Source organism: Argiope bruennichi, chromosome 5 (genome assembly GCF_947563725.1).
Source record: "Argiope bruennichi chromosome 5, qqArgBrue1.1, whole genome shotgun sequence".
Classification (NCBI taxonomy): domain Eukaryota; kingdom Metazoa; phylum Arthropoda; class Arachnida; order Araneae; family Araneidae; genus Argiope; species Argiope bruennichi.
Window position 1 is genome coordinate 127,172,531 of NC_079155.1, and position 144,179 is coordinate 127,316,709.

General features: G+C 30.4%; 2 protein-coding genes across 3 annotated transcripts; one reads left to right on the forward strand and one right to left on the reverse strand.

Moving 5' to 3' along the window:
- Nucleotides 1-19,803: 19,803 nt before the first annotated feature.
- On the forward strand, nucleotides 19,804-90,255 carry LOC129968168 (paramyosin-like). Of its 2 annotated transcripts, none has more exons than XM_056081994.1 (16): nucleotides 19,804-19,876; nucleotides 45,884-45,940; nucleotides 46,927-47,013; nucleotides 48,488-48,654; nucleotides 50,387-50,465; nucleotides 52,265-52,510; nucleotides 54,759-54,955; nucleotides 57,676-57,808; nucleotides 61,437-61,653; nucleotides 78,968-79,208; nucleotides 82,348-82,543; nucleotides 83,692-83,820; nucleotides 83,932-84,096; nucleotides 85,858-86,064; nucleotides 88,044-88,244; nucleotides 89,933-90,255. In XM_056081994.1, the coding sequence occupies exons 3-16, from the start codon at nucleotides 46,963-46,965 to the stop codon at nucleotides 90,134-90,136; spliced, it is 2,433 nt and encodes an 810-aa protein (XP_055937969.1). In that variant the 5' UTR covers nucleotides 19,804-19,876; nucleotides 45,884-45,940; nucleotides 46,927-46,962; the 3' UTR covers nucleotides 90,137-90,255. The 2 variants fall into 2 exon arrangements, with proteins under 2 accessions (XP_055937969.1, XP_055937968.1); XM_056081993.1 differs by lacking the exon at nucleotides 19,804-19,876 and adding an exon at nucleotides 23,891-24,252.
- On the reverse strand, nucleotides 64,367-65,555 carry LOC129968169 (degenerin mec-10-like). Its single transcript, XM_056081995.1, has one exon. The coding sequence runs from the start codon at nucleotides 65,483-65,485 to the stop codon at nucleotides 64,382-64,384; it is 1,104 nt and encodes a 367-aa protein (XP_055937970.1). The 5' UTR covers nucleotides 65,486-65,555; the 3' UTR covers nucleotides 64,367-64,381.
- Nucleotides 90,256-144,179: the final 53,924 nt, after the last annotated feature.

Sequence of the window (144,179 nt, forward strand, 5' to 3'; positions counted from 1 at the left end):
ATACGAGACGGTTACCTTGACAACCATCAAGTCAAGTTATCAGTATATAAGCGTTACCAAAAGTGTGAGGACCATTTTCTCGAAATTGACTGACCATTGCGTTTTAATATTTTTCATGAATGAACATTCTAAATGTATGCCATCATTATACTAAATCTCATCCCGATCTCAGTTTTCAACCCCGTGCCCTCCCCTTGTAAAACAGTTTTTTAAAAATTATTTTTAACTGTTGCTATTTAACAATAATTAATAAGAGTGACTCCAGTGCCACATATAGCGTTTTTTATATTTAGATTGCTAATGAAGCAATTACAATCTTATTTGCTGCTTCGTTTATTTTGAGTGTCAAACCAATTTCAGACTCGACATAATAAAGGTAGAAAACTAGGTAAGCAAAGAATCAAAATAAAATAGCTGCTATCGATTTTTGTCATAGATATTATACCATGCATCATTTATCCAATGCAAGTGAAAGTATTACGTTTTACTTTGCTTAACAATATTAGAATTTATCAGGGCAGAATGATCAATTACACGCCCTTTTTTAATGCATATAAAAATAAATGAAATAGTCACTATCTTTAACATAAGATAAGTAACTAAAGGAAATAAATGTTTTAAGTGGACAACAAGAAATAAAATATACAAACACTTTTTTCTAGGATATTTTTACAGTAATTGCTGGTGGATGGACTGTGCAAGAAATCAAATAAGCTTGGTGATGGATAACGGAGTTTTTTCCTCAAAAATCACAAACCGCAGGTAGCAAAAAAAAAAAAAAAAAAAAAAAGTATTTGTAGACAGCAACAATAAATGCAGACGGCAAATCGCTAAGTAGAAAACAGATAATTCGTTTGGGATTAACATTACAAAAAGATAACTCTTTCTTCAATTTGAATATATTTTTAATACGCTCTCGACAGGATATCGGATTTTCTAGAAGAATAAATCTTATAGATCTTATACTTTACAAATCTTATCTTTACAGAGATATCGTTATTATTCTTATATTTTTCAGAAGATCAATTTTTGTCTTTAAAATCGTCAAATGTTGTCCCCATGTTCCTCTCCAGGTCGGGGATCATTGACTTAGTATTCATTTATCATTCGTTAAAAATTCATTCTTTTTTCAGCTATAATACAATTTCCTTCTTTATATTTGTAACACGCTTTTATTTAACTCCATTTCTTCCATGTTTGCAAAGATGCAATTCTATAACTTACTTTCTATCCACTTCCTAATATGTTAAAATTTTGAAATTATGTACAGATATGTATATTCTTTGTTCCATTAAATGCCTTAAAATTTCCCGTATATAATAGTGAACTAACTGTTTAATTGAATTTATTTTTTCAATACAAATGGTATCATCTGGCAATGAGTGTGAGAAAAATTTATTATCATGTTTCATCAAAAGGATAATAATGATTTATAAAATACATTAAAGACAAAAAAAAAATGTTTTTAAGAATTTGGCTTTATTAGAGCATTAAAACGTCGAAACCTTTCCTTAAATGAAAAAGTAAATAAATAAATAAAATAAAATAAAATCGAGAAGTAAAAGCAAATGTCTTAAATGTGTGAACTGCTAGTGATATAAATAGAAAAAAAAAGGAATTTAATTAGCTTTGAGATATAATTTAATTTTTAAAGAATATTTATGAATTTTCTACCAAATATTCATTATAATCGCTAGCTTTCACGATTTTGTAAAATTAGGTTACGAGCCGTAATATATATTTTACGTCTAGAAGCAACTGAAAAATAGGTTACAAAATTTCATTTTTAGAAAACGCTAAACTAAATTCGAGTGCGCCATGCTTTTATTATTAGATTTAAAAATAGGTAACTTTTTCATTTAATTAATCTTGAAGGAAAATATAAGCTTAAATTTAATTCTTCGTTTATTTCTCTGTGTTTTTTTTGGCAAGCATTCTTTTAATGAAATAAAAGCCATATAATGATGGGTTGAGATAAACCTATAAATGAAGAAATATTATCATTATCTTCATTTATAGGAAAAAATCATTTTTCAGCTTCAATAAGAAATATATCAATAGTAAAATTCATTGAAATCAATCAATCATATTAGACAATTTCACTAAATATTACTCCATTTCTAAAACGAGCATCAGAGTTCAGTTTCTGATATAGTCATTAAAATTGTTAAGATTGAAAAAAAAAAAAAAACATGTAGGAATGGTAAAAATATTATTATATTTGATTTTGAAGTCAAAAATAAAACTATTTGAACTCCACTTCCTTTTAACTTGGAACATATGGGCGTTCTCTTTCTAGTTTTCTCGCTTTTTAATATAGTAAAGAAAATAAAGCACAGCTTTTCGGTCTTCATTTCAAATAAGGTACATTTCCTTTTCGCATATGCTTCCTGCTAATGGCGGCGGGTCGTGTGATTGCAGCTCACAATGGCGCAAAGGCAAAACAACAACTTGTGGCGGTGAGTTTAAAAATATGTTTCAGCTCGGATGGAAGGTTATTCACCACTGGATAACATTCTCCCTGGCATCTCGAGCGGGGTTAATTATAGAATTAGATAGAAAAAGCGCCACCTCCCCCTCTTTCTCCTCTCCTCGAAGGAACTGGGGGAGGGCATGAGTCACCAGGAGACAAAGGAAAAGAGGCTATTGCTTGAAATAAAGGAATAGTTATTGGCCTGCAACACTCTGAATAAACAATACAATTTTAGCCAAGAGAAATGCTCAAAGTGTGACTAAGGAATTGGCCCTATAATGAAGTCCATGAGACTCTTATTTTCAGTCACTGCTAAATCAACTTTAATATGATAATCAGATTTACTGAAACATAAAATCTTTACTCTCGCTTTACTATATAATACAAAGTAGTTTGGTTAGTTTCAATATTTTTAAACATTGTATTTAACTTGATTTGTTTTTCATATTTGTAAATACGGAATTTTTGCCTTCCTAACGTGCTAGAAGATTGAAATTTTGTGCATATATGAATTTTGAATGGAAATAAGCTATTTTAATATATTTTCCAAAATTATTTATAAATTTGGAATTATAATAAAGAAATTTAATTTTTGATAAAATTAAATTTCTGTTCCAGACCAGTGACGCTATCTGGTAGTTAGTTTGAGAAGCAATCTTTCTTGAGATTAGAAAGTAGAAAATGAGTGAAATAAAAAAAAATATATATATATTAACTGAAATGCCCTGTAAAAGTTTTTTAATTGATTTAATTCAAATACATCAGTAATTCCATTTTTCTGATCTTTAAATTTTCTGTCAATACACTGCTAAAATATTATCTATAATTAGAACTTATTATTGATAACGCGATGTAAAAATGAAAAGTTTGAAAAAAATAATTGCACAGAAAGTTTAATTTGCGATTTTTTTAAAAATATATACGGCAGAATTTTTTTGGCAACCTGACCTGGTTTATTGATAAAATAAATTTTAAAAAATCGCAGCAGTTGTTACTGTGCAAAAGATTTATCAACATCTTAAAACTAAATTATATTGTATATTTTGAAGCTTTGTTAAACAACTTTTATAATTAAAATGCTGCATACTTTTTAATAACAATTAAATATTTGTAAAATTTATTTTTGTTTCATTAAAATTATTTAATGAGTGTTAATCCATTTATTTATGAATGAATCTTTATTTATATTTTTAACTTAAAAATTTCAATTTTCTTTTTCTATATTACTTTTTTTAAAATCCGATTTTCTAAAGTCGAAATTTTGCAAAAATAAAATTTTTATTGCTATTTTATGAATTTTGAATTAGCCAATTTCTATTATGAATAAATATTAATCATTACTTATGCTCATTACTTCCTCTATATCTTTATTTTATTTTCTTCAACTTACTTCAAAAATGTTTGAAAATATTATGGAATGTAGAACCAAAGCAATTTCAAACCATTTAAGTTTCATAATTCAATTTTATCAAAAGTGAGATATATTTTCTTACATGAATGGACACATATTCTCAAACAATCTTATTCTTTAAAAATGCAGTTTAATTTTTTAAAATGTATCTAAAATTATCTCATTCTTTTTAATATTTCACTAAAGTTCTCTCCTCATGGTTTCTCAACATTTAAGAACATGTTTTGACATTCATTCATTCCTTATTACTTGGCGAGAAAGAAAAAATTGAAAATTGCTGCATTGATATTTTTTTCACTAATAGATCAAAATTTCATATAATCCCTCAAATGCCTTGATATAGCTAATGGTTTTTTACTTAACCTGGTAAATTTTTTATTAGGATTTGAAATATGAAATAAGTAAATGATTTATGAGTTATAATCGGTTGTAAGAAAATAATTTGTAAACATACAATGACCAGCTAGCTATTCAAAAATTGTCTTTTATACCTTTACAAATATGGTTTTGAATGGAATTTCCTTACTTAAATTTTTGCATGCATTTTATTTCGCAGAAATGGTAACTACAGTTATAAATTACAGTTAATCTCAGTTGCATTAATTAGGTTTTTCAGGGTAAAGCATAAAACATTTTGCACAAAATTCCATGCAAGGCTAACTTCTATATCGCATTAGGAATATGAAATTTTAACCACGTGGTTTTAAATTACATCAGGAATAGTACATAACGGTTCTATGGAGAAAGCGGTGTAGTATATATGGTACATTCAACCAAAATTTCGATAGCTAATTATGAGAAGTATTTTTATCTTTATATTAAATCCCTATATCTGTAAATCTGTATATTTATCTGTAATCTGTATATCTGTAAATTTTATCTGTATATCTGTAAATTTTATCTGTATATCTGTATTTAGGGATTGCAATACCGGACCAAAATTTCAATACCGGTATTCGGTATTTTTTAGATCTTAATACCGGGATACCGGTTTTAATACCGGTATTAGAAATTTTAGAAAAAGAAAGAAAACAAGGTGTTTCTTTGTTTTATTTGCCAGTTTTATAAGAGAGTGTAATATCACAAAAAATAATATGGAACTTATAAATTATAACAGTATATAAAGAATCACAAAAAAGTAAAGGAACAACTTATTTATTTAAATCACAAAAAAAGTGCAAATATCACTATTCGTCTGTGATACTATTACAAATTTTTGAAATGTGATCTTAAAAAACATAATGCATCAGTTGTACTGTCATTAAAGCTGAAAGGTAATTTTGTGTAAAAATTACCAGCTGTCGAAACCACTCTTTCGGCATCTACGTCTACGTTCTTCAGATAGTGATTTGTGCTGTTTTTTCATGATTGCAACATGAAATTTATTGTTGCATTAGCTGTTAATAAATTAAAATCTCTCCCACATAATGCCTCTATAGTCAGTTTTATTGGAAGTAGAGCTGATATAGTTCTGGATATTGAGACGAATTCACTGTCTGAAAAAATTAATTTGCAAGTTTAAGTCGATTATTGCTTTTTGGATTGGATTTCTAAATTTCAAAAACCGTTCCATCATTAGGAGTGAACTGTTCCAACGTGTCTTAGAATATATTATTAACATATATTCTGTTTTATTTTCAGTCAGTATATATTTTTTAATATGGAGTTTTTTGTAGGGGAAAGTTTAAATATCTTAACAATTTTTCGAACTTTATAAATTATAGGAAGCAATTCTTGATGGGTTAATATTTCATCCTCATTAGCAATATCTTCTTCCACAATTACATTGTCATTATCTTCATTGTCAATATCACTCTCACTCTTACTCTCTTCAATGTCGGAATCCGAAGTTTCTATATCCACAATATTTGGAATCTTCTGTTCTTTATTTCTTTGGTATAATACATCTATTACCCCTAATTGAAATCCATGAGCAAAGCACAATTGCTGATTTGCACCAATCAACTTACCAGATTTTTTCATAACTGTTGCTCCATTAGTCGTTATAGATACAATTTCTTCTCTCAGGGATAATCCATGTTTCGCTAAATAAGATTTAAGCAATTAATTAAGCCATTAATTAGCTAATTAATTTCGCTCGTTAGGGAGACATAAAAGCAAAAACGTATACTATTTTGCTATGTTTGCGATCCCTGAACACATAGTGGAGACAATTTAAAAAATTTCTAGTAAATACCGAAAAACCGGTATTTAAACTTGTGAATACCGGTATTACGAAATTGTAAAATGGCTCAAAATACCGGTATTCGGTATCCCGGTATACCGGTATTGCAATCCCTATCTGTATTATGTAATATTTTTATCTGTATATTGAAGTATTTTTTTGATGATTCACTATTTTTTTTATTCTACTTGTTTTTGACAACACATTTTGATAACGCGTTTGAAGATATAAGAGCTTTACTACAGAACAGATTTTCTTGAAGTTCTAGAAATACATTTATTATTTTGATAAATTATAATTACTTTTCCGATAACATCCTTCATATAACTTCAAAAAACAGGATATTAACGCTGCTAACATTGTATTGTATTCAATGTCCTCATTTTATTTAAACTACAAGTGTTTCTTGTAAGCGAGAATCAAATCAAACTAAAAGTTCGGGATTATATTGAATAAAGTTGAATCAGTTTATATAATCTCTTGTAAGAACGCACAGACGATGGTTTACTTTGCCTCATTGTGTTCATTGAATTTCTTGAGTGGATCCAATTATTAGACAATAACTTAACTTTCTGTTATTAAGGCAAAAATTATGTGATATATAATTTTTGCCTTAATAGCAGAAACTTGTAAAATCATGTTTATTGCAGGAATTTCTTTGAGCTTCGCTTTCAGATTTTTTTTTCACAAAATAATAATTCTTTAAGATAATTGAAATATAGTACAAACAATTTATAAACAATTTTTTTATATTCAATAAAATAACTGCAGAATCAAGGATTTTTACAAGCAATTTTTTAATGTAAAAAATTTCTGAAAAGTGTAATTAAAAAGAACGTTAATTAAATGTGTAAGAATTTTCGTGAATGCATCGTTATTTAGTCGTTTAGCTAGAGAGTTGGTTGAAGCGCTAACAAATGTGATTAGAAATTTTTTAAATTGCGCATTTTTAATATATAGCCACGGATTCTGATATGAAAGAAGCTTGTCTCAAAATATTTCATTTAACTCAAGCTACACGTAATCATTTATAAAAAAAAAGATGTTTTCTTTCTAATAGCTTTTAATATAGTTCTTTATCAAAGACTCCAAATCCTGAAATTTAAATCATATTGTATGCTTCGCAGTGATTTGGAAATGATAAGTACTATTGATGTTTGTCTTGTCTCCCTTAGTCATTTTTTGGTATTGTAAATTGAAATAAATGTACGATTATTTATTTTTCTTGCACCCCCTTGGACTTTGATCTGAGGTATCTAATTCTGGCCCCGTACATCTCAATGTATCTTTGTACCTTACTGCAAATATATGATTTTTTAATTTTCTTTGAAGCATAAGATTTTAAAAATTGAAAGTAAAAGTCCATTCTTTTAAAAAAATGAAAAAAAAAAAAAAAAATCCCAGAAGCATGGCATTTTTTGTGAGTTCGCCTATCTTTCCTTTAGTTTTATGGCAACTATTTTTATTCAAGTATATTAGTTCTCGACAGTTCCAAAGATAAATTTAACGTTAGAAACTAACATAAAATTAGCCGCCTTTTACTTTTAATGGCATAAATATTCAATCTCTGTATCCCAAACATTTTCAAAACATGTTATTAATGCGTCTTTTCATTACTTGTAATTATACTGTGTTTTTTATGTTTATTTATTTGTTTTTACTTTTCTATGTATGTATGAAAAGAGAAATTATTCTAATTATCATTAAATTCTACCTCGAGATTTTCTTTAAACTTTTAGTTTTTGAGTTCTCAATCTAAAAATCTCCCCGTCAGTAAAGCTTATATTATTATTAGCGCATTAACAATAATATATATATATATATATATATATATATATATATATATATATATATATATATATATATATATATATATATATTTGTTAACGCATTAACAAAATTTGCTAAGAATAGGCAATTAGAGTAAGAAAGAAAAATAATGAATAAAAAAAAATAAAGCCAAAATAATTTTTCATAACAAACTTGTGGCGGATTAGTATGAGTGAGGATAGAACCTAGGACCTTGTGGTTCACCGGCCAGTAACATGACTATGACACAAAAGCAATTGCTTGGGTAGCGTAGTTGTTAACTGGCTTATATGCTATTCACTGCAAACTATTGAAGTTAATTAACATTTAAGAAACAAAGAATGTTTTTTCTGAAACTGCTGATTCTTTAAAGTATTTCTTTATAAACCGCAGTAGGATTTGTTGATGTTATTTCAGCTGGCTCATTCATTTTTATTTGGTATAAGTGAGAAATGTATGCAATGGTTTCCTAAATAAAATCATCCTCTGTAGGACTGTTATTACTCAATACAAGTATCGCAACAAGAGCATCAGATGTACGTGAATCAGATTGGACTTTCAACTCAAGGGGGAAATAATCCAGTTTTTAAAACTGATGAGGCAACGTTCCATTGTTCTAGATATTACTCAACAGGTGAGTAGGCTACTTTCCAGATTTAACTGCTCGTGAAACGAACAATGTTTTCTTATAAAATATCTTTTGAGTTTCGAAGAAATTCCGAAAGCATGATTCATTCGAAGTTGTAATGGCGTCCCGATTGCTCCACACTGGATGATTTAAACGCTTTGTAAAACATACCGAAGAGTCAATATATTAAACTTTTGATTACAATGATTCAAGTCTTGAAATACATCCGTTACCTGGTTCGAATGAGATTGAACTATATTATTAAAATTTGAAATGGGCTATGATAAGTCAATCAGTGGGAATGCCTCCCCCCCCCCCAAACTTTCTAGTAATAAAGATAAATTTGCGTTTCAGACGGGATTTTCCCCAACCGACTGAAAATAAAATGTGTCGCAGAACTTCATTTACTGCCACGAAATCACGTACCAAATTTGATAGATGTAAGCCATTGCATTTTTGAATCATCACGTTTACATACTTCTGAAAGTACATTTTCTTGTTAGATGTCGTTCAAAATTTTATACAATACATAGATATTAAATCTGTATACCAGAATTATTCGTATAGATTTCTTCGATTTGTATTTATCGTGTTATGTTCGGACATTAGGATCTTGATATAAAATGAATTTGCTGGCGATCTAGACTAATAGAAAACAAATCTTCGAAAAATTCAGGTTAAATTTAAACTTATTAATAAACTTTTTCACTTTTTATTTTTTTTAATATTTTCGCGTAAAAATATTATCGATTCAAGCATTTTTTTTCGAATCTGAAGAAAAAGAATTTTTGTCAACTTAATTTTAACAAAAATTCGTCTATAGTGATGGTGGTTTGACTGGTTAAGAATTTAAGAAGATGTGGTATGAAGCTGTCAAATCCCCTTTTTCACCTTTTTTTCAAAATTTCAAGAAATGTTCGATTCTATTTGCAAATTTCACGCACCGAAAAATGTATTTAATTCGTCCTATTATTGTTTAATTTTTTTCCCCAAATAAGTCGATTTTTTTAACCTAATTTCATAATATATCCGAAAAAAGGAAGTGCGTTCCCGTTGGCGATGTAATATAATATTTACTGCAGATCTAAAATTTTGGTGGCAACATAGATGCTTAATTTTATTTGTCTAGCTGTTAATGTATTTCAATGAGTGTGTTCATATACATTTTGATCGGCAAATAGACATAATTACATTTTTTTGAACTGAGAACTTTTAAAACACGAGAAAGGCAAAATATTGCGTTTTTTAATGAAACCAATAATTTCTCAATAAGTAATTTTCAGTAAGGAAAGTAATAATAATAATAAAAGATGTAAGGTTTATAATTTAATAAGAAAATTCAGCTAAAAAAGTGAAAAATATGAACTGATTACATATCACGAAAATATTCTGGTTACAGATTATTCCTTGCATATTAAAAAATGACACTTTATTCAAATGCATGTTTTTTTACCTTCTGATCTGAAAGTACTAAATCTTCTCAATAATACAATCTTTTGACAATCTACATGCAAAAATGGTCAAATTGTTTTTCAATGCACATTATACTACTATAACATGGCCCACAAAATTAACTGTATTAGGATGTTAGACAAAAACTTGATAAAGAACCATTGTAATTCTTTCAATTTCGAATTTAAAGTAAAAACGTTTGGCAAAATCTTAGTTTTTGAAGGATTAAAAATTTCGGAAATTTACACGGGAAAATTGAAATTTTTTAAAAACTTAACCATCAGCATTTATATTCAGCAAATAAGAGTAAATTTTATGTCCTCTATTTGTCTCAATTCTTTTTTCTGCACTAACAATAAAATCGCATTTTCTATATTTATCAAAACCATTTTCTTGAAACTCTACATGTTTACAGATAATGTAGCATGCTTTAATGTACTATTCTTTTTTTAGAACGTTTGGAGAGAAAGGACATCCAATCTATCGATATAATATAAAACGAGAGCAATAAAATGTCATCAGTAAAATGTTTCGACTCTTTTGGCCTTTATTTTTCTCTCTTTTCACCTACTATTTTCACAGCGCTACATCTGAGGCCGACCGTATAAAATCATCCAAACAGACCTTCAAAACATTAACGTTGGACCTCGGCCTAAAAATTTAGAACAAAACCCAACCCTTTTCTTAAGCCTAACCACGGTAAAACTGACACGAACCGTCGTGGAGAAACAGTTGAAGCCGAGATAGAGTGGAAGACGGTTCGGCATGCTGCTCCTCCGGGAGTCCGTACCCTGCGCTTGCTTCTATAAAAGGTTTCCGCGTTCTGTAACCCGAGATTTGTCATTGAAGGCAAAAGAACAAAGGAATGAAGAGGAGAATTTAGGCCACATCCCAGAAACGAGACTACAGCGACATCCGTGTCGACTGTTTTTAAGACTCCTTTGTTTTTTTGGGAGGATTGTTTATATCTCGAAGAAGGGGGGGGGAAGAAACTACCACAAAGTTTTCTCGAGGAACAGACAGTTATCCGTTTTCTGTTAGCATTATCAAATGGATTCCCCCGTTCATTAGCAAAAAGATGGGATCAATACATATATTCGCAAAACAGTTTAATGACAAGAAAAAAAGAAATGAATTATTTGGCATTGTGCCAGAAAGGGTATTTTGATTCATTCTCAACAATCGTTTTTCATAAAGTCAACCAGTAAGATATCCATTTTTACTTTCTTGGATAAGAAGTCTAGAGAAAATATTGTAATCGTCAAAAAATTCGAACCCGAGACTTTGATGAATCTCCAAGGTTAACACTTCCCCGAGTTCTTTTTTTTGGAATTATGTCCTTCTGTAAGAAAGATACTCAAAAATGCCTTGAGCTAGAAGGGAGAAATTTAGTATAAGGTCTTTACACCAAATTTGTAGATTTTCTTCCAGTTTTGAACAAAATCTGTTTAGAAGAATGTCTGTCCGCTGTTCGGATTTAAGTTAACTCGGTAATTACAAAGAAACCTAGATGAATAAAACTCAGTGCACAGATTTAACATTTATGGTGTTAATACTTATCAAAGTTTGAGCCAAATCCAACAAGGGGTTGACAGTCTTTCGGTCTGTATTTTCAGAAACATGTAAACGCGATACTCAAAAACACAATGACTTAAAAACATCGAATTTGGCTTGTGATTTTTATGTCTACAAGTGCAGTTGTGTGGCAAATTTTTGTTTCAATCTGTTGGGAAAAAAAGCGACTAGAACGCAAATTGGATTTTCGGACACTATTAACCGCATGCCAGGGATTAAGCGCCAAAAAGGAAAACAAACAACAACAACAACAACAAAAACCCTCGCCAAGGATCGCACGATTTATTCAGTAAAGATGCTAAATTCACGCCCAAAGTTAATATTTCATAACGCCAATGCCGTGCGAAGCATTTTCTGGGATAATATATATTTTTTTTTGGGGGGGGGATATGTGAAAAAGTTTTTGGCAGAACTACACTCGCTGGCTTATTTCTATTGAGTATTGAACAAACATTTCTTGATGTATTTAAAGATTTATTGATAATTTAACTTTGTAAACTGGAGTAATACGGCCCATGCTTATATTAACCCTTTCTAGGGCTGTGGGAAGTATGCTTCCTACCAAATTTATCAATCTTTGTATGAAATTATGTAGGTTGGCATAAGTTCTGACAAATCTTTTTAGAAAGACAGAAACTTAGATGCTTCAGTTCTTTATCTCGCACAAAATGATGTGTCTTGATTTGTTACTTAATTATTATTTAACCAAATTAATTAATTAATCAAATTAAATTTATCTAATAAGCTAAATGAATCCCTCTTCTTATTCTAATTTCAAGCCTAAGAATATTTTAACATAATATGACTAGAAGAAAATGGCCCTTTAAAGGATTAAAAATGAAGTTTTTAATATAAGTTTTACACCTGCTGAATCACTGATTCTCCATTTGAAAAGTAAAAAGGAGGGTGGGATGGGGGTGTAGGATTAGAAGCGTGTTTTCGAGATCCTGGGTTTTGGATTCGATTTTATCGAAAATCTATCTGGTATACAGGAAAAGAGCACCTCAAATATGAAAGCATGGGCAGAAGTTCACCTGTTAATTCGGTGCAGAACTTTAAAGCGAGAAAGGGAGAGAGAGAATGACCTTTCCCTCTCCATTATCATCTTATCAGAGTGGAAACCGCCCCCAAACAACCCTCGTATAACATCAAAGCGGGACGTAAATTTATGGAATAAATAATATACTGAGAGATGATGCTTGTACACTTTAGATCTGGATTGTGTACTTGGAGCTGTGTTTTTTCTACGTCCAACATTCATTTTATTTCATAAAAATTCAATGGATAATATGTAGAATTCAAAGGTAGTTCTTGGTAATTTAATTTTACAAAAAAAAAAAAAAAAAAAAAAAAAAACATTTTGGTAGATATCAAGGAATTGCCGGTTTTGCTTTCTTATTTGTGAACACCTGTGTCTGAGTACGATCGGGTTGCAAATAATGAGATCCCGTGCTTTTCCTCAGCAACCATTAAATTATTTATTTAAACGTGAATCTCTTTCTTCCCTAATAGTTATTCATACTTTTCATTGCCTTACTCAGTCCTAGTGCGATGAAAACATTTTTGTCAAGGAAATAAGTTCACGAAGATATTAATTTTCATTTAATGAATAAGTATTTCCTTTTTACTTAAAAATATTTTCAAACAAAAAAAGTTTACAGCTGAAAAAAAAAGTCACTGTTTTAGAAATTTTTTTCATATCTGCAATAATAATTCCTTTTACGATACAATTATTTAGTTTATTAAGTCGGAGCTTCTTAAACTACGGATAACGATTTCAGAAAAAATCGGATAAAAATTTTTTTAGACAGTAGTTTTTTTTCTCCTTATTTGCAGGCGTTTTAATAAAAATTAGAGAATTAAAAAAAATTTCGTCCTGAAAGATTTAATGTAATATTTTCAATATTTATTTCTGATTGAATTGTATCAATGCTCCCCTTTCTGAAGAATTTCCTGAAACGAAGAAGGGAAATAGAAGCGGGGGATTGAAATTTTCATCTTCACACAAGTACTTTTCATTGAAGGAAAGAAGATAATTCAGATTTAATGAATTATCACTTTATCATGACGAATAATTTTTAATTCTAAAAAGTTTGTTCAGAAGCTGTAATCTTTTAGAAGATGAAATTGATCAAGGTTTTTCAATACATGGATTTGAATGATTTTATGTCTATGTCTGCAAAATATTGTTGTGAAGCTCACACTAGTTGCATTTTTTTTCCTCATCCTCTTTATTCCCCGGGGTATCTCAGACTTCGAAAGGGGAAGCCTCCGAAATAATGCTTGCTTCTCAATACGCTGGTGGATACAAAAATAATTTAGAGGGGCAACTACAACCGACGTGCCTCCTACGGGAAGGGCTGTATTGTGGTCGGTGATGGAGCTTAGAACTCAATCTTTATTCTCATAAGTGTCGTCGCGGCTGTCGGTTATTGAAAATTTTCCGTATGCCTTCGAGTGAACAGAAGTAGTCAGCTATAACCTCTATCCTCTTTCAATTTCATAATCTCAATCATTTTGAAATCACAAGGAAGAATAGTGAAGAGTTTAACATTTCTTTTCTTGCAGATTTTCCGGGAAAGAAAATTTGCCGTCACTTTTAGTCCTGCATACAGGAATTTTTTTCCAATATAAAAAAAAAAAACATATGTGAAAAGTTTTTTTTTTTTTTTTTTTTTTCCTTTTTTGAAAATAAGATCTGGATTAGGTACATTGTATGAAAAAAGAAATGACTTTTCTGGTCTTTGGATGTGTTCCGAATTTTCGCCACAGAGGACACACCTATAACATGTTTATTAGTAGAATGATGTAAGTTGGTTTTGTATCTATCTGTCTTGTAATGTCCTGTGGTGTGCGTGAAAAGTAAATGTAAGTGAATGTGTAAATTTCGTATCATCCTTTATGGTATTCAAAACATGAATATCCGTAGGAACATAATGTTGCATCGGCTATTTATAGTTTTGGTGCGAAAAATGCTAAAGTTGAGGTAAGGTTAAGGTTGGAAAGTTTGGGAATTAAAGGTGATGAAATAGAAACTTTAGGTGTGAATGAACAATTCATTTTGAGGGAATTCAACGATTCGATTCAGTTTGTTGAAAAGAGATATTGTGTTAAGTTGCCATGGATAGAAGGGATGCAAGAAAGATTAGGGAATAATAACGAGGTGGTATTAAAACGCCTTAATACTTTAGTCAAGAGATTTAAGAGAGATTCATCTTGGTGTAAGGAATATCGGGAAGTTGTTGACGGTTATTTGAAAGAGGGAATAGTGGAATTGTCAGATGATTTAGAAGGTGAATCAACGTTTATTTGCCCCGCTATGCTATCATTTGCGAAGATAAAACAAGTAGTCGCCTCAGAATAGTGTTTGATGGCACAGCTCATGCTGAAGGTGAGTACTCGCTTAGTGACTGTCTTCACACTGGAATAAACCTGTACCCTTTGTTCGAACTTTTGGTGAATTTAGAAAAAATGATGTAACATATACAGCGGACGTTAAGCAGGCATTCTTACAAAATTTGATAGACCCAGAGGATCGACAATTTACTACATTTTTCTGGATTGAAGACCTCAATTCAGACAACTTTTGCGTGCTAAACTTTACCAGAGTGCTATTTGGACTCAAACCAAGTCCTTACTTGCTCTCAGCAACTCTTAAGTATCATTTTGAAAAGTATCAACATTTGTTCCCAGAAACTTGTGAAATGTTGAAAAATTCTTTCTGGGTCGATGATCTTGTTGGTGGAGTTGACGACCTAGAAACGGCTCTCAAAATCAGCGCCGAAAGTGTAGAAGTCATGAAAAGGGCTGGAATGATGCTAAAAAAATGGCAAACTAATTCATTACCACTTCGTGAAAGGTACAAACAATCAGGCATAGAAACTGATGACACAAAGGGTAACATCAGTGGATGTGGTGTTCTATGAAAAGTTCTAGGACTAGCCTGGGATCCAAACAAAGATGTAATCTTTTTTGATTCTGCAAATTGAAAGACATTGTTGCCATTGGTGGCAGTACTAGGGCATTTGTGCTCCACGTATTGGGTTGCATCTACGATCCCATAGGATTTTTAGGACCTTTCATCACGAAACTGAAGATTCTTATCCAAGAATTGTGGGTTGCAAAAATTGATTGAAATAGTGAACTTCCACCTTTACTGGACTACAAGTGACAGTTGTGATGCAGTGAAATCGCACATTTAAACGAGATCTTCATTCCTAGACATTATCTTTCAGGATTGACTTCATGTGATTTTATTTAATTTGATATTCATTCTTTTTCAGATGCTTCCATGAAGGCCTATGACTGTGTGGTCTATTCGCGAGGAACCACTCGGGAAAGCCGAGTAATTACTAGCTTCATTTGTTCCAAGGGTAGGGTTGCCCCTATAAAGTCTTTCAGGATGCCGTGTTTAGAATTGTTAGGATGTTTATTGTCTGATAGGTTAGCTAAACAAGTAAGTAAATGTTTAAAATTTCAAACCACTAATCACTATTGGTCCGATTCAACCATATGCTTGTTTTGGATAAACGGTGAAGCCAATAACTGCAAAACTTTTGCTAAAAATACAGTCAATGAAATTCAAACTTTAACTGAAAAAGCACAATGTTACAAATCTTATTGCCCTGGAAAAGAAAACCATTCAGACATCCTTTCCAGAGGTATTTCTGCTTCGGATTTAGCCCAAAATTCTTTGTGGTGGCTTGGACCACCTTGGCTGGAGTCAACCTAATGAGTTTTGGCCTAGTATGGTTGAAAATGAAAAACCCACTGGAGATTTAGAAATAAGAAATGAAGTTGAAATAATTTCTCAATGTAAATGTGATGTGTATGATTCCGATTTTGTTTTAGATTTAAATAAATACTACAATGATTTAAATAGAGTGCTAAAAATTGCAGTTTTGGTTACAAGATTCGTCAGCAAACTCAAAAAAAAAATTACCAGTTGAATTTGGATCTTACACTGCAACTGAGCTCGCAGAAGCTGAACTGGATTGTGTCAAATAGTGCAAATTCTTGTCCACTCTTCCGAATCGGATTGCATTAAAAATGGTAAGCAGATATCTAAAAAATCGTCTCTTTATTATTTTGTCCCATTTTTAGATAAAAATGATGTTTTACGGGTAAGGGGAAGATTAGAAGAGAGTGAATTGTCTGATAATGAGATTCATCCAATTCTTTTACCTCAACAGTCAAAATTTACTGAATTACTAATTTCTAGAGAACATAAGAAAATTTGTCATTGTGGGGTGTCGGCTACCCTCCCTAAAATTCATACAGCATTTTGGATTCCGAAGGGTAGATAAACTGTGAAATGAGTTTTGAAAACTTGTCTCATTTGCAAGAGATACTCATTGAAACCTACTGAACAAATTACTGCACAACTGCCAAAATCTAGAGTTTTTGAAAAAAACCTCCTTTTACTGTCACTGGAATAGATTTTACTGGTCCAGTCAGTATTCGTTCGGGGAAAGATACCAATCAAAAATCCTATATAACTTTGTTTACATGTGCTGTTACAAGAGCTTTTCATATTGAGTTGGTTACTGATATGGTTACGAACTGCTAATAAGTCATCTCCCTCAATACATAACGTGCTCCAATTGAATATCAGATAGTCTATAGTAATGGACTACTTCGCAGAGGTAGAAAGTTACAAGTGATAAATAAAATAAGACATTTTTGCTCATCTTAGAGATATAAGAAAAGCCCTATGAAATGAAATAACTTTTGTTTTTAAATGTAGAATTACTTTACGCAAAATACCGATTATATTTGATTAAGATATAAATTCGTTCATGTATTTTATTCAGTTGTTTCTTAATACATTGGGATCACATTCAGGACTATTTAATAGCGCTGACGGATATTCTGAATATATTTCTCCCAATTGCAACTTGATATTATTGTTAAGTATAGTTTGAACACATTTTTCGAATAGATATTAATTTTCTTATCATTCTCTAGAAATACTTTCAATTCAAAATTAACACATGCTATCAAGAATACAAGATTTCCTTGAAAATACTTTATTTTTGATAACATTTTAAAGAAAAATAGTATATTAATATAAAGAACATTGAATTGTTTCTCGAAATGTGAAGTTTTTATGCATGGAAAGTTAGTTTGCTTCATCACGATCGATTGCTATAATAAATTTAATTAATTAATTAAAATAAATGAAAATTAATTTCAAAAAGATTATGAGAATGGAACTATGTTGGATTTTAATTTGATTAAAAAAATCCATTTGTTTTTGTTGTTATGGTATCATCATTAAATTTATTTCTTAGCTTGAATGCATTTTTTAAAACAAGAATGATGTTTAGTTTAGTCATTTAACGTCTCTTTTAAAGCAAAGTTGAGGCTATTTCAGGACAGTCCCCGTAGATTTGAGTTGTGGTCAGATGACGAGGATAACACTGGGCCCTTCCCCTCCCAAACTTCCGCACCACAAAGGTGGGAGACCATTTGGCTTCGACGGATTTAGCGTGCGTCAGGTCCGCTTACACGGCGGTCCCTCGGCGGAATCGGGTCTCGAACTTGGAGCCTTTCGTAATCGAAGCTGACACTGTACCACCAGGCCACCGCGGCTCTTAAAATAAAAAAAAGAATCATATATCTCTTACTCTAGAACATACATTGTAATCCAGTAGAATTATAATGAAAATATCAAAATGTGGCGGAAGTACATAATGGCATTTTTATTGCTTTTAAAATTTACACAAAACGTTCTAAACCTCTCCATAAGGTATCACTATAGGATTGCAAGATAAGAGAAAGGAGTCGGAGAGAAAGTTAATCGGTTGTAAATATAAGTAAAAATATAAGTAAATACTATACTTAAATATAAGTAAGAGGGTACTAACTTTGATAGCTAAAACTTTAAACTAAAAAATTAGCAGTCTCTATAAAATGAGCTAAGCTAAGATTACACATTAAGTTTACGGAAATAAATAAATAAATAAAAAGCTAATTTTGAATATCTTGAAATCTTTCGTGATAGTCATTTTTCATTCATTAGTGACTTTCTTCAGAGCAAATTCTATTCTTTTTTATATGCATTTGAACCAATATTATGTATTTTTATTCCAAAAATCCATGAATATTTCTTATAATTAACTAATTTCCAAGGATGACCCTTTTATTTTCAAGATGCTTGGTGTTTTAATAATCGATGATAAACATGGGATATATAACGCCTGAGATTATTTCTGCTCAGATATAATGTTAAATAGCCACAGTGATTTTTTTTTAGAAAGCAACTGATATTGAAGAATGGAATTTATGTATAAGTGATAGGAGTTGAAAAATAGTTTTGATTTTTTATTAAAAATGTTATTTATAAACAATGAAATTCAGGAATATTATGTGAAACTAACTGAAAAAATTTCAAAATAGGCATTTAAGAGAACTATAGACAGTTATTCCGAAGACACATGGAAAGCTCTGAATGACTGGACACAGCAAAGCACTTGGTGGCATTAAAATTGAGCTCTAAGGGCTGGTCACATTGACCTACAGCACAACCTTTCCAGCAAGAGGAATGTCGCGTCATCAGTAGGAGGAAGCTGATCATGCACTATTTGGTATCTATCAGGTGGCGAAAACCAACCATCATTCCGGAAGTTTCTCATACCCATGTCTTAGTGTCCCCCCCCCTCCCTGAGGTGGAGAGGGTACATATTTAGGAGAAAACATGAATATTGATTTTCTGTTATCTCTTATATCTGTTATTCTGTATCCCTTATTTCTAAAATACTAAATATTTTATCGCATATTTGTCTCCTTAATGAACGCAATAGTGTCAGAGGCATTATGGCTAAGAAATCAGTCCTAGAGATTACCATATAGATAAAATAGCAGTATATTTATTTTATTTCATATGATCAAATATGGTAAGAAAAGTAAATAAATAAATAAATCCCATGGACCAAATGCCATTTTCTATACTAGTATAGTCTCAGCATGTTAAAACTTACTGTATGCCTATGACCCTGAATTAGATTTTTTTAATAGAAATATTACTATGGGACTCTAAGAACAAAACAGAGTTAGTTACTTCCGGTTGAAAGAAAGCACAGAGATTTTAAGATTCAAATGGAGAAACGAGGAACAGTGCTGCGTGTTCTCTGCACAATGAGTTTATTATCTAATCGTCGAATAATACTAGAAGCGTTGTGTAAAGTGTTTCATTCTCAGTTTGAAGGGCCTGTATCAATCGAACGTCATCATGAAATTCTGTGTTTCTTCCTTGTCATTAAGCCAGGAATGAGTCTGGAACAAGAACTTCTAATGGGTGACTCAGCTTCTGAATAATGGCGTCGGCTCGGCTTAAAAAAGGTAGGATGAATTTTTCACTCTCAAAAAAGGAAATAATGTCCTTATGTATAAATGTGCACAAAACAGAGTTTCGGAGCTGTTTCCAATTTGGAAAATAGAGGGTAAAAGGAGTGATGCTAAATGCGTATTAGAAAATAAACCAACGAATCATTTCAATTTTTTTAATGAATACAAAATTTAATGTATTTATTTAAGGAATAAAGTTTTATCAGGAAGAAACAAATTAAAAAAACTAATTAATACTAAGAGTAATCCTAAACTTCACTCGAATTTATCTGGGGTAAAGCGATTAGATTTGGTCCTTCCACCACACTATCCAACTACAACCCAACTCAACAATAAACTTCACGGAAAAAAAAACAAAAAAGTGTGTTAGAAACAGTTATTTTTTTTAAAAAAAGTTGGTATCAAGCATGTTAAAGTAATAAAAAAATGTCAAATTAATTTTAATCAATTGCGAATTCAGCGGAATCTTTCAATTTTACATGTTCAGAATCATTGAGCTCAGGATTTACCCCAAGAAGAATTATATTTCATGTTGTATGAATCAATAAATGCACTTCTGAAAAAATTATAATGTTTAAATTTTTATTGTCTTTCTCCCCTGTTAATAATGTTCCATAAAATATTATCCACATCGCACATGACATTACGCATATGACACACTAACATCCGGAACAAACACAAAATTCACCATTATTTTATATGATTTAAAGCCCTTTCAATGGCCTTCTCGAGAAAAATCTACTAATGAATATATGACACTTGCTTTAGACGGTTGCTGTTTTATTGAAAATGTTGAAATTCGAAGCAAAATCACTTCATTATGATAAAAATAATTAAGAAAATTTGCAAACTCTTTCACTGCCTTAAAAATAAAGCGCTGAAAATATGGTCTTTACTAATTACACGGAAATATTAATAATGAGGTTAAAATTCCTTGAATGAAACCACTTTATTTTTTAAGAAATATTTCTTTTATATATTATTTTTTATTAAAGGTGATCCTTATAATTATATTAACTAAAATTATATAAGACTTCCATAATCATTGATTTTTTTACTAGGAAAATTGAAAATTTGCACGAAATAGGGGTATATATTAAATTCTTAAATACCATTTTTATCTCTATTTAACAAAATAAAATTTAGTTGAAAATATTAAATAGCAAAGATCTTTATTAAATCTATCTATCATTTTCATAGGCACCTGTAATTTTATAATTCCTATAATTCCATCTATTTATAAATCCAATTTCGAAAAAGGCTTTTACATTAAATTTCACAAACAGAATTGGTTTGAAATTTTAAATTAATGCATTTTTCCTCGTTATAAAAATATATCTGTTTTAAAAAAACATTATTGATTACTTCAACAAGTTTCCAAGAATGACCATGGATTATCTACTAAAACAACTTTTCATGCTTTACTCTGCTGCTCAAATCGTTGAAAACAAACATGGAAAAATAAAACAAGAAATAAAAAAAAAAAAAATGATGGATTAGAATTAAATGGCAAAATTATTTATTTAAAGAAAGATTTTAAGTTCATTTCTTAAATGAAAGTAGAGATTTTTAATTTCACAAATGATTTTAAAAGTACAGGAGCTGCTAAGCAATTAAGTCCTACATTCGTTGCAATTTTCTGAAATAAGGAAATCACTTAAATAATAAACATCTATAACAAGATTTGAACTACTCAATTGATGTATGAAAGGATAAAAAAAAAGTATTAAAACATATGCATTGAGAAGCTTTTTTACTATTACTTTATCATTTCTGATTTTTGGCAGCAAAGAATCTTAATTAAAAAAAATCTACTTTAATTTTAGCAATGCCTCAAAAAGAATATGATTAATTTTCTTTTTCAAATTTAAGCCTCTGTTTCTATTTTGCTTCGCGGAACGTTAGGATGAATATAGAGTTCTTCAGTTATTTATAGTGCAGTATTTTAACCTTATAGACGGGAGTAGTAAACTTGTGTGCTACTTTGGTACCTTCGGAGATACTAGTTGCAAATTTAGAATTTATTCTAGATTAATCATATAGATTAAAACTGCAAAATCAAATCAACAGTTATTGAATTTGAATGTAAATTGTATGATATAATTACAAATTTGACTTACTTACTAATTAATAATTTATTTTAAATTTTACTAGATTTCATGGAATGGGCAAAATAGAAATCGGATTACATTTCTTTTTTTATATACGAGTTATGACAAAAAAAAAGCAATAACTATGAGATAAATTAAAAAAAAAATTGATTAATTTGAGAAAAGTAACCCTTTTATTCATTCATTTTGCCTTTTACTTTTTTACTATTTTATTTATGATTTTTTTTGACAATTTTCTTAAAATTTAATTTATAAATAATTGCTAATATTTTTGAAAAAAAAAATAAGTCGACATTAAATAAAAGAATTCAGTACAATAAAATGCATAAAGACCAATAGGGAATAATTTTTGGGAAAAGGAACAATAGGGTAATATAATAATTATAGAAATTTTAGAATCTTAATTCAGAGATAATATTAAGGATTGGAAGGGAATGTTATACACGAAGAGACATGAATTCCAACAAATGCAAAAACTATTGTGAAATGTCTCTTGCAATTATAAATTCCATCTCATTATATATTTGATTCGTCATTGATGAAGAATCAGTTTCAGAAACAATGCATTGGTTATTCGGTGTGAATATCTTGTACTGATGAATGATATATCATGATTAAGTGCTTCAAAAGAACTCGGAGCGTAACACATTTATCTCCGAAAATAACATTGTTATGATTGTAGTATTTCAGGATAAATGACATGAATAGTTGATGGTAGTTGAAATGCAAGTTTTCTTTTTCTGTTTCATCAAGACTATTAGAAGACGAATGATAGTTTCTGTTGTTTCTAAAAATAAGTTCTATCATGCACCATAGATGCAAAAATTTTCAAATACAGCTGCAAAATGGTCTCTTTCCTGCAATATTTCATTCCCTCTTAACTAGGTATTGAAGCTTTAATTAAAAAAATAAAGGGAAAGGAAAGAAGAACAGAGAGATTCTGTCAACGTGTTTTATCACCTGTCATACAAAGCTAAAACGGCTTACGAGACTAAAAAAATTAATTTAATTATAATTATTTAAATCTTTAAAATAAAGATTTTTTATATATATTTTTTTAAAAAATGCACTCAGGAGGTAGCATTTTTTATATAAGTAAATGTCACGGTAAGTGTGATTTACCCGGTGATTATGTGTAATTGATGGTCATTATTCATGATAACAAATGAAGTTAATAGTGATAATCAATAATCATCTTTTATTGCATTTATCATAACATAAATAATATGCAGTGTTTGTTTTTAAAATGTTAAGAATAAGAAGAACGAATAAAAGGAACTGATTTTAGTAACACATCATTACAATCCAGGCCAATAGTTCAACATAAAAATGTTATGTTCATAAACAAGGACTTATAATACTTTCTTTTAACACAATAATTTAATACTGGCGGCTTGTTTTAGATGATTCTGATTCCTGATGGACATAATGAACAATCGTGTCATTTTCCTTTTTGATTTTTTTTTATTGGTCCTGTTTACTTGTTTATTTCTAAATCATGTGACTACTTGTTAGAGTAATTTTTAAACCTTCATGTTTATTTTGAACCTGCAGTATTTACCTAGTTGCGGATTCGGGAGGGGTCACAAACAAATCCAACTGCATGAATCAATTTGGTTGATTAACAATGAATAACGCATTGATGGATTCACCAGTGTTTCTCGCTAGTGAACTTTCATTCGTAAAGGCAATCACCGAATCCATTCAAAGCACTTCCCGGTTTCCCGTTTTAGAGAAACCAGTCCAAAGAATTCCACAGCAGTTTATTCAAAGTTGGGAAATCTGCATGTGTAGCAGTCACTGCCTCCGCTGTTCAAGAACGCGACCTAAAAATAACCCCCTACTACGACCCACTCCCCACCCTATCCCGTGAGGCCCCTCTCTCCACCCTATCCCGATTGGGAACAACCCCGAAGCGTGTTTGAGCCACAGTTCCAGGCCAGTCGAGGACTCATCCCTTGTCTTCCTGTAAAACAAAAGAGAACTTGAAGAGCAGTGAGGTTGGTGTATAGCGGAGAAGCGTCCTGTACAGTGAGAGTGTAAGGACATCTCTTCGGCGGTTTCTTCAGACGATTCTTTTCCACCGTGTGGTTCATTCATTCTAATTCGAAGACCCTAGAGTGCTGAGAAGAATTTCTTATAGCCATGTCTACTACAGTGAAAACCACCAAGTACACGTACAAGTCTAGTACTGGAGGTGCTACCAGTGACGTCACAATGGAGTACGGAACGGATATCGGGGCCTTTACAAGGCTGGAGGTATGGACTTAGCACAATATGACCGTAAATGTGATTCTCTTCATGTATTAAAGATAATTTATTCACATCGGCAGCTGAGTTGTAAGAATTGTGAAAGCGTTTGGACTGAATGTACGAATTCAGAGCATTTCATTATTTTTGGAAGAAATTATTCGTTTCATATATACTAATACTATGAAATTTGTTCTGTTCTGAAACGGAATGTAAAAGAAACAATTTTCATCTTTAGACTTCTTGGTAGAACATACGCAGACCAAAGAGAATTAACTTATTTACCATGCATTACATTTATATCATAGATGATCAGTCATAAGTGTTGAATTTCCGTGGATTTGATAATTACCGTCAGTTAAGATTTTAAAAAACATATAGCTTGAAGTTTCAGAATTGCTTAATTAAAATTAAATGTGGCATTAGCATAATTGAATTAGCTATATTAACTTTCTGCCTACACAGCCACAATATGCTAATTTCAGACAATTTTGCTACAAAGTTGAGGAACGAAATTTGTTTCTAATACATTTTATTGGACTAATCTGCAAGTGCGTTTTTTAAACGATTTTCTAAAAAATGAATATTTCAATATGATTGAATTTCAGAAAACATAATTTTTCAAAAGCAATTCAATAAAATTTAATGAAATTCGATATGGAAGTGATAAGCATCTTCGAAGGTGTAATGAGGATTTCAAAATGGTTTTATTTAGTCATGTTTTATAGATACTTTCAGTTCAAATCATAGAAAGAAATTTTGGCAAAAAAAGAATCATTAATGACAACCTCAAATGTTCATAAAATATTTGTTTATTAAAATAATCCCTCGGTCTATTACATTATAAGTAAAATGCTCGGTCTATTACATTATAAGTATATGTGAAATAAAACAAACTATTTCCATTATTTTTTGACATCTACTGTTTTGTTAACACTGGAAATTTTGCTAAAATTTCATCAACTCTTAGCTTTTTTTTTTCAAGAACAAATGGTAATATATACTTTTTTTTCCTCCAGTTGTGACCTTTAAAGGTTATTTCAATTACTTAGTACTTTAAAAAAAATTTTATGCATCACTTTTTCAAAAATTCGTCTCCGAACATAGTCAGATACTTTAAATATTTATTTTAAAAAATCTATTGTGCTACGATAGAGAGGTCAAATTTATGTTAAAACTCTTAGTTAAAAGCAGCAAAATGGCCGTTTTCAAGATTTTAATAAGATGTTTTGTTAAGAAATTGGTATACTATAATACATTTTTAGATTTTTTTGTATTAAAAGAAGATAATTAAGCAATATAATTCGTCAAGCGGTGATAAACTTGCGACATAAAGATTCAACTTTTCTTATATCGTAGTGTTGTGTCGATATGATATATCATTTTTTGTTCTTTAAATGAAATCATAAATGAGTGTTTTAGTGAAAATTAAATTTCGAAAATATTAACGAGTTTTTAAATTTCAAAACTACTATATGATGTTTTATTTTTGGAATAAAATTTCCCCTTTAATATTTTTTTAAAAATAACTTTGTAAAGAAGCTTTCACACATGTACTTGCATTCTTATTATGAATATTCATTTTCAAATATAATCAAAATATCTGTTTCCCGTTTAAAACTAATTTGATTTTGTATACTAATTAATTTATATTTAAAGACTCAACTTTCATAAAATATAAAGGTTGCATCATGTTATTATAAAAAGTTTTATATTGGCACATTTTTGTATTATAGAAAAAATGTCATATTACTGTTTCTTAAAGTCGATGAAATGCTACAGCGAATTGTTTCTAACTTCGTAAAAATATAAATTTTGCTCTGAATAATATCAGCGGTAATTTACAAAGAATATTATTTCTGCAGTTTTCTACTTCAAGGCGAATCAAAAATTATTAATGATGGTATGCTATTTATTGAAGAAACATTTACTTCAGTGATCAGCAAAGATATGGCTGCTCAAATGACCAATGAATGATGACATTCTCTGCTTTTGGTTTACTTAAATGCGAATGAAGAGAAAGTAATTTTTCTGACCAACTATGTCATGAAACTTAAATTTAATCAATTATACAGAAATTTTAGCTATGCGAAAGCTAAATATAATAAAAGTTAAAATTATCATAAATATATGCTGATTTTTTATATTGATATTTTCGAATTAAACATTCGAATAAATATTTTTCGATTTATTAATATTCTTCCGGTTATTTTTTGTTTAAAAGTCTCCTTTTTCAGTGTCGGAATTACCGCAAATGATATAAATTTTGATATTTTGTTTAGACAGTTTTAGCTGTAATTAACTGAAAGCTGTATTTACTCGGCTATATTTTATTATTTTCAAATAGCTTCTATTTATCTGGAGAGCTTCTTTCAAAATTGCACCGATCGACCACGAGGCTCATTTTTCAATAATTCGACTCTGAAGGATTTTCATTTCAGGCAATATCGATTTCCTAACATTTTGCATCAAACTTTTATTTAAACAAACCTAATTTTTCTTTCTGAATATCAAAACAAGGTATGAATTGCAAAGCATTTTATTATCAAAGCAGTATTCTTTTTAGCATTTCTTATAATCAAGAAATACTCTTACTTAAGCTAGTAACAATTTAATTTATTCAATATCCTTTGTTGCTTAAGTTTCTCAAATGTTAAATTTTCACTTTATTTCTTAAAATTTACCTTCTTTTTATTAAAGATTTACTTCCTTTATGGAAATTCTACCTATTTTCAGGTTTATCCCACCTCCAAAAACAAAGCTATATGTTCTTTAAAAAAATCAGCATTTTCGATTATTTTATTTCATCTGTACAATATATAAAAAAATTTTAGAAAACAAAATTAAAAAAATTAGAAATTTTTAACATTTTTGCTAGAATTAAAATTTTTTCCCTTTCATACTTGAATATTTTGCAAAAATTAATAGAAATCATATTTAAATTGAGTAATTTTAAAATTATGATACAAGGATCTTTCTAAATCCCATGAATGGAATACTGAATACTGAATGATACTGATCACGATTGTATTTTTTCATATATATTTCATTTTTTTTTTCAAAACGTATGTATTATATTATTTAAAAATTTTCAGAATATAAACTTCGCTAATGAATGAAATAAGAAAAAAATCTTTATTTCGTGTGCGAATTTTTGAATCTTAAGGTACACGAACCAGATATTTCCTCTATATAATGTACATCTATATTTTTGAACAATGGTGTTTGATATACATGGAAATAAATTAACTAAGCGAACAAGTTAGTTAACTAAGCTAACAAGTTAGAGTTTTTGACTTTTAAGCTGTGTAAATCAAATTTAATTTTGAAGAAATAATCTAAATAAATAAAAAAATATATATATATGTTTAATTTTCTTATTTCATATGAAGAAATCAGTTACATGGAAGGGAAGATTTAAGATTGCCATCCGGTTTCACTCCAAATTAGATAAAATTGCACCAACCGCCCATACGCATGATAAAATACACCATTTTGGATGGCTAAAAGAAATTGTAAGAAACGCCTTTCAGGATTGTAACAAGAAAATGACAGGAGTACATATGGCGAGAAATCGTCCAAAAATAATTTCACTTTGGCGATCGGACATTTATCTTAAGTCTATCCCACATATGTCAGATTTTTCTTGTTATATATATATATATATATGATATTTTAAACTCTTAATTTAATCTAAATTAATTTACAAAGCTTCATCTTAATTTAGCCCATAGTAATTTCATTCTCTTATTTCCTGATCCAATTCCACTTTCTCTACTTAATTAATTCAAGAGAAGCCTTATAAAATGGCTGAATCGGCTAAAAGCCGACACTTTCACACGCTCTGCGTGAAAGGTTAGAAAAATGTCCAGTAAGCATATTCTTTTTAAAAGTTCCCTGTGTTTCCCTTGCTTATGATTGACATGCGTCAGAAATACCTATCAGAATCTTAATAATATATTAGCACTATGAAAACATATCTTCCCTATCAAGATCTCATGTTATATGAGACGAGGGATAATTAATTTCTTCCTTCTTTTCCACTTCTGCTCTTGTACCGCACTGTGGCGGACGTATTTTGTTCGCGCCTTCTTGTAAATAAATCATGTCTGTCTCTCGGGAGAGAATGAAACGAATTTAAAAATGCAAAGTCCCTTCAGTGTCTTCGAAACTGCTTTCTGTTTTTCATAAAAAAATAAATGCTTATATTTTATATATATTTAAAATAAAAGCCAGAATTAAGTTTTAAATACAAAGACTGAGCACATATTTCATATATACTCTATTTTATCTTGAAAATCGTTTTCCATTAAAAATAAATTTGTTTCGGAACAAGTTTTGTCTGCACAGTAGAATCAAATTTATTACCATTTAGAAAAATAGCTATATTCTTTGTTGATTTTGTTGCCTTGAACTTGAAAATAATGAGTTATTCAAAGTAACTAAATTATCAATTTCCACTATTTTGATTATTTTGAATTGCAATATATGAATATTTCTGACAATTCTTTAATATACGAGTAAGAATTCCTTTCATTTTTATATTTTAAAATTTTTGCTACTGAAGAAGAAGAGGAAATAAGGGAGTTAATTTGAAATGTTTGATCATTAATTTTAGAACTGTATTTCTTGAAAAGAAATTGGAATATTACGGTGATGCACAATATGAGACTAGAATAGGAGGATTAACAAGCAGCATAAAATTTCCTGCTCTATTTTGATTCACTTTTAACCTAATAAAGAGCAGAAATTTTGCAAAAATGTTTTAAAATGTTTTAAGCACAATTTTTAATGGTAATTATTTTGCACCTAAAGATGAGGGGCTAAATGATAAACTTTTTGGATTGTCATTGGACATATAGAAAAGAGATGAAATTTGGTGGCAGCTTTCTCGAGAAATTCGGAAACTGTCGTTTTGTACACAACTGATTAATAACCGGTAGAAAAGTCTCAATATTTGCGAACCGTTTAAGTTGTTTTCATAAAAAAGCAACATCGCCTCTTTATCGTTCTTAAGCAAACACTCCGTCGCTCTCAATTCACACACTTGGTAAATCTGTCACTGCTCGCTGGTCTTGTTTACTTGAAGTTAAAGCCTCTTAGTTTCAAGCGAACAGCTTTCACCTCACATTAGCTGACGGAGGAAAACAAACATGTCAAAGAAAAAAAAAAAATCCTGGCAAATTTAAGTACAGTGAGCGGTGGAAGAGATGAAGATCATAAAACTTGCCCTATTAGAATGTGATGTATTAGATAAACTTAGCTAAAACAGTTTTTAAACTGTATAAAAACAAACAGTGAAATATGAATGTTTTAAGTGTTCTAAGCTGGCAAAAAATATATCAGGAGATTACTAATAAAGTATTCCTCGTCAGAACAGATAGGGGGAAAAACAGCGAATATGTTCTCCTCTCGCTTTTTTTGCTTACTAATGAAAAAGGGGGAATAAACAATGAGAGGGCTCACCCCGAAACTGTCTCGCATACTCTCTAATAAAGGTGAATTTGTGTTTTAAATATATTTTTTTAATAATCGATTTAAATAAAAATTTGGCATAAAATTGCAACTTCAATCACAAAACAACTTACTAAATTCAATATATTTAAGTTGTTTCGTTTTTGAGTTATGTTTCTGGATATCAGACCGACAGACCTTCAGTCCCTTGATTAGGATGAATATTTTATACGTGCCTCCAATATAGATGCCCAATCTGTGTGATGCATTTTATCACTGTAGCTCTCTGCATTCTACAGTTATCAGGGTAACTTACATTCGAACTACCGGACAGATAGATTTCCTTTGAATAAATTTTGCTCAAATGGGATAGAAATCTATAAATTTAGTGAACAGATCACATACCAAGTTTCATCCATTTAGTTCAAACGGTTTTGGAATGATCTTTGTCAAAGACAGATGGATAAACAGAATTTTCAAAAAACATTTTTTCGAACTCAACGTGGTCTATAAAGTGGAGATGTGTCAGAGATCTCGAGTTCGAATTTTGTGACGAATATAATACTTTCTCTATACTTCATATACAAGAAAGTATAAAATCGAATCAAAATTTTGGATCTATCAACATTTTTCATATAACTGGAATCAAAATTCGGTAAAGGTCTGCAACGCCGATGACAAAATGACATACCAAATTTCACTTATTTAAATTGATACGCTTTTGAACTATAGTGTTCATATATGCTCTTATATATAGATATTCAAAATTTGATGGATTAAGTTTAAAAATTGTCGCACATCTACACTACTGGTGGTAACTCTCACTCGTCTCACTTGTTGCGTTGTTGCTTTAGCATGTTCACATCGACCTTGACGCGACATTGGACAGATTTCATCCAAAACTGGACGAAAATCTGCCATTTTAATGAAAAGAAAAACAGCCAAATTTCATTCTATTAGCTCTTTTCTATTTTAGGTTAACATGTTCATAAGGGAGCAGATATGATTTTAAAAATACAGGTTCAGCGTAAATGAATGACTATATAATAAATATTTATATTTCCAATCATTGCTCACAATATAATCAGTAATATATGAAAAGAAAAAATTCCCCCATTCTTTTCAGTTACAAATATTTGATTCTAAACTTGTCATAACACGACAACACATCGGAAAAGCATATTTTGAAGTTTTACACTATCAATGATGTTTAATGTACAGATGATGCACTCATTAAGTTCTTTGACAGCTTTTGGCAATGGTAGCTTACAACCAAGGTCTGCGATTTAGCCCACAAAAAACTAACATTAGTTAAAATCCCAAGAATTTAGTGGCCATGTGGCAAAGGTAAAATCAGTGTTATATGCAAGTCCAATCCAACGTTCTAGAAGCATCTCAATTAGGTTGGCTGGGGACCTAATCCAAATATTAGTCCAAAATCCTAATCGAAAATCCAAATCTTAGACAGAGCCCCATCTTGCAAAAAGATAAAATTTTTAGTGTCCTCATATAGTTGGTAAAATAATGAAAATTCCAATATTTGCAGATTACTGCCAACTGTTGTATGATGTAAAAAATTTGGAATAGTATTTTTTTTTTCATTTTCATTGCATCACTGTTTATATTATATGTAATGGTTTAGAAAATACAAATTTATAAAATCTGGTCATTCATTTATATTAAACCTATATATATATATATATATATATATATATATATATTGTTTCATTATTTTTCTTTGATTTTAAAATGTATATTTATTAAAATTTGGAGTTTTTCCCAAGCACTGGGATTTTCTTTATAGAATTTAACATGATTAGTAGCTGCATGAATTGTTAGAAATCTACATATCTTAAATATTATTATTAATTTAGATTTATTTAGTTAATTTTATTTATGCATAATTTAACTGTTATTTTATTAATTTATTAAGTATTTGAGCTGCAACCCCACCGAAATTAATTTTTTATTGTCGTTTTTATATAATTGAGTTACTTTCTACTCAGAAACATTCATGCTGTTTGCACTTCTTCGAGTCCAACAATCGAAGTAATAGAAAGATGGGGGAAAAAAAGTAGAAAATGAAACAACAAGCAGAAAATGCAAATTGACAGTCAAATTTTGAGCCAATGAAAATTCACTTCACGAACAACTGTTTCATTGTTTTAGAACCCTAAAAAACATCTCCTTTTAAATTTGGAATCGCTAGAGCTATATTCAAATCGTTCCGGGCTGGAACCGATTCCTTCTATTTTTCACATCCATCCAAAATTCGTCTTTGATTTCTTTTCTCTCATTAGTTGTTTGTGGATTTTGGATTCAATTCTAGCTCTCTGACCAGAAACATATTTGATTTTAATGAACAGTTATTTTTCTTGTTGGAATTAGACTACTCTTATCCACAAAAAAAAAAAAAAAAAAAGATGAGTTTCTAAAATGTTATTCCGATTAATTTTTTTTAAAGGAGTTCGTGAATTATAATTAATTCTTTCATGTAGGAAGTGATAAAAGTTTCAGATAATTTAATAATAATAATAATTCTCATTTGATATTCATTTTTAGAGCAGGGTTGTCCACCTGACTGAGTGAAAATATTAGTGAGTTGGGGTTTTTAGGGGGAATTTTGAAAATTTTATATGTTGAAACATAATTTCACCTGTTACATAATTACCTATTGACAAAAATACAAGGAATTTGTATAAAATATTAATTATTTTTTAAAAATACAAAATTTTTTGTACCCAATTTCTATTGGGTAAAGTAATTTGGCTTTTTAAAATTGTAATCTGTTCATAAATATTTTTGCAGCGATGCTAATTTCCGAGTTGTAAAAGACTCTTTTATTGAAAACACAACTTCAGATAAGTTCGTTACTGAGTGCAATATCAATGCATATAAATCCAAAAACATCTTTTTCTAGTTAATTGAAAAAATAATCTAAATTCAATGCGACGATTAAATTTTCTGGTTCACAAATCAGAAAGGGAATTCTGTAGATTATAAAGGTTATCATTTAGAATGAAATGATGACTACATAGATTTAAGTCTGTTGTTTATCTCAATTATGTTTTAAATGTCTTGAACTAACATAACTGAGAAACTTCAATATAATTGAGCCCAAATTATACACATAGTATAAATTCATCGCTTTTGACTTTCTAAAGCTATTCGAGATTTTATTCTTCGTTATTAGCAGTATCAAATGAAAGTAGCAGTGCAATGTTAAATAAACTTGTAAGCTTGACTTATGTGCAATTTAGTATTTTGAAATCATGAAGTTTGAAATATGAACTACTGTGGATTTAATTTAAGTTTTAGTTAATTTAATGTTCTGTTTAGAAACAATACCAGGGCTATCTTGTGTAGACTCTCGTAGTTTTGAAACCCAGTCAGATAGCAGGGATGATACTTTAAGCTGCCTCTTCCCAAACTTTCACACCACACCAGGGAAACCACATGTCGGAAAAATTAAAGAAAAATTTCAATTTACTCAAATTTTTACGTTGATTTAACATTGATGAACGAAATAACCGTTAAAAAGTTGTGGCAAGGAAAATAGGATTTATTTATTTTTCTCTGAAAAATGATTTGTCGATAAAACTTTTGGATTTTGAAGTGGAATGAATTATTCCATCTTAATGTAAATCCAAGTTTTATGAATATCTTTTAGTAAGTCTTCTTATTTTAAGTTAAGTCAAAGGTCATTTGGATATTCACGAACAATAACAATACAAGGATAAATGGCATCCAAGGATGAGTGTTGGTTTTACTAACTCCAGGATCGGCCATACAACACTGATGAGCTTAAGCCAAAGCATAAATCAGCCCTTATAAATAGAGTGCTTATCATGTTATTTCAAACAGTCACTGGAGAAAATTCACGAAAGAATGATTTGTCCTTTTTTTCTCATAATAAATATTAATATGCATAATGTACTGATTCTCAATGTATTATTATGGAAAAATACTAATATATAAATACGACTTAATGCACGTTTTTAGAAAAGTTGTTTCTTTTCCACGCAAATTAAATACTAATTGGTTAGTTATAAAATGTCCAATTTTTTTCATAGTAAATTTCTTTATATGTTGGTGAATGTATAAATATGCATTGCAATAATACGTATATGAATTTTCATTAATGGAAACAGCCACATTTTTACTGGACCGGGCTACTTGATCACGTTTAGCTTTAAAAAGGCATTCAATACCTAAAATATTTTTTCGTGTCACTTTATAGAATTTACATTCCTATCCCTTTCCCTCTCTGACATTAGACCACTGGTCTTTGACATAAGAATTGCCACACTTTTGATCCCTTCAATCACACCATATTAAGCATGATCGAACACCAACACTCAGCTAGCTGTAAGCAGAGATATCATCTCGAGGCGGCCCGAACAACGTCTACACAGAGGGAGCGGTGCCCAAAATAGGTCCTTGCCTCTTAAAAGGGCCAACAGACCCGATCTTCGGTTTCGTCAAGAAAGTCCCTGCGGTATACAATAGAATCGAAACTTTCTCCCCACGAGAGGGATGTTTGCTAGAGGCGGAAGCAAATGAAAAAAGCCTGCTGGCACAGTTAAGTGCAAGATATAGACATTCCTCTCGTTTGAAAAAGAGTGCCAGGATTGACTCGGATTTCCCGGCAGCCAGACTGGATTTCTTGTTAAAGGAGGCATTTGATTTTTTGGATTAAAACAGGATGATTCACGAGAACATTATAATTGAGGTCGGAAGGAGAAAGCCCTGGGGAAGGAAAAGAAATGGAATAGCAACATTTAGATGAACTGAAAAATTGGCAAACGAATGACTGAAAATTGAAAAATTTTCAAATGGCAGTGCTCCCAGTGCGAGGAAATTTCTTTAAAGAAATATTCTTGAGCTTTATGCTGAAATTATCTGTTTCATCTTTAAGAAAACTGGGAACATTTGTATTTTCGAGATAATTGATTTTTAAAATTTTAGTCCAAAGACGGCATTTTACTGATTACAGTAATATATAATTTGTATTGTTTAGAAAAATGGAAAGTTTATATATTATCCTTTAACAATGAAATTAGCAGAAGCTTTTATTTTAAAGAGAGGTTTTCCCCTTTTTCTCGAAATGCGTTTTCTTCAAATTTTGGATATTGCAACCGTATTAGATTTTATACAACGATATTTACAAACATTATGCATCTGTTAAATTCATTTTTATTTTTCATGCACAGTCATATTAATTTTTAGAGATTAATTGTTATATGTCATATGTTTTTTAGATTTTTCAAGTGACACGACATTTATTCTTTTTTTTTCTTTTGAAATTTTTATTATTAGCATATTTAAATGAAAATAAGTGCATTGTAATTGTGAAATATAGGCTCATATATTATATCAATTTTGGGATGATTTTAATCTGTGGATATCAACTTCAAAACCACCGTATCTCAACACATATTCGACTTACCATTTAAAAATGAATAATTTAAGAAATAAGTATTTTCCTGTTTTATAATTGAAATAAATTATTCCCTCCGTATGCCTTAAATTTTCTATCAGATATTAAATTTTACTTGGGAAAAAAATTCAGTTTATTTACATCTGAGATATCGGCAATTTCCATTGGCGAGAACTTTCCAGTTCCCTTAAATAATGAAACATATTAAAATGAAAAAATACAAATATCAGAATGAAACAAATTATTTGAGCGCAATTATGCTTTTGAGAATCAATTATAATGAATACATTTGAGATGATTACTTTCTATTCTACTTTCATAAAGTAGAATAGAAAAAAAAATTGAATGTTAATTGCTGCAAATTTTTATTGCATTATTAGTAGCATGTTGCACAATTTGTGACTTCAATACAGTTTTGCATTACGGTCAATGTAATCTTTGGTACTGTGGAAAGTACTGCGGAATTTATTTGTTAATTGCAAAAATTGAGCCAATTTTGATGAAATGACCGCTTTTTTTGATTAATGAGAACAGTCCTGTTTTTCGAATTTTTTTTTAAACACGCTGGGATATTCTTTTTTTTTTATTTATCAATGGATAATTGTAACAAAAAAGATTAAATAGATTTGATTTTTTAAAAAGTTTTCATCTGACGAAGCATTTTTTCTTTTATGATATATTTGGATGATTCCTTTCAGGAAAAATATTAAAAGAAAACTGCTAAATATATTAGCAATGCTTCTTTATCATTTTCAGAACAAAATTTGTTTTAGTAATTAATTATTCTATTGCTCCTGGTCTTATCTTTTTTTTGAAATGTGATTTGTCAAGTTCCGTCTTTAAAGCAATACCTTACAATTTCTATTAAATCAGTGTTATTATAGTCAGAAACCATTTACGTTGATAGTAAAATAGGGAAGCTATGAACGCCGGCTTTGTTCGGGAATGATGCAATATGGCTTTGGGGAATAGAAAGAGCTCTAAGAAATTAAACAACCTTACTTTTAAAAATAGAATTTTATTTCATAAAATATAGATAAACAGAATTAAAATATAATTTTTAAAAATAAATTAATTATTGATAAATTCAGAAAGGTCGTATCCAGATCATATCTCTGGGGGCGTGATTCCTTCTCTAAGAAAATTCCCTATTTAAAATGCCCTGTACTTACTTATACTAAGAAATTTTTCCCCTCTGAATGAATTTTACGAAGAGCATTATTTTCGTTAGTACCAAACGAAATTTATTTTTCAAAAGTACCCAGAAATTGGCACCCCCGTTATTTTTCTTTTGTCTCGGAAGTTTTCTTGGCAAAACAAAAAGACGTTATAAATTGCCCGCCTGAGCTCCTCGAAGAAAGCGAAAAACCGAAATAATCCGCGAGCACAGAGCTTTAAAAATAGAGCTCTTGCCATTAGTGTGTTTCCACATCTGCCGCCGAAAGAAATGAACGCCTGCAATTTATTTCAGTTTATTTTTATTGCTTCAGCGAAAGGGTCAGCTGTTGCACTCGGAGTTTTATTTTCTTTTTCTTTTAAACAAAACGTGTTAGAACTTTTATATCACCAAGCGAAATGTAGAATTCGTAAAAATAATGTTTTCTTTGTTGTGAATCTTTGAAATTTCGTTCGATGTTTTAAGTTGATAATTCTTTATATATCATTCTCTTTTAAAGATTTTTTTGGGCTATCACACAGTTCTTTAATTAGCCTCGAAAACACCGATATCCACAAAAAATGTAATGGAAAAAACAAAGTAAAAGAAGAGTGAAAGTATTTTGATTTTTTAAAATCTTTTTTACTTTTGCATATCGGCCATTGGGGTGGGACATCGGCTCTTAGGGATTGATTGACTTTTAGAAATAATTGATTTATCTTCTAAATTGATTTAATTAAATTAATTTTTAATTTTTAACTAGATCCCAAGATTCTTATATTTTAATATTCTTCAGGGCTTTTTTAACCTTCATTAAATAATTCTCAAAGTTTCTTCATATTATTTAGTTCTTTAGCTATCAAAAATTTTCGATATTTTTTTAAAAAAAGGACACTTCATTTCAAGAGCATTATGCATTTAGATTTTCAATCTTAATGCATAATGTTTGGCACAAACAGTTAAAAATGATTCTTTTAAACAATACAAATAACCTTGTATAAAGGCCAGAGCAACTGAAAACCATATCTTTGAATGTTTAATGTAAGAATAAGTTTGTTTCAAGGTTTAATTTTCATTGAACTATCTTTTTATAAAATCAAAACATGTTGGAAACGCTCATTGAATACATATTTGATTAATCTCTTAATTTTAATGTTTTATTTTCTTGCCTAATATTTTACATACATTTTTTTCATTGCAATTTATCTTTCGTTTTCTTCAAAAAAGGGATAATTTTTTACTAAGACAATAAAACACTAAAACTTAAAAAAAGACTTATTATTTGTAATAATTCTTTTAAAAAGACATAAAATTAAGAAATACATATTCAGCTACATATTTATTTAATATCATGTTTCAATGCATTAGAATGATTTATTATATCTTAAGAATTGCGTTTTATTTATTTTACCGCAAGCATTTTTTTTTTCATTTCCCACTTTAACAATTCAAGAGATAAAATATTTTAAATTTCCTAAAATTTATAAAATAATGAAAGTAATTTATAAATTAAAAAACAAAAACATGTATGATTTTTCAACTTCAAAGAAGACTAATTTTCTTCCACAATTAGGCAGAATATTTTATTACAGCAATGCTCATTTTTTAATGCCAGTATTTTTATATTTTGATGAAACGTATCAATAAAATATAGTATCCGTTGATGCACATTTATAGCATAAGAAACCGAAAATGTGTTCTAAATATTTCTGTCAGGATTATGCATCTGTCATATTTTTCAAAAATTATTCTCTGATACAAAGTTTTTTCTCCCCGTGAAATTAAATGTAAATTTAAATAAATTACATGTTAATAAATGAAAAGTGAAAAGAAAGAGTATTATGAATTACATTTAACATTTTATTAGTAGAAAGTAATAACATACATACTAAAATAATAATAAAATCACCAAAAAGATTATTATTTTTACATGCAATTATTAAAAAGAGTTCAATAACGCATTGTTTTCCAAAAGTTTCGACAAAATCGTTAATTCCCTACAATTCAATTTATTTAAATAGAAAAAGAAAAGTTTTAAAAAATAATTTTAGGAATTTTTAGCTAATCCTGAAGTCTTGAAGTTTAAGTTAAGTATATAATTTTCTATCTTTAGTTTTCTATCAATTTTTGGTAAATATCATCAATTCTCCTACCTTTTGCTTTAAAGTAAGTTTACAAAATATTTGGCTCCTCAACAATATAATAAAATTACAATGGCAAGCAATTCTTTTCGCATTTTATAAGAAAAGAGAAAGAAATGAATTCCTGTCTTTATACCAAGTTAGAGAGCATAGTTAGTTTCTAAACTCAAAAATGAAACTGATTAGCAGAAATAATATATCCTATATACGAAACGGGCGACATTTTTCAATATATTATTTCATTCATACTTGAACCATAAGTTGCTGCGCCCAAAGTAAAGAAAGAAAAACAAAACTCAAAAATTTTCTTCTTTTAAATAAAATACAAATAAGTGTCCTACAACAACTTCCGGGTATAGATTACTATTCAGATAGTCATATTATACTAAGCAGATGCTGTCTTTTTTCCCTTCAGTCTGAGCAATAACCACGTAAATGCTGTAGTTTTTGAATTCATGGTAATCCTATATTCACTAAACAGTTAAATATATAATGTAAAAAAAAATATTTTTGAGCTTATCGTGGTCGAAAAGAAGACACTTCTGAATTTTTAAACTTCCCTTTATTCCATTTCGGGAGGCACAATTTATGCACAAGGAAGAAGCGACGCCATACGTCAGTCCACGACACAAGAAAAGAGCAAAAGAGTGAAAAAGAGTTCAAAATATTTTTCTCCAGTGATTTTATACTATGAGATTCGAAGTGGGATTCTTTGACACGTGTCGACTTAGATAAGGGAAATGTAGGCAGCTTTTAAAAGAATTTGCAAAACGTGAAAGATTTTTATCCCTTCTCTTGGAGCGTGTGAAAGTGCTGATTGGAGCAGTTTTACAGAGCTCTTGTAATAATAATAAAATAAAAAAAGGTGGAATCGCAGCAAGAAATAAGAGAATATTTTAGAACTAAGTTAATATGGGTTAAATTAAAATAAAAGAAAAATAATTTGGATCGAATTTAGATTTAGAGATATATTTCATGTATACTGGAGGTAAATGGGATACAGAGCTCTGAAATGGAATCATTGCCATTCTTTTTCTAATTTCTCAGTGTTCAGCAGATTTACTGCTTTTTATTTCTGTGTTGTATTTTCATAATTCAAAAAAGCGTAGGATTTTGTATGAGGTAAATTTCGAAATACAGCAGCTCAAGAGTGTCCAAAAATTTAATATTAATGAAATTAATAAAATTGGAGCAAGAGTAACTTAAGGTGAAAATTGCTACAGTTCATGAATCTTCCATTATTTCATTTAAATCAATCACTGGATAAGTTTAAAGCAAATCTCTAAAGATATATAAACGTCAAAAGAAAATACCTCTAATTTATCATAACTTTTTAAACGTCCCAGTCGACTGGGAAAACGGTTTTTCCCAGTCACATAATTTTTATCTGTTTTTTTCTCTTTTAATATTTAAAGTGAAATAAAAGGGGATTTGAAAGATGATCGATTTTATGCGAAAGAGTTTGTACCCAAATGAAGTGACTAAAGATGTAATACAAACGAAGAATTTTAAGAAATTTTCTTATATTCAGGCTTCATTTCACTAAGAAGAATTTCAACAACAGTGTTCAGTCAAATTTTAATATTTAGTTTGTGATATGAGGACACTTTTGTCCTTGTTGAAGCAACTTAAAAATTCTTTTTAAACAATTAATAAAAGGATTAGAGATGCATAAAATAAGACGAATCATTCATTATTGTCTATTTATAGTAATAATCAGGTTATTTCTATTAATAATTCTTTATGTGTCAAACAATATAAGAGATAATAATAAAGAATTTGCCAATATTTCCAACCACATTTTCAAAGAATCGGAATTAGACGGATGCAGGTAAATTTTATTTCTTAAAAAAAAAAAACACTTATAAAAAATACTTGATGAATTCCCCTTTTTTTAAAAACAATATTTTCTCTATTTTAACAACACGAAAACATTCTTTGCAAACATTTTGGAAAAAGTATCCTATTTTGAGACCTTCGATTCGGTTATTTCAGTTTTGAATGCAATTATTTCAGACAAGGTTCACTCGTACCACTAAACTTGTTGCCCTTGTTTAAGTCAAGCATTCTTGACGTGCTTCACAGGTAATTTGTATCTCTTTCCGAATGTGCCTGCCTCCTTAATTGTAGGTATAGCCAACCTGTTCGCTTACAAAGAGGTTGCTTTGTTCCTTCTCACACGAGACTCCCTAACTAACTCCCTAACATTTATTAATAGCTCAGGTGAGACAGGACTTAGTACAAAGCAGTCGTGTGTTGAAAACGAGAGACTTTGTCCTCTAATGTGACCTTGGCCCACTTATAGACCTAACTGATATTTTGCTGACTCATCTCGCCAACCGAATGTTACTTCTCAAGGTACAGGGTCTGGCGGACGCCGTGAAGCACAAATTTAGATCTAAGCCCCCTTTCCAGGCATGGAAGTGTCTGAAAAGAATTGAGATTTTATCACAGGAATGTAAGGTGGCATTGGAAAGATTTCGGGAATTTTATTCAGCTTGCAAATTAATAGGCACAGAACAGAAAACGATGATCATTGAATTCTATTCTGCCTTCTGTTTGTATATATATACTTGGGCTCATTTGGGAACAGAAGCCTTTATATAAACGTTTGTCAAGATATACAAACCAAGTCTCGTTTTTAAATTCTTTTTGTCCAATTTTTACACGATGAAGCAAACACGTTTCATTAAAAAAAAAAAAAAAAAAAAAAAAAAAAAAAAGAGCATTATTAACAAAATTCAATAACTGGAAAAGTCATCCTTTTCATCGGATATCATATATGTATATAGATAAAATAATACATAGAAATGGATATTGCAATAGATCGAATACAATGATATATGAAAATTAAATTAATACCAGTTTCTAATCGTCAGAATCTGAAGCGAATGGTGTTCTAAAATAGAAATGCTTTCATGAATCTTTTTAATAAAGTACTACGTGATATGGTTTTTATAAAAAAATAAGCATAATTTTAATACTAAGTATATTAATTTTCTATATTTAGTTTTTGAAAAAATGCCATTAAAAATATTTGTTGTGCTAATATCATGATGGAACATTAAAGAATGCTATTTACAATTTATTCAAAATATACTAATATGTTAGCAACACAAATGTTGTTTGTCAATATCATATTATTTAATATACACTATATTACAAATTATTATAAAAATGTTCATCGTCAATCTAAAGCATCTTGTGCTGTTTGGAAAATAATGAAAGAAGGGCATATCAAGAATTTTAGAAATACAGCTAAAATAAGGCTATAAATCAGAATTTAAGGGATATATCCAATGTAAAAAAATGAAGGATTTCAATACCACAATAATTTTTTTCAAGTGCAGTATTTATATGTAATGATTGTGATTACGGTGAGTGCTATAAATACAAAGATTTTTTATGCTTTGGGCATCCTTAGTTATTCCGAATGTATTAGCCACCAATATCCTTGCAAGGAAAAGAATCATTTTTTAAAAACTTTATAATTAAATTTAGAAACAATTATATAAGTTTTCACATTTTTTTTTTGATATCACATTTTTTGTTCTTCCTCCTAATGTAAGCTTTTTTTTTCTATAATTGAATTTTTAATATTATAAATTGAAATAGAATATGATTAATTAATCAATTTTTCTAAAGATGGCAGTTTGTTCAACATAGAGGAGATTACAAAAAAAAAAAAAAAAAAAAATCTTTGAATTTGTGAATAGGAATTACGGAAAAGCATTAAGTATGTAAATCAAAATAAAAATTTTAACGAGATTTCTCGCAAATAATTTTAATCATTTTTTTATTATTATAACATTGTCTGTCTTTCAGGAAAAGGTATTCACTGATTATTGCATTTTAAAAATATTTCTTTTTAAAGAGCGGAAGTCAAGTTTGTTGTTAATAAAAAAATGATTTTAACAACAATGATGGTGATAATCTGTTCGTAATTATTGGAACGAATATGAAGCCAAATCATTTCGCTTATTTTTAAAAAATGGATATCATTTTTTTTTTCATTTTTGATTGGAACAAATTATTTATAACCAATTGATTACCAAGTTTTCAGAGAATGATCTTTATATAATTTTTTTTTTAAAACAACAGTTTAATGTTGATCTTTCAGAAATTTTTTTTTTTTAAACTTAGAAATTTTTTTTAAAAAATTACAAAAGAAAAAAATTTTCAAGTAAATAGTGAAAAAAAAAATTGCGAAATTCAAAGTACGATTTTTTGATTTCGATTAATGAGAAATCATTATGCATAAAAAAAATATCTGTTTGGCAACTGTCATGGATAACAGAAAAAAAATGCAGTTCCTTTAAATTCACATCATTTCAGTTTATTACCTATTGTTAACCTATTGTAAAAACAAATGCTGTTTTAAATCCTGCTGCCATCTAGTGTAGCAAATGAATGTCATTAATGAACACTAAAGCCATTAAGGATGAGGGTTTATCATTTAGTATACTATCTAAATGTCATGAACTTAATAATGTACTAGAGAATTCTTGAGAACATATTATTATTTTTAACAAAAGGGAATATGAAGAGAGCAACAAGAAACGATTCATTTTACAAATTTAAGGAGAAAAAACATTCTCTCTAGCTCACTTTTCTCTCTCTCTCTTTCATATTAGTGACTGAGTATACAATACAGAAGTAATGATAAAAATAAAGATACTGAATTATCTTTTGAATTCAGAAGTATTGATTTAATGTTTCACAAATATTATTTACTCATGAAATGAACGATGTTGATTATTAAAGTAAATATTGTATCATATGTTTCTGCGAGAAATGCATTGCACTGTAATTAGACTAGCTAAATAATTCAAGACATTCGATTTCCTTTGCATCCTGAATTTTCATTTTTCACATATTATTAGCAAAAGAATTTAATTTTTATTTATTATTACTAAGGGAATCAATAACTGTTCTGCGATTTTGTTGTTGTTTCTGATCCCAGATGGTATAGCTGCGCTATACTACCTCTATGAAATCAAAGATCTCTAAAATGTCCAAAAACAACAGCGGATCCCTTAAAATCTCAAAAATCGTAAAATTTAAACATTTAAGAATATGACTGGGAAAAGCTTGATCTGCCTTTCACCAAGGACATTCAGTAAAGATCCTCCGTCCGTACTGGAAGGTGAGGGATTTGGTGTGCCCACTCAAGAAACGAGAGAGAGAGCCGTTTGCTGTTTTCTAGAGATATTCAGACGGTGACACCAACCTGGACTCTTACCAAAGTACCAAGGATGAGCAGGTGGGACTCTCCAAAGTTCACTCGACTCCATCTTTTTGATAGAGGAGATTCCAGAATAAGTTAGTGTTACATCACCATGAAATATATCAGCTGAGGCAGTCTTAGCTAAGTTATCCGCTATCTCATTGCCATTTAAACCAACAAGTGAGGGGACCCATTGAAAATGTATAGAGTATTCAGCGGAGAGCCTGGCAAAAAGGTCTAAGATATTCATGCCAATCTTGTCTCCCACTTTCTTCCAATGAGAAAGGTGCTGTTTTGTTGTACTCCCAAATATTCGCCAATAGCACAGATATATTGCATAATACAGCATTCTACTAAGCAATATTCGCAATACAGTACGAAATTGCTGAATATTGACTATTATAATACAATATTGAACAACATTATGAAATTTGTGCTAATGTTTTAAAAGTCATAAAAATCATATATCATGATCCGCGAACACAGAGTTTTGAATAGCGAGCTCTTTGTATTAGAGTGTACAGTCAAATATTAAATCATATGAATTCCGCCTTATCGGTTTCCAATGAAAAGCTGAAATTCGGTATTAGCCTCGAAAATGCCAAAAAGCGGACTCATTTCCAAGCATACCAAAAAGAGTAGTTGAATTTGCATCTGACAACTTTTTGGTTAGAATATTGATTTGATTAGACTGACCTACTGTGTTACCCTAAGAATGCTTTTATTTAGCAAACACCTCGTGCAATTAAATTTCGTTACCATGTTCCCTGCAGTCCAAAAAGTTAGCTGTAGTTAGTTTAATAGGTTTAAAGTTATTTCATTTCAAGATTGTTGGTATATTAAAACTCAACTTGTAGTTTTATACATTTGAATCTAAATTTTTGTCTTCATCTAAACATTTAATTTTAGTGACAGTTATGATATTATCCAGCAACATTTATCTCACCTTCTTGTATAGTTTTTATTTAATTTCACTCAGAAATTTAAAAATAATTTGAGTAATTAACTTCAATTTCAAATTACATTCCACACATCATTTTTTTAAAAAATGATGTGCTTTAAAATGAATGAAAAAGCCGATCTATTTTCTTTCAATTAAGATTTTTTAATTTGGTTATTGGCAAAATTGTTGTGCTAATAGTTTAAATGGTTTGGCAATGATTTTTAAACAGATATTCTTTTAGGCATAAGAATTCATGCAAAAAATAATTCCCTCATTGCACACAAATTAAAAATTTTATTCGTTGGAACCATTATTTTAACACTTTTAAGTCAATTATCATAGTAATGCATAAAATAAGATCAAAAACTTTTTTTAAAGCTTTTTAAGGATGATGCATATTTAGTTCCACCATATTTTCTTGTAATTCCAATGATGAGATATTTGGAATTAAATTTATATTATGCCTTTCGATCAAACTTTGGACCCTTTAAAGTAAATCTAAGATTTAGCATATAAATAAATAATTTATGAAATGCTAATTTAAATGAATAGAAGATAATAATTGGAATAATCAGATAACATTAACAGATAATTTAAAATTGTTTTATTTTAATTAAAGATTATTTCTCAAAGGTACTAAAATATATTTCTTAATTATTCTTTAGTGTGAAATATTTAAAAACAATTTTTTGCTTTCCCTAAGCATATAAGGCCACATGACAAATAAAACATTTTGCACATTGAATGTTTTGCATGCTTTTTCGTGCAGCGCATCTACTTTCTAGGTAACGTGCTGATAATGGCCTTTTGTTAAATATGAATGCAGAAGATAGTTCACAGAATAAACCATCACGCTTTTAAATTTTTTTTTCAATAAATGGTTCTAAATCTGAACCCTCATGTGTTAAATATTTTGATATAAGTCGTTCAGGAAATAAACTAGCATATTGAAAGAGTTACAATATTCTGAGATAAATTATAGACAAATATATTTAAATATTTTTTAAACTGCATTATAACATCATGAGAATTTATATTTTTTACGAACTAACATTTGAATAATGGCTTTGTTTTAATACAATATGTCGTGCACAGTTTTTTTTTTTTTTTTTTTAGTTTATGCTTCTATTATATAAATCTTTTCCGAAAATTTACTAAGAGAAGTTTGAAAAGCCAAGTATATGTTAGCATGTTGAACATTTTACTGATTTAATTTTATGTTTAAATATATATTAATTTCATGGAAAGGAATTATAAATCTCTATTTTTTCTATTCCAGGACAAAATACGTCTGCTTCAAGAGGATTTAGACTTCGAAAGAGAACTCCGACAAAAAGTAAGAGAAAATTTTGATTATGATATTTATTGTGTGTTTAAAAATTAAAAATGTTATTTTTTGCATCAAAGAAATTAATTTAATTAATGGTAGTTAATTTAGTATTATATTTCTTCTTTTAAATCTAATACTAAATTAGATATTCAAACATTTTTATTTAAAATGATGAAGTTAATAATGATATAACATTAAGAAGGAATCATAATTAAGAATTTCGTTAAAATAATACGAAATAGAAAATGAATAACTTTGATGAAATTTAATATCTTTGGCTTCCATTCTTACTGAAATAATTTATAGGCGACTCAATGAAATAATCTAAATTATTAAAAAACACGCTTTTTATTTTAATGACATTGCTTGTATTTAAATTTAAAAACTTGGCTGTAATGCAGCTCTAACATTCTAATAAAAATTTTAACTTCAATACTTCGACCAATTATCCTTATTTATAAATTTTGCGAGTTTTATTAATTCCTATCAAATATTTAGTTTCAGAAGCAGCTAAATAAATAATGCATTTTGGCAATTAGTTTCCTGGCATCCTATCGGTTGCATGTCGACTGCTTAAATATCTGATCATGGAAATATTATTAAAAACTTATATCAAGACATTTAGCAAGCTTTTGTTAATTTGAAATTTGTTGCTAGAATCTGAATGCAAATTTATTTTACATTTTCCAGTGAATTTTAAAAATTTTAAATAATGCTAGTAAATAAATAAATAGTGATTCAGAAATTCTTGATTTCCCAAATGTAGGACAATATTTATTTAGAATTGTTATTCGTTTTTCTCGACGCTCGGAATTATAAATCAAAAGTATCTTACTTCATATTTGAGACATAATGTCTGTATATGACTATTTAAATATTCTGTGCCCTATAATACAGTACATTTCTTCTTTATCTACCTTTATTTAAATATTATAACTTAACCATAAATACTTTATTTTCCATAATATTGAAATGGTTTTTCTTAATTTCAGCTCGAACGCGAGAAATCCGAAATTACATTCCACTTGATGCAGATCACTGAACGTTTGGAAGAAGCAGAAGGCTCAAGTGAGTCACAGGTAAGATGATTTTGATTTTGATTATTGATATGAAACATGAACAAAAAATTTGTAATGTGACGCACTTTGAAATCACACAAACTTTCATTAAAAAAATTATGGAATCCCTGGCGAAGGATTCTTCAAGCTATGTTTATATTGAAACTTTTCAAAAGAATCAGGGGTGGTACGAGATTTTCCTCAGTTTTCCTCGGTAAGCGAGATGATTTGGATCACTGACTTTTCGTAGTCAATATAGAATTTCTCTTTTCCGTAAGTACATTAGAGTCTCATTCCGTTTAAAATTTGATTCACACATCGATTTCAATTAACCCCCTGGCTGCGTCATTCTTTAAAATCACTATTTAGATACGATGTTTGTAAATAAGTTCAAATATTTTTCCAAGAAAGTGTACTGCTACTATATGTTACACAATAATAATATACTATAATAAAAATCTGTAATCGCAAAAATAAAAACTCTAAACTGTGAAAAACGCAGGATGCAACAGAAAATGGTCTGATTACCAACTCTCGGAAATTGCGGGATACGCAAATGGAGGGTTAATGAGTGAATCAATTTTGAAACTTTCCTGAATATTTTATTCCGTGTAAATTGTTTATATTGCAGTTCTTTAATATTTTCATATTCAAAACTATATCCATCGATATAATGTTTTTTTTTATATTCAAGTTATACTTGTTTTCCACGATGAGTGTACATGGACTCTTAGATTTAGTTTGGTTATGAGTTGGCGTAGAATATAAAATTTACTTACTTGTTTGTGTTATTCTGATTTTCGAATTCACACATACATCAATGTGCATTGATCATACCTAAGTGAACCTTGGGAATATTAAGCCTTTTCAGTTTTGTCTGTAACGATGATAAGCACACATGTTTTGTTCTTGTTAACGAGTTTATACACATGGCTCAAGCCAAAAGAATTTAATAGTTTCCTTTCCTAAGCTGTTTGTGTTAATCTTGAATTATTCTGAGATACGCTTTTTATCCTGTTGAATCATTGTCTTCTGTATGATTAGATATCTTAAAGACTAACCATAAAAGTATAAGAGACTATACCATGGACTGTTGAAAGGATAAAAGATATTTTTTTTCCCATTTGGCTACAAAATGGATGAGAGAATTCCTGTTTTTCCTTTAAATTCACCGAGCAACAGTACGCATATATATGAGATTATTTTTTACTATTTAGTAATATAAAGATTTACATATGAAAGAGGATTTTCTTCTCCTATAACATAAACTCTACATTACTATTACAACATTTTCATGAAATTATAGAAAATATTGGTGAAAATCGTGCGAATATCATTTAAAATCTTTGTATTAATAGGTATGAATTCTACAACTTCTGTGAAAATCAGATATAACTTTTGTAGCAAATAACTGGAATCCCAAAGGTTTTTATCGTATTAATGATCGTACTATTTTATCATTTTAATTGAAAGTGATTTCATGCATCCTTTTTAGGTGGAGATGAACAAGAAGCGCGATTCCGAGCTTTCAAAGCTGAGGAAACTGCTGGAGGACGTTCACTTGGAGAGCGAGGAAACTGCTCACCATCTGAGGAAGAAGCACCAGGAGGCCATCGCTGAGATGCAGGATCAGCTGGACATCGCCAACAAGAACAGGCAGAGGTCAGTGCCCATCATCTCATGTAGAACCATTAAGTGGGACACAGATTGCTATGAATAATTCAGAGGGAGCAAAACCAGTTTTTAAAATTTCAAATAGTTCATTTATGCAAATTACTTTTTTAGAGATTTTATAATAATTGCCAAATCAAAATGCAGGACGAAAAGTAGCAAAATTAAACTGTACAGGATGTGGAAAAGAAAAACAGCACTTTCTATTTATACGTATGTATATCTGCTTACACACACACACACACATACACACACACGGCCAACCCCCCCCCTCCACACACACACTAAGCATTTTTAAGCCCTTATCACAAGGTGTTAAATTTCATATATTGATTTCGTAATGTCACGTGATGCGGAAATTTATATGCAGTAAATGAATGGCATGCGAGTTCGTCAATGACACTGATAAAACACTCCATATATTTATTTAAAAAAACACTTTTTTGCATAAACGATTGTAATAAGCAGTAAGTTTACTAAAATTTAAAAGAGTTTATCTAGTATTTACATTTTTGCTGAAAATAATGAATAGCGCTTTGGAGTTTATTTTTTAATGATAAAAAACATACATTTGATCGAAAAAGTTGTAAGAAGTTCCACTAATACACATTTAATTGATATTTTATAAATAAAAATTCATAGGGTCGAAAGATATCTGGATGCATTATTAATTTATTGAAATGGAATTCATTTAGGAAAAAGTTATTAGTTGAATGAATTGAAAGATTTTGATAAATGTTTGAAAATGTCTCTTTTTTACCAAAGAAGGAAAAGAACATAGAAATTTATTCGTCTCAGTTTTTACATTTTTCTTAAAATAATATAAAAATTTAATTAATTCTAATCTATTCCTTTCTGAATTTCCAAATAAAAGCATAAGTAAAGAAAAAAAATCTCCCTTTTTATCAGTGCGTTATTATTTTTTTAGATTTTTTTTTCTGATGGCTCATTAGAAGAAATTCGTTTATTTGCTGTAAGACATAACTTCGTTTACGTAATCTTCCCCGCAACAGTGCAATAATCGACTGAAGACAAATGTTCGAATCAAAGAATGCAGGAATAGAACGAACACTTATAATGCTTGATTTAATACTTTGCTACTTGAAGAATTCAGATGAATTTAACAAATAAAATATATTAGTTGTCGTTGCAAAAAATACTTCTTGCCTGACATTTTATAAAAGTAAGTGAACAGGATTAATAAAGTTTTAGATTTATATATTCTGAAATATTTTAGTACTTTGGGAAATCCTGACATTTATTAGAATTTTACCAGTTTTTTTTAACAAGAAATAGAATGACATAAAATCAACAAATGTTGACAAATTAAAAAAATAAAAAATAAAATGATATATATAACATTTATAAGCGATGAATATGTACGGTAGTTGCAAATTAAGAGAAAAATGAAGTATTTTCTACACACTTGATTTTGCCGAATCCAGTTTTTTACTCGGCCTGACTTATATTTTAATATAAATATTATTGCACTAGCTTTATCACAGCGTGTTTTTAAAATTGATTTCACAGCAGATTAAAGAACCTTTGTTATTTCATTTTTCATAGTTAGATGTTAATTTTTTCTCAGTGTATTTCATTTTCGCCTTATTTGTAATGTGTAACTTATAATCAAGTAAAACAAAGAGCTTGTTACATTAATGAAAGTATTTTCAATGATAACTCTTTTATTTCCTATATTAATTTTTATTCTCTTTTTTTTCAGAGTTGAGAAAGAGAAGCAGAAGTTTCAATCTGAAGTTTACGATCTTTTGGCTCAAGTAGAAAGTGCACAAAAAGAAAGGGTAATAAGCAAAGAAACACAAAACTTGTTTATCATTCTACCATATATCATTTTTTTCCATAAATTTCGAAAAATGTTCATTCTTAGAACACATTTTAGTCTGAAAAATGCCAAAGAAACGGCATTCTAAGAATTTTTATGAGCATTTAGATTCATTTAAAACATTCTTAATGAAATTTCATTGTTAAATAGTTCAATCCAAATTTATATATACATATAAATCTGTACTATCGATAGTTATTTATTTTTTAGTTTGATACAATTATCTGAAATTATTATTATATAATAAGAGAATTAATGTATTTTTTGATTAAAACATTTCGTATAAGATAATGCCATAATTACATGCTATAAACGGTCCTTTGTCACGTATCATAATTAAATGTTTATTAGTTATTAAATGGTCATCATAATCATTAGACGTATATCCCTCAAATATATGAGGTAGAATGGATCCAAAATTCATCAAATTTTTAACGATTAGAAATCTTTTAGATACCAGAATAAGGAGTGAGATTTTAATACCCGCATTCGGGGACAATTTCATCATTTATCTGTCCATTCATTCTTTATTTCCAAAATGTACTCTGATGCAATTGAGTCTTACAAGATTTTGGGTTCCAACTTTATATTTGACAGATTTTATTTATGAAATATATTATATATTTATTTTAATATTCTTGTAGAAGATAAACCATCTTCGAAGATTTTTTTGTCCCTATTCAACACAGTTCACTCCTTCTTAACAGCAGTTTTTAATAGTTCGAGCTGAAGAACTTATGATCCTAGAGCCATACATATTCTGGAAGTTATTATTGTCTTAAATGTTGCTCAATTGTCATCGAGAAAACTGACAATTTAGTCGTTCCCTCTCTGGATGTTATGGAACTAGACTCATTTGGAGGATTCATATATACAGCATAGAAAATAGAAAGGCTATTGAAATCACACGATTTTAATGTCATCACAATTTAATGGCTAAAAACACTTTGAGGGAATTAAATATGACGATCAAGGTCTCTGTAAGAAATTTAACTGAAATTAAACTCATATGTTCCTGGCTAATGAGTTGTTCCCCAAGAGTGGTTAGCAATACAGATGTTCCAAAAAATTAAACAATCAAAGAGCCGCAAATAAACAATTAGCAACATTTTAATCAACATTTCTCTAATACCATAATTAATTGCAAACTAAATAACTACTTCTACAATTTTTTTTGAAGCTTTTGACATCTAGTCAGTACCTCGTAAGCAAATAATAATAATTGCAAATAAATAATTTAAATAAGCAAGAGCCTTAAATTATAAACTTATACTCTAAAAAGATGAAAAAATGTTATTTCTCTATTACAACGAAACTCTAGCTCAAATACCGGTCAGAGATAGGAAAAAGGGTCTAAGTCAATACATTTACATTTTTATATCCGAGTAAATTTTACAGATAGAGGCATGAAACTGCGTGTACTTATCGATAAGTATAAGAAAAAAATCTTTCTACTCATTGACACTTTTTCCCAATGAAGGGAGGGGGCGCTATATAAAAATTTAATTTTTCTAATTTTTTTTATTATTCCTCTCTACAGAAACAAAAAAAAACCTTTATATATTTGAGTATCTTATTTGATGAAACTTTGCAATTGCCTAATAAGTTTAGTTTGGATAGTTAAGAGAATAAACTGCCCTTCTAGTTTTTTGGAACGTCCTGTATATGTGGAGGATTGAATTATACACTCACATGAAGTTATAATTGTATGAGAGAATTAGATGAAGTAATCTTGTTATAATTATTCTGCTTTTGCAGTTGACCGCCCAAAAGACTGTCGAGAAGCTGGAGGTGACCATCCATGAGATGAACGTACGCATCGAAGAGCTGAACCGCACGGTAACCGAGGTGACGGCCCAAAGGTCTCGCCTCAGCTCCGAGAACTCTGACCTCATGAAGGAGGTGCAGGAGCTGAAGGTCTCACTCGACAACACCAACCACATCAAGACCCAGATTGCCACCCAACTGGAGGACCTCAGGAGGAAGTACGAAGATGAAGAAAGGGTGAGTCTTGGAATTTTAGCCGATCTGTCAGCGAATCTTGCATATCTTTTATTCACTTATTTTAAGAAAATGCACATTACAGAGACCACAGTCAGATTATTGCATGATGCAAAATAAAAACCGAAGAATAGACAAAATTTTCAAATTTATAATTACCAATATATGTCATTAGAAATTAAATTTTATGTAAAACAAATAGCATCTAATTCAATAGGTGAATTGGTGAGATGTAAACGAAGTTTAAAGTTTTGATAAAAAGAATATATTAAACATCGTTATTTTTGAATATACGAATGCTAAATTTCTGAATATTTAGAAGATATTTTACAGAGGCATTAATTTAACAAATTGACTATAAAAATAATATATTTAAAAAAATCCAACTCCAAATATATATTTTTAAAAATTTTAAAGCATCAGATGATGTTTAAAAAACTTTTTAAATGTGACAAATATCATTTATAAATAAAATAAAAGGCAAGAGCTCGATGTAAAAGTTTTGTTGTATACATGAGGTATTTGCTATTTTTATCAAAGGCAGCATTTTAAAATTAAGTGAAAAGTTTTCAATTATTTAAATAAAGGAACGGTGAGATAAATAGATTAATTTTACGAAAATAATTTCTAATATGCTTGCAATTAATAAATGCTATACATGTGTTTGTTAGCGAGACATCGATTATGGATATTGAGATTGTAAAACTGAATAATTTTGTTGATAAGGAAAGTTTAATATTTAGTAAAAGATTAAAATCTTTATTTTTGATTAGATATATGTGTAAAAATAAAAAAAGGGAGAATAGAACAATAAAATTTTGAAAGAAGAGATGATAACGAGTTTTATTGAATTTATTTGATGCAATAACTTACACTTGGCGTCATGACAAAGAATCAAAGGCAAGAAATTAATCTTTTTCTCCACAATAAAGAACATCTCGAATTTCTCTTATCTTCATTCAGTTTTGCTTGACAATATGTTTGTAGGCGTCTGTTTTGTCTTTTTACCTCTATTCTTTTATGAGCTTGAGTGAACTAATTATCTTTTCCCTATTTAATAACTATATGCTTTTTAATATAAATAGTTTCAGAGCAGACATTCCATCCATATTTCTAAAGATAAGCGCAAATCTATACATATATTTATATAATACAATAAAAATGCATCTAATGCACTGATATACAGATCTAAGCACTAAACAGAAGATACATCTTTCATAAATGATGAGGCAGCTTATCATTGCAATGATGTTGTGATTCGAATCCCATATTTTATCATTAAAATTACTTAACAGATGAAGCTGACTGATTTATTAATCATTTTTTCTAATTCAGATGACACAGATATTTAGATGATCTGTCGAGAGGATCTAATCAGGAGTGTACTAGTGCATTTGCGATGTGGCATAAATCACAGCAAGAGAAAAAAATAACAGGAAATTATGATCAAATAAAAGAAAATAAATAAATCGACCAAGATTATTCAAGAATTGTTCGTGAAAATATATGCACGTTTTAACAGCTCCAAATGATGTTTGAAAAAAGCAATGAAAATAATTTTTTACTTTTGATAATAAAGCTTAATTTTTCTGCAATGCTTCTGTCCTGCTATTCAAAATCTCAACTATTGTTTTTAAATCATAGAATCGAAGGATCAGAATCACAGTTTAATAATTCTAATTCGATTGAAAACTTGAAATATGCTTCTTTTAAATATTTTCTTACAGCTTTTTTTGTCACTAAGATGAATAACAAAGACAATTTATTTACTGCTTTTTTGTGGTTTAAAAAATTATGAAGCATTGTTTGTATTCAAAATTAAAATTTCAGTGATTTCAATTAAAATTTCAAAAGTGCTTTTTTATCCTTTAACTTAAGCAGACATTTACTTTTTATCTGTTACTAAGATTTCAAGAAAGCTAAAGATTGTACTCTTCACAATAAACAAATAACCAACCTCTATTGTCAAAATTCACCAACTTTTTTGGTACTGCTAACTATATTTAGACGTAAATATTTACAATGATTTTGTTGCTAATTCTTTTAAAAATCTACGAAACTTTTATAAACATTAATATATTTCCAAAATTCTATTATGACATATTCATTTATTGCTTTAATAGCTTAATGGGAAAGAAATCAAGCACTGCTTCATGTTTGGAAAGTTTTCAGTTTTGAAATGTGATGTACAATTGAATCGTAGTTCAACATTATTAAGCAATATAGTAAATATTATTTTTTCTTTTTGCAGAGACGTTCTGCCCTGGAACAAACAGTACACACTTTGGAGATGGAAGTCGAATCATACAAGGTTCAGTTGGATGAGGAGACAGAGATGAAGATCGACCTTGAAAGACAACTGGTCAAGGTTAATGGAGAGTGCGCCACCTACAAGACAAAATATGAAACAGAATGCCTGGCTCATGCTGATGAGGTTGAAGAGCTTAGGTAATGGAATTTCTATCTACAGAAAGCATTGTGGATCGCATAGAAAAACATTAGAACACAAAAATACTCAAAAATATTTTTTTTTGAAATTTTTCGCATATATGAACAAAAAAACTAAAATAAATTAATCTAAGTTATATGTTTATAATTAACTATTATAACCCCCTTTTTGTCATCAAATATTGGTACACAGTTTTCTTGTTTATTTTCCGGGTTTTGAACTTTTTTTTCTTCTGTCGAATAGGATTTTCACCCAAGAAATAAAACTGGTAAAAATATCTTAAGAACCCTTGTAATAGAGGATTCATAGGAGGGAGAGGAAATTGAAAGTTAAATAATTATAAAGCAAATTTCAAAGAATTAGATTTGTTTCTAATTACCATAATAATCAGATTGTATCTTCTTCATTGAAGAATTAAATAAAATGCTATTGTACATTTCATAAATATAAAAAAATTGCTTGACATCAAAAATGCACAGAAAATAAATAACTAATATTCAAAATTGGATGCATACAAAAACCTTAATGTATTAAAGACATAGTTTTATTATGAGCACAAATGTTGAGGCTATTAGGATAATTGATATAAATGTTTTTGTTTGCCTCTTAATCCTCACTTCTTAAGATTCCAAAAGTTTACATTTTAACTGTTTAGCAACACAGCATTAATCTTTTACCTTGTTTTACTAGATATGCTTCTCTATGCCTGCCTTAGTTTTTGGATGTAAATTTTTTTTAATTGTGAATTTTACAATCCTCAAAAGGTCTTAAATTTACTCTCTTTGTCTATAAAAGTAATTAAGGTTATTATAGACTAAAGTCAAATATTAAATGCTTGTTACAAAGACATATTTTTAAAAAAAATTTGCAACTTACAGGAAATGTTATATAAGTTGACCTCTTTTAATATTTCAGTACCATTTGAAATATGTTATTTTAACATAAAAGATGATTATTGAGGTTCATTACCCACATCTATTCATTTAACATTTAAGGAAACTTGATAGAATAACACAAAACCTTAATATCTGTATTGTGTGTGCTTTCCTCCAATTTCTATCTATTTGGAATCACATTTAATCTTCCTTTTATCTTCAAAATGACTGAGGATTAAAGTTAGGAGCTATGAATGACTAGAATAAATACTTTTATATATTATTAATAAAATGCATTATATTGCTTTTCTTGTATTATATCTTATTATAATGACTTTTGAGAAATAGACAGAAACGCGTGCGACAACAATCACGAAATCTTGTACAATTTAACAGAAATATTAAATTCTCCCATATTTGTATGTATCAAATGAATTTGTTTTTTCTAAAAAAACAATTTCTGAAAATGTTTAAAGAATTGTGAGATTACAAAGGATTCAAAACTTTTGAAATAATTTTCTCCGAAACTGTGTGCAAGAAAGGTAATTCTACTAACACGCTGATATTAATAGCATTAAAATTCGTTCTTTTTACGTCCTGAATATAATTAAAAGCAAAATAATAAGAATAAAATATTTAGGTAATATTTGACTAGTATTATAAAGCTATCGTGTTATTGGAGTTCTCACTGTGCATATGCTGCAATCGTAGTACCCCCCCCTACACGAAATATACGAAGTGAAAGTGCTATTATCACCAAAAAATTCGAATTCGAGATTTCGACGAATCAAAATGTTTCAAAACTCCCAGAATAATAAAAAATAATAATAAAATAAACCATTTCGGAATTGTATCTATCTGTTGTGAGCATCAGATGAACACTGGTATATGGACTTACATAGGTATACGATTTAGCATCTAAAAATAGATCTGCAAATCAAATTTAAAATCATATCCGTCTTCAGCTTTACACCGAATCTGTAGATTTTTTAAAATCAAAGTTTGAACAAAATCTATTCAGAGGAAGTATGTCTGTGCGGTGGCCCTATTGCAAGGGAATACGACAGTTGAAATATGTAAAGAGTTGGATAGATGAAATGTTCTGCACAGGTTTGATATCTAAAATATTGATCCGTATCAAATTTAAAATCAAATCCGTCTATCGGTCTGCTCTTTTTTTGGCAATAATTCAAAAAATGGAACAACTTAGGCAAATGAAATTTGGTCCACAATTTTGTTATGAAAAGTGCAGATATCAAATTTTAATTCAAATCTCTCGAACAGGTTGTTCGTTTATACTTTTGTATGCAAATAAAGGCAAAATAAATGAAATGTAACATATGATCTTATAACTGCAGTTGCAGAACTATCTCAGTTTTTTCCCTATTAGTCGGAAAAAAATGCAACCAAATTTTAAATTCGATTTTCTTGTATTTTTGCATTAAAGCGATAAATCGTAAAAAAATCACCTGATGTACACCAGATTCTGTAAAAACGCTAAAATCATCACAAGGATCGATCTTTTGTAAATATTGTTCGCCATTGCCATACAGTTGATGCACAATTATCAGTTTCCTTTACTATACGACGCAGCACACACCTTTCATTTGTAAAATTAAAATTCTGAGCATTCATTATGCCCAACATCCACAATTTTTAGCAGGGAGGGGAAGGGGAGAGATAACACATTTAATAGATAGAATGTGAAAAAGTTTCTTTTACACATTATCTCTGATTATATATGGTACAATTAATGCAAACCGAATGTACTTGTTGCAAGACATCTTCTTAACGTGCTTGTTGCTTAAATGAAGGGATTTAACATTTACATAATTTCTTTGCAGACGCAAGATCGCTCAGAAGACTTCTGAATATGAAGAACAGCTTGAAGTTCTCCTCAACAAATGCAGCTCTCTGGAAAAGGCCAAGTCCAGGCTCCAGAGCGAAGTCGAGGTCCTGGTCATGGATCTTGAGAAGGTAAATTTTCCGGCTTCATTTATTTCCATTTTTGCGCACTTTTATTTTATTTTTTCCATATATATAAAGGTGGAATTTTATAATCAATGATTTACTCACTTTCTAATAAGCTGAAGTTTTGAAATTTAGTACATTCATATATTTTCGATTACAATACGCTATTTTAACATTTTCTGAACTTAAATTAACAGTATTAGGGTAATTTAATTGATATTTATTATATCAGTCGAGTCAAGTTCTAAAGTTGTAGTGAATTTGAGAAAAAAAATAGATTCCAAATCACTTAGTGTTTATTAAAAAGAAGAAAATAATTAGGATAAAGGTATCCGATTTTTTAGCATATTAAAAAAAGTGTATCTAAAAATATTTTTTATTAAATTTATTTTAATATCACGTTGATGACTAGTACTCCAACTAAATTGTACTTTCACATGGGAAATATATGTATTAGCAATTTTATTGGTATAAGGTTTAGAGTTGGCCACGTTTCTAGGTTTATATCTGTGTATATTATTCGATAAGGAGTAGAGGGGTGCTGGTGGAAATTGGAACAGTAATTTTCATAACTTTTTTCTGAAAATGAATTTTTGTGACACAATTTGAAGTCGTAAAATAGTACTTTAAGAACAAGATTATTTATTTCTTGGCCTGAGAATTCAGCGAACTGTTTTCAAATTGAAAGTTAGTTCAAATATTTATCTGAAGTTTTTACCAGATATTACCTCCTATATAACATGCACGAAGGAAATATTCTAAGCCTTTTTGCTGAAATTAAAAAGGAAAGGAAAGAAATATTCTTCCAAATTAGCACTTTATTCCAGCTTAGCTCTTATTGCGTCTGACAGCTTATTTTATAGCTTGTGTTCGATAGCTTATTAACTAGAATTTTTTAATTTAAATTTTTCCTCTCAAAGGTTAATAGATAAGTAGCATTACAAGTTAATAGGAAATTATTGATCCAACTCTCACAACCACAGCTCCACGCCTTATCCGACAACATATCTGGATGCAAATTTAGAGATCTGTTTCGAAAAGCCAACTGAACAATTTAAACTAATTTAAACTCATTAAGGTATTTTTTTGCTAACTTTTGATACATTAATAACAGTTCGACTGGATTATAAACAAGAAACAATATTGTTTAATTAATTTTATATTCCTGTAAGTTTTAAAAGCGATGAATACTGCATCAAAAATGATGTTTGTAGCAAAATAGTCTGATTATTTTCAAAACGATATTAGTGTTGTTTGGTTGAATCTTATTTATTGTTAATAATGTGAAAACAGTGACTAAATTTGAATTTCCTAAAACTGAAAACAGAATTGTGCGTCTGAAACTAGGTTTATTTTTTTTATCACGTGATCTGAATTCATTGGCTATATTCAGTTGTAAATGACTTGCATTTTATATTTTTGCATATTCATTTTTCGATTTCGCTGATCAAATTTTTAAATAGCATAAGTAATAATGTGAATACTGCAGTAAAAAATGTAGAAAAATTAAAAAAAATTTAATTACTGAAAGCTTTAAAAAACTATATACTTTTGTATGTTTGTAAATGTTTTTTAATAACTCGCTAACACATCCTTTTTTAGAAACACAATACAAGCCCATGATTACATTAATTATGCACATAAACTGCGTTAATCAATATATTTAATATTTATAGCAAATGTATGAGACATTTGATTTTCTTAAATTTTAAATAAATTTTCTTTTATAAGGAAACATAATTTTTTGCATCTTAAAAAGTTAAAATCTCCAACGGAATATTGTAGACCTCAATTTATTGAATTTTGAGTTTGACATTGTATGAGATTTTACATGGGAAACTGAGAGTGGTATTTAGTTATAATGATAATTATTCTTTGGGTACATTTAGTCACCAAAAAAGATTTTTCTTGATATTTACTAAAACTTAAAAAAAAAAGTGCTCAAATTAATAATTCGGGTGAAAATTATTTTCACGTCCTTATTCTTTTGTGGTCATGCCCTTCTAAAATTATAATTGTCCAAAACTCTCGGCGAATGTATGCCAATCCTATGCATTTGTTAGTGGCTATGTTTCATGTACTTAATATCAGTTCCATGCTATGCTATAGGGTCAGTTTTCATGTCCTTAATATATTTTATTACCTTAATATAAATACACTTATATTTTTGTGGAAAATTTATATAATTATGTATATTCTATAGGAAATATGTAAAAATTGTGTTTTTTGGTGAGAGGGGAAGACATTCTGTATACTTTGCCAATTAACATATTCGGGGTAATAAAAAGTCTTACTCTTGATTTCGATTTATTTTATGTAGAAATACATTTTTCATTTGAAGAAAAGGAAACCAAGCAAATGTTTAAAACAATGAAATCTTGATTTTATGTTTGTATTTAAATGAATGAAGAATAAGGTATTAAAACTTTCCACCTACATTTGAAAAATGTTCGCAATGAAACATTAAGCTTGTATATTTAAATATATATTGAAAAATATTCGCAAATTTTAAAAACTGCGATTATAACATATTTTTAAAAAAATCTGTATTAAAAATGAGTATTTAATTTTTGGAATGGATAAAATTATACCCTTTTTTGAGCCATTACAGTTACAAGTGGCATATTCTACTCTTATCCTATGGTTTGTGTAAATTACGTTTGTGTATTAATTTTAGCATTCCTTTGAATTGATATCTTTGTATTTATATTGAATATACATCGTGAATTTATTCTTCTATGTAGTCCTTGAGTTGCATTATTTTACATGACGTACGAGGGATTATTTCTACTTTAAATATCACCAGAATTATTATAATAGTAGTATTTCGAGGTCAATCTTCCTTCCAATAACAATTCGTGATTCGTCTTCATAGAAGTACAATACCCCCTAAGGTTTTTTTTATGGATGCATGATATGTGACTATGCTAAAAAAAACAGTTATTCAGGAATTTACATCTTACTGATCTCAGAATTTATTCGGGGGCCTTCCGCACATCTCCAGTAAAACGTTTTTTATGTTAGTTGCTACGAGCATCTCTTAACTAGAATAAATATTATAACTACAACATTATTTTAAAACTACAGGATTTTCTAATTGTCCTTTTCATAATTTCCAGTTGCGTCTTCCTTTAATGTGTTTACAACCAGCTAGGAAATCCTTCATTCCAACTTTTTTCACAAAAATGCAGATTATTTTATCAGAATTAAATCTGAGCAATTTCAATATTCCTCCTCAAGCAATAAATGATTTTCATATTTGGAAACTCAATGATTTAGTGAAATGCTATGATTCAATTTGACAAACAGAAACGTAAAGCTTTGCGTGTGCATAGATGATTATAAGAAAAATGTTTTACTAATTGACAATCTAGCAGTATAAGACGCACACAAAGATTAATTTTACTATCAATCCTTGTAAATGAAGTTTAATGAAACTAAAATTCGGTTTGTATGCCTCCGTCCAATATTAAAGGAAATGAGGGCCTTTGCCACCGATTTGGGACACCTTGCATAACATAAATCTTGTAAGATAAGATGTATTACAATTCCTCTGTAGTGTCATAATCCATTGAATTCAGGATAAAGCATTCTCATAAGAATGAGATTTCCTTATATCTAATTATTTTATCAGGCTACTTCCCATGTCCAAGTCCTGGAGAAGCGCATTGTCCAAATCGAGAAGATCAATGTAGAGCTGAAGACCAAGGTTGAAGAGTTGACCGTCGTGTTGGACACTACTCAGCGCGACCTCCGTGGCAAGGTGGCTGACCTCCAGAAAGCTCAACACGAGAACGAGAAGCTCAGGGATCAGATAGCCGCCCTTACCAGGGAGAATAAGAAGCTCACCGGTGAGTAGTTTTCACAAACGTTATTTAAATAAATCATTGACATATATTTTATTAGATGATCGATATAGATGCGTAGATTTTATCAAGACGTAACCTGCCCCAAAAAATAAAGCCTTTGTTTTACTCCAAACCCAAAAATAAATTGAAAATTGGAATGAAAGACGAAATATAATAGTAAACTTCCATTATTAGTGAAATTGATGAAAAAAAATCAAGATTGTAATTAATTCGGTAACTGAGAAAATGTTATGCCGTAGTTCATTGCAAGGGAAAAAATATCAGAATAAAGCAGAATAAACCAGGGCAACAAATATTCAAAATTTGTTTTCTAAAGACGAAAAACAACATTTTGTGTGCTTTATATTTTCTATAAATGTTCGATGAAATTTTTTTTTCGATTTGTGAGTTTCAAGGAAATGCACCAAAACTATTTCCTAATAAGAGAGAATTACTTGAATACTATACCTCATGTAGCTGATATAGGAAAATGTTTTGATAATCAAACCAACATGGATGAATTTTAATGTTACAATCAGTTACAGTTGTGATTTATTTTTAAGCACGTTCACTAAATTTTTAATGAGAGTTATTTGATCAATTTTGATCATAGTTCTAAATACGATATTAAGCTAAAATTAAATTTCTAAAATATCAAAGCAGTTTGTGACAATTGATAATTTAACAGGATATAAAATTTATAGTAAACATGAATTCATCAAGTGAGGGAAAAGTCGATTAAGAGAATCAATCTTAACTGACAAGAAATTAGACAAATTAAATTAAGGATTGTAAAAATTAAAAAAATTTGTACAAATTATTAAAAATACATTTTTTTAAGAAAATAAAGTAAAAAAATATTAAAAAAAAACAAATAGTCGTTTTTTTTTAATTTTCAAAGATACCAACATAGTACGGCCGTCTTTGATTCTAAAGTTTTCATATGTCAAAGAAAATGAAATATACAAATTACAACATTATCTCATCCCTTTGATCCATGAAATTAAAATCCAAATATCTTTAAAGGCATGGAAAGTACCATAAATTAAGAATTTTGATGAAAAATATATATGAATAGTTAAAAGCATCAGTACGTATATCAGAATGTAATAATCTGAACAACTACTAAAGAAATAAAGAAAATTATGTGAATATTGTAACAATCTTTCTCTTTAGTTCAAAATAGTTGGAACTCGGCCAAGTTTCAAAAATAAAATTTAATCATTAATTAAAAAATACATTCTTTGTAAGGAAGATTCATTGTCCAAATAGATTATCTCCTAATCTTTGCTATCGTTGCAAAGTGTCGCTTATGCCAAAACTCAGTTTTAAATAACAGCAGCAGAGTTCTTTAGATCTTAGAAGTTGATGAGCAATTGAGTGCAATCTGATGTCTGGCTTTTTTTTGTTTGTTTGAGTGTGGTTTTATTTAAATAGAAATGGGTACATGTTTCCATTTTAAGAACTCTTTTGGATACTAAATAATCTTATAAAAACGATTTTAAGAAAAATTCAGATTAAAGAAATAAGTTATTTTATCTCTTTAAATGTAACGAAATCGGCTCATTTAAAAGGATTTACCTTTTTATTTGATTTTTTTTTATTTTTATAAAATAAAAATTAGTTTAATTACTTCAAAATGCTAATTACTAAGACTTAAATTGTAATATAAACTTAAGTGCTTAAGTTTAAGAGCTTAACTTAAAGCATTTGATTTTAAAACTAAACAAATATCTGAAATTAGCTAATATTTTTATGAACCAACAAGTCATAAGAATATATGTTTTTAAAAAATATAAATAATTAATGGTTAGGAATTTTTCCAATCGAAAGTTTGTGGAAAAGATTCAATAAGCCTTGTTCAAGACATTTTCGGATTAAACACTCATGATATCATTGTTCAGTAAGTTTTACTATTTGAAAATGTATTTGATATGTATATTGTCTGATTATAATATAGTTCAAAAATGTAATAATATTTCTTTAAAAATAATTTTGGCAATAATTTACATTGCGCAATAACAGACGACTAAACTACCCATGCAGTGAGAATTACTTAAATTAAATGAACAACATTTTGCACATACTTAAAGAATTTTGATGCATAAATGTGGTCACATAGCACCGTCAGATCTTTATAAAATAAAAATAAATAACAATTAATCAAAACAAATAATACTCAAATCATTCTCCTTTGGTTTATTACACACAATGAAAATAAAATTATTCACTTTAAAATAATCGATTAACAACATTTATTTTTATCTACAATTCGTAAGCAGTGGAATATATAAATATAATTATGAAGAAATGTACTTAAAAAAAAGGTTTTGATCCATTATATCTTGATGCAGTAAATAATTTCGAAGGAGGTAAAAAGGCTAAAAATGAAAAAAAAAAGTTTCCTTATAAAAATAACTCTGATTCAATTTACTAAAAAAAAAACAAAGTTTGGTTCCTTTATTAAACTACCTTTAATGTAAGAGATATTATTTTATTGAATTCCTGCTTCGAAAAATATATGAGAACTATTCATTTGAGTGAGTAGACACTATAGTTAATATAGTGTGGACACTATACACTGACACTATAGTTAATATAGTGTGGAAGATATACTTTTGTTTTAGTTAAACATAACATTCCCTAAAATTATAAAATTGTTCTTGTAATTTTTTCTGAACTTAAATGGGGACTATTCTTTACTACAGTTATGAAAAGTGTCCTTATTTAACTAGTCACAAATGGCCAATTTTTTTACCTTGCGGTTTGCTCGAAATCTGATAAAATACTTTATCAAATATAAACTCGTTTCAATAATCTCGAATATTACCATTAGAGTTAAGCCTAGCCACATACCTAACTCACCTCCTAAGTGACTGTATATTTCTGAATCCTGGTATCTTGGTTTTTGTTCGTATATTTTCCGAATCAAAGTTGAATAGAATACTCTAAGTTTCGCTTGACTTTTTCGCATTCGTTTAATATCTTCCAAATAATTGCGTTTTGTTAAGTTTCCGTTGAAGTCAAGAGATTTGGAAGGCCATCTAGCCACTGACACTTTTTCCCCATAATAAGTTGTGCTGCATGGCAGGGGGCAATCGCAAGCTAATTTGTCTTTCAAAATACGATCCAAAACTTCGTTCAGACAACAACTTTCATTTCGGTTTGTCAAATTGCAAGTCTTGAAAATGGTGGTTGATGTCAGGGTTGGATCAGCACATCCACACTTCATGTAATTAATCCTTTGAATGCAATATCTCGTGCACCAGCTTTGACTGTGACGGTACGGGTCTTCGTCACTGTAATTAACACAGTGATCTCTGTAAGGAGAAGCTAGTCGAATTTCGTGAGTTTGCATAATTGCTACTGAAGTCTCGAAACCTGAGCTAATGTCAATTCCATAATTGTCAGGGCTGGGGGGTTCATTCGGATCATGGATGTGAACTCTTGCCCCAACGGTATCAGAGAACAGCATGTATTCATCATATTTTAGCTCAAGGGTTACCTCCAATCCACTCCAGTATTCAGTTTCAGACACAATCAATGGGGATGTCTTATTTCTGCTACCTTGGTTGAAAGTGAAACAATTACCATAACGAAGACTTTGGGATTCCACAAATGTTTTTACAGAACATGCTTTTCCATTAAAAGAACAGTGTTTAATGAATTCGTCACCCTGGGAACCTATTTCTTTCCGAACTTCTTTACTTAAAGTTGAATATATCATGTAGAATTGAAATTCCTTTTGGGTGTCTTGGTCGATTTCGCCACCAAATTCGGCCGTACAGGATTGGAGGCTCCGCCTTTCAGACATGAAGAGTGTTGTTCGAGTCATTGTGATTCCTGGACGAATACACCTTTCTAAAGAAATGTTAGGAACTAAGCATCTTTGGTGTGTGGTTTTCATTCTGTTTAAATTGCAGACAGTGACTGCTGGGAACTCCAAATCTTGTTTTTCATCTAAGTGCAAGCTTACAACAACCGGATATTCCAGAAACGATGTTAGGAAACGATATGCTTCGAAAAATGTTGCACACAATCCCAGGATCAGAATAAAGAGCCAAATAACCTTGCGAAGAGGATTTGGAGCCTTTCCGATTTGAGAAATGACATAAACAGGAGATTTTCCTAGAACTTTATTTGTAATAGAGTGAAAATCTTCAATTTCTCTACTTTTTAGATCATTTTTATTTTTTTGAAAAGGATAAATTTGATTATTGAAAGCATTTTGAACTTTCTGTCTAAATCCGATTTTTCCGATCATTTCTGCCTGAATTCAATAATGGAATATTTTGATATGACTCAAACAGGACCTAAAACTTCGTATTTCAATATCACTCTGAAACTTTATATTAATTACATGCAAGTATTTTTAACTTCATGCCATTTATGCTAAGCGAACTGTCCGATTTTCATAAACAAAATTAAAAAAAAAATCGAATTTGATTGTCAATTTATTTGTCAATCTTTTGGAGTAGAATACAGACGTAGATATATCTTTCTGAAAAAAACATTACAGTCAGTGTCTTAGTGAAAAATCCTTATATTAAGCTGCATAATATCGAAAATTGTATGACTATTGACATCCCATCAAATTTGCTAAGAGCCCTTTTTATATGTTTTTAGCTTTTATCCTAGAATGGACTTATTAGCTTTTAAATCAAAGATGACATGTTTTCTAATTCTTTGCTTGAACCAGCTCTTTGTCTTGACTGATAACTTTTGTTAGTCAACATATTTTTCAATTTCTTCTTCCTTTTGTTCTCGATACTAATAATGAATATTGATTTTGTAAATTGTTTATGGTGCTGAAACCGAAACAAGGTGAAAATTGTATTGTTTTCTTTGATACCATTAGCTTTTATCTATTTTTTTTTATTTTAATGGCAAAAGGGTACGAAATTTTGTTTTTCACCACGTATACCATTAAATAAAAGTTGCCGCTTAACTGAAAACAATAGTTTTCCGGCTCAAAGTAGACTCCTTCTTAAAACAACAGATTGCAAATTCAATTAAACGTTAAATTTTTAAAAAAATTAGAATCTTCAATATTGTATGTTTTTTTAAGATTTTTCATTTGTATATTCATGCCAAGAAATTCTAATCTTCGCTTTCATTTTCACTTTAAGTAACCTTAAAAATGATCCAAAATATGAAAATAATTTCATGATTTTTCTAAAAGAATCTAAAGATTTGAGTTTACGAATTCCGTCTTGCGATAGATGTGCATTTAAACACACACATAGAAGGCTCAGGTAATGCTTATTCAACTCAGTAAAGATTACAACAAAGTAAAGATTTAATAATTAATTAATTTTTACTATGTAATTTTATTCCCCGGCATTATTTTCATTATTTTGAAAACCAAGCAGATTTGGAATTTTATTTGGAAACCAATTGATATGCCCGGTATTAATTGGGACTAAAACATTTTGATGCATAACATTTTTATTGTAAAAGTTAATTTTTTATCAATTATTATAAAAAGCACAGTAAATTTACTACACCATACCAGTTGATTTACTATTCTTGGGCCTTGTTGCTTGAAAATGAAGGACATATCACATCTTTCTTTCAGTTACGCACTATTTATTATTCAGTTACGCACTACTTTTACGCACTATTATATAACTTCTTCAAATCAATAAAATAAATTCTAAATTTAAAAACTACATAATTTTGAGTACGTCTTATTGTTATCATATTTCAAAAATGTCTGCATCCAATTTTAAAAGATTTAATAACAACTGAAGAAAAAAAAAATGTACTAAAAGAAATTTGGCATTACCATAAAATTAAATTTGTAATTTTATGATGGTGTTAAAATATTTCTTATAAAGTAGTTTATTCCAAAGTTACAACAAAAAAATGTCAAAAGTTTGATTAAATTATAATTAATTAAATATTTAAGTAACTTTTTGCACTTTGAAAAATTAAACGTCATTCTTTCTGATGTCTTAAAAAAATAAGCGTACAAAGTTTTTTAGTAATCAATCCCCTAGTTTGGCAGGAGATAGAGAACAAATATACATGCATACATACTTGCATGTATATCCACAACGTTTTTTATTTATATAATGATAAAGAAATATAATATTTAGAATAACTTTACCGAAATGGTGAATTTAATTCAGATTACTTTATAACAATATTATTTATCCTACTGTAAAATTAAAATTGAGATTTTATATCAAGGATAAAGTAAATACCCAAGCCGGAAATGAATCAAATATTTTTTTGTTTAATATTTAAATAAGAAATATAATGCATTGAATTTTTTAAAATTTTCTAAACATGAAAAATGAAAATGAAATACATTCTATAAAAGTTTTTCGTTGACGCTTTAAAAATTTTTAAAACTAGATACCTTGAATAATTGTACTGTTTATCTTATTTAAAGTATAACCTTAGAAGTAATTTAAACTTTTTAATTAGAAAAAAATCCATATTAGAATCAGTTTTATATGAATCGTTTAAGGATGTTTAAAAAAATTTGGTCGATAAAACAGACGATCATATATTAATACACTGAATTAATTCCTTCACTTCCCAGCATTTATTTCTATAATTTTTCGACTATTTCATTCCTTAATTTCAAATCCTCATAATAATAAATAAATTAACACTGACTAAGATTTTTATAAATTTTTGATTACAAATCATTCTCTTTTATACGCTGATGTGTGGTAGTAAAACGATTGGGTCGAAATTCGTGTGAGCAAATTTTCTAAGCAATTTACATGAGGTGATCTCATTAAATTATTTCACTGATCAGAGTTTATTAAAAAATTTTTATTACATCGTTTTATCCTTGGAGACAGGATAAATTTTTAAATGTTTCAGGGAACTTAATGCTTTCTGCGTAAATCTTTTTTCATTTTAAATGTTCTACTTTAGAAATAGACTTTGAAAGGTTGAATTTTACTTTTGTAATCGTTATCTAGAAGTATTTTGAAAGCCAAAAGTATTTTAAGATCTGCTTTTGACAGATGTTGAGGGATTATCAGAACCAGCTTGAAATATGAGCAATCCATTCCGTGCCAGCAGGTTAAAGGCGACCTTGAAAAAGGTAATTTGGCTCATATAGGCGGAAGACGGTTATGCAATCCAGAAAGTGAGGGAGAATACATCAGATAGAAAATTCATTGACAATATTAAGAGAGTTTGTTAGATTTTTAAATAGATTATTTCGCCCAATGGCGTCACAATAGCAAGAAATTTACTGTTCTAATGTTTAGTAAGAAAAATTCTTTGAGTTCAATTTAAGTTATTAAATATATAAGATGGAATAAGAGATATCTTTCAAAAACTACTGTTATGAGTTAATAGGGATGTTTCACCACATTTTGAGATACATGGTGAAACATGAAAGTTATGTAATAATGAGGAATGTTCATCATTATTGAATGAATATTCATCAAAAGACTGAAAAATCAAGATCTGTAATTATTATTTAATAAAAGATATTTCTAAATTTAAAGTTCAAATTCATCAATAAATCAATTTTAAAACAAGACGATAGTATAAATAATTCTGAGTCAGTTAACGTAGTAAAAATTAAGCAATATGTTACAACTTAGATTGAATTGCCTTATGAGATGGAAAATATAAAAATTACTACAGATGCAAATTTTAGCTTGTAACCTTAAAACGCATTAATATTTTGAAATTTTTAAAATGTCGGATAAATTTAGATATGAATAATAGCAAACATACACACATATAGGATTTCAATACGTTCTGATATATGCATATATAGCCAGCGTCCTGACATAGGGGTAGCTCGTATTCTGATCTGGGCGTCCTGGGTTCGAGTCCCAATTCGGGCATGGTTGTTCTTCCTCTGTTCTATCTGAGTTGTGTGAATGTGCCGTTCTGTATAAAGGGGTTGAGCAAGCGAATGAGCGAAGCGTGAGTGGCAAAGTCTTACTCTTGGCCCTAGTTGGCGCTCCTGAAAACCAGAGACTCACCCCCTGTCGGCTTAAATCGCTGTCTTCGTAACAGCGGGCTTGCCTAAGTGCCATAAGAAACAGCATATGCATATACTAACAGACTGATTTACATTTTATTAATCTCTTTATCTAAACATAGTAGAATTTTCGACATTCAACGTTATTTTTAGCATTATGCAGTTCAAAAATGTAGATCTGACATGTTTGAAATTAAATCTGAATTTCTAAAGCAGAAATTCTAAGCTTCTGAATCAAGATAATTAGCTGAAATTCCTTATCTTTGGAAATAAATATATCCATACAAAATGACTTAAAAGATCTTGAAGGCTTGGGAAAGCATGCATAGACAAATATTTTTTATTCAGAAATACGAGGTCCGGAATGTGACGTAAGACCGCTAAAGAAGTACAGTGGAGTCACCATATGGTACTTTCATCCTCAACAGTAATCCAATGATTTCAAAATGCCATACCTATTTTGAGTATTATTATTGCATGATTCATCAATTTTGTTCAGTTGTTTGAAACTCTTGTTGGATTACTACAGAATGAAACACGTGAATCAATTAGGTTTAATGACACAAAAAACTTGACAAAGCATAGAAAATGGCTCAAAAAGGAAATCGAATGTTGTTGGATGTGTCCTCCATTCCAAACTTATCTAAATAGATAGAGACAGATTACTCCTTGTGTGCGAAAGCCTCTTTCCGTCTGGCAGACGAGTAAAAAAGAGACGGCTTGCGTTGGCGTGGTTCCAACTCAAACAAAGGCCCACTTCAGGAATTGGTGTGATGGCCGTCTGTCATGATGGCAGCTGACTTTGATAAAAGCTGAGTTTTTAGATCCGGAAGCTCCTTTTGAGGATAAGAACAAAAGCTTTCCCCTACCACCAGGTGCGGTTTTCAGAACTCTATGTCTGTGGGTGTTTATATATCAACTTTAAGGGAAGTTATTTTTGAAATCTAAATGTTAACTCTGCCTGTTGCTTGTTCTTAAGAAACCTCTGCATTTTATGTCTAGCTATTATAAATGGAGAAAATATATTCTTAAATGCAAAAGTTAAATTGGGTGCTGAAAGTAGTTCATTTTTGGATCTTTCCTTTAAGTCACGTAACAATTCGCGTGAGGAATCCTAAAAGAACATTAAAGAAATATAGTAAAAAAACATATAGACTTATGAGTATGAGTGAGCAAATTTTTTAAAAAATGTCAGTAATTTTCTTAAATGACTAATAAAATGCTTTTGGAATGTTTGTAATATATTCTTTGTTAATCTACCGTTTAAACAATGCATAGAATTTAGGAAAGCCTCTGAATAAATTTTTAACACGGGAGATGGAAACGTCTGAAAAGAGACATTTACAGATAATTTTATGTAATATTTATGTCCAGGAAACACATGTTGCATGAATTGACTCAGTGCACAGTTTTGAAATTCAGTGTTAGTGGTTTCACTTGGCAGAATGGTAGTTTAATGAGTTATATTTGTGGTTTTTGGGTTGGCACAGTTTATTGTGGTTCTTGCCCTTGGAAGTTGTTTCTTGCAACATTAATTTACATTGGTGCTAAAATAAACAACACTCATTTCAGGGAATTAGAGATTTCAGGGACTAAGTTGCCTCTTCTTGTTATCAATGAAACGAATTTGTGAATTTTGGAACATTTTTTGTGGGGAACTGATTTTGTAATAGCACATTATTATCCAATACTCAAGGTTTAGCGTATGATGATGCTTTCTGATCGTAAAAGGATGATTTTTGAAGCACACGTAATACTATAATTTATTCATAGAAATGATATCACTTAAATATTTTCTCTTACACCCCGAAAACCATTCTGGTCTTACTTTGGTGTAATTATTTAGAAATGTGTTTCATTTGAATATATGAGATAAAATTTATTTATTATAAATGTTAATAACCATAATATTCCTTAATATTGATTATTAACAGAGCTAGAATTTTTCAACTCGAAAATTGTTTGAAATTTGTTGATAATGTTAAGTATCTCAGTATATATATGTTTGCTTATGTTTAATGTATTTGTATTGACGATTAAGTTATGCGTCTAGAAAAAATATTGATCTAAAGATTTATTTAAAGTGTTTACAAAAAATACTTCAAATTGTTAGGACAATAAACCAAAAATTAATATCATATAGATTAATTAATCTCATAACCTTCTAGGATCATTTTCTAACTCTCTTTTGTTATCTATTCAAGATTAAGAAATAAATTCAGAAAGTAAAATATAAATCGCTTTTGGCAATTTTTCGAGGTAATATTCTCTGAATTTCGCTTCTTTTTCTCTCTGGAAAACTGGTCTAATTACAAAAGCAAATGTAACATTTCAAATTGTGAAGTAGAAAGTTATTATGAAGTTAAGTGAGATTAGTTTTAATACTTTTTTTGTAACATTTGTAATATTTATTGTGTTATTTTCCCTTCAATTTGCATTATTTAAAAGTCTTCAGTCAAATTAATATTAATCAAATTAATCTTTATTCGTTCTATCTAAATCTTAAACAAGAAAGTTTTAGCACTTACATACTGTATGAGATCAGATAATTTTTGCTATTAATCTTTCTTACTAATACAGTGACGACAGAAAGTCTCTTTTTTAAAACATTAAAATAGTCCATAGTATTGTTTCAAGTGATAATCTCGAGGATCACAAAGACTTTACTTACTCTTTTTTTTTACAATAAAAGGAAACTAATACAAAATGGAATTGTTTTGTATCTTACTGATAATGATTTAGGAATCATTGTTTAACAGAATCATCAATAATGTAATTCAACAACATGAGCAAAAAAAAAAAAAAAATGATATACTGTTATGCACTAAAATATTAATAAAATATTTATATTTGCTGGAAAATAATCACTTTATTTCTGAATTGGTATTTCTTTTAATTAACATTTCTCTTAGTATAACAAACAAAGAATGAAAAAAAAAATCGTTATTTTTAAAAATAGTTCGTTCAACTAAGAGATTGAAAAACCATTCGCGAACAGTTCACCCACCTCAAAGGTTCCCAACCTCATGTTTTGATTTACTCCAAAATAGAAACCGTCACTCTTTCTGATAGGTATTACAAAGAATCAGGTGTTTGGAGATATTTAAAAACATTCTCCTCCGTCCGATTGTTTGTTTTTCCGATTCAGAATAGTTATCTTAATTATTCGTGCATTCTAAGAGGATCGTGCTTGATTCTTTGATGGGGCTTTCAATCTTCCGATCCTAACCGCGGTTTCAGATCGCTAAATTCGCCAAAGAAAGCCCCGCGTCGGGCGACCTAAAATAAGTTGACGCAAGCAGCACCACAAAGGTGAACAGTCGGAATTATGCCTTGTTTCTGGTCGGATGCCAAAATTGCGAACCACTAATGAAACTGAAGTTGAATGGGGCACTTTTTTCCCCCTCAGTCGATAGTTTCGGAGAAAGGCATTGTTCTAACTTCAGTTTCGCATGTAATGTTTCTAAGCAGATGTTGAAGTAAATAGAAAACTTTATGTGAAATTTATGGCGGAAAAAGTTTCAACTTCAGCCTTTATCCCACATCTCGCAAATGATTTTAATGCAAAGCATGTTTTAATCGAATATCCATCCTTCAATTCTTATCGCCAGAACTTCTTTCATTCATCTTCTGTAAGCTTGCTTGACTTGGTGGGTGAGAAACACCACTCAAATATTTTTAACTTTTTAAAGACTATTGGATTTTTTTTGTGCGTTTAATACTTTTTAACCTTATTAATAATTTTTTACATTGCAACACCTGATTCCTATTTCAAAATATTGCTCATATTTTTTCCCTAAATTTTACACACTCATTGTTATACACATATTTTCAGTGTTTCATTATTTATTTTTTGATAATAAAACTATTATAATACGGCCAAATGTCATACTATATGCTAGGCGCAGTATGGCCAAGTATGGCTCTTGCATCAGAAAATTAAACCAAATCCAAAACCTTCATCTCGCAAGCATGAATAACAAATATAAATGATTGCTGCCAAAGACAACTGGAAATGATATCCAGTCTTTAAAGCAAATTCGCAAAAAGTCCTGCAAATTGTAATTTCAATCCAGTGGGAGTGGATTTCCTAAAACTTTCTCGCATACTCTCTAATAAGGCTAAATTTGTGTTTTAATCGTATTTTTTCTCAAACGATTAAATTCTCTTAAAATTACACTTTTCGAAAGGAAAACTCCCCGAAATCTCGCTAATAAAAATTACGGATTTACTTATAAGCAAGTTTATTTATTCATAGGCTTTATATTTTATGTGTATACACTATTATTCGTAAACATTTAATGTATTTTCTTTTTCAAATGCGCATTTTTTATAATGTGAGTTAAATGAATGAAGCCGTTTTAAGGACACATTTGACCTGCATCAGATTATGCTTATTAAGGCATTGCTTTACAATGATTTTCTTTAAGGATTAGATTATTCCTTTGCTTATGTCTAAGATATATTTAAAGTACTAATGTTTTCGTTTTATTGGTGCTCCTTTGTAGAAACTTTTTGTAATTTTGTAAAAAAAATGCTGGGGAAACTAAACATCTACTCATAAGACTTTCTTTTAAAAATCTGTTCAATTTTATTCGTTGTATATTTTCTGCTGTTCTATTCATTGAAATAATATTTACAAAAGACTTATAAAATGGACATAAAGCAGTTTTAACTTAAGTGGTTAATATAAGAAAATATAAGAAATATAAGAAACACACAAATATAAAGAACATCCCAAAATATAAGAAAGACACAAATTTCTTAGCCTCAATCAAACATGTGTGTAACCTTGTTTAAATTATTGTGCAGTAAATATCTTTTCGGAAAAGTCCTTCTACAGAATTTAAGTAATTATCATCTTGCTGAAATCAATAGATAAGCGTGGAAATCTATAAACATCGATTTCACTTAGAAGCTAAAAATATTGATCTAGTTCGAGCTAAATTACAAATAGTCAACAGCATAAGAACAAGGGTATATAAAAGTTCCGGACTCCAGCTTTGAGGAAGTCCGAAATAAGTGAGACTGAAAGCAAACGAAAGGTAATTGTTCTGCTCCGGATGTCAGTTATATTTGGCAGGACACTACAAAAACCGTGTTCTAACTATTCGAATCATTTACTTGCAATAATCCTTTCAATAAATTGGTTTTGCACACTTGTACTACCCATCCTCTTATGCCGCAACTAACAGATATGTGTCTACGAAAAATTTGTCACTCAACGACCCCACCCTGTCTGTCAGAGCTTCATATCCTGAAAAATAAAAGAAGAAAAAGAAGGAATTATTTATATACACCCAAGCCCATTTGTCTTGTCGAGCCGCAGTTAAGGCAAGCAGCTTCTTGGCACGCTTCTTAAGTTGCCTTCTCTGCAGGTGCAAGTCATAAATGTCTTGGGATAGTTTCAAGGCAGGATTTTCGCAACAAAGCCGACGAAAATATACAATATGAGAAACACATCCTGTAGTTTTTATATTTGTTTTTTTTAGAGTTGAAGAGTTGTAAACTTCGTGAATGAGTTGAGTGCTAGAAGTAGCAGTTCTGTACGAGAAAAGCTATGCGTGACTTTATGTTACTTTTCAGCGGGGATGTGAGATATTTTTCCCCATGTCAATTTTTTTTGTTTGAAATTTTTTATAAGTATCATTTTATAAAAGAAGTCAAACAAATTTTATTGACAATAATACTTCAGATCATGCGGATACTACAAAATCAGTAGCTCTAGAATTTTAATTTTTTTTAATTTCTCTCACGACATTTTATATTTATTTTTAAAAAAGCAGAACAGATTTTCAATTTTCTTTGTTTTCTAATAATTTGTGGTTGTCTCGAAATTGGGAAATAAATATGAAAATGGATTACTTTTTATCTGTTATTTAGAAATTTTTTTAAAGATATGCTTTAAGCAAGGTAATTTTTAAATATACTAATAAAAAAAATGAAGAACTGGAAGAAGTAGCAATTCTGAAAGTATATCAAACATTGTCATGGTCTTCTCGTATTTTCATTTTCCTGGTAAATAGCTTAAAAAGTCTTGTTGTAGATGCATATATTTTATTCAGATCAAGCATTTATTTTGCAATATAAAACTGAATTAAAATTCAAACATATTGACTTATTTTTAAGCAAATATATTTAAAAATTTCTAAATGCTTTGATATTTTGCTTATTGGTTTTGTTACTAAGAAAGAGTACATGAAAAGAATGCGCAGTTCAGTAATCAGTTTTTAGAAACGAACCGTAACTTGATGACTTCTTTACCTATTTTTACATCAAATCTTTTCCATTGTTCAAATTGAAAGCTTTAAAATGGCATTTTGTCAAATAACAGACTAAACAATCTTCTTTAAAACTCTTCGGAAGCTTTCAGAAAATACTACTATTGATGGCAGGGGTTGATATTAGAGAGTCTTTTTGTTTTAGTAATGCGAGTTGCGTTTGGAAACAATTCAAGAGGAACATTTCTCCACAAAGGGCCTACTTCACCAAACTCCCCAAATCTCTCCCCATTTCTCCAAAAACAATCCCAAAATACCTACAGAAAGGCGTTGCACCTGAGTACCACCCTCGCAAGAAAGAAAAAGAACCTTCTTTTTTTCACGTCAGATTTGGAACGCCTTAAATGACGTCACTGATCACGTGCCAAGAGTTCTGAGAGTTAATGGAACGTCAGTAAATTTCTATTGGTCGAGAAGAATAATTTTGCCTAATGAACTTCCTGACTGCACCAGTTGTTTCTTGAAACTGACTCCAAAAGCATTTTCATTCTGACGAAGCTCTTCTTCCTCATGAGTGGAGTGAAGAATTGACTGATACAAGACAGTAGTAATATTATAGTCAAAAAAACAGTCAAAGTCATTTACTTGAAACAGTGTTCTTGTATACTTAAGGATAAAATCTTCCTCAACGGCTGTGTGTTCATCATTTATTCTGTCATCTTCTACTTATCAAATAGAACGTCTTATAAAATTTTTTTTTTGCTAAATAAGATAGAATTGGTTTCATTGAGAATCAGAAATTTGCCAGAGGTAAAACTCATCTGCTGTAGACTTCAGCATTCGATCAGTCCTTTCACTACAAGAAAGGATTTGTTACCCTGAAAGGATAATATCTTCTTATTAGCATAGATGGGTGTAGAAGACGAGCGGCCGAATGTGACAGAGACGACGCCGAGTTCATCCCCGGAATTAGGAAATGCCAGAAGTCCATCTAAAGAACCAGAATCTTCCAATGTCAAAGTCGTTTCACTTTCTGAATTGAGTAATATATTTACAAATGGTCTCCCAAAGGAGACACCGGAACCCACAGAGAAGGACAGTGAAGATGATATGTCCTTAAATTTGAGCCCTTCCCCGCAATTGAACGATTGCGATAAACTCGATAGACAAGAGAGTGTTGAAAATGGTGCGGACAGTTTAAATGAAATTTCTAAAGATAAAACAATAGAATTGGCATCTGATAAACCAATCGCTGGCGGTAAGTGGATTGTGATGGAAGTAATTTATTGATATATGGAACAAAAAATTTGTCCAAAAATTTTAATTAGTTTATTTTAAGATTTTTCTTAATAACACACCGTAAAACTATAACGCAAAATGCTACAATATTTTGTAAAATATGCCAATATTAGCATACTAAAATATAAATGATGATTCCAGCTTAAATTTAAGTAAATACTCTTATAAAATTGTTTTATTATTTTTTTATTGTTATTAATTTTCATTATTTATAAGTTTGTTAGAAGATTTTTAAATATCTTCTCATCATTTCTTTTAAAGATAAATTTACGTGACTTCTTTTCTAAAACAATGATATTTTTATTCTGATAGTTATTAAATATAGTTATTCAGTTCAGTTATAAATCTTTGTCAAATGAAGTTGAAATATTGTTTTTTTACTCATTCTTTAAATATGATTAATTTCATTTATGAGTTAAATATTATTTTCTGTTGATTAAAAACTATAATCATGCAAGAAAAATTTAAATTTGAGAAAATTTAAAATTATTATAGCAATATAAATGATGAAAGCGATTTTATATAGATTATTTGAATAAAGTCTTAATTTGAGTAGCTTCTTCAGTGAATATGGATCATTTTGTGACAAAAAAACATACAAACTTACACATTTTATTGCTTTTATCACCTATGTGGTGTAAGATAATTTGCATAAGTAATAATGGGCATTATATTACTCTGTAGAGACAATTGTTCCACAATTAAAAATAATCATAGTGTTCATGTAACCAGCTATTGTAACTAATTAGAAAAAGAAAACCAGTAATTCATCAAAAGGTTCGTATCATTGAGATCTGGTGGCGTGAAATAATTATTTGATAAAATAACATGAGGATTTTAGAGTGGAATGTAATATGGTTTTGAGTAGGTTCTTGTAATGAATATACAAGCTCATATATGATATTTGTATATATTCAGAACTGAAATGTTTGTATATGATATCAATTAGCTTGGGTACGATCTTTAAGTTAGCCATAATAGCATTTAAATTTTATATAAATTATTTGAATGAGGCTCACCATTTCCATCTTGCCACTAAACTGCACTTTGGCACTGCACTTTAACTGAACTTTGGCTTTTATCAGATCTAAACCAAATGTTTTACAGGGGGAGCTGAGGATAGGCCACTTGTCTATGAAATAAAAGGACAACAAATAAAAAACTGTGTATTGCGGGGTATCAGAATAGGTATCGAAACAGTAGCTTGAAGAAAAATGGAGATATATACTTTTCTGATTTGTATAATTTGATAATTTAAAGTACATTATATTTAAAAATGTTTTGTTGGACTAGAAGAGTTTTCAAAAAATTGTGTATAAAAATGGCATAATGAAAATCATTAATTTTGGAGAAGTATATCTTTAGATGTTTCCGCAAAGGACAATTTAGTAGATTGAGTTTCAATACGAATTGTATAAAATACAAAAACACTTTAAATTAACATATTTCAACTTTTTTCATAAGCGGGGAACACAGAATTGGGGAAAAGGATCGCTGTCTGTTATTTTTTTTTGTCCATCAAGGAATTCACTTCAGTTTTCAAGATAGGTCAAGTGGTATAATTACCTTTGAGTCCAATTTCAGCGCCCTCATTTTTGCATGATAGTACTTTAAAACCTATAAGTTTTGCATGAAACTTCTATAATTTATAACTGGCCCCAGATTTAATTTTAATCCAATTCCAATCAATGAATTTCTCGAAACAGTGATTTGAAATATATTTAAAAATTCGACTGTTTACAACTCCTGAAAGGCGAAACGAAATCTTGATCATTGACATTGAATAGTAAATTAAATAATAAAATTCTCACTTCTCTCTTCCGTATAGATGAGTTGAATGATGCCAAGGCACACCTGGCCGATGCCAGCCGCCGCATCCATGACATGGACCTCGAGATCAAGCGTCTGGAGAACGAGCGGGAGGAATTGAGCATCGCCTACAGGGAGGCTGAGACGCTTCGCAAGCAGGAGGAAGCCAAGGCGCAGAGGTTGAGCTCCGAACTAGCCTCTGTCCGTCACGACTACGAGAGGAGGCTCACAGCCAAAGAAGAGGAGCTGGACTCACTCAGGTAAGGAGCTCCGTCTTTTCACAGAAATATGTACAAATTATAATGATTTCAAAAGTAACGATGTCTTCGAATAGTCTTGTTAAAAGCAAACAGTTCAAGCCTCAGTTATCCTGTAATCAAACTTCCATTTCACCTTTAAAATGTTAACCAAAAATATCCACAGCAAATATTAATAAACCAGTTAATTTTTGAGTTCGGTAAGATGTAAATTTAGCTCAGAATTTTTCTGAATGAAATTGTGCTTCTTAATCTGCTTTCTTCCTTTTCTGCTCGACGCTTCTTTAATGGAATATATGCTCCTCGAATGCAAAAATAGATAAAATAATTTTATTTAACGGTGGAATCAACTACTTTTATTATTTATGAAGTTAAAGATAATTAATATATTAAATAATTTGAGCACTATTTCTATTTTGTTTAATGAAGCTTTATTTCAAATGAATATTCTTTTTGATCTTATGTCCATGAAGATCTATCTACTATAATTTTTAAACCCAAGCATTGCAATATCTATGGGTGATAGTGCTTCTCGTAGATTTCTGTGCATTACCAAGTTGAATTTTCAGAGACATAATATTACAGTTAAGTTACTTAGATCAGTTCTGAGGAAATCAATTTCACATCCTAACGATCCAAACTTTTAATAGAATTGTGTAATGTAGAATATTTTCTTCTGCTTTTGATTCACAAAAAGTTGAAACAATTTGACACAAGAAGCGAAAAATATTTAGAATTATGCAGAATTTTTCAATATTCAATAACTACATTACATAAAATAAATAGATTTCTTCACGTTTTTATAGAGAGATTCCATTATATATTTTTTAGATAAAATTGATGGATTTAGCCAAATTCTTTAAAGTGAGATTAGTTAATTATTAAGACTATTATTGCCAATATTTTCACGTTAAAATTCAATCAGTGAAAATTGCTATTAGGAAAAATAAAATTTATAACCTTTTAAACCTATTTGCAAGGATTTTTTGTCCTCCCCCTACTTTCCTTTTCGGAACAAGTCTGAAGAAGAACGCACTTTTGTTTTAAAATAAATCTTGGTCCATTACCATGTGGCTTGCATAATTACAGACCTACGGTGATTTTGCTCACATCATTTTTCGTTTTTTTTTTCTATTTCAAATGAAAGGCAAATGAATTGTTTGAACTCAATGTATTAAGTTCCTATAGTTATTTTAAAGTCGGCAGGTCGTTACACCCTAATAGATCACCAAAGTGCATTCGCAAGATGTTTTAGTTCTCTTGAGTTCTCTAATGAGTTGAGTGAAAGCTTTAACGACGTGCATAAACAAATAAACGAACTTGTTACAGCGTTGGCAAACAATCAAATATTTTTTTAGAAAAACACTTGGCCTTAGTTGTCAAGTGGTAGTTTTCTTGAAACAATGTGATGACGGATATAAATTGTCACCATCATTCCAAAGTCTCTCAAAGGTTGCGCTTGACATTGGAACTTACAAATCCATTCATTAATTTCTAGAAGGCTTATGATATACACAAAATTTTCAAATCACAATGAGTTTAAAAAAATGCAACCATCATTTCATTTTAATTAAAAATGTACGCATTTTCAATTTAATTGTATGGTTTTTTTATTACTCTTGCGGAAATGTGATAAACTTACAGATGCTATTTTATCTATCTAATATTTTAAAAATAATTTCCAGATAAAACTGAAGGAATAAATTTTTACTAATAACTGCATTGAAATGAGAACTTACTGACATATGTGGCATGAAAGCATCCTGTGTGTTCCTAATGAGCTACACTTTTATACTCTCAATGTTTTAAATGCTCAGCTCTACATTCTTAGAGATAAATCCGTTTCGTTAACTTTTTTCCGTCATGTTTTTTTGATATTGTATTTCCTCTTCAAAAATGATTTGATTGAAAAAATAATTTGATCCTTCGAAATCAGCCGAACACGCTATGGACACAACTCCCCTTCGGAATTTCCAACATTTGTCTTTACTTTTGGACAAAATATCTTTTGGCATATAGGGATGCTCACTTATCTTATCTACATGTCCATACACTCATGCATTCCAGAATGTATGATGTTGTAATACAATTATTTAAAGGAAGGACTGTGTAGCTATGAATCGCATCTTATAGCCCTTGGGTGACATAAGTTTCAAAACTATGATCATGTAGAAGAGGGTTTTTTTTTAATAATATTGAAATCTAAAAATCTTTGGAACAGTTTTCTTTATTCGGATTCATCAATATTTGGAAGTAAAAATAACTGAATCTAATAAAATTGATTTAGAAAAGCACTTCATCAAAATATAGATAATTCGCTGTTCTTTAGAAATATTTTCTCATGCTTTGTTAAGTAATGCTTCATGTTAATTTTCAAAATTTGAGATTGATTATATTCTTACCGTGAATACGGATGAATTTAAATAAATAAAAAAAACATGGATAAATATCTCTACTGCCTTTAGAAGAAGGCTAAAATTTAAGAATTTTTGATATGGGGGATTTAAAAAATGTTATCTCATCCAAATTTACCTTTCTAATATAGAGGAATTTCCGCAAATGCATTCTAATCGAAATATAGCGACTGTTCTTAAATTTCTGAAAAAGGCTTTTTAAAAGTAAAGAGAAAGTAAAACTGGCCATCTCACTCTCTAAATTGACCAAACTAAATCAACCCATATAACAATAGTTTGGATATTCCATGATATATTATGTTCATAGCAGCTTTTTACGAGAGTTCTTGGCCTGAAATGGTTTCAATGAAATTCGAAAATGAATTTGAAATTTTCATCTTCTGTCCGCCTTTAGGGGCCGCGGTGGCCTGGTGGTAAAGTTTCGGAACCGGAGTTCGGAATCGAGACTGGGTTCCACCAAAGAACCGTCGTGTAAGCAGGTCTGATGCGCGCTAAATCCATCGGGACGAAACGTCCTCTATCTAGTGTGGTGCGGAAGTTTGAAGAGGGAGGTGCCATCTCGGGTGTCTTCCTCGTCCTCCAGCCGCGGTTCATAATGACGAGATCCGTTCAAAAATAGCCATATGTTGCTTTAAGAAAAAGGATGTTAATATAACTAAACCAAACTTAAACATGCCATCTTTTATTTCTTTGCGATCATCTAATCAACTACATTTTCTCAATGGCAGGAAGCAGACAGCTATAGAGATAGATCAACTGAATATGCGTCTGGCCGAGGCCGAGGCTAAGGTGAAGACAGAGGTGGCCCGCATCAAGAAGAAGATGCAGGTGCAGATCACCGAACTCGAGATGAGCCTGGACGTTGCCAATAAGCAGAACATTGACATGCAGAAGACCATCAAGATCCAGTCCACCAAAATCATGGTATGAATCTGACTGAATTGAATTGCTTCAAGAATCAGTTTAGAAAAAATTTTGAGTGACCTCTTGATAAATTAAATATTGAGGGAGAGTGAGGCTAAGCACTATTTCCCACCGATAACATTATTTCTCAGTCCAAAATCTCTTTCCAGCGAATTAGAGAAAGGCCATTTTGGCTTGCTGGTCCTTCTTTGTAATTCAATTTTTTTAGTGATTGAACTTTTTGGAAAATCTCTTTGAAATTATTAAGTATATGATACGTAATAATTTTTTTAATAAAGTCCTATTTTTGAACTATTTGGAACATTTCTTCTTCAAAATCATCATTTCGTCTCGCATATTTTTGATCTGAAAACTTCCGATGAAGCGAGAAAAAATAATTTTAGAAAAAGAAATTATAAGTTTTTTTTGTCTAAATACCATGAATTGTTAGAAATTCTCTTAGAAGACATCGGGATTTTTATTTTAAAAAGTAATTAATTAGAATTTGTCGTAAAAGGCATTTCTTAAAATAACCTTTTTGCAAATGAAATCTATTATTACTATTTAATAGACAAAATTTGGCTAATGTTCTTGATTTATTTTTGTTCCTTAATTTAAAATGTAGACACTTTTTAATCATTCTAATATACATTTTTTATGAATATTTTGTAACTAATAGGATGTTTACATAAACAGTTTCGGTTTCCATTTCATAATACAATGTCAAGTATAATATTTTATTAAAAATATTGATCATAATGCTATTTAATGAACTCATGAACTTACAGTTTCATATGTAGTATTTTATCAAAAATATTGATTTAATGAACTTATGAACTTCCAATTTCATGAATATCGTTTCTTATCTTCTTTTTCTCCCAACTTAGTTATTTTCTTAAATCCATGATTAATGTATTCTCAATATATGGGATCTTAAATGTAGTTTGTTTTCTTGAATATTATATAAAACTTCTAAGTCAGTTTTTATTGGGAAAATTAAAATGTTTGTTTATTAAAATTAAAATTTTCTTAAAACTTTATTCTAAAATATTTATACATGATACTTTCAATAACGTGAATTAGAAACGAATTTTGATTGTTATTATTATGACACAAGCAAAGCGCAACATCTTAATTTTACTCAATATTTTATGATCTGTTCTTCACAGGAATTGCAATCTCACTATGATGAAGTTACCCGCCAATTGCAGCAGAGCATCGACCAACTGGGTGTCTCCCAAAGAAGGTGCCAGGGACTCACTGCAGAATTGGAGGAGATCAGAGTGTCCCTTGAACAGGTAGATGAAATAAGCAATTATGCTTCACCCAACATAAGTCTAAGAAAAGACATTTAACTCTCTGTTGGAATTCTTAACACCTTGCGATTTTTTAAACCCATTTTTTTGCAGACCCAAAGAGCCAAGCGAACCCTGGAACAATCTTTGGATGAATGCCACACCAAGATTTCTGAGCTCACCACCATCAATGTCAATCTCACTTCAGCTAAGAGCAAACTGGAGAATGAGTATCTCACTCTGCACTCAGACTACGAAGAAATCTCAAAGGAACTCCGAGTAAGGTCCTCTTCTTATTTGAGAAAGGATATATTACTAAACATTAAAATATCCTCAGAAATCTATAAATAAAAACTTCAAATTCAAATATTATATGCACTGATCTTTCGTTTGAACAAATATTGTAGAGAAACAGTTTTTATTTCATTTTTCTAGGTACAAAATTAAATAAGTTGTTTTAAAACAAATTTTGATTTAAATGTAAAAGCATAAACCCCAAGGCACCAAAATTCATTTTATATGGCTTTCTTTTTTCCATATAAATAGAGAAAAACTGAAAATAATCTATTTTGCCCAATATATAGTTTTAAAGAAAACTCAGTTTTCTCCCTGAAAGAGAAACGTCATTTGAAGATGAAGTACTGTTTGCTTAATTTAACTTCTCCCCAAAATTCAAAATTTTATATAGTCAAAAAATCTTAATTTTCAAGTAAGGCTTTTATTATTTTGCACTCTAATACGCCAGATGGTAAAAATTCTTTCAAACTCTAATTTCCTTTTTTTTTTCAAGTGTCCCAAAAAAGACCTCATCTCGGTTTTTCAAATGTTATTAGACCATTCGATCCATGATCACAAGGAGTATTGTAGAAACAAGTGATACTAAGACGAACCAAGATTCTGCGTAGTTGGATTTGATATTAAAAAACCTTAAGAAGTTGGCATTTCATTCTTTTTATATTTATATGAATTAAAATAAAGCAAAAAGTATACGCACTTTGTTCTATTCTTTATTCAAACAACAAAATTTTTATGAATATTAATTGGAACTATAGAGCTGATAACTTACTTTGGCTTTCCATGTTTTAAATTATACGAAAAGCAAACAGAATCTCTTTATCTTATGATTAGGTTATTGAAATGAAACACCTTACTATAAACAGTCCAATAATTGAGGAGGAATACATTTTCGTACCAACACACACACTTAATTCCTTCAGATTTTGCAATTAGAAAAAATCTTTTTATCTCACTTAAGAAATAAATGTGCATACAAAAAGTGTACGATAATGAATAGGCGTGGAATGTCAAGCCAGATGGCATTTTTCCACCCATCATTACAGGAGTAAAATTAGACTACTCAGTTATTAGACTACTGAAGCTACTTATCTTCGGTTTTTCAAAGAAATGAAAGGATCTCTTACTGGCCCTCGCATATTAAACATTATCGCTGTTAAATACATCGTATAAATAGCACGGATTTGAATTTCACTTGCGGATATCTATCATTGAATTGTGTTGTTTGTGCTGCTTCACAAAACACGTGTCCATAATCTGTCACGCACTTCGTTCGCTAGAAACTTAAATTGTATAGCATATTGGTCAAACTTCTTTGAGTATCTGTTATTCTTTGACCAGTACCTGTGACCAAAGTCACTGTTGGTCAATAAAAAGGGGAAAAAATGGTAGCTCCGGAGATCATTGGAATCAGCGTTTTTCGGAACCACGATCCTGCCGCCAAACAAATATTTTGTTTTCTTCACGATCAAGTGAAATGATAATATTTATTTAGGCTTCAAATTAGAAGAAATTTTTTAATAGTGAATAAATTTTATATTTTATCTCATTGCAGCAGAAAGACGAAGTTTAAGTGAGTGGAGCTCCTTATAATTTACCCACTCAATGTATAATTCTACCGGACATGGATTCGAAATCAATAATCTAAATTTGCACTGATTATAACATTTTATCAAAATGTTTATAATAAAAACATAATTTTCTTCTTAGGTCTTAATAAGTCACATATGGTAAATTATTTTTCAGGTATCTGATGAACGATACAACCGCATCGTTGTAGAATTGAAATCTACCAAAGATTTGATGGTAGAGGAGCAAGAACGAGTCCTCAAGATGGAATCTATCAAGAAATCCCTGGAGCAGGAAGTCAGGACCTTGCAGATCAGAATCGAGGAAGTGGAAACCAATGCTTTGGCTGGAGGAAGACGCGTCGTCAGCAAGTTGGAGGCTAGAGTATGTGGCTCGTTTACTTCTTTGAACATTCAGTCAAATGTTACATAATATCTACTAAAATCAAGGCAAAAATGCCGTGTTTAATAAAATCCATAATGTTTTATTTAAGAGTTTGGAATTAATATATTAAGATATTTTTATTAAGAGTTAGAGTTAATGCATTTTTGAGAGTTTCCAAATACTGTTCATTTAAGTACCCTGAGACTGGGATGAGAAAGATGAGCGCATTTCTGAAATTCATGTCATTCTTTGACCTTCATTTCTGTCCTATTAGATACTTTTCCGTTCGATTTTTTTCACGTGTATATGAGTGTTGTTTCTGATCGTATTATTTTATTTTAATTCAAAAATTATTCCGAGATTATCCAAGTTTCCTTTATTACCCATCCTAATGCATGCTCAAAAGTTCGGAAGGTTCTAGAATCCGTTGGCAAAAATGTTCTTTCCATGCAGTCAAGAAATTGTAATTCTTTGTCTTGAAGCAGGCAATCTAAGAATGATATAAATATTAAATTAAATCTTGTATGAACCATATTAGTTATTTTTGTAATTAGGTCTCATCTGAAATATTAAAGAGAACAATTTTTGTCAATGGAAATTAATATTTTTTGTATCAACTACTTTCCATAATTAATTGCTTGTACTGTCAAAACAAAAAAAAATTAGCTCATAGAATTTAGAGCTGAATTTTTACTTTATAAATGATTTTTTTGATGACATGAGGATTAATCTTTTTGAAAGTTTTTAAAATTAGTGAAAATGAAATATTAGAGAATAATACATGAATGAATATAAAAAAATGGGCAAAATTCACTGTCTTTCATTTCTGAGTATTAATTTTAATATTATATCTGTTCTAATATATTTTATGAATGTATTGATGGTTAAAGAGACATAATTTCGAAAGTCCCATTTTCTGAGGTTCAAACCTCATACTTTAATACAAGTTTTCGTTTATAATTGGCTACTTTGGCATTTTCTCCTGCGTTTTTTTCTCAATAGTAAAACTTTTCATTGAAGAAAATGGCTCTTATAAATAATCAAAACCTTATGTTATAAACCTTTTGCCATCAAGAGCCATGCTTCGCCAGAAAATAAACTTTTATCACTAAATCACAAACAACATAATTTCTGTTATTTTAAACCTTATTTTTACTAGTTTTTCTCTATAAAAACATTTTAATAACTTAACCATTCTTTTGTGCTCATCTCCATCTTAAGTAAATTTAACAAATTTACAATCGTAATGTTATAAAAAATTGGTTTTATCGAAATCATCTTCTTTCTTCGTTAAAAATTGCAGAAAATTTACGTTACAGTTTCATATATTGCAATTTTATATATAGTTTTCTTTTATCTAGTTCATATATGAAAGTAGGTTTGATAAGTGTGAATAACTGGTAGATAGCGCGGCCTTCTGCAGGCCTTTTAATTGTTTTAGTTGAACGGTTCAGTCTTTAAAATTATTACATTTGAATAAATACTCTAAGCATTCGTTATTTTATTGAATCGGAGAAAATCTGTTGCAAATTATCATAATACCGGAGACTTCATCAAAGAACAATGTGATTTAGAAGGTTCGATTAATGAAAATCAGATTGATGTGTTTATAAATAATGTCGTCTTTTCTTCTTTTATTTATCTGTTTGTTATTTTTTATGGTTTTCCAATTTCTTTTAGAAAAAGTTGCGATTTATTTATCATGACATACATTAAAAGATCCAATGCTATTTTCTTATTCAATTTTATTGAATAATCTGCATTTCTAACTATATAAATTTATTTACAAGACCCATACTTCCATTACCACATTTGCCTTATTGAGATATGAATCACGGATGACTTTTGTGGCCTGAAACAAAAGCACCAGTGTGAAGCAATATGATTCATTCAGCCCACGGTGGAAATGGGATGGGAAACCATATTTGATCTGCATTCTGTATGTTCAGCTACTAAAATACGTTCTTTCTTTTCCTCAGATCCGGGACATCGAGCTGGAACTGGACGAGGAGAAGAAGCGCCACGCAGAGACCATCAAGATCATGCGCAAGAAGGAACACCGCGTCAAGGAACTGCTCCTGCAGACGGAGGAGGACCACAAGACCATCACCATGCTCAACGACGCCGTCGAAAAGCTCACAGAAAAGGTCAAAGTCTACAAGAGACAGCTCACAGAACAGGTCAGCCGCAAATCTAGGACTCCTACCCTTCACGTATTATTATAACTTGAAAACAAGTACAAACTCATAAATTAATTCATTATTTTGAAGATTATGTTTTTAAGAAATGTTTCTCTAAATTCTAGTCCGACAATTCTTGGTTTCAGATGTTTCGCAGAGATATCCTAAAAAATGTACCATAACAAATGTTTTAAAATAACAATAACATTTCTAGTTTGGTTTGCCAGTCTGCCAACATATAGCAGTTATTTATATCACGTTAAGATTTAAAAAGAAAATAATTTTAAAAGAAAGAATAGAAGCAATAATGCGAAGTTTTGAAGTACCGTCTTTAATCGTCTGTCTTTATACTATTTTAAAATTTAACTTTTAAATAGAGCAACATATAGCTTCCAAATAAAAAGGAATATATTTAATATTGTCGTATTATTACAAATGTAGTAAGAAACAATGAAAATTATTGTTACAAAATATATCAAAAATAATTTAAGTTTTTTTTTTTTTAATTTAGAAAAAATTATACAAAACTAAAATTGTCATTAAATTAAAAAAGAATTTAACGTCAGAGTGATGCAAGAATGATTTTTGACTAATAATGTGCTGCCACCTGATTGAATAAAACATTTCATTTAATTCTTAATTAAAAAAATCTAACAGAAATTTGAAAATTCTTTCTTAAAGTCACCTTCTTTTCTTACGAAAAAGTAACTACGCACCAAATTCGATTTCACGCCATTTACGGAGAACTAACATATAAACAATATCGCTAAAAACAATAAAAATTTGCCATGTTAATACTTAAAGCAGGACTGTACTTAAGAGAGGAGATTACACAAAGTGATGAGTAAAGTTTTCTTAAGCCCCTAAAGGAGCTCGACCAAAAAGTCCAATTAGAAAAATGTTCGTGATTTCATAATAAAAATACAGGGGAAAGTTTGATGAAGTTATCTGTAAAATTGGCCGATATATTCGCGATTAAGTCTAGAATCTTGGGGTGGTTTGAAAAAGGACAGGACTCATCCTAAAAAGGAAAAAAATATCCTCAGATTGCCGATCCCTTTAATGCGTTTTTCAGATTTCTTTTGCTTATTTTCTTTGTTTATATATGTTTTTACTAAAATTTCACTTCGCCGATGCCTAACTCAGAAAAAAACTGTATAATAATACTGGAGAATTCATTTTTCATTTTTACGAGGGGATTCTTTTTCAAGTCACGGAATGTTTATAATTTTCATCGCAAACATCTCCAACGATTTTACCGATAATTCAATGAAACTTTTTTGTGTTTTTATTATGGATAGAGTGCATTTTTCTAATTGAAAGCTTTGGCCCACCTCCTTTATTTTTTAAGTTATTGAGATTCTTTGTATAGCCGCTAGAGTCATTGTAACCTATCTCAATAAATTCAGCATAGTCACTTTACTCTAGCTATTGTCGTCACTTTCTATGGATGTACGAGATGTCTTAAATTTAAAGGCCTTAAATGTACTTAACAAATCACCTTGTATTACGTATCTCAAGACAAAGTTAAATGACTTTATTCTTAATTCCTTATGGACATATAATAAAATGTATTCTTCATTTCATAATGTTTTGTTGATGATGTTTGTTGAAATATTTTCTATCGCCAACAAATATCTAAAATAATTTTAATGAAAATTTCATTTGTTTATTGTTTATTTCTACAGGAAGGAATGACTGCTCAGAACTTGACCCGCGTCCGCCGCTTCCAGAGGGAGTTGGAGGCCGCCGAGGACCGCGCCGAGCAGGCTGAGAGCAACCTGTCCTTCATCCGATCCCGCCACAGGACCATCGTGACAGGACCGGCATCCGTCAAACAGGTGTTCGTCACCACCACCGAGGAGTCATCTAGCAGTACTGCCAACTACTAAAAGACTCTTTGTTGTTGCACGTGATTTCTTGTTACGTGGATTTTTCAAATTCCCAGGTCTGGACCGAGAGCTTTCACGTCTTTCACAAGATCACTCAATAAAGTATCCACCCATTCTCATTGTCTGATAATGATTCACATTTCGTTCCTTGTGTTTAAGTAAACTGACTGGATGGTCATGGAGGCATCGCGTGACTGAAATGTCTCTCAGCGGTAAAAAATTAAATTTTCACGATGTTTATGTTCATATTAATAAGACGATTAAATCATTTATTGGGTTTTGTATGCGGTACCTTATATATTCCTGAGCCCTTAAGCGAAATAATTTCTTGGATTCCCCCTAGCAATGAATCACATGGAGGTTCACAAAATAATGATAGCAGATATGTATGCTCTTATAAGCTTAAGATGATTATACATTTTAAAACATGTCTGCAACAGTAAGTGACATTTACACCTAATTAGAAGTATTTTCGATTCTAATTATATTTTTTTGCATGAAATTTGCTCAGAAAGCATTTACTAGTACAGTCTGTGGGTAAATATTCTTTTTAGCAGATGCTTTACCGTTAGTTTTTAATATAGCAAAATGATGTCAAGAAATAAAAATTATGAAATTTTATGCAATTTTTTCATGTAAATCGCATTTCGTTATGAAAGTATTGACACAAGCATGAGACACGACCGATTTTAGTTTTACCACATATCATTTATCATTCTGTGTTCATCTACAGGTAAGCAAGCCGTGACATTAAGAATTTAGCAGGTAGCTCCGATTATTCATTATATCATTCCTTCGTTACAAACGAGAATCTTTGAAATTCGTGATCCTCTTTGTCTAGATCTGCTGCAACATGAACTGTCTACGAATCTGATATGTTATTATATGTTATATTGAATCTGTTGAATCATTTTTATTACAGAAAGTAAAAACTGTCAAGTGAAGTTTTTTGTCCATAAATAGGTTCAATATCTTAATTGTTTAGTGGGAGCTTGCAGTTTTCGAAATAAATTAGGGTTTCCAACTTAAAAGGATGGTACAGCATTGGGTTTGGTTGAATTGTACTTAGAAGAAAAACATTTTGTGATGCTGTGGTTGATGTATACAAATGTTTTTTCTACCTTTTCTGGATAGCAGTTTGAATAATATTTGTTAACTTCAGACAAAGCATTGTTTTAAATTTGCATCGCCGAGTACGTTTCATTGGAATTTAACTAACTGTGGTGAATAAAAGAAAAGTCAAAACAACTAACATTTCGAATCTGCATTTAAATTTTTGTCTGAGGCGTTTCTGTCTGTTTTTGCTGTTGCTTGCGAGACTTTTGTTTAAAACTCTAATCCGTGCTGAAATAATATGGCAGAAATCGCTGTATACAGTGGTGCTGTATAGGATTCTGTGCATATGTTCTTAGTCTTCTGATAACATTTTGTAAGTATTTGTCGCAGCTGTTAACTTTATTAAAATAATAGCATGTGTCTGTGACGCTTGTCTTGACTTCGAGCTATGAAATCGAACAAAAAATAAAGTAACAATTCTACAGCATATTGTGTTTATTTTTAATTTTTCAATGCTACGCTTTTAAAAAAAGGCTAATTTCTTCGAAGAGTTATTTCAATGCATGTTCTCTTTTACTCAGTTAAATGTTTATTGAAGGAAAAAAATCATATTTTAGTTCTTCATACATATTTTCTTTATGATATGAAAGAATCCCCTTAGAATGGACCTGAGAAATTGTTCTAGAATCCTCTTGCCTGATAAGGTAATATATAGCTCTTGACTTTGAGGATACAAATTATTAGCTACAATGGCAATTCATCACCCTATAAATGAGAATCTTAGAAATGATATTTCCCCACTTATTATTTTACCTTTCATTAATCCATAATTCGCAATTTCTTGGTAAATTGTTACAATCTCACCAATTTATATACAACCAGTATATAAAATAAGCTGGTATCATGTAGCCAGTATTTAGCATAAATTTGATCGATTTTGTTTTTAGAAATTACCTTTAGAAAATGCTAATGTGATTTTTCATCCAACAGAAATTTCTGAGTTGCCTTCTCCATTTTCAATTATACTTATAATCCTATAGTCTTATTTCTAAAACTTGCAAAATAGTATATGAATAGTATACCATACCAAGATACGTTTGTGGCGTTATTCGATATTTTGAATGACGAACAATGTTGCAAAGAATGTTGTAGAGCATCTGGTACAAAAAGGGATGCAGAAAAATTTAGTTTAAAACTTATTAGTAAAACATCAATTCCAAGTATGCATTTACAGAAAATTTTTCTTCAATTGTAATACAGAAATGAAATTTATCTGAACTAGCTTTTAAAAATGGATGATATTCTGTTTTTTTTTTTTTTTTTTTTTTTTTTTTTGAAGAACTAGCTGCATTTTGCGAAAAACCAAAGTAAATAATATAACTAGTTCGCCTGTATTATTTACTTTATATTTTGTTCAACAATCAATATGGAGTCCATTTTTTTTTAAAAAAATGCATCTTATTATATGGTACAACAGAAAAACATGATTTAAATCAATATATTATAAACTTATGTAGGAACAAATTAAAAATGTATATACTGAGAAATAAAAATGAAAGTCCTATTTCGGAATTAATACCAAAGAAAGAAATTTTTTAAAATCTTAATTTTAACACTGGCAAAAGCACACGATTGAATGTTATAATAGAGGAATGATATAATAGAGGAATTTTCGTCGTATCATTAAAAACTTTGTCAGTTTATGCATTAATTTTAAAATAATAAAAAGAAAAAAAATGTACAGAAATTAAATTCATATCACGAAATTGAAAACTTTTTGAGTTAAAAAATAATGCAAACATCATTTTTGTGAGATAATAATTTTGGATGGTTTGGTCATCACTTTCCATTGGTAAGTCATTGCGATTCCTTATCTGCCGATGATTAAGCCTATTTTTGAGCTCAGAAGTAAGAGTGATTTACACACACACACACACATATATATATATTTGTGTGTGTGTGTGGGAGCCTAACCAAATCTCCCCCCGAAAAGTTAAACTTCAGATAGCGGGATTTTAGTGGCCAGGTGTCTAGGGGTCTTTTATGTTTACGGGTTCAGTTTCACAACTAAGATCAAAACAATGCAAACGAAGGATGAAGAGACTTCTTAAAAATAAAAGAATTTATATAAAGTTAAAGGGAAAAGTTTACAGGGGGAGTATTTACAGGGAAATAGGAAATGGATTAAAACATGGAGATATGAACGAAACAGAAAGTTAAAGAATTCCGTCTACGTTAAAAATCTAAACAAAAATGCATTGTGACTAAAACAACTTACCGCTTAGTTAGCGAGCGCGGGTGCGCTTAAAGTCTTCGTCGAATAGTGGTTAGTGGGCCTCTGCTTGAATATTAGTTGTGTCTCGTTTCGTAAGCTCGACAGATTTCGCGGATTTGGAATGCTGTATTAATTAAAATTATCGTCCTCTGGGAAATGATCTAACCTTTTACAATTCTCGCTTTGAATCACGTCCTACAATGGGACAACAGAATCAAATGATGGCAAAACAAAATAATTCCGTGGGATATCCAACAGAATCACCCTTTTCTGACAGAGCTAGTTTCTCAGCTCTTACAGAATGTTGAGAGCTAAATTACTTTAATACTAACTTACATTTTATTAACAACTAGTTTCAGCTACAACCATAAATTTGATGATTTAGGAATGTTTATGCAATAACCACAAATAATACTGTTCTTAAAGATAATAAAATAAAATATCACGGATGAAAAGATGTATACCCTATATTCACAATTCCGGATCTAAAATAAAGATATAAAAATACCAAAATATTCTATATTGTATCCTAAGATTAACTAAATATTTAATCACGAAAAATCCTACGAATAGGTTGAAAGATAAAGAATGATATCAAAATACGATAATTGTTGCAAACGAATATAAGATATTTATTTGAAATGAGATTTACCCTACAATAGCAATTAATTTCTCAAATGTTTCTTTTTGTTGAGTCCCCAAAACCAAGAGGTTTTCTTTTCTCGTTAACTCGGTAAGTAGTTTAGCTATCTTTGAATTGAATAAGCTATCTTGATATATTTGCGGAAATACCCGATTAAGCCCAGAACACTGTACTCTTTTATTGTTGTTGGTTCTGGGAATTTTCGGACAACCAGTGTCTTTGCGGTAGATGGTTTAATAGTTCCACTTTCCCCAACGTGACCTAGAGATTCGATTTTCTTTTTTAAGAATTGGCATTTCTTGAATTTAATTTCTAATCCATATTTCTTCGCAACTTCGAACACAATTTGAAGTTTTTCTAGATCTTCTTTTTCGTTTTTCGCTGGAATTACGAGATCATCTAAATAACTGATTACAATTTCTTTCCGGGTAAGATCTCTAAATATACTTGATACATAGCGTTGGAAAACTCCAGGACTTGTTCTTAGACCAAAGGAACTTTGTTAAATTCAAATTGTCCGTGTGGAGCAATAAAGGACGTATACTTTCTGCAATCATCGTCAACATTGACGTGGAAGAAACCATTACGCAAATCTGATGTAAAATATACCTTTGCTTCTTGAAAAGTATCCAAAACACCTTCGATGAGAGGTAAGGGAAATCTATCTTTCACATGCTTCTGGTTCAATTTTCTGTAATCAATACACATTCTCGAAGATCCATCTTTGTTTTTTACCATTACGATTGGACTTGCATATTCCGATGAACTCGGACGTATAATGCCTTCGTTGAGCCATTCTCTTATTTGTTTGTTTACTTCTTGTCTTTCTGTGAAAGCTAGTCGACGAGGTGGTTGACAGACTAGTTTTTCGTCTTTTAGGATGATTCTCATTGTGACGTCGGTAGATGCTGTTTTTTCTGACTTGTAATTTTGTATTAACTTCTCAAGTTCCTTCTTGATTTGACGATTTCCAACATGACGCAGATCTAGTTCTTCTTGAAGATTTTCAGCACAAATTTGCATAAGCAGTGCTTGATTCTCATATTTGTTGAATTTAACTCATTTTTTGGTAAAACTTATTGATGCTTGTTCCAAAATGTCTGCCCTAATAACTGCTTTGAATTTTAATTCATTGGCAGGTACAACATGCCAAGTTAATGAGTAATTTTCATTGTCCATTTCAAATTCATGTTCAAAGGAACTGATTGTCACTTGTGCTTCACCAATAACTTCGATAATTTTGCTGGATCCATTCTTCTTCTTCTTGTGTTCTCTCGTAGCAAACTTAGGGTACAACCACTGTCTATAAGCGCTATGATTTTCTTCTTTCCAAAAAATATTTCATTAGTACGTAAACTTTCCTTAACGATGAGTGTGAAAGTTTCCTTTGATTCGTTTATCTCTTTTTTGGGGTTTGTTTTCTGCGATGTGAACGTATTTACTTCCTTCGGAGGTTCTTTGAATTTCTGCGATTTTGAATAGTTCGTCTGAGCATACTTGGAAGCATTGTAGTTCGAGTGTTTCTCGTAATTTTTGTTGTAATACCCCTTCTGTGCGATGTCTTGATTTCTTTGATGAGTTTCGTACTTGGTGATAGGAGCTTCATGATGTTTGTTATAATTTGTTGATGCTAGAAACTCCTTATCTGTCCTGTTATACTCGAATTTTCTCGGTGCTTCATATCTGCGATATTTTTCCGTGGGTTAGAATTCTTGTTTCACAAATGGACTACTCGATTTTTGTTTCAAAGTCCTTTTAACGTCTTCTAATTTTTCTGCTAATTGGGCAGGGGAGTTCATATTACATTCATCAAGGCAATATTCCTTAAATTCAAAAGGCGTTTTTCGTTTCAATGATCTGTTATGATTAGATCTAATTATTTCTCGAAAGTGTCTATCCTTAATCCATTTATCCAGCCGTTGAAGTAAGTATTCAGTTCATGGTAAAAATCAGTCCATGTTCTTTTAGGTGCCTTTTGATGAATGACAAATAGTTGTCGAAATTTTTCTGGAGTTAGTTTAAAACGTTTCAGCAGTAAGTCTTTAACATGTTCGTAAGAGTTAGCTTTGTCATCAGGCTCACTCGCTATCATGTGAGATACTTCTGGCGGTATTAAACCTAACAGATGAGAAACCCAATTTTCTTGATTAATATTCAATCTCTGTGCTTGACGTTCGAATAATTTTAGATAAAGACTGATGTCTTCTTTCAAGTCGAACCCATGTAAAAATTTTGACACTTCTTTGATGAGAAATTTAGTATCACTTGCTTCGGATGTACCAGCACCTAATTTAGATTGCATTTGGATCTTTAAATTTTGCAACTCAAGTTCATCTTTGCGCTTGCGTTCAGTGAGTTCGTCCTGCCGTTTTTGTTCCTCTAACCTCAACTGTTCGAGGCGTAGTTTGTCTTATCGTTCTTCTTTGTGTAATTTTTCTTCTTGCTCTTCTTGCTGTTTCTCCCTGGATTTGCGATCTTCAAAAATCAATGAATGCAGGTTTTTGGTTAGGTCTTCGTCGTATTGTTCACTACCAGTAATTAGGTCTTTGAGTGTGGCGATGGTCATAGATCGGTCGTTTTTTGAATTTAGTTCTGTGGCTAAGACAAATAAATCTTCGCTTAGACCTTTGCCGAGATAGGCCATTTTAAAATTTAAATTTAATTTCAGTTAGTATCTAAAGGAATTAACGAAATTGTTACGCTTTCAGTCAATAACAATGATGTCGCTATAGTATGGCAGATTTCGTTTTCATTTACCAAAATTTTCAAGATAGATTCATATTACACCAAAATACACTAAATATACAATGAAATACGCAAATTTAATTCATTTAGAAATATTTTAGACCAGTAATGTGAAAAGACAACGGTGCGAGCTAAAATACGCAATACTTAATTTGAAACACTTCAATTATTAATTTCAACTGAAAAAAAACAATTTTATAAAAAGATTTAATATATCAGTTGTCTTATTTCGCTGTAATAAATGCAAAAAGAGTTTGAAAGATTCTTGATTGAAAATTTTGAGATTGAAACTCATAAACACAACCTTACTTATTTTGAAAATGCAAGATTTAAATATATTTTATCTATCAAAATAAAATTTAATTCTGAAAATGTAAGATTTAAATACAATTTAAATCCTACATTTACAAAATAAAATAATTTTTATGTATTTTATCTATATTTAACTGGCAAAGAATGAAATATGATAATTATTACATACTGTCCTAGGCACTGTTTATAATAAGGCATTCTATAGAATGACAAATGCTATATAGGCAAAGTTTAAAAAGGGTCCTGATAAGGCTATCATATGAATGACGTGCATTCCTCAAAAATGCAAATGTTATTCTGGAAAATTAATGAGAGCAATTAAAAAACTTATTCAAAATACGTAAAAAATAAAAGTTGCACAAAAAAAAAAGTTACACAAACTCCTTTACGTCAGAGTAAGAAGGAATGTTAAGAAACATAAAGAAAATTGCACTGTAAAATAAGAAAAAAAAAATGTGAAAATTGAAGTAAAAATAGGGAAAAATATTGAAAATTTCAGGGGAAAATAGTGGATAATTTAGAGAACAACAGAAGAAATGTTGGGGACCGTGGGGAAAAATGTTAAGAAACATAGAGGAAATTTTAGAATGAAATAGGGAAAATTTCACTTTAAAATAGGAAAAGAATGTGAAAATATTATGGAAAAGTAGTGGGAATTTTAGAGAAAAATAGGACAAATGATTGGGACAATGGGGAGTACTGTTAAGACATATAGAGTAAATTTTAGAGAGAAATAGGAAAAATTTAACATTAAAATAGAAAAAAGAAATGAAAATTTTAAGGTGAAATAGTGAAAACTTTTGCAAAAAATAGCAGAAAAGCTGGGAACAGTGGGGAGAAATGTTAAGAAACATAGAGGAAATTTTAGAGTGAAATAGTAAAAATTCTACTTTAAAATAGGAAAAAAGTTTGAAAATTTTAGGGAAAAATAGTGGAAATTTTAGGGGAATTTATGGAAATTTTGGGGAAAAATAGAAGAAATGTTGGTGACAGAAGGAAGAAATATTAAGAAATCCAGAGAAAATTTTAGAAAGAAACAAGGAAAATATTTCATAAAAATAGGAAAAAATATGAAAATTTTAGAGAAAAAGAATGCAAATTTTAAGAGAAAATAGTGGACATTTTAGGGAAAAATAGGACAAATGCTGTTGACAGTGGGGAGTTAATTTAGGAAACCAAGAGGAAATTTTAGAGTGAAATAGAGAAAATTTCACATTAAAATCGAAAAATATTGTGAAAATTTTATTGAAAAATAGTGGTCATTTAATTAGTAAAATAGTGGAAATTTTTGGGAATAATAGGAGAAATGTTCGAGACAGCGGGGAGAAATGTTAAGGAACATTGACGAAATCTTAGAGAAAAATAGGGAAAATTTCATATAAAATATAAATTTAAAAAAAAATTTCAAGAAAAAACAGTGGAAATTTTAGAGTAAAGTAGTGGAAATTTTAGAGTAAAGTAGTGGAAATTATAGAAGAAAATAGTAGAAATTTTAGGGAAAAATAGGTGAAATTTTGGGGACAATGGAGAAAAATGTTAAGAAATATAGAGGACATTTTAGAGAGAAATACTGTAAATATCGACTTAAAAAAGGAAAAAATTTTGAAAATTAAAAAAAAAACCCTTTTAAATTTTAGGGAAGAACAGGAGAAATGCTGAGGACAGTGGAAATAAATGTTAAGAAACATATAGGAAATTATAGAGTGCAATAGGAAAAATTTAACTGTAAAATAGAAAAAAATTGTAAAAATTTTAGGAAAAAATAGTGGAAATTTTAGGGGTAAAGAGTAGAAATTTTAGGTAAAAGTAGGAGAAAAGCTGGGGAAAATGGAGAGAAATGTTAAGAAGCATAGAGGGAATTTTAGAGAGAAATAGGAAAACTTTCACTATTAAATAGGAAGAAAGTTTGGAAAATTAAAAATAGTGGACATTTGTGATGAAAATAGTGGAAATTTCAGAGAAAAATAGAGAATATTTAACTGTAAAATAGTAGAAAAATTGTGAAAATTTTAGGGAAAAATAGTTGAAATTTGAGTTGAAAATAGGAGAATTGCTGGCAACAGTGGGAAGAATGTTAAGAATAACAGAGAATAAGAAAATATTGTGAAAGGTTTTTGGAAAAATATTGGAAATTATAGAAAATAGTGGAAATTTTATGGAAAAATAGGAAAAAAGATTGGGACATTGGGGAGTTATCTTAGGAAACATAGAGGGAATTTTACATTTTAAAATAGGAAAAAATTGTAAAAAATAAAGTGAAAAATGTTGTACATTTTTGGGAAAAATAGGAGAAAAGTTGGGAACAGTGTGGAGAAATGTTAAGGAATATTGACGAACTTTTAGAGTGAAATATGGGAAAAATTCACTTAAAGGAAAAGATTTTGAATATTTTTGTGAAAAACAGTGGAAGTTTTAGGGTAAAACAGTGGAAATTTTATGTAAAAATAGGATAAATTTTGGGGGTAAAGGGAAGAAATGTTAAGAAACATAGAGGAAATTTATGAGTGAAACATAGAAAATTTCAAAGTAAAATAGGAAAAAATTGTGAAAATTTTAGGGATAAAGAGTGGAAATTTTAGGTGAAAATTTTAGGGATAAATAGTGGACATTTTAGGTTGAAATAGTGGAAATTTAATGGGAAAATAGTGGAAATTTTAGTGAAAAATAGGAAAAATGCTGGGGAAAACGGAGAGAAATGTTAAGAAACATAGAGGAATTTTAGAGATATATTGGGGAAATTTCACTTTATAATAGGAAAAATTTGTTAGAATTTTAGGGAAACATAGTGGAAATTTTAGAGAAAAATGGTGGATATTTTAGGGTAAAATAGGAGAAATGTTGGAGACATTGCTGAGAATTGTTAAGAAACATTCAGGAAATTTTAGAGAGAAAGAGGGAAAATTTGACTGTAAATTAGGAAAAAATTGTGAAAATATAAGGGAATATAGAGGAATAGGAGAAATCTGGGGACAGTGGGAGAAATGTTAAAAAAGAGAAAGGAAACTTTAGAGAGACATTAGGAAAATTTCACCGTAAAATAGTTAAAAATTGGGAAAATTTAAGGCAAAAATAGTGGAAATTTGAGGGAAAAGTTGTGGACAATTTAGGGAACAACAGAAGATATGCAGGGAGCCCATGGGCAGAAATATTAATAAATATAGAGGAAATTGTAAAGGAAAATGGGGAAAATTTCACTATAAAATAGGAAAAAATTGTGAACATTTTAAGGAAAAATAGTAGAAATTAATGGGAAAATAGTGGACATTTTGCTGAAAAATAGGAGAAATGCTGGGGTCAGAGGGGAAAAATGTTGAGAAACATAAAGGAAATTTTGGAGAAAAATTTCGAAAATTTCACTGTAAAATAGGAAAAAATTGTGGAAATTTTAAGGAAAAATAGGTGAAATGTTGGGGACAGAGGGGAAAAATGTTAAGAAGCATAAAGGAAATTTTGGAGAGAAGTTGTGAAAATTTCACTGTAAAATAGGAAAAAAATGTGAAAATATTATTGAAAATTAGTGTAAATGTTAGAGGAAAACAGGGGAAATTTTACGGAAAAATAGGAGAAATGCTGTGGACAGTGGGGTGAAATGTTAAGAAACATAGAAGAAATTTTAGAGAGAAATAGGGAAAATTTCACTATTAAATAGGAAAAAATTGTGAAAATTTAAGTGAAAAATAGTAGAAATTTTAGATGAAAATAGTAGAAATTTTTGATAAACTTTTAAACTGTTTATAACTCACGAAGTTTCGAAATTTCTATTTGTATCGCTAGAATGATATATTATTTACTGAGTTTAGTATGAGAAAAATAGTACTTATAAGAATTTCTGAACTCAAACAAACTAACAATGATATTTAATATTTAAAAAGAATTAAGTGTAAGAAAAATGCTTTTAGAATATTTTTATATCAACTGGCAGAGCTGAGCTTAACTTTTTGTTATAAAATTTAGAAATTAAGGTAAGAATAAAAGAAATGGATGTTGAAGAATCGCTCGTCTCGTTTTCTTACCTTAGTAACATGAATAAGAAGAAGGTATGTAAATTAATTTTATTGTTTGATAGAATAAAAGAGCATTTGGAAGAATTAGAGCAGAAGAGCAATCGTTACATGTACCATTTAAAAAGCATAGAGCTGAGACTTCTTTGTAAAAACAGAAATAAATATTTTGAAGCTTTAATATAAATCTCATTCATCATGCATTTTATGTCCGCACTTATATTTCACTTGTAGTGTTTGTCGATAAGCCACGCAAAAACTTTTTAAAATTCGACTACGTTGGCATCTCTAATTTTTTACTTCGCTATTTGTTCATATTTGTGTAACTTAGGTGATTTTAATATCAACCGCCTGCCATTGGCAAGCATTGGTTACAAAAGTCTATTATCGTGTGCTATGCAACGATTAATCGCTGGAATGGAATTAATGTATTTTTACATTCCTTGTAAAAACGGATCATCAAATCTACATATTCACTTAAGAAAAACAGATACTCATGTTAATAATGCAATTATGAGATTTTACAAATATATTAACAATAATATATGTTTATATAAATATAAATATATTGCGAGTATTAGGTACAATTATCCAACCATTTGAAAAATCTCATTTTCATATATTCAAGAAATTTCCTGAAACGATACATTCAGGGATGTACAGCAATAATGCAGTGCGGCAAAACTGGCGAATCTTTGATCAGCTGTTAAGATAAACATCATCATCAAAGTTTCACCATCTTTAATCTAATTACAAATTTTTGTAGACAAATCGCTTGATTCATTAGAAATTTGTAAGAAGTATTTGTAGAAGTAGTATTACCAAAATCAAGATGGCTGTTTATGTAATATTAGCTGTGAATTCGGCCTTGGCAGTTTTTTTGGCACAAGAGCCATAGATTAATATCGCCAGTGCAACAGTTGGCATGCAACTAAAAAATTGGTTCTGAGTTTTTTTAGGTTTTAGCTCCACTAAACCATTCTACCATTAAAAATTAGTAAGCGAATAATACTTTTATCGGAGGATTTGTTGCTGTAAGATTATTTTATTATATATATCTCCCTTTAGCCAAGAAAGTCAGAGGAGAACTAATTCGGTTTTTAACCTATACGTTTCCTAGCATGTCGGTATTTTGAAAAACTCCAGAAGTAAAATTGTGGTAAGAAAGAAGAATAAATATGCAATGCATAAACGTCTTATCGACAAATCAGTTCAAAGTCAAAGTGAAATGTATCGAAACGCAACGCTACATTAGAAATCAGCGATAATGCTTAATTGTGAAATGGAAAAAACAACAACAACTTTATAGCTTTTGCATGAAATTGCACTATCTTGAATGCCAGTCAGTCATGTTAAATGCCATAGCACCAATGGAATTGCAAGACGTTTTGAATAGCGTGAGTGTTTTGGTATTAAGATGAATTGATATGGCATGGAGAAGAGGATGAATTGCTCATCCTCTTCTCAGTAGTCTCAGTAGTAAAGTTTATAACACAATTCAGTGACAATTTTACAATGTTTGATCTGTGAAGAAATAGTATTGTTGAATATCAATCCAAAATATCGTTTATATCGCCATGTCAGATGATAGTGCGCCAATTGTGGCAATCATTCTTCTGTATGATTCTATTATTTGTTCTTTATGATTTTCGTTCGTCTCGTTTCGTGGTTGGCGTTCATTGGGGAGCGTTCAGTCATGAATAGTATTGAACTGTTAATTAAATATTGTTGATTACAAATTAGTTTTATCATTTAAAAAACGAACCAGCACTCGTCGAAGCTTTACAGAGAAAGTAATGCATACAGTCCATTTAGTAATCTACATTTAATATTCTACAAGTATAATGCTTTTAAAGCAACATTAAATCAATCTTTTCTATTATTTTTTGGTGCATAATATGATATATATACAGACAACCTTAAACATTTCAGTGACAGAGAAATGTAACTGACTTTAATGAATTCAATTCATGCTATAATCCTTTTCATTAACAAAATTAGATTTCATAAAGCTATTAGATCACTAAATTTCTTTTTTCCCCTAAATAAATGGATAGTGCTGAAGTACATGATTCTGCCGCCACATAAGAGTTTTTAAAGCATGATTCTTAAATTTAGAGACGAAGAAGTAATTGAACGAAATAGAAGGACTGACTGCTATCTCAAATCATTGAAAAAGCATTACAGCGCATCAGGACTTTGAATCTAACTCACAACTAAATTTATATTTTAATAAATTGGCCCTATTTTAATAAAGTTAACCTATTTAGTCAACTTCCATTTGAGAACTAAATGACTAAAATTTTTTAACAATGGGAAGCATTGTTGGAAAAAGAATGAACTACAACAAACAGCAGTATTGTTCCTTAAAGTGCTTTTATTGTTCTATACTTTGTTTAGATTTATTTTTAAACAATGCATTTCACATGATCTAAAGAATGTCCAAAATCATTATTATTAGAACTCTTCATCGGAAAGCGTCTTACCTCCGCCATCTTGAGTAGTTGCAGGCAGAACATTTTGAACTGGTATCAATTCCGAATAATATCCTAATTTTAAAATGAGTTTATCGCTTCAATCGAGGTGAGTAGTGAATATCTTATACATTCTCTAAAATTTCTGCAAATTTGGATAAAAGTTCTTTCAATAAAAACCACTGAGTTTCCTTGTTTGGAATATGAATAGTGAATGGGAACCTCGTTGTTAAATACAAGACTCTTGTTTTCAATTGCTTTATCTTCGTAACTGAAATTTTATCTTTTAGGGAATAAAATAAAATAAGGATGAAATTGATTCAGATTCATATTCCCCTTCTGGCAGCTTGCCTTGAATTTTCCTTGCTTTCAACTTGACATTGTGAATAAGTAGAAGAGAGAAAAACAAAAACAAAAGTGGATTTACAGTTTTATTCCAATTCTAGCAAGTTTATTTACTGTCGAGACGTAATGCGTCATGAGATGTTTATTATCATTTTATTATATTTACAATGGAATATTTTATTTTTATGATATTAACGAAAAAGTGAAATATTTAAAAATATTTGGTACGATAACGCAATTTGCAATATTTGAATTTCATTACGCGTATTATATATTTGTAAAAATATTATTAGCAATTGATTTTGTCACTGACTTTACTTAGATAATCACTACTCTGGATGAAGGTAAAATCCACTATAAGAAAAAATCCGAAATTTAAAATTAAAACATTTAAAGTCTTTCAAAAAATCAGATTATAGAATGTAATTCTGATTATTATAATTAGGTTGCGATATTTTTCACTAAGAATGATGCTAGTTTGCAGACACATAAACTTCTACTTTTGTCTCGATTATTTTGAAATTAATTTGACGCCATTCTTCAGATTTTTCGCTGAATTATCAGTATTTTATCGATTTCATAATATCAGTGGTATATAATCCAATTGCTGTACTAGTTAAACTTTTAATCTTTATAAAAAAATTTAAAAATACGAAAGTTAAAGTTTGCTTCCATCAATCTTCGAAAGCGAATCTATTAAATAAATTGAATGCCAATTCAGCGAAGGGTCTCAAATAAAATTTGCATGTAATGCCTTTTATTTCACTTTTACACGTTAATGATTCACTGTTCCGAGGGAAGAACTCATATTTGCCATCTCTCTTTTAATACGGGAAAAATACTTAATTGGGTCATTGGTATATGCATAACAGGATTAAAATAGCAAGGAAAAAATAACGAGGAATGTCGACGAAACAAGGATGAACTAAAGAAAATTAAATGTCTTTACATATTTATTATTAATTTTAGAAATGGATCTTAAGTATATGATGATGCCCATGTTGTACTGGGTTCCTGAATAGTAAAGGATTGATGATCTTCATAGTAAAGAAAAGATTGCTCAGGTATAAATGAAAGATAAATCTTATCTTACATTTTCCTTAACAATATGTAAAAAGAATACCTTATTTCCAAAGCTCTGCTGTAATACAGGTGTTTGTTGAATTTATTTCAAAAATACATGCTGCAAAGAAATATTATATACACATTTTCAATATAGGTATCGTATTTTTTACTTTCTCGTTTACGTAGTATAGAAAAAGTAATGCAATTGCCGAAAAATTCGAACTCGAAATTTTGACGAATCTCCAAGTTCTCATGTTTTAGACCTCCCTGTGTTCGAAAAGCACATTTTTGTCGTCTGTCTGGGACGAAGATAACTAATAATCGATTTGAATAACGTGGATAAAAATTTGGTACATGCCTGCAAACCACATTTCTAGATTTCTATCAAATTTTGAATAATCCGTTCAGAGAAAATAGGTTGGTCGTTCGAGTATAAGTTAAGACGATAAATACAAAACAAAAAGAACTAGATGATTAAATTCGGTGCACAGATTTAACATTTCTAGAGCCAAATCCAAATTGCGATTGACCGTTTCTAGGTTTGTAATTTCAGATAACTCAAAATCGCAATGATTTAAATATATCGATTTTGAAATCGTATTTTTTTGTCTATAAGTGTAATTTTGTGACAAACCTTTGTTTCAATCGGTTGGACGAAGGAGTCTAAAACTCAAATTCGATTTTCGGATAATATTAACCTTATGTCAAGGATTAATCGCCAAGGATGACTCGATAGAACTAGTAAAAAAGGTGTATTATCACCAAAGTTTAATATTTGGTACCTATTGTAAGTCGAAGCCTATTGTAAACCTATTGTAAGCTATTCATTGTAAGCATTTTCCGACGTAACACTTTTATTGGAAAGTATGCAAGAAAATTTTGGAAAGACTACTCCCGCTGGTTTAATAACCGATCCTGTTCTGGTGTAAATTTGGGTGCCCCATCGATTGGCGACAAATATCAGCGATGAAGCATTACACTGGTTTCCATAATGCTTAGTTTTCATTGACGTTACTGTTGGGTTACCGACCGACAACCCCCTTGCCACAGATCTTGGCGTCAAAAAAATCGCCAAATAAATCAAGGGGCATCCAATTGTAAACTTTTACCACCGATCTCTTTGTTAAAAAATATGTCGTCACGTCTGTAACGCATTTTTTGGCAAACTTTCTCGAAGGTATATCTGTAGATACTGACAATGATAAATGGATACTTTGGGATTATCCCGTCGATCATTTTCGTATTTTGGGATTATTCTGTCGAACATTTTTGCCAAACCTAATATTATCGCCAAAAGGGAGCTAAGAAAAGTTAGCGAAAAAATTGGCTCATTTCCGCGAGAGTTGATAGGTCGACCGGATAATCCCAAAGTACCGATAAATGTTATACGGACAATTATTATGAGAGCTCATCATTGGATATGCATGTATATAGATGAAATCTTCAACGCACCTCGGGAAAAAACTTCACCTGAGTGTTGATGTGAATATTATAATACCTACTCTTCTCTTATCTTTTGTAACCGGGGATATGATGATGTTAGAGCGTCCATTTGGCAGCCACAGCATATGCATATAAAGGTGCATTCACATATGTGAATGATACGGGAAAGATTATTTGTATCGCCATATAGCTGCTACATCTGTAAACCGTCATAAATACAGTACGAAAAATACTTTTAACATTTTAATATTTCAAAAAAGAGTCCAAAAAACTTGAATTTCTATGATTTCTGTGACTAAAAATTGTATCATCACGAATAGAATACATATATCAAAAAACCGCTTTCGAAAAATTCTGAATTAATTAAATATACTTCTGTATTGTTCTTTTCTATATCATTGTAAACTTATGTAGATTTGAGTTTCAAACCAGAAGAGAAATGTACCATCTTCATATCCTTCAAGCAAACTAATATTTTGCCAATTTAATACAAGTATGCTTGTGATAAAGTATTCAGATCGTTTCTGTTTTTCTACAACAAAAAATCTAGATGCAGTCTACTGTTTACCTTCTAGTATATATAGTATAGAGAAATTATAGTAACTGTCCAAAAATTCGAATTCGAGATTTTGACAAATCTCGACGTTTTAGACATCCCTGAGTTTGAAAAATACATTTTTGGGAAAAGTCCATCTGTCTGTCTGTGACAAAGGTAACTCAAAAAAGCATTCAGATAGAAGGTTGAAATTTGGTATATAGTCTTTACACCAACTTCTGCCAAATTTTGAGTAAAATTCGTTCAGAGGAATTTAACACGATATTTACAAAACGAGGAGAGACTGATAAAATTCGGTAAACACAGATTTAACATCTATAATGTACCCGTCGAATTTCGAGCCAAGTCCAACTGGCTGACTATTGGTCAGCCTGTACTTTTAGAAACACGTAAACGCGATCATTGAAAAACGCGGTGACTTAAGGCTATCACACTTTATATGGGATTTTGCAAATACAAATGCAGCTATGGGTCAAATTTTTGCTTTAATCGATTCAGAAAAACGTGTCTAAAGCACAAACTCAATTTTGGAACTAGTAATGCATGTAGTGATGAATCGCCGAATAACTCGCCAAGTATGACATGATAGATTCAGTAAAAATGCCAAATTTTCGCCAAAAGTTAATATGTTGTAATTATTGCACCAATGCCCTGTAAGGCTTTCTTTGATATAACAAATGTATTAGAGATTATGCAAAGAAGTTTTGGGGAGAATCCACACTCTCGTTTAGATATACTTAAAATTGAATAAAAAATGAGTTGCGTGTTTGATAAGCTGTTAAATTGAACTGCTAATAAATCGCGAAGTTCGGAAATTTCTACTTGCATCTCCACAGTGACATATTGTTTACTGATTTTAGTATGAGAAAAGATGTATTTAAAAAATTTCTCAACTCAAACAGACTAACAATATTCAATTATTTAAAACTAGCCGCCTTTGGTGACCAACCGGTTAGCTAATTTTAATGCTCGTTAAAATTTTAATAATTAAATATTTTATGTAACTCCTATTTTAATAGCTTCTTTATTAAAATATTTTAAACATTCAAATTTTGATAGTCATATAATTCATTCATAATATTATAAAGGTCTTCAGCCATAATGTAATATGTATATCTTTAATTTTCTGTTAACTCCCGTAGAATTTATACTTTAAATTAAAGTGGAAATGGTTAAATTGCAATTAATATAAGAACATTTTTTACTGAGACGAAGCATTTTTTAAATATGAGTACTGAAAACAGAATCTCTGGGTATTTAAACCTTATGGGCACTAAAGAATATCTTTCTTAATTTATGTAATATCTCAAGAAATTTTCTACAAAATTTTCTCAGATTCATCATGAACGGATCAAATAATTAACAATGTTTAGTTTTAAATTCATCAAACTCTAAGAAAATAAACAGAGTCGTTTGAAATAATCGGTCGGAAATATATTAAACTCTCAAAACCAAGTCCGTATCCGTTGAAAATAGAGTTGTCAACAATCAGAACACAATGCACATGCGTGAATTTTCAACGCCAGTTGGGGTAACGCTACGCGGATTAGAAATTTTTAATTTCCCTTATTCTGTTTTATTTTAATTCAAAAGTACTTCAGAATGAATCTGAAAGATCGATTAATTAACAGTGTTTAATTTTAAATGCATCAAACACTAAGAAAGTAAACAGAATCGTTTGAAATAATTGACCGAAAATATATTAGGCCTATCCTTGTTAGCGTGGGAAAAAATACTGAAGGGAAAAAATACTTACTCATTTGGCGTTGGGGAAAATAAAAAGATTTTTTGGCGGGGAAGTTAGTTTTTAATTAATAATTAAAATTCGAATTAAAAATTCAAAAAAAGGGAACCGAGGTGCACATTCCCGACCTCCAAGGTATACATATGCCAAATTTGGTAGCTGTAGGTCGAACGATCTGGCCTGTAAAGCGCCAACACACACACACACACACACACACACACACACACACACACACACACACACACACACACACACACACACACACACACACACACACATTGAGATTTATATAAGTATAGATGAATTAAGTGTAAAAAAAAACCAAAAAGCTTTAAGAATATTTTTATTTAAATTAGGAGAATTTTTCGTTTTTTGCTATAAATTTCAGAAATTAAGTTAAGAATAAAAGAAGTGGTTAAGGATAAAGAAAGGGTTCATGAAAATTTCACCCATCTCATTTTGCTATCCAAGCAACATCAACATGAAGGGAGTACGTAAAAGGTTTTATTTTTTGTTAAGATAAGAATTAAAAAAAAAGGATTTTAAAGCAATCGCCTGTCTCATTTTTTTTATCTGAGTAACATAAACAAGAAGAAGGTATGCAAATTAATTTCATCATTTGATAGAATAAAAGAGCATTTGGAAGAATTAGAGCAAAAGACCAAACGGAACATTTACTTTTTAAAAAAATTTGGTTCTGAAACTCTTTATAGCAACATAAATAAATATTTGATGACTTAATGTCAGTCTCATTCCTCACGCATTTTGTGCCCACACTTATATTTGAAATATAGCATTTGGCGATAAACCATGCAAAAAATTATTAAAATCAGTCTACGATGTCATCTCTAATTATTTACTTCGGTACTTGTTCATTAGCCGAGTAACTTCGGCGATTTTAATACCAACCTCCTGTCACTGGCGAGCTTTAGTTAAGAAAGATTCTATTATCTTTTGATTTATCACAATGAATCGTCGAAATGCGATTAGCTACACAAGTACTTTTATTTCTATTGTAAAAACAGTTCACCAAATCTCTATGTATACTTTGGAAAAACAGATATTCATATCATGGTGTAGTTATGAGATTTTATAAATAAATTATTAACAAATGGAGTATTTGGTACAATTCTTCATCCGTTTGAAAAATCTCATTTTCATATATTCAAGAAATTTCCTCAGCTAAGTTTTGATATACAGTCATTTGGTGCCTTGAGAGGTTTTCATTTGGTGGCGCTTTTTGTACCGTTTCGCTATAACTGCCGTTCGTGTCACAACATTGGGCCATTTCGATAAAATTTGACGATAAGCTATTTTTTTGGCGAAAATGACTACATATCAAAGATGTTCCATTTCCTTAAACAATACATTCAATGATGTACAGCAAATTTTTTTAACAATGGGAAACATTGTTGCAAAAAGAATGAACTACAACAAACATTAGTATTATTCCCTGAAGTTCTTTTATTGTTCTATACTTTGTTTAGACTTACTTTTAAACAATGTATTTCACATGATCTAAACAATGTCCAAAATCATTATTATTAGAACTCATCATCGGAAAGCGTCTTACCTCCGCCATCTTGAGAAGTTGCAAGCAGAACATTTTGAACTGCGATCAATTCAGAAGAATATCCTAATTTTAAAATGTGTTTATCTCTTCATTCGAGGTGAGTAGTGAATATCTTCTACATACTCTAAAACTTCTGCAAATTTGGATAAAAGTTGTTTCAATAAAAACCACTGAGTTTCTTTCTTTGGAATATGAATAGTGAATGGGAACTTCGTTGTTAAATACAAGACTCTTGCTTTCAATTGCTTTATCTCCGTAACTGAAATTTTAGCTTTCAGGGAATAAAATAAAGTAATGATGAAATTGATTCAGATTTATATTCGCATTCTGTTAGGTTTGACTCGAATAATTCTTGCTTTCATCTTGATAGTGTGGATAAGTAGAAGAGAGAAAAACAAAAACAGAAGTGGAATTGCAGTTTCGTTTCCAATTTATGCAAGTTTATTTATTATAGAGACTTAATGCATCGCGAGAAGTTTATTATTATTTTAAGAAATTAACAACTGGAGGTTTTTCTTTTTATTTTCGTTAGATTAACGAAAATGTGAAGTATTTAGAAATATTTGGTGTAATTTCATAATTTGCAATACTTGATTTTTTTCTCGCGCACTGTATGTTTGTTAAAACAACAATAATTGAATTTGTGTCTGACTTCACTTAGATAATCATTACTTTAGATGAAAGTAAAATACACCATCTGAACACATCCGAAATTTAAAATTAAATAATTTAAAGTCTTGCTAATAATAAGACTATAGAATGCAATTCTGAGTAATATAATTAGTTTGCGATACTTTTCACAATAAATGATGCTAGTTTGCAATAACAGAAAATAGTGCTCCTTACTCAATTACTTTGAAATAGTTTCGCATGATTTAACGCCACTCTTCTCATTTTTCGTATATATATTTTGAGTCAAGATTATTCAATTAAGTTAATTTTGAGTTCAAGATTAGTCAAGTCATATACAATGTCAAGATTATTCGTGTCTATATTTTGAGGATTTCACAAATTTCCAGTCATATCATCAAAATACGTGCTATCAAAACTCAGTATTATGGAAAAGTTTAAAAAAAACCTTGGTTCACAGAAACTAATAATAATACTAAATTCTTTCAGGGTAAAATTCAAGTTTTGCTCAAATTTATTTAATAAAATTTTATTTTCAATTTCAGGGTCTCTACAAATCGATTTAGAATCCTTGAAATCAGGATTAAAAATTAAGTTTAATTTTACAAATACTAGCGAACGTGGTTTCTTTAAAACTTTCTCACATGCTCTTTAATATTTTTCTTGCATAATGCCATCCGAAAAGACGTCTTGCATAGCATTGGTGTGCAGTAACTATTAAATATTCATCTTTGGCAAAATTTAAGTATTTTTGCTCTATTTGCATGGGATCCTTGGCTAGTTTTTTGGCGATTACTAAATGGAAAGCCGTAAAAAGTATCCGAAAATGTAATTTAGGTATTAAACACGTTATTTCTAAAAGATTGGAACAAGAATTTGATACAAAATTATACTAGTATTCATAAATAAATTATATAACAAGAAGGATATAATTACGTCATTGCATTTTTGAAATACCGAGTTTTTATATTTCTGAGAGTACAGATCGATCCATACCTTGTTAGATTTGCCTCAAAATAGGATAGCTGTCTGTAAATGGTTAAATATGTGTACCAAGTTTATCCATACATTATCGTTTTAGCTTATATACAAACCGTCGGAAAGATAGGTTTCATCCGAACAGACCATGCTCAAAATCTGATGGAATTCTATAAATTTGTCATAAAGACGGAATACGAAATTTCATCTTTAGAGATCAAAGTGCTATTCAGTTACGTCTCGATGGTCGTTATTTAAGAAGAAATTGAAGTATTTAAAACTATACGTGTAGAAAGGGCCATCCAGGTAAAGAAAGAAAATCCAAACTTAGAAAATCTATGAAGGAAGCACAAAATGAAGGAAACGTCTCTGGGCATTGTTGAAGAAGAAATGGAAATCTGTAAAACATTTTGGACACTGAAAATTCAGCTTTTCTGGAGGCACCCCTTCTCTACAGGGTGAGTGTTGAAATTTTAGATAGAAATAGGAAAAGTTTCACTGTAAAATAGGAAAAAATTGTAAACGTTTTAGAGAAAAATAGTGGAAATTTTAGGGAAAAATAGAAGAAATGCTGGGGACTGTGGGGAGAAATGTTAAGAAATATAGAGGCAATTTTAGAGAGGAATAGGGAAAATTTCAGTAATAAAAAAAAAGTTGTGTAAATTTTAGAAAAAAATAGTGGAATTTTAGGGAAAAATAGAATAAGTGCTTGGGACTGTGGGGAGAAATGTTAAGAAACATAGAGGAACTTTTAGAGACACATAGGGAAAATTTCACTGTAAAAAAGGAAAAAATTGTATCATTTTTAGGTTAAAATACCTTAAATTTTAGAGGAAAATTGGAAAAATGCTTGGGTTTTGGGGAGAAATGTTAAGAAATATAGAGGAAATTTTAGAGAGACATAGGGAAAATTTTACTGTAAGAAAGGAAAAAATTGTGAACAATTTACGGATAAATAGTGGAAATTTTGAGGAAAAATAGGAAAAGTGCTGGGGACGTTGGGGAGAAATGTTCAGAAACATAGAGGAAATTTTAGAGAGACATAAGGAAAATTTCACTGGAAAAAGGAAGAAATTGTAAAAAATTTAGGGAAAAATAGTGGAAATTTTAGGGAAAAATAAGAGAAACGCTGTGTCTGTAGAGAGAAATGTTAAGAAACATAGAGGAAATTTCAGAGAGAAATATGGAAAATTTCACTGTAAAAAAGGGAAAAAATTGTGAAAATTTCATGGAAAAATAGGAGAAATGCTGGGGACTGGGGGGGGGGGAGAAATGTTAAGAAACATAGAGGACATTTTTGAGACTCATAGGGAATATTTCACTGTAAAAGTTTAGAGACACGTATGGAAAATTTCACTAAAATAGGAAAAATTGTGAACAATTTAGGGAAAAATAGTGGAAATTTTTGAGAAAAATAGGAGAAATGTTGGGGACTGTGGGGATAAATGTTAAGAAACAGGGCGGAAATTTTAGGGACACATAGGAAAAATTTCACTTTAAAATAGAAAAACATTGTGAACATTTTAGGGAAAAATAATGTAAATTTTGGGGAAAAATGAGAGAAATGCTGGGATCTGTGGGGAGAAATGTTAACAAACATAAAGGAAATTTTGGAGCCACAATGGGAAAATTTAATTGTAAAATAGGAAAAAATTCAAAAAAATTTAGGGAAAAATAGTGGTAATTTTAGAGAAAAGAAGGAGAACTGCTGGGGATTGTGGGGAGGAAATGTTAAATAAACATAAAGGAAATTTCAGAGACACATTGGAATAATTTCATTGTAAAAAAGGAAAAAAATCGTGAACAATTTTGGAAAAATAGTGGAAATTTAGGGGAAAAACAGGAGAATTGTTGGGGGCTGTGGGGAGAAATTTTAAGAAACATAGAGGAAATTTTAAAGACACATAGGGAAAATTTCACTGCAAATTCGGAAAAAATTGTGAACATTTTAGGGAAAAGTTGTCCAAATTTTAGGGAAAATAAGGAGAAATGTTAAGAAACATAGAGTAAATTTTAGAGAGGCATTGGAAAAATTTCACTGAAAAAAAGGAAATAATTGTGAAAATTGAAGTTAAAAATGGTGGAAATTTTGGTGAAAAGATGGGAAATGCTGGGAACAGTGGGGAGAAATGTTAAGAAACATAAAGGAAATTTTAGAGACATACTGGGAAAATTTCACTGAGAAAAAGGAAAAAATTGTGCAGAATTTAGAGAAAAATAGTGGAAATTTTGGGGAAAAATAGGACAAATGCTGGTGAATGGGGGGAGAAATATTAAGAAACATAGAGATAATTTTAGAAAACAAATTGTGAAAATTTCACTGTAAAAAAGGAAAAAAATGTGAAGAACTTAGGGAAAAATAGTGGAAATTTTGGGCAAAAATAGGATAAATGCCGGGGACTGTGGTGAGAAATATTAAGAAACATAAAGGAAATTTTTGACACACGTTGGAAAAATGTCACTATAAAATAAGAAAAAAAAAATGTAAAAAAATTAGGGAAAAATAGGGAAAATGTTTATGAAAAATAGGATAAATGCTTTGGACTGTGGAGAGAAATATCAAGAAACATGGAGGAAATATGAGAGAGATAAGTTGAAAATTACACTGTAAAAAGGGAAAAAATTGGGAAAATTATAGGAAATTTTGGGGAAAAGTAGGAGAAATGCTGGTGACTGTGGGTAGAAATGTTACGAAAGATAGTGGAAATTTTCGACACTCATAGGGAAAATTTCTCTGTAAAAAAGGAAACGATTGTGAATATTTTAGGGGATATAGTGGGATTTTTGGAAAAAATAGGAAAAATGTCGAGAATAGTGGGGACAAATGTTAAGAATCCCAGAGAAATTTTAGAGAGACATAGGGAAAATTTCACTGTCAAATAGCAAAAATTTTAAAAGGTTTAGGGAAAAATAATGGAAATTTTTGGGAAAAATAGGAGAAATATCGAAAAGTATGGGGAGTAATGTTAAGAAACATAGAGGTAATTTTAGAGAAGCATAGGGAAAATTTCATTGTATAATAGGAAAAAATTGTAAAATGTTTATTGAAAAAAATGGAAAGTTTGGAGAAAAATAGGAGAAAGGCTGGGGACTGTGCGGAAAAATGTTAAAAAATATAGAGGAAATTTTAGAAACACATTGGGAGCATATCACTGTAAAAAAAGAAAAAATTGTGAACATTTTAGGAAAAAAAGTGGAAATTTTGGGGGGAATGTGGAGAAATTTCGAAAACTGTAGGGAGAAATGTTAAGAAACATATGTAATTTTATAGGGACATAGGGAACATTTCAATTTAAAAAAGTAAAAAATATTTTATTGAAATTGTGAATATTTATTGTGAATATTTTATTGAAAAATAGTGGAAATTTTGTTAAAAAAGGGAAGAAATGTCGAGAACTGTGGGGAGAAATGTTAAGAAATATTGAGGACATTTTACGGAGACATAGGGAAAATTTCACAGTAAAAAAGGAAAAAATTGTGAACATTTTAGTGAAAAATGGTGGAAATTTTGTAGAAAAGTAGGAGAAATGCTGGGGACTGAGGGGAGAAATTTTAAGAAACATAGAGGAAATTTTAGAAACACATTGGGAAAATTTCACTGTAAAAAAGGAAAAAAATGTGAGCTATTTGGGAAAAATAGTGGAAATTTAGGGGAAAAATAACAGAAATGCTGGGCACTGTGAGGAGAAATATTAAAAAACATAGACGAAATTTAAGAGAGACATAGGGAAAATTTGAATGTAAAATATGAAGGGATTGTAAAACGTTTAAGGAAAAATAGTGGAAATTTCATGTAAATATAAGAGAAATGCTGGGGATTGATCAAGAAATGTTAAGAAACTTTGAGGAAATTTTAGAGAATCGTAGGGGGAATTTCACTGTAAAATAGGAAAAATGTTGAACATTTTAGGGTAAAATGGTGAAACCTTTGGTGAAAAATTGGAGAAGTGCTGTGGAATTTGGCGAGAAATGTTAAAAAAAATAAAGAAATTTTAAGATACACATTGGGAAAATTTCGCTGTAAAATAGAAAAAAATAGTAAAAAATTTAAGGAAAAATAGGGGAAAATTTAGGAAAATAAGTGAAAAATGCTGGCGACTGGTTGGAGAAACGTTAAGAAACATAGAGAAAATTTTAGATACACATACGGAAATATTCACTGTAAAATAGGAAAAAATTCTGACCATTTTGGGAAAAATAGTCTAAATATAGGGGAAAAAAAGAGAAATGCTTCGGGACTGTGGGCACAAATGTTAAGAAAAATAGAGGAAATTTTAGAGAGACAAAGGGAAAATTTCACTGAAAAATAGGAAAAAATAGTAAACATTTTATGAAAATATAGTGGAATATTTGGAAAAAATAGGAGAAACTTTGGGGACTGTTGTGACAAATGTTAAGAGACATAGAGAAAGTTTTAGAGATACATTGGGAAAATTTCATTGTAAAATAGGAAAAATTGTGAACATATTAGTGAAAAATAGTAGAAATTTTGGAGAAAAAGAGGAGAAATGCTGAGGACTGTAGGGACAAATGTTAAGAAACATACAGGATATTTTAGAGAGACATAATTTAAATTTCACTGTAAAATATAAAAAAAAATGTTAATATTTTCGGGAAAAATGTGGAAATTTTGCGGAAAAATAGAAAAAATGTTGGGGACTGTGGTGAGAAATGTTAAGAAATACAGAGGAAATTTTAGTGACACATTTGAAAAATTTCTCTGTAAGAAAGTAAAAAATGATGAACATTTTAAGGAAAAATAGTGGACATTTTGGGAAAAAATAGGAGAAATGCTGGGGTCTGTGGGGAGAAATGTTATGAAACATAGAGGAAATTTTTGAGAATCATAGAGAAAATTTCACTGTAAAATAGGAAAAAATTGTGAACAATTTAGTGAAAAAAAGAGGAAATTTTGAGAAAAAATAAAGGAATTGCTGGGGACTGTGTGGGGAAACATAGGAACACTGTAAAATAGGAAAAAATTGTGAACATTTTAGTGAAAAATAGTGGATATTTTTGGAAAAATTAGGAGAAATACTGGGGACTGTGGGGAGAAATGTTAAGTAGCATACAGAAAATTTTTCAGACTAATAGGGAAAATTTCACTGTAAAATAGGAAAAAAATGTGAACATTTTATTGAAAAATAGTGGAAATTTTGGGAAAAAATAGGAGAAATGCTGAGGACTGTGGGGCTGGGGATGTTAAGAAACATGGATTAAATTGTCGAGACTTATAGGTAAAATTTCACTGTAAAACCGGAACAATTATGAACATTTTAGTGAAAAATAGTGGAAATTTTGGAAAAAAATAGGAGAACTGCTGGGGACTGTGTTGGAAAATTTTAAGAAATATAGAGAAAACTTTTGAGTATCATAAGGAAGATTTAACTGTAAAATAGGATAAAATTGTGAACATTTTAGTAAAAAATGGTTTAAATTTTATGAAAAAAATACGAGAAATGCTGGGGACTGAGGGTAGAAATGTTAAGAATTATAGATGAAATTTTTGAGACTCGTAAGGAAAATTTCTCTGTAAAATATTGAAATATTTTGAACATTTTAGTGAGAAATAGTGGAAATTTTGGGAAAAAATAGGAGAAATGTTGGGGCCTGAGGGGGAAATGTTTAGAAACATCGAGGAAATTTTCGAGACTAATAGGGTAAATTTCACTGTAAAATAGGAAAAAATTGCGAACAATTTAGTGAAAAATAGTGGAATTTTCGGGAAAAATAGGACGAATGCCGGGGACTGTGAGGGGAAATGTTAAGAAACACAGAGGAAATTTCTGAGACTCATAGAGAATATTTCAATATAAGATAGGAAAAAATTGTGAACAATTTAGTGAAAAATAGTAGAAATTTTGGGAAAAAATAGGAGAAATGCTGGGGACTGAGTTGGAAAATTTTAAGAAATATAGAGAAAACTTTTGAGTATCATAAGGAAGATTTAACTGTAAAATAGGATAAAATTGTGAACATTTTAGTAAAAAATGGTTTAAATTTTATGAAAAAAATACGAGAAATGCTGGGGACTGAGGGTAGAAATGTTAAGAATTATAGATGAAATTTTTGAGATTCATTAGGAAAATTTCTATGTAAAATATTGAAAAATTGTGAACATTTTAGTGAAAAATAATGGAAATTTTGGGAAAAAATAGGAGAAATTTCGGGGCCTGAGGGGGAAATGTTTAGAAACATAGAGGAAATTTTCGAGACTAATAGGGTAAATTTCACTGTAAAATAAGAAAAAATTTGGAACAATTTAGTGAAAAATAGTGGATATTTTGGGAGAAAATATCAGAAAAGTTGGGGAATGTGGGGAGAAATGTTAAGAAAGATAGAGAAAATTTTTGAGACTAATAAGGAAAATTTCTCTGTAAAATAGGAAAAAATTGTGAACATTTTAGTGAAAAATAGTGGAAATTTTCGGAAAAATTAGGAGAAATGCTGGGGACTGTGGGGGGAAAAGGTAGGAAACATAGAGGAAATTTTTGAGACTCATTGGGAAAATTTCACTGTAAAATAGAAATAAATTGTGAACATTTTATTTAAAAATAGTGGAAAATTTGGGAAAATAGTGGAAATTTTGAGAAAAATAGGATAAATGCTGGAGACTGTGGGGGGGAGGAATGTTAGGAAACATATAGAAAATTTTGAGTCTCATAATTAAAATTTCACAGTAAAATAGGAAAAAACTGTGAACATTTTAGTGAAAATTAGTGGAAATTTTGGGAAAGAATAGGAGAAATGCTGGGGACTGTGGTGGGAAATGGTAAGAAACATAGAGGAAATTTTGGGAATCATAGGGAAAATTTTACTGTAAAATAGGAAAAAATTGTTAAAAATGTAGTTAAAAATAGTGGAAATTTTGCGAAAAAATAGGAGAAATGCTGGGGACTGTAAGGGGGAATATTAAAAAACATAGAGAGAATTTTTGAGACTCGCAGGGAAAATTTCACAGTAAAATAGGAAAATATTGTGAACATTTTAGTGAAAAATAGTGGAAATTTTGGGAAAAATTAGGAGTAATGCTGAGGACTGTGGGGGAAATGTTAAGAAACATAGAGGAAACTTTTGGAACTCATAAGGAAAATTCCACTGTAAAGTATTAAAAAATTGTGAACAATTTAGTGAAATATAGTGGAAATTTTGGGAAAAAATATTAGAAATACTTTTGACTATTGTGGGAAATGTTAAGAAACATAGAGGAAATTTTTGAGACTCATAGGGAAAATTTCACTGTAAAATAGGAAAAACCTGTGAAAAATTTAGGGAAAAATAGTGGAAATTTTGCAATTTTGCTGTCGGGGGGAATGTTAAGAAACATAGAGGAAATTTTTGAGATTCATAAGGAAAATTTCACTGTAAAAAAGGAAAAAAATGGGAACAATTTAATGAAAAATAGTGGAAATTTTGGGAAAAAATAGGAGAAATGCTGGGGACTGTGGGGGGAAATGGTAAGAAAAATAGAGGAAATTTTGGGACTCATAGGGAAAATTTCACTGTAAAATAGGAAAAAATTGTGAAAAATGTAGTGAAAAATAGTGGAAATTTTGCGAAAAAATAGGAGAAATGCTGGGGACAGTGTGTGTGGGGGGAAATGTTAGGAAACGTAGTGGAAATTTTTGAGACATTTGAGGAAAATTTTACTGTAAAATAGGAAAAAAAACAGTGAATATTCTAGTGAAAAATGGTGGAAATTTTGGGAAAAATGCTGGTTACTGTGTGTAAGAATTTTAAGAATTATAGAGGAAATTTTTGAGACTCATAAGGAAAATTTCTCTGTAAAATATTAAAAAATTGTGAACATTTTAGTGAATAATAGTTAAAATTTTGGAAAAAAAATAGGACAAATGCGTGGGACTGTGGGGGGAAATGTTAAGAATCACATAGGAAATTTTTGAGACTCATAGGGAAAATTTCACTTTAAAATAGGAAAAAATTGTGAATATTTTAGTGAAAAATAGTGGAAATTTTAAGAAACAATAGGAGGAATGCATGGGACTTCTAGGGGGAATGTTAAGAAACATAGAGGAAATTTTTGAGACTCATAGGGAACATTTCACTGTAAAATAGGATGGATGGATATTGGATTTTTATGGCGCAAGAGCCAAAACTGGCTATGCTGCGCCCACTGTAAAATAGGAAAAAACTGCGAAGTTTTTGAGAAAAAATAGGAGAAAGATTCGGGAATCGAACTGAGAGCGCCGGAAGGGCCTAAGATTCTCATCACGGCTATCTACTAAAAGTTTTAAATACGGTGTCAATCAGGTCTAAAACGACAATGCTAAGAATATTAATGATATCTGCGCATGTGCGTGAACTTGAATCGTAAAATTTCGATTAAATATAGAAATATTTTGAGATTAAATTTTATTTTTGAAACATATTATTTGGAATAATTCATAGTAACTGTAGGAATAATGGAGAAAAATAGCTAAAATAAATTAAAAAAATAAAGTATATAAAACTATTTGCAAAGTTTCGGGAATCGAACTGAAGTCCTGCAAAAACTAATGTCACACTATGCAGATCTTGCCACCAAGACTCGTACCCTAAGAGTGCCGGAACGGCCTAAGATTCTCATCACGGCTATCCACTAAAAGTTTTAAATACGGTGTCAATCTGGTCTAAAAGCACAATGCTAAGAATATTAATGATATCTGAGCATGTGCGTGAACTTGAATCGTAAAATTTCGATTAAATAAAGAAATATTTTGAGATTAAATTTTATTTTTGAGACATATGATTTGGAATAATTCATAGTAACTGTAGGAATAATGGAGAAAAATAGCTAAAATAAATTAAAAAAATAAAGTATATAAAACTATTTGCAAAGTTTCGGGAATCGAACTGAAGTCCTGCAAAAACTAATGTCACACCCTGAAGATCTTGCCACCAACCCTCGTACCCTGAAAGCGCCCGAACAGCCTAAGATTCTCATCACGGCTATCCACTAAAAGTTTTAAATACGGTGTCAATCTGGTCAAAAAGCACAATGCTAAGAATATTACTGATATCTGCGCATGTGCGTGAACTTGAATCGTAAAATTTCGATTAAATATAGAAATATTTTGAGATTAAATTTTATTTTTGTGACATATGATTTGGAATAATTCATAGTAACTGTAGGAATAATGGAGAAAAATAGCTAAAATAAATTTAAAAAATAAAGTATATAAAACTATTTGCAAAGTTTCGGGAATCGAAGTGAAGTCCTGCAAAAACCAATGTCACACCCTGCAGATCTTGCCACCAACCCTCGTACTCTGAAAGCGCCCGAACGGCTTAAGATTCTCATCTCGTCTAGCCACTAAAAGTTTTAAATACGGTGTCAATCAGTTCAAAAAGCACAATGCTAAGAATATTACTGATATCTGCGCATGTGCGTGAACTTGAATCGTAAAATTTCGATTAAATAAAGAAATATTTTGAGATTAAATTTTATTTTTGAGACATATGATTTGGAATAATTCATAGTAACTGTAGGAATAATGGAGAAAAATAGCTAAAATAAATTAAAAAAATAAAGTATATAAAACTATTTGCAAAGTTTCGGGAATCGAACTGAAGTCCTGCAAAAACTAATGTCACACCCTGCAGATCTTGCCACCAACCCTCGTACTCTGAAAGCGCCCGAACGGCCTAAGATTCTCAACTCGTCTATCCACTAAAAGTTTTAAATACGGTGTCAATCTGGTCAAAAAGCACAATGCTAAGAATATTACTGATATCTGCGCATGTGCGTGAACTTGAATCGTAAAATTTCGATTAAATATAGAAATATTTTGAGATTAAATTTTATTTTTGTGACATATGATTTGGAATAATTCATAGTAACTGTAGGAATAATGGAGAAAAATAGCTAAAATAAATTTAAAAAATAAAGTATATAAAACTATTTGCAAAGTTTCGGGAATCGAACTGAAGTCCTGCAAAAACCAATGTCACACCCTGCAGATCTTGCCACCAACCCTCGTACTCTGAAAGCGCCCGAACGGCTTAAGATTCTCATCTCGTCTAGCCACTAAAAGTTTTAAATACGGTGTCAATCAGTTCAAAAAGCACAATGCTAAGAATATTACTGATATCTGCGCATGTGCGTGAACTTGAATCGTAAAATTTCGATTAAATATAGAAATATTTTGAGATTAAATTTTATTTTTGGGACATATGATTTGGAATAATTCATAGTAACTGTAGGAATAATGGAGAAAAATAGCTAATATAAATTTAAAAAATAAAGTATATAAAACTATTTGCAAAGTTTTGGGAATCGAACTGAAGTCCTGCAAAAACTAATGTCACACCCTGCAGATCTTGCCACCAACCCTCGTACTCTGAAAGCGCCCGAACGGCCTAAGATTCTCATCTCGTCTATCCACAAAAAGTTTTAAATACGGTGTCAATCTGGTCAAAAAGCACAATGCTAAGAATATTACTGATATCTGCGCATGTGCTTGAACTTGAATCGTAAAATTTCGATTAAATATAGAAATATTTTGAGATTAAATTTTATTTTTGAGACATATGATTTGGAATAATTCATAGTAACTGTAGGAATAATGGAGAAAAATAGCTAAAATAAATTTAAAAAATAAAGTATATAAAACTATTTGCAAAGTTTCGGGAATCGAACTGAAGTCCTGCAAAAACTAATGTCACACCTTGCAGATCTTGCCACCAACCCTCGTAGTCTGAATGCGCCCGAACAGCCTAAGATTCTCATCACGGCTATCCAATGAAAGTTTTAAATACGGTGTCAATCTGGTCAAAAAGCACAATGCTAAGAATATTACTGATATCTGCGCATGTGCGTGAACTTGAATCGTAAAATTTCGATTAAATATAGAAATATTTTGAGATTAAATTTTATTTTTGAGACATATGATTTGGAATAATTCATAGTAACTGTAGGAATAATGGAGAAAAATAGCTAAAATAAATTTAAAAAATAAAGTATATAAAACTATTTGCAAAGTTTCGGGAATCGAACTGAAGTCCTGCAAAAACCAATGTCACACCCTGCAGATCTTGCCACCAACCCTCGTACTCTGAAAGCGCCCGAACGGCTTAAGATTCTCATCTCGTCTAGCCACTAAAAGTTTTAAATACGGTGTCAATCAGTTCAAAAAGCACAATGCTAAGAATATTACTGATATCTGCGCATGTGCGTGAACTTGAATCGTAAAATTTCGATTAAATATAGAAATATTTTGAGATTAAATTTTATTTCTGGGACATATGATTTGGAATAATTCATAGTAACTGTAGGAATAATGGAGAAAAATAGCTAATATAAATTTAAAAAATAAAGTATATAAAACTATTTGCAAAGTTTTGGGAATCGAACTGAAGTCCTGCAAAAACTATTGTCACACCCTGCAGATCTTGCCACCAACCCTCGTACTCTGAAAGCGCCCGAACGGCCTAAGATTCTCATCTCGTCTATCCACAAAAAGTTTTAAATACGGTGTCAATCTGGTCAAAAAGCACAATGCTAAGAATATTACTGATATCTGCGCATGTGCTTGAACTTGAATCGTAAAATTTCGATTAAATATAGAAATATTTTGAGATTAAATTTTATTTTTGAGACATATGATTTGGAATAATTCATAGTAACTGTAGGAATAATGGAGAAAAATAGCTAAAATAAATTAAAAAAATAAAGTATATAAAACTATTTGCAAAGTTTCGGGAATGGAACTGAAGTCCTGCAAAAACTAATGTCACACCTTGCAGATCTTGCCACCAACCCTCGTAGTCTGAATGCGCCCGAACAGCCTAAGATTCTCATCACGGCTATCCAATGAAAGTTTTAAATACGGTGTCAATCTGGTCAAAAATCACAATGCTAAGAATATTACTGATATCTGCGCATGTGCGTGAACTTGAATCGTGAAATTTCGATTAAATATAGAAATATTTTGAGATTAAATTTTATTTTTGAGACATATGATTTTTAATAATTCATAGTAACTGTAGGAATAATGGAGAAAAATAGCTAAAATAAATTTAAAAAATTAAGTATATAAAACTATTTGCAGAGTTTCGGGAATCGAACTGAAGTCCTGCAAAAACTAATGTCACACCTTGCAGATCTTGCCACCAACCCTCGTACCCTGAATGCGCCCGAACAGAATAAGATTCTCATCACGGCTATCCAATGAAAGTTTTAAATACGGTGTCAATCTGGTCAAAAAGCACAATGCTAAGAATATTACTGATATCTGCGCATGTGCGTGAACTTGAATCGTAAAATTTCGATTAAATATAGAAATATTTTGAGATTAAATTTTATTTTTGAGACATATGATTTGGAATAATTCATAGTAACTGTACGAATAATGGAGAAAAATAGCTAAAATAAATGTAAAAAATAAAGTATATAAAACTATTTGCAAAGTTTCGGGAATCGAACTGAAGTCCTGCAAAAACCAATGTCACACCCTGCAGATCTTGCCACCAACCCTCGTACCCTGAAAGCGCCCGAACGGTCTAAGATTCTCATCACGGCTATGCACTGAAAGTTTTAAATACGGCGTTAATGTGGTCAAAAAGCAGAATGCTAAGAATATTAATGATATCTGCGCATGTGCGTGAACTTGAATCGTAAAATTTCGATTAAATATAGAAATACTTTGAGATTAAATTTTATTTGTGAGACATATGATTTGGAATAATTCATAGTAACTGTAGGAATAATGGAGAAAAATAGCTAAAATAAATTTAAAAAATAAAGTATATAAAACTATTTGCGAAGTTTCGGGAATCGAACTGAAATCCTGCAAAAAGGAGTGTCAAACCTGCCGAGCTTGCCACCAAGCCTAGTACCCTGAAATAGCCGGAACGGCCTAAGATTCTCATCACGGCTATCTACTAAAAGTTTTAAATACGGTGTCAATCTGGTCAAAAAGCACAATGCTAAGAATATTAATGATATCTGCGCATGTGCGTGAGCTTGAATCGTAAAATTTCGATTAAATATAGAAATATTTTGAGATTAAATTTTATTTTTGAGACATATCATTTGGAATACTTCATAGTAACTGTAGGAATATTGGAGAAAAATAGCTAAAATAAATTTAAAAAATAAAGTATATAAAAATATTTGCAAAGTTTCGAGAATCGAACTGAAGTCCTGCAAAAACTAATGTCACCCCCTGCAGATCTTGTCACCAAGACTCGTATCCTGAAAGCGCCGGAACGGCCTAAGATTCTCATTTAATACGGCTATCCACTAAAATTTTTAAATACGGTGTCAATCTGGTCAAAAAGCACAATGCTAAGAATATTAATGATATCTGCGCATGTGCGTGAGTTTGAATCGTAAAATTTCGATTAAATATAGAAATAATTTGAGATTAAATTTTATTTTTAAGACATATGATTTGGAATAATTCATAGTAACTGTAGGAATATTGGAGAAAAATAGCTAAAATAAATTTAAAAAATAAAGTATATAAAACTATTTGCAAAGATTCGGGAATCAAACTGAAATCCTTCAAAAAGGAGTGTCACACCCACCCGATCTTGCCACCAATCCTAGTACCCTGAAAGCGCCGGAACGGCCTAAGATTCTCATCACGTCTATCCACTTAAAGTTTTGAATAAGGTGTTAATCTGGTGAAAAAGCACAACGCTAAGAAGATTAATGATATCTGCGCATGTGCGTGAACTTGACTCGTAAAATTTCGATTAAATATAGAAATATTTTGAGATTAAATTTTATTTTTGAGACATATCATTTGGAATAATTCATAGTAACTGTAGGAATACTGGAGAAAAATAGCTAAAATAAATTTAAAATATAAAGTATATAAAACTATTTGCAAAGTTTCGGGAATCGAACTGAAGTCCTGCAAAAACTAACGTCACACCCTGCAGATCTTGCCACCAATCCTTGTACCTTGAAATCGCCGGAAGGGCCTAAGATTCTTATTTAATACGGCTGTCCACTGAAAGTTTTAAATACGTTGTCAATCTGGTCAAAAAGCACAATGCTAAGAATATTAATCTGCGCATGTGCGTGAGCTTGAATCGTAAAATTTCGATTAAATATAGAAATATTTTGAGATTAAATTTTATTTTTGAGACATATCATTTGGAATAATTCATAGTAACTGTAGGAATATTTTAGAAAAATAGCTAAAATAAATTTAAAAAATAAAGTATATAAAACTATTTGCAAAGTTTCGGGAATCGAACTGAAATCCTGCAAAAAGGAGTGTCAAACCTGCCGAGCTTGCCACCAAGCCTCGTACACTGAAATAGCCGGAACGGCCTAAGATTCTCATCACGGCTATCCACTAAAAGTTTTAAATACGGTGTTAATCTGGTCAAAAAGCACAATGCTAAGAATATTAATGATATCTGTGCATGTGCGGGAACTTGACTAGTAAAATTTCGAGTAAATATAGAAATATTTTGAGATTAAATTTTATTTTTGATACATATCATTTGGAATAATTCATAGTAACTTTAGGAATATTGGAGAAAAATAGCTAAAATAAATTTAAAAAATAAAGTATATAAAACTATTTGCAAAATTTCGGGAATCGAACTGAAGTCCTTCAAAAACTAATGTCACACCCTACAGATCTTTCCACCAAGCCTCGTACCCTGAAAGCGCCTTAACGGCCTAAAATTCTCATCACGGATATCCACTAAAAGTTTCAAATACGGTGTTAATCTGGTCAAAAAGCACAATGCTAAGAATATTAATGATATCTGCACATGTGCGTGAGCTTGAATCGTAAAATTTCGAGTAAATATAGAAATATTTTGAGATTACATTTTATTTTTGAGACATATCATTTGGAATAATTCATATTAACTGTAGGAATATTGGAGAAAAATAGCTAAAATAAATTTAAAGAATAAAGTATATAAAACTATTTGCAAAGTTTCGGGAATCGAACTGAAGTCCTGCAAACACTAATGTCACACCCTGCAGATCTTGCCACCAAGCCTCGTACCCTGAAATAGCCGGAACGGCCTAAGATTCTCATCACGGCTATCCACTAAAAGTTTTAAATACGGTGTTAATCTGGTCAAAAAGCACAATGCTAAGAATATTAATCTGCGCATGTGCGTGAGCTTGAATCGTAAAATTTCGATTAAATATAGAAATATTTTGAGATTAAATTTTATTTTTGAGACATATCATTTGGAATAATTCATAGTAACTGTAGGAATATTTTAGAAAAATAGCTAAAATAAATTTAAAAAATAAAGTATATAAAACTATTTGCAAAGTTTCGGTAATCGAACTGAAGTCCTTCAAAAACTAATGTCACACCCTACAGATCTTGCCACCAATCCTTGTACCTTGAAATCGCCGGACGGGCCTAAGATTCTTATTTAATACGGCTGTCCACTGAAAGTTTTAAATACGTTGTCAATCTGGTCAAAAAGCACAATGCTAAGAATATTAAAGATATCTGCGCATGTGCGTGAGCTTGAATCGTAAAATTTCGATTAAATATAGAATTATTTTGAGATAAAATTTTATTTTTAAGACATATCATTTGGAATAATTCAAAGTAACTGTAGGAATATTGGAGAAAAATAGCTAAAATAAATTTAAAAATTAAAGTATATAAAACTATTTGCAAAGTTTCGGGAATCGAACTGAGGTAATGCAAAAACTAATGTCACACCCTGCAGATCTTGCCAATAAGCCTCGTATCCTGAAAGCACCGGAACGGCCTAAGATTCTCATCACGGCTATCCACTAAAAGTTTTAAATACGGTGTCAATCTGGTCAAAAAGCACAATGCTAAGAATATTAATGATATCTGCGCATGTGCGTGAGCTTGAATCGTAAAATTTCGATTAAATATAGAAATATTTTGAGATTAAATTTTATTTTTGAGACATTTGATTTGGAATACTTCATTGTAACTGTAGGAATACTGGAGAAAAATAGCTAAAATAAATTTAAAATATAAAGTATATAAAACTATTTGCAAACTTTCAGGAATCGAACTGAAGTCCTGCAAAAACTAATGTCACACCCTGCAGATATTGCCACCAAGCCTCGTACCCTGAAAGCGCCTGAAGGGCCTAAGATTCTCATTTAATACGGCTATCCACTGAAAGTGTGAAATACGGTGTCAATCTGGTCAAAACGCACAATGCTAAAAATATTAATGATATCTGCGCATGTGCGTGAACTTGACTCGTAAAATTTCGAGTAAATATAGAAACCCTATGAGATTACATTTTATTTTTCAGGCATATCATTTGGAATAATTCATAGTAACTGTAGGAATATTGGAGAAAAAAAGCTAAAATAAATTTAAAAAATAAAGTATATAAAACTATTTGCGAAGTTTCGGGAATCGAACTGAAGTCCACCAAAAACTAATGTCACACCCTGCAGATCTTTCCACCAAGCCTCGTACCCTGAAAGCGCCGGAACGGCCTAAGATTCTCATCACGGCTATCCACTAAAAGTTTTAAATAAGGTGTTAATCTGGTCAAAAAGCACAATGCTAAGAATATTAATCTGCGCATGTGCGTGAGCTTGAATCGTAAAATTTCGATTAAATATTGAAATATTTTGAGATTAAATTTTATTTTTGAGACATATCATTTGGAATAAATCATAGTAACTGTAGGAATATTTTAGAAAAATAGCTAAAATAAATTTAAAAAATAAAGTATATAAAACTCTTTGCAAAGTTTCTGGAATCGAACTGAAACCCTGCAAAAAGGAGTGTCAAACCTGCCGAGCTTGCCACCAAGCCTCGTACCCTGAAAGCGCCTTAACGGCCTAAGATTCTCATCACGGCTATCCATTAAAAGTTTCAAATACGGTGTTAATCTGGTCAAAAAGCACAATGCTAAGAATATTAATGATATCTGTGCATGTGCGTGAACTTGACTCGTAAAATTTCGAGTAAATATAGAAATATTTTGAGATTAAATTTTATTTTTGAGACATATCATTTGGAATACTTCATAGTAACTGTAGGAATATTGGAGAAAAATAGCTAAAATAAGTTTAAAAAATAAAGTATATAAAACTATTTGCAAAGTTTCGGGAATCGAACTGAAATCCTGCAAAAAGGAGTGTCAAACCTGCCGAGCTTGCCACCAAGCCTCGTACCCTGAAATAGCCGGAACGGCCTAATATTCTCATCACGGCTATCTACTAAAAGTTTTAAATACGGTGTCAATCTAGTCAAAAAGCACAATGCTAAGAATATTAATGATATCTGCACATGTGCGTGAGCTTGAATCGTAAAATTTCGAGTAAATATAGAAATATTTTGAGATTACATTTTATTTTTGAGACATATCATTTGGAATAATTCATATTAACTGTAGGAATATTGGAGAAAAATAGCTAAAATAAATTTAAAGAATAAAGTATATAAAACTATTTGCAAAGTTTCGGGAATCGAACTGAAGTCCTGCAAACACTAATGTCACACCCTGCAGATCTTGCCACCAAGCCTCGTACCCTGAAAGCGCCGGAACGGCCTAAGATTCTCATCACGGCTATCCACTAAAAGTTTTAAATAAGGTGTTAATCTGGTCAAAAAGCACAATGCTAAGAATATTAATCTGCGCATGTGCGTGAGCTTGAATCGTAAAATTTCGATTAAATATTGAAATATTTTGAGATTAAATTTTATTTTTGAGACATATCATTTGGAATAAATCATAGTAACTGTAGGAATATTTTAGAAAAATAGCTAAAATAAATTTAAAAAATAAAGTATATAAAACTCTTTGCAAAGTTTCTGGAATCGAACTGAAACCCTGCAAAAAGGAGTGTCAAACCTGCCGAGCTTGCCACCAAGCCTCGTACCCTGAAAGCGCCTTAACGGCCTAAGATTCTCATCACGGCTATCCATTAAAAGTTTCAAATACGGTGTTAATCTGGTCAAAAAGCACAATGCTAAGAATATTAATGATATCTGTGCATGTGCGTGAACTTGACTCGTAAAATTTCGAGTAAATATAGAAATATTTTGAGATTAAATTTTATTTTTGAGACATATCATTTGGAATACTTCATAGTAACTGTAGGAATATTGGAGAAAAATAGCTAAAATAAGTTTAAAAAATAAAGTATATAAAACTATTTGCAAAGTTTCGGGAATCGAACTGAAATCCTGCAAAAAGGAGTGTCAAACCTGCCGAGCTTGCCACCAAGCCTCGTACCCTGAAATAGCCGGAACGGCCTAATATTCTCATCACGGCTATCTACTAAAAGTTTTAAATACGGTGTCAATCTAGTCAAAAAGCACAATGCTAAGAATATTAATGATATCTGCACATGTGCGTGAGCTTGAATCGTAAAATTTCGAGTAAATATAGAAATATTTTGAGATTACATTTTATTTTTGAGACATATCATTTGGAATAATTCATATTAACTGTAGGAATATTGGAGAAAAATAGCTAAAATAAATTTAAAGAATAAAGTATATAAAACTATTTGCAAAGTTTCGGGAATCGAACTGAAGTCCTGCAAACACTAATGTCACACCCTGCAGATCTTGCCACCAAGCCTCGTACCCTGAAAGCGCCGGAACGGCCTAAGATTCTCATCACGGCTATCCACTAAAAGTTTTAAATAAGGTGTTAATCTGGTCAAAAAGCACAATGCTAAGAATATTAATCTGCGCATGTGCGTGAGCTTGAATCGTAAAATTTCGATTAAATATAGAAATATTTTGAGATTAAATTTTATTTTTGAGACATATCATTTGGAATACTTCATAGTAACTGTACGAATATTTTAGAAAAATAGCTAAAATAAATTTAAAAAATAAAGTATATAAAACTATTTGCAAAGTTTCGGGAATCGAACTGAAATCCTGCAAAAAGGAGTGTCAAACCTGCCGAGCTTGCCACCAAGCCTCGTACACTGAAATAGCCGGAACGGCCTAATATTCTCATCACGGCTATCTACTAAAAGTTTTAAATACGGTGTCAATCTAGTCAAAAAGCACAATGCTAAGAATATTAATGATATCTGTGCATGTGCGGGAACTTGACTCGTAAAATTTCGAGTAAATATAGAAATATTTTGAGATTAAATTTTATTTTTGAGACATTTGATTTGGAATACTTCATTGTAACTGTAGGAATACTGGAGAAAAATAGCTAAAATAAATTTAAAAAATAAAGTATATAAAACTATTTGCAAAGTTTCGGGAATCGAACTGAAGTCCTTCAAAAACTAATGTCACACCCTACAGATCTTGCCACCAATCCTTGTACCTTGAAATCGCCGGACGGGCCTAAGATTCTTATTTAATACGGCTGTCCACTGAAAGTTTTAAATACGTTGTCAATCTGGTCAAAAAGCACAATGCTAAGAATATTAATGATATCTGCGCATGTGCGTGAGCTTGAATCGTAAAATTTCGATTAAATATAGAAATATTTTGAGATAAAATTTTATTTTTAAGACATATCATTTGGAATAATTCAAAGTAACTGTAGGAATATTGGAGAAAAATAGCTAAAATAAATTTAAAAATTAAAGTATATAAAACTATTTGCAAAGTTTCGGGAATCGAACTGAGGTAATGCAAAAACTAATGTCACACCCTGCAGATCTTGCCACCAAGCCTCGTATCTTGAAAGCACCGGAACGGCCTAAGATTCTCATCACGGCTATCCACTAAAAGTTTTAAATACGGTGTCAATCTGGTCAAAAAGCACAATGCTAAGAATATTAATGATATCTGCGCATTTGCGTTAGCTTGAATCGTAAAATTTCGATTAAATATAGAAATATTTTGAGATTAAATTTTATTTTTGAGACATTTGATTTGGAATACTTCATTGTAACTGTAGGAATACTGGAGAAAAATAGCTAAAATAAATTTAAAATATAAAGTATATAAAACTATTTGCAAACTTTCAGGAATCGAACTGAAGTCCTGCAAAAACTAATGTCACACCCTGCCGATATTGCCACCAAGCCTCGTGCCCTGAAAGCGCCTGAAGGGCCTAAGATTCTCATTTAATACGGCTATCCACTGAAAGTGTTAAATACGGTGTCAATCTGGTCAATACGCAGAATGCTAAAAATATTAATGATATCTGCGCATGTGCGTGAACTTGACTCGTAAAATTTCGAGTAAATATAGAAATATTTTGAGATTAAATTTTATTTTTGAGACATATCATTTGGAATACTTCATAGTAACTGTAGGAATATTGGAGAAAAATAGCTAAAATAAGTTTAAAAAATAAAGTATATAAAACTATTTGCAAAGTTTCGGGAATCGAACTGAAATCCTGCAAAAAGGATTGTCAAACCTGCCGAGCTTGCCACCAAGCCTCGTACCCTGAAATAGCCGGATCGGCCTAATATTCTCATCACGGCTATCTACTAAAAGTTTTAAATACGGTGTCAATCTAGTCAAAAAGCACAATGCTAAGAATATTAATGATATCTGCACATGTGCGTGAGCTTGAATCGTAAAATTTCGAGTAAATATAGAAATATTTTGAGATTACATTTTATTTTTGAGACATATCATTTGGAATAATTCATATTAACTGTAGGAATATTGGAGAAAAATAGCTAAAATAAATTTAAAGAATAAAGTATATAAAACTATTTGCAAAGTTTCGGGAATCGAACTGAAGTCCTGCAAACACTAATGTCACACCCTGCAGATCTTGCCACCAAGCCTCGTACCCTGAAATAGCCGGAACGGCCTAAGATTCTCATCACGGCTATCCACTAAAAGTTTTAAATACGGTGTTAATCTGGTCAAAAAGCACAATGCTAAGAATATTAATCTGCTCATGTGCGTGAGCTTGAATCGTAAAATTTCGATTAAATATAGAAATATTTTGAGATTAAATTTTATTTTTGAGACATATCATTTGGAATAATTCATAGTAACTGTAGGAATATTTTAGAAAAATAGCTAAAATAAATTTAAAAAATAAAGTATATAAAACTATTTGCAAAGTTTCTGGAATCGAACTGAAATCCTGCAAAAAGGAGTGTCAAACCTGCCGAGCTTGCCACCAAGCCTCGTACCCTGAAAGCGCCTTAACGGCCTAAGATTCTCATCACGGCTATCCACTAAAAGTTTCAAATACGGTGTTAATCTGGTCAAAAAGCACAATGCTAAGAATATTAATGATATCTGTGCATGTGCGTGAACTTGACTCGTAAAATTTCGAGTAAATATAGAAATATTTTGAGATTAAATTTTATTTTTGAGACATATCATTTGGAATACTTCATAGTAACTGTAGGAATATTGGAGAAAATAGCTAAAATAAGTTTAAAAAATAAAGTATATAAAACTATTTGCAAAGTTTCGGGAATCGAACTGAAATCCTGCAAAAAGGAGTGTCAAACCTGCCGAGCTTGAAACCAAGCCTCGTACCCTGAAATAGCCGGAACGGCCTAATATTCTCATCACGGCTATCTACTAAAAGTTTTAAATACGGTGTCAATCTAGTCAAAAAGCACAATGCTAAGAATATTAATGATATCTGCACATGTGCGTGAGCTTGAATCGTAAAATTTCGAGTAAATATAGAAATATTTTGAGATTACATTTTATTTTTGAGACATATCATTTGGAATAATTCATATTAACTGTAGGAATATTGGAGAAAAATAGCTAAAATAAATTTAAAGAATAAAGTATATAAAACTATTTGCAAAGTTTCGGGAATCGAACTGAAGTCCTGCAAACACTAATGTCACACCCTGCATATCTTGCCACCAAGCCTCGTACCCTGAAATAGCCGGAACGGCCTAAGATTCTCATCACGGCTATCCACTAAAAGTTTTAAATACGGTGTTAATCTGGTCAAAAAGCACAATGCTAAGAATATTAATCTGCTCATGTGCGTGAGCTTGAATCGTAAAATTTCGATTAAATATAGAAATATTTTGAGATTAAATTTTATTTTTGAGACATATCATTTGGAATAATTCATAGTAACTGTAGGAATATTTTAGAAAAATAGCTAAAATAAATTTAAAAAATAAAGTATATAAAAATATTTTCAAAGTTTCGGGAATCGAACTGAAGTCCTTCAAAAACTAATGTCACACCCTACAGATCTTTCCACCAAGCCTCGTACCCTGAAAGCGCCTTAACGGCCTAAGATTCTCATCACGGCTATCCACTAAAAGTTTCAAATACGGTGTTAATCTGGTCAAAAATCACAATGCTAAGAATATTAATGATATCTGTGCATGTGCGTGAACTTGACTCGTAAAATTTCGATTAAATATAGAAATATTTTGAGATTAAATTTTATTTTTGAGACATATCATTTGGAATAATTCATAGTAACTGTAGGAATACTGGAGAAAAATAGCTAAAATAAATTTAAAATATAAAGTATATAAAACTATTTGCAAAGTTTCGGGAATCGAACTGAAGTCCTGCAAACACTAATGTCACACCCTGCAGATCTTGCCACCAAGCCTCGTACCCTGAAACAGCCGGAACGGCCTAAGATTCTCATCACGGCTATCCACTAAAAGTTTTAAATACGGTGTTAATCTGGTCAAAAAGCACAATGCTAAGAATATTAATCTGCGCATGTGCGTGAGCTTGAATTGTAAAATTTCGATTAAATATAGAAATATTTTGAGATTAAATTTTATTTTTGAGACATATCATTTGGAATAATTCATAGTAACTGTAGGAATATTTTAGAAAAATAGCTAAAATATATTTAAAAAATAAAGTATATAAAACTATTTGCAAAGTTTCGGGAATCGAACTGAAATCTTGCAAAAAGGAGTGTCAAACCTGCCGAGCTTCCCACAAAGCCTCGTACACTGAAATAGCCGGAACGGCCTAACATTCTCATCACGGCTATCCACTAAAAGTTTTAAATACGGTGTTAATCTCTTCAAAAAGCACAATGCTAAGAATATTAATGATATCTGTGCATGTGCGGGAACTTGACTCGTAAAATTTCGAGTAAATATAGAAATATTTTGAGATTAAATTTTATTTTTGATACATATCATTTGGAATAATTCATAGTAACTTTAGGAATATTGAAGAAAAATAGCTAAAATAAATTTAAAAAATAAAGTATATAAAACTATTTGCAAAATTTCGGGAATCGAACTGAAGTCCTTCAAAAACTAATGTCACACCCTACAGATCTTTCCACCAAGCCTCGTACCCTGAAAGCGCCTTAACGGCCTAAGATTCTCATCACGGCTATTCACTAAAAGTTTCAAATACGGTGTTAATCTGGTCAAAAAGCACAATGCTAAGAATATTAATGATATCTGTGCATGTGCGTGAACTTGACTCGTAAAATTTCGATTAAATATAGAAATATTTTGAGATAAAATTTTATTTTTGAGACATATCATTTGGAATAATTCATAGCAACTGTAGGAATACTGGAGAAAAATAGCTAAAATAAATTTAAAATATAAAGTATATAAAACTATTTGCAAAGTTTCGGGAATCGAACTGAAGTCCTGCAAAAACTAACGTCAAACCCTGCAGATCTTGCCACCAATCCTTGTACGTTGAAATCGCCGGAAGGGCCTAAGATTCTCATTTAATACGGCTATCCACTGAAAGTGTTAAATACGGTGTCAATCTGGTCAAAACGCACAATGCTAAGAATATTAATGATATCTGCGCATGTGCGTGAACTTGACTCGTAAAATTTCGATTAAATATAGAAATATTTTGAGATTAAATTTTATTTTTGAGACATTTGATTTGGAATACTTCATAGTAACTGTAGGAATACTGGAGAAAAATAGCTAAAATAAATTTAAAATATAAATTATATAAAACTATTTGCAAACTTTCAGGAATCGAACTGAAGTCCTGCAAAAAATAATGTCACACCCTGCAGATATTGCCACCAAGCCTCGTACCCTGAAAGCGCCTGAAGGGCCTAAGATTCTCATTTAATACGGCTATCCACTGAAAGTGTTAAATACGGTGTCAATCTTTTCAAAACGCACAATGCTAAAAATATTAATGATATCTGCGCATGTGCGTGAGCTTGAATCGTAAAATTTCGAGTAAATATAGAAATATTTTGAGATTACATTTTATTTTTGAGACATATCATTTGGAATAATTCATATTAACTGTAGGAATATTGGAGAAAAATAGCTAAAATAAATTTAAAGAATAAAGTATTTAAAACTATTTGCAAAGTTTCGGAAATCGAACTGAAGTCCTGCAAACACTAATGTCACACCCTGCAGATCTTGCCACCAAGCCTCGTACCCTCAAATAGCCGGAACGGCCTAAGATTCTCATCACGGCTATCCACTAAAAGTTTTAAATACGGTGTTAATCTGGTCAAAAAGCACAATGCTAAGAATATTAATCTGCGCATGTGCGTGAGCTTGAATCGTAAAATTTCGATTAAATATAGAAATATTTTGAGATTAAATTTTATTTTTGAGACATATCATTTGGAATAATTCATAGTAACTGTAGGAATACTGGAGAAAAATAGCTAAAATAAATTTAAAATATAAAGTATATAAAACTATTTGCAAAGTTTCGGGAATCGAACTGAAGTCCTGCAAAAACTAACGTCACACCCTGCAGATCTTGCCACCAATCCTTGTACCTTGAAATCGCCGGAAGGGCCTAAGATTCTCATTTAATACGGCTATCCACTGAAAGTGTTAAATACGGTGTCAATCTGGTCAAAACGCACAATGCTAAGAATATTAATGATATCTGCGCATGTGCGTGAACTTGACTCGTAAAATTTCGATTAAATATAGAAATATTTTGAGATTAAATTTTATTTTTGAGACATATCATTTGGAATAATTCATAGTAACTGTAGGAATACTGGAGAAAAATAGCTAAAATAAATTTAAAATATAAAGTATATAAAACTATTTGCAAAGTTTCGGGAATCGAACTGAAGTCCTGCAAAAACTAACGTCACACCCTGCAGATCTTGCCACCAATCCTTGTACCTTGAAATCACCGGAAGGCCTAAGATTCTTATTTAATACGGCTGTCCACTGAAAGTTTTAAATACGTTGTCAATCTGGTCAAAAAGCACAATGCTAAGAATATTAATGATATCTGCGCATGTGCGTGAGCTTGAATCGTAAAATTTCGATTAAATATAGAAATATTTTGAGATAAAATTTTATTTTTAAGACATATTATTTGGAATAATTCAAAGTAACTGTAGGAATATTGGAGAAAAATAGCTAAAATAAATTTAAAAATTAAAGTATATAAAACTATTTGCGAAGTTTCGGGAATCGAACTGAGGTAATGCAAAAACTAATGTCACACCCTGCAGATCTTGCCACCAAGCCTCGTATCCTGAAAGCGCCGGAACGGCCTAAGATTCTCATCACGGCTATCCACTAAAAGTTTTAAATACGGTGTCAATCTGGTCAAAAAGCACAATGCTAAGAATATTAATGATATCTGCGCATGTGCGTGAGCTTGAATCGTAAAATTTCGATTAAATATAGAAATATTTTGAGATTAAATTTTATTTTTGAGACATTTGATTTGGAATACTTCATAGTAACTGTAGGAATACTGGAGAAAAATAGCTAAAATAAATTTAAAATATAAAGTATATAAAACTATTTGCAAACTTTCAGGAATCGAACTGAAGTCCTGCAAAAACTAATGTCACACCCTGCAGATATTGCCACCAAGCCTCGTACCCTGAAAGCGCCTGAAGGGCCTAAGATTCTCATTTAATACGGCTATCCACTGAATGTGTTAAATACGGTGTCAATCTGGTCAAAACGCACAATGCTAAAAATATTAATGATATCTGCGCATGTGCGTGAACTTGACTCGTAAAATTTCGAGTAAATATAGAAACACTATGAGATTAAATTTTATTTTTCAGGCATATCATTTTGAATAATTCATAGTAACTGTAGGAATATTGGAGAAAAATAGCTAAAATAAATTTTAAAAATAAAGTATATAAAACTATTTGCGAAGTTTCGGGAATCGAACTGAAGTCCTGCAAAAACTAATGTCACACCCTGCAGATCTTTCCACCAAGCCTCGTACCCTGAAAGCGCCGGAACGGCCTAAGATTCTCATCACGGCTATCCACTAAAGGTTTAAAATAAGGTGTTAATCTGGTCAAAAAGCACAATGCTAAGAATATTAATCTGCGCATGTGCGTGAGCTTGAATCGTAAAATTTCGATTAAATATAGAAATATTTTGAGATTAAATTTTATTTTTGAGACATATCATTTGGAATAATTCATAGTAACTGTAGGAATATTTTAGAAAAATAGCTAAAATAAATTTAAAAAATAAAGTATATAAAACTATTTGCAAAATTTCGGGAATCGAACTGAAATCCTGCAAAAAGGAGTGTCAAACCTGCCGAGCTTGCCACCAAGCCTCGTACCCTGAAATAGCCGGAACGGCCTAATATTCTCATCACGGCTATCTACTAAAAGTTTTAAATACGGTGTCAATCTGGTCAAAAAGCACAATGCTAAGAATATTAATGATATCTGCACATGTGCGTGAGCTTGAATCGTAAAATTTCGAGTAAATATAGAAATATTTTGAGATTACATTTTATTTTTGAGACATATCATTTGGAATAATTCATATTAACTGTAGGAATATTGGAGAAAAATAGCTAAAATAAATTTAAAGAATAAAGTATATAAAATTATTTGCAAAGTTTCGGGAATCGAACTGAAGTCCTGCAAACACTAATGTCACACCCTGCAGATCTTGCCACCAAGCCTCGCACCCTGAAATAGCCGGAACGGCCTAAGATTCTCATCACGGCTATCCACTAAAAGTTTTAAATATGGTGTTAATCTGGTCAAAAAGCACAATGCTAAGAATATTAATCTGCGCATGTGCGTGAGCTTGAATCGTAAAATTTCGATTAAATATAGAAATATTTTGAGATTAAATTTTATTTTTGAGACATATCATTTGGAATAATTCATAGTAACTGTAGGAATATTTTAGAAAAATAGCTAAAATAAATTTAAAAAATAAAGTATATAAAACTATTTTCAAAGTTTCGGGAATCGAACTGAAGTCCTTCAAAAACTAATGTCACACCCTACAGATCTTTCCACCAAGCCTCGTACCCTGAAAGCGCCTTAACGGCCTAAGATTCTCATCACGGCTATCCACTAAAAGTTTCAAATACGGTGTTAATCTGGTCAAAAATCACAATGCTAAGAATATTAATGATATCTGTGCATGTGCGTGAACTTGACTCGTAAAATTTCGATTAAATATAGAAATATTTTGAGATTAAATTTTATTTTTGAGACATATCATTTGGAATAATTCATAGTAACTGTAGGAATACTGGAGAAAAATAGCTAAAATAAATTTAAAATATAAAGTATATAAAACTATTTGCAAAGTTTCGGGAATCGAACTGAAGTCCTGCAAACACTAATGTCACACCCTGCAGATCTTGCCACCAAGCCTCGTACCCTGAAACAGCCGGAACGGCCTAAGATTCTCATCACGGCTATCCACTAAAAGTTTTAAATACGGTGTTAATCTGGTCAAAAAGCACAATGCTAAGAATATTAATCTGCGCATGTGCGTGAGCTTGAATTGTAAAATTTCGATTAAATATAGAAATATTTTGAGATTAAATTTTATTTTTGAGACATATCATTTGGAATAATTCATAGTAACTGTAGGAATATTTTAGAAAAATAGCTAAAATATATTTAAAAAATAAAGTATATAAAACTATTTGCAAAGTTTCGGGAATCGAACTGAAATCTTGCAAAAAGGAGTGTCAAACCTGCCGAGCTTCCCACAAAGCCTCGTACACTGAAATAGCCGGAACGGCCTAACATTCTCATCACGGCTATCCACTAAAAGTTTTAAATACGGTGTTAATCTCTTCAAAAAGCACAATGCTAAGAATATTAATGATATCTGTGCATGTGCGGGAACTTGACTCGTAAAATTTCGAGTAAATATAGAAATATTTTGAGATTAAATTTTATTTTTGATACATATCATTTGGAATAATTCATAGTAACTTTAGGAATATTGAAGAAAAATAGCTAAAATAAATTTAAAAAATAAAGTATATAAAACTATTTGCAAAATTTCGGGAATCGAACTGAAGTCCTTCAAAAACTAATGTCACACCCTACAGATCTTTCCACCAAGCCTCGTACCCTGAAAGCGCCTTAACGGCCTAAGATTCTCATCACGGCTATTCACTAAAAGTTTCAAATACGGTGTTAATCTGGTCAAAAAGCACAATGCTAAGAATATTAATGATATCTGTGCATGTGCGTGAACTTGACTCGTAAAATTTCGATTAAATATAGAAATATTTTGAGATAAAATTTTATTTTTGAGACATATCATTTGGAATAATTCATAGCAACTGTAGGAATACTGGAGAAAAATAGCTAAAATAAATTTAAAATAAAAAGTATATAAAACTATTTGCAAAGTTTCGGGAATCGAACTGAAGTCCTGCAAAAACTAACGTCAAACCCTGCAGATCTTGCCACCAATCCTTGTACGTTGAAATCGCCGGAAGGGCCTAAGATTCTCATTTAATACGGCTATCCACTGAAAGTGTTAAATACGGTGTCAATCTGGTCAAAACGCACAATGCTAAGAATATTAATGATATCTGCGCATGTGCGTGAACTTGACTCGTAAAATTTCGATTAAATATAGAAATATTTTGAGATTAAATTTTATTTTTGAGACATTTGATTTGGAATACTTCATAGTAACTGTAGGAATACTGGAGAAAAATAGCTAAAATAAATTTAAAATATAAATTATATAAAACTATTTGCAAACTTTCAGGAATCGAACTGAAGTCCTGCAAAAAATAATGTCACACCCTGCAGATATTGCCACCAAGCCTCGTACCCTGAAAGCGCCTGAAGGGCCTAAGATTCTCATTTAATACGGCTATCCACTGAAAGTGTTAAATACGGTGTCAATCTTTTCAAAACGCACAATGCTAAAAATATTAATGATATCTGCGCATGTGCGTGAGCTTGAATCGTAAAATTTCGAGTAAATATAGAAATATTTTGAGATTACATTTTATTTTTGAGACATATCATTTGGAATAATTCATATTAACTGTAGGAATATTGGAGAAAAATAGCTAAAATAAATTTAAAGAATAAAGTATTTAAAACTATTTGCAAAGTTTCGGAAATCGAACTGAAGTCCTGCAAACACTAATGTCACACCCTGCAGATCTTGCCACCAAGCCTCGTACCCTCAAATAGCCGGAACGGCCTAAGATTCTCATCACGGCTATCCACTAAAAGTTTTAAATACGGTGTTAATCTGGTCAAAAAGCACAATGCTAAGAATATTAATCTGCGCATGTGCGTGAGCTTGAATCGTAAAATTTCGATTAAATATAGAAATATTTTGAGATTAAATTTTATTTTTGAGACATATCATTTGGAATAATTCATAGTAACTGTAGGAATACTGGAGAAAAATAGCTAAAATAAATTTAAAATATAAAGTATATAAAACTATTTGCAAAGTTTCGGGAATCGAACTGAAGTCCTGCAAAAACTAACGTCACACCCTGCAGATCTTGCCACCAATCCTTGTACCTTGAAATCGCCGGAAGGGCCTAAGATTCTCATTTAATACGGCTATCCACTGAAAGTGTTAAATACGGTGTCAATCTGGTCAAAACGCACAATGCTAAGAATATTAATGATATCTGCGCATGTGCGTGAACTTGACTCGTAAAATTTCGATTAAATATAGAAATATTTTGAGATTAAATTTTATTTTTGAGACATATCATTTGGAATAATTCATAGTAACTGTAGGAATACTGGAGAAAAATAGCTAAAATAAATTTAAAATATAAAGTATATAAAACTATTTGCAAAGTTTCGGGAATCGAACTGAGGTAATGCAAAAACTAATGTCACACCCTGCAGATCTTGCCACCAAGCCTCGTATCCTGAAAGCGCCGGAACGGCCTAAGATTCTCATCACGGCTATCCACTAAAAGTTTTAAATACGGTGTCAATCTGGTCAAAAAGCACAATGCTAAGAATATTAATGATATCTGCGCATGTGCGTGAGCTTGAATCGTAAAATTTCGATTAAATATAGAAATATTTTGAGATTAAATTTTATTTTTGAGACATTTGATTTGGAATACTTCATAGTAACTGTAGGAATACTGGAGAAAAATAGCTAAAATAAATTTAAAATATAAAGTATATAAAACTATTTGCAAACTTTCAGGAATCGAACTGAAGTCCTGCAAAAACTAATGTCACACCCTGCAGATATTGCCACCAAGCCTCGTACCCTGAAAGCGCCTGAAGGGCCTAAGATTCTCATTTAATACGGCTATCCACTGAATGTGTTAAATACGGTGTCAATCTGGTCAAAACGCACAATGCTAAAAATATTAATGATATCTGCGCATGTGCGTGAACTTGACTCGTAAAATTTCGAGTAAATATAGAAACACTATGAGATTAAATTTTATTTTTCAGGCATATCATTTTGAATAATTCATAGTAACTGTAGGAATATTGGAGAAAAATAGCTAAAATAAATTTTAAAAATAAAGTATATAAAAAACTATTTGCGAAGTTTCGGGAATCGAACTGAAGTCCTGCAAAAACTAATGTCACACCCTGCAGATCTTTCCACCAAGCCTCGTACCCTGAAAGCGCCGGAACGGCCTAAGATTCTCATCACGGCTATCCACTAAAGGTTTAAAATAAGGTGTTAATCTGGTCAAAAAGCACAATGCTAAGAATATTAATCTGCGCATGTGCGTGAGCTTGAATCGTAAAATTTCGATTAAATATAGAAATATTTTGAGATTAAATTTTATTTTTGAGACATATCATTTGGAATAATTCATAGTAACTGTAGGAATATTTTAGAAAAATAGCTAAAATAAATTTAAAAAATAAAGTATATAAAACTATTTGCAAAATTTCGGGAATCGAACTGAAATCCTGCAAAAAGGAGTGTCAAACCTGCCGAGCTTGCCACCAAGCCTCGTACCCTGAAATAGCCGGAACGGCCTAATATTCTCATCACGGCTATCTACTAAAAGTTTTAAATACGGTGTCAATCTGGTCAAAAAGCACAATGCTAAGAATATTAATGATATCTGCACATGTGCGTGAGCTTGAATCGTAAAATTTCGAGTAAATATAGAAATATTTTGAGATTACATTTTATTTTTGAGACATATCATTTGGAATAATTCATATTAACTGTAGGAATATTGGAGAAAAATAGCTAAAATAAATTTAAAGAATAATGTATATAAAATTATTTGCAAAGTTTCGGGAATCGAACTGAAGTCCTGCAAACACTAATGTCACACCCTGCAGATCTTGCCACCAAGCCTCGCACCCTGAAATAGCCGGAACGGCCTAAGATTCTCATCACGGCTATCCACTAAAAGTTTTAAATATGGTGTTAATCTGGTCAAAAAGCACAATGCTAAGAATATTAATCTGCGCATGTGCGTGAGCTTGAATCGTAAAATTTCTATTAAATATAGAAATATTTTGAGATTAAATTTTATTTTTGAGACATATCATTTGGAATAATTCATAGTAACTGTAGGAATATTTTAGAAAAATAGCTAAAATAAATTTAAAAAATAAAGTATATAAAACTATTTGCAAAGTTTCGGGAATCGAACTGAAATCTTGCAAAAAGGAGTGTCAAACCTGCCGAGCTTGCCACCAAGCCTCGTACACTGAAATAGCCGGAACGGCCTAAGATTCTCATCACGGCTATCCACTAAAAGTTTTAAATACGGTGTTAATCTGGTCAAAATGCACAATGCTAAGAATATTAATGATATCTGTGCATGTGCGGGAACTTGACTCGTAAAATTTCGAGTAAATATAGAAATATTTTGAGATTAAATTTTATTTTTGATACATATCATTTGGAATAATTCATAGTAACTTTAGGAATATTGGAGAAAAATAGCTAAAAAAAATTTAAAAAATAAAGTATATAAAACAATTTGCAAAATTTCGGGAATCGAACTGAAGTCCTTCAAAAACTAATGTCACACCCTACAGATCTTTCCACCAAGCCTCGTACCCTGAAAGCGACTTAACGGCCTAATATTCTCATCACGGGTATCTACTAAAAGTTTTAAATACGGTGTCAATCTAGTCAAAAAGCACAATGCTAAGAATATTAATGATATCTGTGCAT

Bases quoted from the DNA above. Each gene is read 5' to 3' on its own strand.
- LOC129968169 (XM_056081995.1), bottom strand. From the start codon at position 65,485: ATGACTCGAACAACACTCTTCATGTCTGAAAGGCGGAGCCTCCAATCC.
- LOC129968168 (XM_056081993.1), top strand. From the start codon at position 24,139: ATGTCTACTACAGTGAAAACCACCAAGTACACGTACAAGTCTAGTACT. The intron at 57,809-61,436 runs GTAAATTTTCCG...TTATTTTATCAG, and splicing joins TGGTCATGGATCTTGAGAAG to GCTACTTCCCATGTCCAAGT. The intron at 61,654-78,967 runs GTGAGTAGTTTT...TCTTCCGTATAG, and splicing joins GGAGAATAAGAAGCTCACCG to ATGAGTTGAATGATGCCAAG.